The sequence below is a fragment of the Lampetra planeri genome, chromosome 73 (genome assembly GCF_965212315.1).
Source record: "Lampetra planeri chromosome 73, kcLamPlan1.2.h2, whole genome shotgun sequence".
Classification (NCBI taxonomy): domain Eukaryota; kingdom Metazoa; phylum Chordata; class Hyperoartia; order Petromyzontiformes; family Petromyzontidae; genus Lampetra; species Lampetra planeri.
The window spans coordinates 1,320,517-1,445,212 of NC_136178.1; the positions used below are offsets into that span (position 1 = coordinate 1,320,517).

Consider the following 124,696-nt stretch of genomic DNA (forward strand, 5'->3'; position numbering starts at 1 on the left):
GACTCTTATAATATACAAAAGGAAGAAATTTTTTTTTTTCTTATTTTCCTTCACGTGTCATGGTTACTGTGTGCTGCGTCGGTGGTGTGCTCCTGGCACACTGTGTGTGTTGTGTTGTGTGTGTGCTGGGGGTTCCTGGCGATTTGTATATACGTTGGGTTACGGAATTCGTATTTATTTGGGGGGGGGGGTGCGTCGGGTTATTTTCCCTTCGGGGTTTTTAGGGTTTTTATTGTTGTTATTGTTATTGTTGTTCTCTTCTCGTTATGGTTGAAAAAATTGAGGCACACGCGGGGCTCAAGGGGTTAATATACCTTTATTGGAATTGTTGCAGCCGGGACGGCTGCGAGCTGTGTAGGGGGGGGTGATGTAGGGCTGTTACGGAGGGGCTGTATGTGTAGGGCTGTATGCATGGGATCACACGGGAAACAAGCACAGGGGGCGGGGCTCCGTGAGTGCTAACGGGGAGGTGCCCGCAACGACGTCCGCACCGGGCAGCCTGGGGGGTGGCCCGGAGTTGTGATCCTCTGAGGGGTATAAAGGGGGATGAGCCGGAGAGATCGGGGCTCAGTATTAGGATGGAGAAGGAAGACTGAAGACCGTCTAGCTAGAAGCCCTGGACTCACCTGAGACGCCGCCCTTGTCAGGGCCGCGCAGGACCGAGCCAGTGGCGTGGTTCCGCGACCCAGAGTCAGTCTCTGGGACTCCGGGTACCGTAGGCCGGCTAACCAGTGTCGGCCCAGACAGCCTCCCCTAGCCCAGTAACTGGAGGACTACGAGGCAGATCAGGATAGCTAGCGAAGTATCCCCAGCTATCCGGGTGAGGGGGCCGATACCACCTCTAGTGGTGTCCTGTTCTGACCGCTTACACGAATAAACATACGTGTGCCTCAACCTTGATGTCAAGCGTCTTCAACGGTACTTCACAGGTATGAACAAGATCAGCAGACAATACGTATTTCATACTCTTTGGTTCTTTCAGTAAAGTCACGTAGATAGAAAAAAGTAAAAAAAATAATAATAAATCACGTTTCGGTCGTCCTCAGGCGAAAACATCCAGACATTGTCGCGGCAGAAGTCACGTGAGCTACGGCACGTGACAAAGATGAGATGACGCCCCCCCCCCAACCGTGGCTCGCCCCGCTCAGCTGAGCATTGTTTTAATGCGGTGGGCTCACGCGAAATTGATTTCTGAAAGACGAAGGTACTTTGAAAACCCACTGGCGATACTCTTTCATATAGGTGCACAACTTCGTGACGAACGCTGCACGTTCGGTCGCTTTCATGCAGGGGGCGCTGTAAACCTACGCGCCCCCTGCATGAACGACGGAGGCACAGGGCCAGACGTTCAATCGCGTTGGAATCGATCTGCAGACGGCAGTCTTCTGGCACGGCCTCATCTCGATCACGCGATCCCAACCAGGTGAAAGTCCGAATCGAACCAAATCCCCGGCAAGGCTTCACGACGAGAGAAAATTCACACGAAATATCTTTTTCAATTAAGTCTTCTAGATATACAATTATATCAGCTTTTAATGAAGAAATACAATTATCAAATTCAAAACATAATACAATTCAAAATTGTTTCATTTTCAAACTTCAAAACGGAGAATCTGGAGCTTGCGTGGATGCGTTGTTCGTGTTGTCAACATCCAGACGTTAATCAGAAAGGACCATTTCTCGTCTTAATTCGACAAAATCTACATCAACACGTAATACAAAATTATAATTCGTGTTGTAGAGAATGTATCTCCTCTACGTGTAACTTTTTAGTGGTATGCCTTGTAACTGATGAATGATCCGAGTGTGCTCGCTATTTCAAAGACAATGAGTTGCTCCAGAGGCAGACGCTTCCTGAAAACACAAAAATACCCTTTGGCCTGTATCACAACAACAATGAGTCTCACCCGAGTGATCTGTACAGGTTACTTGCCAAACACACACTTTGTCCTAACATCACTTAATCAATGTTTGACCCTTATAGACAAAATGTTACATGTACACACACAATCAGACAAGTATTCAGTCTAAATTATTGACAGGCATGTTAACAAAATTGAATTACTGCACTAGGTAACATCGCATTAACAAGAAGCTAATTTGAAAAATATGCAAAATCTGCTTAAGTGTATGTACAACACAACTAATGCACCATTCAAAACGAGTAGGCCATTGCATGCTGGCGTCAGGGTCAAAAATATCAAATTCTAAGCATTACCTACAAACTCCACAACTGAGATGCCACATCAACCATCGCCCCCTACTGACAGGCTCTTGTTCACATGCAGGCCGGTGCAGGGCCACCACCTTGTGCCACACAGGGGCAGCTGCTACTTGGGGATGCTCTTCGAGTGTTTGAAAAGAGATACGATACAAAACTCCGAGTTGCCAGAGGCGATTAAGCAAGCAATATATAAATGCAATTATGATAACATAGTGAATGCTTGGGAGCTTATTGTCTCTCTCTCCTGGTTAGAGATCTACCCAACCCACAGGTCCACAAAGACTGGCTGCTCTTACCCTGCAGATTGAACCTATGAACTGAGTGTTCAACTTTACATTCTTGTCATTAAAGGCCTGTGACAAAGGAGCATCTATTGGAGTGACATTGTCTCTGGCTTACGCATCTTCCGGGTCTCCATTTGACTTTGTATTGTCTCGGAGGAAGTCCACCCACACCTCCACTTCCACTAACTGCTGGGAGTTGCCTCGCTCTGCCTCACAGTCAGAATTCTCCTCCTGCTTCACGTTGCCTCCATCGATGTGAAGGTCCGATTTTGGAGTTGAATCTTCATCTTCACATTTTACCTTCACTTCTTCGCTCTTCACCATCACTTCTTCACATTTCACCTTCACCTCTTCATATTTCACCTCAATACCTTTAAAAGTGTCCAAGCTGGGATTTTCTTCCGGTTCTTGTTTGATGAGGGATAGGTTAATTGCGGCACTTTGACTTTCACAAGCTGATTTCAGACTCCACTCCTTGTGGATCTTCTGATGCTTGCGTGATCTCTGGTGTATTTGAAGATTTGGTGAAAGTGTAAACGCCTCCTCTCCCGTGTGTGTTTTCTGGTGTGTTACAAGAGTAGATGACTGTGCAAACGCCTTCCCACACACACTGCAATTGAGGGGGTTCTCTCCTGTGTGTGTTCTCTGGTGTTTTACAAGATTTGATGAATCTGCAAACGCCTTCCCACACACACTGCACTTGAAGGGTTTCTCTCCCATGTGAGTTCTCTGGTGTGCTACAACAGTAGATGAACGTGCAAACGACTTCCCACACACACTGCACTTGAAGGGTTTCTGTCCCGTGTGTGTTCTCTGGTGTACATGAAGAGAAGATAAATCTGAAAACGCCTTCCCGCACGGAGTGCACCTGAAGGGTTTCTCTCCCGTGTGTGTTCTCTGGTGTGTTACAAGAGTAGATGACTGTGAAAACGCCTTCCCACACACACTGCACATGAAAGGTTTCTCTCCTGTGTGAGTTCTCTGGTGCCGTGTCAAATTTGAAGGACAATCCGTGCTGTATGCACACCGGTCGCATGGATGCCTGTTTGCACCGAGCTGCGCCGAGTGCCTTTGCTCAATCAGACCAATTCTGCAGAGGAAGCGACAGCTGCAGAAAGAGAAAAAGTTATATCCACACCATCTACACATCAGTATCAATACATATACACAGTAACACGTGACTTACACGTCTATACTTATTCATATATTTATGATAGCGTGAAAAAGTGTCCCAAATTCATCACACGGGCTGTTATGACACACAATGAGAGGGCAAATGGTCATAAACATGCCTGGAAGCCTTCGTATCTTCTAAATGAATGTTAACCCAAAACTCCGAGCACACAATATTGGTTGTCTGACTTCAAAATAAATGTTTATGAAAGCTAAATTCAGCTGACATAGCAAAGGGTGTTGAAAATAATAATATTTGTGTTATGCACAAATGCATAAATGAATGTTCAATCGCAACTAAGAGGTGTAAAGCCAGGCACAGATGTCCTTGATTGCTGTGATGAACAGTTCCGACTTAAGCTGCTGCACGTGTGCTGTGATAACATCCTGACTTCATTCTTACAAAGAGTTCCAGAGGAAAACAAAAATATTTTTGATATAACGTCCGTGCTCAATAGAGTTAATAGACTTTACTGCAAACACAAACTTGACACTGTCACACACTCAGAGGCTGGGCCAGGATTTTCAGGTAGGGAGGGGGGCAACCCCTCCAGTAATGAAAAATGATAGTTGTTAGTAAGTAAGGAGTTGTTAGTAAGTAAGGAGTTGTTAGTAAGCAAGGACTTGTCCCTTGCTTTTTATTCGACGCGTGTGATCGGCATTGCGCTCGCTGAACGTGATGCCTTCAGGGAAGTCGTGTCCTATAGACGCAACTGCGCACAATTCTGTGAGTCGCTTGCAACTGCTTTGCCGTTACTTATTGCCAATTATGGACTTGGACTGTTGTCCTCTCATAAAGTACCTGGCACGTAATAATATGCCACACGGTGGCGGTGGGGGTTGCAAAATGCCCATTTATCTTATATATATATCTGAAAAGGAAATGTGTGGAAACGTGTGTCTGTTCTAAATGTTTAGCATACTTCCCAACATGCTACACACTTGAAATTTGGCACGTGGATAGGTTCCATACTGTACACAATGTAAAAAGTATAAAAATAGACATTTGTATTTTTGGGGGGGGGGGGGGGGGGGTAAATGACCATAAAGTATGTGGTGTCAACCCGCATCACAACTGAGTTAAGCGGTCTGCAATGCTTACCCCTACCATATGGCTCTTCGCGCGCCGTACTTCTACAGCTGTTCAGTGTGTCGGGAGATTTTAGGTGGCGCTTCCCTCCAGGCCGATGAAGTCATTGGCTTCTCGGAGTTTCAATACATATCCGTGCGAAGAACGGGTACAACTGCTATCTTAAATATAAAGCAGAAATTACATCTGTTTGTTTGTGTGAAGCAGCAAAACTCTCCAACGCTGAGCTCTGGCGTCATGAAATTTTCACAGCTTATGCCGTCTGGAATTTCTAAGCGAAAGCGACTATTTTCAACTCGCCACATCATTCCCTTCCCAAGTTGCCAAAATCGACCTTCCGTAGAAGTGGATTAAGGTTGAATATCCTTGAGTGAAAACATCCGATTTAGGTAAATTGATGTGTTTCGGCTTTTTTCTTTCTTGCAAGCATCAATTTTTTTCAGGGTGTTTCAGTGAAAGATAAGGGAATATGAAATTTGAAATTTATCCAAGACAAGAATCCAAGTCCCGGGCGAAGCCGGGTAGTGAAGCTAGTTACTAATAAACCCCAATGATCCGATCTAAATTATGGATTTCGATCAGATCTTTGGGGGGACACGTGCCACCCTACCCTCAATTGCTCCACCACTGTCACACACTGGCATGGTTCACAGGTGGTGGTGTGTCCAGACCCACACCTGGCCACCTTCACCTGCTCAGTTTTAATGCTTCCTCACTCCACCAAGTAATTCATTGAGGATCAATCAACACAGCCGAGACTGCGTGTCCCTCTCTCTCTCTCCCCGTGGTGGCGTTGATTTCCTTCCCGATCCCCGGGTTTCCCCTCCACATGTAGAGAGTGAACACCACCACGCGTCTAGAGTGAACACCGCCACGCGTCTAGAGTGAACACCGCCACGCGTCTAGAGTGAACACCGCCACGCGTCTAGAGTGAACACCGCCACGCTGTTGACAAGCCTCACCTTCTTCTTGGTTTTTTCGGTAAAGTCACGTAGAAGGGAAGTAATAAAATAATAAAAATAAAACATAATAAAACAATTCTCACGACGTTTCGGCCACAACGCAAGCAGCCGTCTTCAGGTGAAGGATGAGAACCTGTCAAGCTGGGAGCTTATATATAAGCTGAGTTGGGGGGTGTAAGAAGAGCGCCTTAACAAAGGGATGTGCATATCAAGAGGCGCCTCTTGATATGCAGCTTGACAGGTTATCATCCTTCACCTGAAGACGGCTGCTTGCGTTGTGGCCGAAACGTCGTGAGAATTGTTTTATTATGTTTTATTTTTATTATTTTATTACTTCCCTTCTACGTGACTTTACCGAAAAAACCAAGAAGATGAATTCCTGCAGTCACGAAAGCTTTAAATCGAAATTTAAGCCTCACCTTGTTGTTGTTGTTGTGGGCAGGTCGCTTCTGGAAACAAGAGTGGTACAGCAGCTCAAGCAGGTGTGGCCTGTTAAAAAAAATGCAAAAAAACTGTGAATATTTAAAATAAAAACCAAGTTACAAAGTAGCGAGCCAGGTGCAGAGAAATTAAAACTTAAGCAAGAAACTCTTTGGTTATTTCAGTAAAGTCACGTAAAAAAAATAAATTAATTAAATTATAGCATACGACATTACGATTGCAACACAAGCAATCATCATCAGGTACAAATTAAAGAGAAAACAAACCCAGTAAACTTAGAAATGTAATGCAATACCACAGAGAGTCGGGTAACATAACAGTCAACACCCCACCTGGTTGATTACGTTCTTCCAAAGATTTCTCAATTTGAGAGAGAGACAAAACACAGACAAAGAGACACATAGACAGACATAAGCAGAGAGAGATGACACAAAGACACACAGAGAGAGACACACACACATAGGCACACAGAGAGAGATGACAGAGAGACACACAGAGAGAGACACACACACATAGGCACATAGAGAAACAACACTTCTGTGTCGAGGCCTTAAATAGAGAGAGAGGAGGGGGTAGAGAAATTAGCATGTCAATGCAAGGCTGTAGCCATGGAGTCAACATTGGGGGGGACCAATTCTTCCAGGGGGTCTGGGGTCCCCCCCCCCAGAAAAATATCTAAATTTGAAAACTAATTTCCTGCCATATCCTGACTTAAATATTTTTTAAAGTTCACTAACACATGGGATGCAATTTGTCTTTATTCTTTACAATAATGTCTAATAGTGTATTGTATTACATTGCTCTGTTTTTTCTTTTTTACCTTTTCTTGTTTCATAGTGTGTAATGGCAGGGATTAGGGATGCATAAAGTACAACGCAATCATATAAACAGAAATCTATGCATTGTTATATGAAGACAAGTCCAGATTTCGTGGCCAAGGTTTAGCAGATTGTTTTTATTAACATAGCATCGCAATTATTATTTTTTAAGAAGATTTTTATAACAATAAATTGGAGGGGCATATTTGATTATTATAATTATTATAACAAATTATAATTATTATAACATTATAATTATAACATATTATAATTATTATAACATATTACGTGTCAATGAGAGATTTGGAGGTTTGGTGACTGCACAGAAAGAGAGCACACTTAATCAAACAAACTATGTAAAAGTTTGGAAATGTAATGCAATGCAACACCGAGTTTGTCAACACACAATTAATGCATAGCCTGGCTGATTACGTTCTTCCAAAGATTGCTAAACTAAGCGAGATAATTGAAGCAAACGCGATCAGGTGAGGGCAGGAGGCAAGGCCCCGCGTTGTAAAGTTCCAACCTGGACATCGCTTCCATGCTCGCTGCTACTCAATTGACATCCTTACGAGAGAAAGAGCGAGGCTCTACCTCGGTACACAACAACAACCACAACTACCACCACAACCACCGCAACCACAACAACCACCACCACCACCATCATCATCACAACCACCACCACAACCACCACCACCACAACACCACCACAACCACCACCACCACAACGACCACCACAACAACCACCACCACAATCATCACCACCACCACCACAACAACCACCACAACCACCACCACAACAACCACTACAACCACCACCACGATGAAAATTTCTCACCTCGGATTTCAGTTCACACGCGGAGCGGCAACTTCCAGCTACCTCGCAACGCCACGCGCAGCAAGCCGTGACGTCACTTCCGGGGTACAAGGCACTCCTTTCCGCAATGAGCGGCTCTGTAACTTAAATAAATAATGTAAATGAGCCCGGCTCACACGTGGAGGGATGGAGCACGGATGCTGAACACGTCGCAATAAACTCGCGACGACTTTCACGAAAACCTTATGTTAATGAGCCGCCACTCACCGGCGGTGGGTGACATGACGTCACTAGCGAGGCACACCGCCCCCAGGCGTTTGATGCCAATGAGGTCACGCTGCGCGGTGACGTCAGAGAGCGGGGTCGGAGTTCAAGTTTGTTTACAGGAGGGGAGCGGCAGTTTCGATTTAAAGCTTTCGTGACTGCAGGGATTGATCTTCTTGGTTCTTTCGGTAAAGTCACGTAGAAGGGAAATAATAAAAATAAAACAATAAAATAATTCTCACGACGTTTCGGCCACAACGCAAGCAGCCGTCCTCAGGTGGAGAACAGGTCTGTCGAGAAGACAGTCTGAATGAATGGGGTGTGTCATTCAGACTCTGTCTTCTCGACAGACCTGTTCTCCACCTGAGGACGGCTGCTTGCATTGTGGCCGAAAAGTCGTGGGAATTATTTTAATATGTTTTATTTTTATTATTTCCATTCTACGTGACTACCGACAGAACCAAGAAGAAGGGGAGCGGCAGTGTCGTGGTGAGCGCTGCGCTCCGCACCGAACAGCCGAGTTCCATTCCCGCTCGTGACCAACACCGCCAGTGACGACTTTCTGAGCCGTTCCTGAGCCTCCCCTACGTCGACTCGGCCTCAAACGAGAACCCGGAGCGGTGTCAACATCGCCACTGGGGAGACAAAAGCGGCCGGGCGTGGTGCTGGCCACCCACCCCCTCGTGTGCCATCCCACCCTTAATAGGTGCTCACTAACAGCACCTGCCCCAACATTATGTGCAGGCTATACGGGGGATCTTTGTCTTAGATGCTCGCTAACAGCACTTGCCCCAACATTCTGTGCAGTCTACACGGGGGATCTTTGTCTTTGTGTGTTGGGAGCAAGTTTGAGTGGAGTGTAGTCGTGGGAGTTGAACGGGCGCCTGCTGCTACTGACAGTCGTTGACTCCGGTGGGACAGACGCTGATAGACAGACAGACACAGACAGACAAGACAGGCGGACAGACACGGACAAGAGGAACACAGAGACAGATAGACAGAGGCGACGTAGACACAGGCAGAGACACACAGAGGCAAACAGAGAGACAGAGGGATAGATGTTGAATCGAACACACTGAACTCGATCCATTGAAAGAGATTCCTCAATCTTTGCCCATCCCCGGGAGTCGTTCTAGTTTCTATTTATTTCATTGTGTGTGGTGTGTAGTGTAAGCAATGTGGGATAACGATGTACACAGATATGAACAAGATCAGCAGACAATACGTCTTTCATTTATCAGTCTCTCCGCGAAACAAAGGAATGTTTTAAACAAAATATAATAATTACTGCAGCATTCAGTGCAAGTCAACTGTGGACCGGTTTTGGTGTACAATTTTTATACGTAAATATATAAGAACACGACTTCATTTATCTGTGACGAACGCTGCACTTTCCATCGCTTTCATGCAAGGGGCGCTGCAAACCTACGCGCCCCCTGCATGAACGACGGAGGCGCAGGGACAGACGTTCGATCATGTTGGAATCGATCTGCAGACGGTGGTCTTCTCGCACGGCCAGCTCTGTGTCACCTCATCTCGATCCCGTGATCCCAACAAGGTGAAAGTCCGCTTAGAACCGAATCCCCGGCAAGGCCATCTACTTAACGACGAGAGAAAATTCACACGAAATATCGTTTTCAATAAATACGCTTTTAATAAAGAAATACAATTATCTAATTCAAAACATAATACAATTCAGCTGTTTCATTTTCAAACTTCAAAAGGGAGCATCTGGAGCTTGCGTGGATGCGTCGTTCGTGTGAAAACATTTTCGTGACTTTCCTGGCCCAAGGCCGTAAATGGTTGAGGGGCACCGCAGGTGGTCAGGCTTGCTTCTACCCATGGTTGTCAACATCCAGACGTTAATCAGCAAGGACCATTTCTCGTCCTAATTCGACAAAATCTACGTCAACACGTAATACAAAATTATAATTCGTGTTGTAGAGAATGTATCTCCTCTACGTGTAACTTTTGAGTGGTATGCCTTGTAACTGATGAATGATCTGAGTGTGCTCGCTATTTCAAAGACAATGAGTTGCTCCAGAGGCAGACGCTTCCTGAAAACACAAAAAATACCCTTTGACCTGTATCACGAGAATAATGAGTCTCACCTGAGTTATCTGGACAGGTTACTTGCAAAACACACACTTTGTCCTAACATCACTTAATCAATGTTTGACCCTCATAGACAAAATGTTACATGTACGCACACAATCAGACAAGTATTCAGTCTAAATTATTGACAGGCATGTTAACAAAATTGAATTACTGCACTAGGTTACATCGCATTAACAAGCAGCTAATTTAAAAAATATGCAAAATCTGCTTAAGTGTATGTACAACATACTAATGCACCATTCAAAACGAGTAGACCATTGCATGCTGGCGTCGGGGTCAAAATATATCAAATTCTAAGCATTACCTACAAACTCCACAACTGAGATGCCACATCAACCATCGCCCCCTACTGACAGGCTCTTGTCCACATGCAGGCCTGTGCAGGGCCACCACCTTGTGCCACACAGGGGCAGCTGCTACTTGGGGATGCTCTTCGAGTGTTTGAAAAGAGATACGATACAAAACTCCGAGTTGCCAGAGGCGATTAAGCAAGCACCATATAAATGCAATTATGATAACATAGTGATTGCTTGGGAGCTTATTGGCTCTCGCTCCTGGTTAGAGATCTACCCAACCCACAGGTCCTCAAAGACTGGCCCGCTCTTACCCTGCAGGTTGAACCTAGGAACCGAGTGTTCAACTTCACATTCTTGTCATTAAAGGCCAGTGACAAAGGAGCATCTATTGGAGCAACATCGTCTCAAGCTTACACATCTCCCGGGTCTCCATTGGACTTTGTATTGTCTCAGAGGAAGTCCACCCACACCTCCACTTCCACAAACTGCTGGGAGTTGCCTCGCTCTGCCTCAGTCAGAATTCTCCTCCTGCTTCACGTTGCCTCCATCGATGTGAAGGTCCGATTTTGGAGTTGAATCTTCATCTTCACATTTTACCTTCACTTCTTCGCTCTTCACCATCACTTCTTCACATTTCACCTTCACCTCTTCATATTTCACCTTAATACCTTTAAAAGTATCCAAGCTGGGATTTTCTTCCGGTTCGTGTTTGATGAGGGATAGGTTCATTGCGGCACTTTGACTTTCACAAGCTGATTTCAGACTCCACTCCTTGTGGATCTTCTGATGCTTGCGTGATCTCTGGTGTGTTTGAAGATTTGGTGAAAGTGTAAACGCCTTCTCTCCCGTGTGTGTTCTCTGGTGTTTTACAAGATTTGATGGATCTGAAAACGCCTTCCCACACACACTGCACTTGAAAGGTTTCTCTCCCGTGTGTGTTCTCTGGTGTATTACAAGAGTATATGACTTTGCAAACGCCTTCCCACACACACTGCACTTGAAGGGTTTCTCTCCCGTGTGAGTTCTCTGGTGTGTTACAAGATGAGATGAATGTGCAAACGTCTTCCCACACACACTGCACTTGAAGGGTTTCTCTCCCGTGTGTGTTCTCTGGTGTGCTACAAGACTTGATGAATCTGAAAACGCCTTCCCACACACACTGCACTTGAAGGGTTTCTCTCCCGTGTGTGTCCTATGGTGTACATGAAGAAAAGATGAATCTGAAAACGCCTTCCCGCACGGAGTGCACCTGAAGGGTTTCTCTCCCGTGTGTGTTCTCTGGTGTGCTACAAGATTAGTTGACTGTGAAAACGCCTTCCCACACACACTGCACTTGAAGGGTTTCTCTCCTGTGTGAGTTCTCTGGTGCCGTGTAAAATGTTCAGTACGATCCGTGCTGTATGCACACCGGTCGCATTGATGCCTTTTTGCACCGAAACGTGCCGAGTGCCTTTGCTCCATCAGACCAATTCTGCAGAGGAAGCGACAGCTGCAGAAAGAGAAAAAGTTATATCCACACCATCTACACATCAGTATCAATGCATATACACAGTAACACGTGACGTACACGTCTATACTTATTCATATATTTATGATAGCGTGAAAAAGTGTCCCAAATTCATCACACGGGCTGTTATGACACACAATGAGAGGGCAAATGGTCATAAACATGCCTGGAATCCCTCGTATCTTCAAAATGAATGTTAACCCAAAACTCCAAGCACACAATATTGGCTGTCTGGCTTCAAAATAAATATTTATGAAAGCTAAATTCAGCTGACATAGCAAAGGGTGTTGAAAATAATAATATTTGTGTTATGCACAAATGCATAAATGAATGTTCAATCGCAACTAAGAGGTGTAAAGCCAGGCACGGATGTCCTTGATTGCTGTGATGAACAGTTCCGACTTTAGCTGCTGCACGTGTGCTGTGATAACTTCCTGACTCCATTCTTACAAAAAGTTCCAGAGGAAAACAAAAATAAACTACTGTTTTGATATAACGTCCGTGCTCAATAGAGTTAATAGACTTTACTGCAAACACAAACTTGACACTGTCACACACTCAGAGGCTGAGCCAGGATTTTCAGGTAGGGAGGGGGGCAACCCCTCCAGTAATGAAAAATGATAGTTGTTAGTAAGTAAGGAGTTGTTAGTAAGAAAGGAGTTGTTAGTAAGCAAGGACTTGTCCCTTGCTTTTTATTCGACGCGTGTGATCGGCATCGCGCTCGCTGAACGTGATGCCTTCAGGGAAGTCGTGTCCTGTAGACGCAACTGCGCACAATTCTGTGAGTCGCTTGGACTTGGACTGTTGTCCTCTTATAAAGTCCCTGGCACGTAATAATATGCCACACGGTGGCGGTTGGGGTCGCAAAATGCCCATTTATCTTATATATATATGAAAAGGAAATGTGTGGATACGTGAGTCTGTTCAAAATGTTTAGCATACTTCCCAACATGCTACACACTTCAAATTTGGCACGTGGATAGGTTCCATACTGTACACAATGTAAAAAGTAAAAAATAGACTTTTGTATTTTTTTGGGGGGGGGGGGGAATGACCATGAAGTATGTGGTGTCAACCCGCATCACAACTGAGTTAAGCGGTCTGCAATGCTTACCCCTACCATATGGCTCTTAATTCTAGATTTGAAGCTTTCGTGACTGCAAGGATTCATATTCTTAGATTTTTTTCGGTAAAGTCACGTGACTTTACCGAAAAAAACCTAAGAATACATATGGCTCTTCGCGCACCGTACTTCTACAGCTGTTCAGTGTGCCGGGAGATTTTAGGTGGCGCTTCCCTCCAGGCGGATGAAGCCATTGGCTTCTCGGAGTTTCAATACAAATCCGTGCGAAGAACGGGTACAACTGCTATCTTAAATATAAAGCAGAAATTACATCTGTTTGTTTGTGTGAAGCAGCAAAAACTCTCCAACGCTGAGCTCTGGCGTCATGAAATTTTCACAGCTTATGCCGTCTGGAATTTCTAAGCGAACGCGACTATTTTCAGCTCGCCACGTCATTCCCTTCCCGAGTTGCCAAAATCGACCTTCCGTAGAAGTGGATTAAGGTTGAATATCATTGAGTGAAAACATCCGATTTAGGTAAATTGATGTGTTTCGGCTTTTTTCTTTCTTGCATCAATTTTTCAGGGATTGTCAGTGAAAGATAAGGGAATATGAAATTTGAAATTTATCCAAGACAAGAATCCAAGTCCCGGGCGAAGCCGGGTAGTGAAGCTAGTTAGTAATAAACCCCAATGATCCGATCTAAATTATGGATTTCGATCAGATCGTTGGGGGGACAAGTGCCACCCTACCCTCACTGGCTCCACCACTGTCACACACTGGCATGGTTCACAGGTGGTGGTGTGTCCAGACCCACACCTGGCCACCTTCACCTGCTCAGTATTAATGGTTCCTCACTCCTCCAAGTAATTCATTGAGGATCAATCAACACAGCTGAGACTGCGTGTCTCTCTCTCTCTCTCCCCGTGGTGGCGTTGATTTCTTTCCCGATCCCCGGGTTTCCCCTCCACATGTAGAGAGTGAACACCCCCACGAGTCTAGAGTGAACACCGCCACGCGTCTAGAGTGAACACCGCCACACGTCTAGAGTGAACACCGCCACGCGTCTAGAGTGAACACCACCACGTGTCTAGAGTGAACACCACCACGTGTCCAGAGTGAACACCGCCACGCTGTTGACAAGCCTCACCTTGTTGTTGTTGTTGTTGTGGGCAGGTCGCTTCTTGGAACAAGAGTACAGCAGCTCAAGCGGGCGTGGCCTGTTAAAAAATGCAAAAAAACTGTGAATATTTAAAATAAAAACAAAGTTACAAAGTAGCGAGCCAGGTGCAGAGAAATTAAAACTTAAGCAAGAAACTCTTTGGTTATTTCGGTAAAGTCACGTAGAAAAAAATAAATTAATTAAATTATAGCATACGACGTTACGATTGCAACACAAGCAATCATCATCAGGTACAAATTAAAGAGAAAACAAACCCAGTAAACTTAGAAATGTAATGCAATACCACAGAGAGTCGGGTAACACAACAGTCAACACCCCACCTGATTAATTACGTTCTTCCAAAGATTTCTCAATTGGAGAAAGAGACAAAACACAGACACGGAGACACATAGACAGACACATAAGCAGAGAGAGATGACACAAAGACACACAGAGAGACACACACACATGGGCACATAGAGAAACAACACCTCTGTGTCGAGGCCTTAAATAGAGAGAGAGGGGGGGTAGAGAAATTAGCATGTCAATGCATGGCTGTAGCCATGGAGTCAACATTGGGGGGGACCAAATCTTCCAGGGGGTCTGGGGTCCCCCCCCCCAGAAAAATATCTAAATTTGAAAACTAATTTCCTGCTATTTAATGACTTAAATATTTTTTTAAGTTCACTAACACATGGGATGCAATTTGTCTTTATTCTTTACAATAATGTCTAATAGTGTATTGTTTTACATTGCTCTGTTTTTTCTTTTTAACCTTTTCTTGTTTCATAGTGTGTAATGGCAGAGATTAGGGATTCATAAAGTACAACGCAATCATTTAAACAGAAATCTATGCATTGTTATATGAAGACAAGTCCAGATTTCGTGGCCAAGGTTTAGCAAATTGTTTTTATTAACATAGCATCGCAATTATTATTTTTTAAGAAGATTTTTATAACAATACATTGGAGGGGCATATTTGATTATTATAATTATTATAACAAATTATAATTATTATAACATTATATTTATAACATATTATAATTATTATAACATATTACGTGTCAATGAGAGATTTGGAGGTTTGGTGACTGCACAGAAAGAGAGCACACTTAATCAAACAAACTATGTAAAAGTTTTGAAATGTAATGCAATGCAACACCGAGTTTGTCAACACACAATTAATGCATAGCCTGGCTGATTACGTTCTTCCAAAGATTGCTAAACTAAGCGAGATAATTAAAGCAAACGCGATCAGGCGAGGGCAGGAGGCAAGGCCCCGCGTTGTAAAGTTCCAACCTGGACATCGCTTCCATGCTCGCTGCTACTCAATTGACATCCCAACAAGAGAAAGAGCGAGGCTCTACCTCGGTACACAACAACAACCACAACTACCACCACAACCACCGCAACCACAACAACCACCACCACCATCATCATCACCACCATAACCACCACCACAACCACCACCACAACACCACCACAACCACCACCACAACCACCACCACCACCACAACGACCACCACAACAACCACCACAACAGCACCACAACAACCACCACCACAACACCACCACAACCACCACCACCATCATCACCACCACCACAACAACCACCACAACCATCACCACAACCACCACAACAACCACTACAACCACCACCAACACGATGAAAATTTCTCACCTCGGATTTCAGTTCACACGCGGAGCGGCAACTTCCAGCTACCTCGCGACGCCACGCGGCAGCAGACCGTGACGTCACTTCCGGGGTACAAGACAGTCCCCTCGCACATCGAGCGGCTCTGTAACTTATAAACATGCCTGGAAGCCCTCATATCTTCAAAATGAATGTGAACCCAAAACTCCGAGCACACAATTTCAGCTGTCTGGCTACAAAAGGAATATTTATGAAAGCTAAATTCAGCTGACAGAGCAAAGGGTGTTGAAAATAATACTATTTGTGTTATGCAAAAATGCATAAATTAATGTTCAATCGCAACTTAGAGGTATGAAGCCAGCCAGGCTCACAATGTCCTTGAATGCTGGGATGAACAGATCTGACTTCAGCTGCATGTGTGTGCTGTGTTAACTTCTTGACTGTTTCCATTCTTACAAAGAGTTCCAGAGGAAAACAAAAAACAAACTACAGCTTTGATATAACCTCCCTGTTCAATAGAGTTAATAGACTTTACTGCAAACACAAACTTTAGACTGTCACACACTGGCATGGTTAACAGGTGGTGGTGTATTAATGCTTCCTTACTCCACCAAGAAATTAATTGAGGATCAATCAACATCGCCGAGGCTGCGTGTCACTCTCTCTCTCCTCGTGGTGAGATGTTAACTACCTGGCATACAGGAAGTCGTGGGTTCGATCCCAACCCTGATGCTGGCTGTATATTTGGAGTTTGCGTGTCTCTCCCTGTGGTCGCGATACCCCGGTTGTCCCCACTCTACATGCAGAGAGTGAACACCACCAGGTGTCTAGAGTGAACACCGCCACATGTCTAGAGTGACCACCGCCACGCATCTAGTGTGACCACCGCCACGCGTCTACAGTGAAAACCGCCACGCGTCTAGAGTGAACACCGCCACGCGTCTAGAGTGACCACCGCCACGCACCTACAGTGAACACCGCCACGCGTCTAGAGTGAACACCACCAAGCGTCTAGAGTGAATACCGAAACGCTATTGACAAGCCCCACCTTGTTATTGTTGTTGTGGGCAGGTCGCTTCTGGAAACAAGAGCGGTATAGCAGCTCAAGCAGGTGTGGCCTGGTAAAAAATGGAAAAAAACTGTGAATATTTAAAATAAAACAAAGTTACAAAGTAGCGAGCCAGGTGCAGAGAAATAAAAACCTAAGCAAGAAACTCTTTGGTTATTTCGGTAAAGTCACGTAGAAAAAATAAATTAATTAAATTATAGCATACGATGTTTCGATTGCAACACAAGCAATCATCATCAGGTACAAATTAAAGAGAAAACAAACCCAGTAAACTTAGAAATGTAATGCAATACAACACAGGCTCGGGTAACATAACCGTCAACACCCCACATGTTGATAACGTTCTTCCAAAGATTGCTCAATTTGAGAAAGAAACAAAACACAGACAAGGAGACACATAGACAGACACATAAGCAGAGAGAGATGACACAAAGACACAGAGAGAGACACACACACATAGACACACACAGAGAGATGACAGAGACACACAGAGAGACACACACACATAGGCACATAGAGAAACAACACTTCTGTGTCGAGGCCTTAAATAGAGAGAGGGGGGGTGTAGAGAAATTAGCATGTCAATGCAAGGCCGTAGCCATGGAGTCAACATTGGGGGAGACCAAATATTCCAGGGGGTCTGGGGTCCCCCCTCCAGAAAAATATCTAAATTTGAAAACTCATTTCCTGCCATTTCCTCCCTAAAATCTTTTTAAAAATTCACTAACACATGGGATGGGATTTTTTTTATTTGATACAATGTATAATAGTGTAGATTTGAAGCTTTCGTGACTGCAATGATTCATATTCTCAGGTTTTTTCGGTAAAGTCACGTAGGTAAAACATTAAAAGTAATGAAAGTAAAATAAAACAAAACAAAAATAAAATTCACGACGTTTCGGAGGCAACACAAGTCTCCGTCATCAGGTGGGACCGTCACAGCCAGATTAGCTGCATCAAGTGAAGCAATGATTCAAGATGTAATCCCTTATAAGCAAGTTGAAGGGGGGGAGGAGAGGGGGGGGGGAGTTCATCAGAATGTGGTGGCCAATGAATGGAAACGTATCGGGAGGGAGGGGGGTGGGAGGGGGAGGGAGCCAACAAAAAATTTGGCGACGGCTTGGACGCGGCTGCTGCGCACGCCAACACAATGGACAGAGAGGGGGGAGGGGAGGTCTGATACACATGATAGAACAAAGGAACGAAAATGCCCATGTTTATACCAATGCAGGCTGAAAAATGAAGAGAGTACTGTTAAAAATAACTGGGGATGTTAACACTCGGTGAAGTAAATTAAAATAGTGCATGTCAGATAAGATGGTCCAAAAGGTGTAATTAAGTCTTTTTTGCGTGGTTAATAACATCTTTCCAGTGATTACTGAGTTTGTACCCATCATCACGGTTGAAATTATGTCTGTGTTTGTATATTTGTATGGCTTCGTGTACAAACCTTTGATGGTAGCCAGGAGGCTTGCAGAGAACCTTGGTCTCGGAAAAGACAATTTCATGAGAGCCCGCCGAGTTGTAGCAATGATCGGCAACGGCCGAAGAATCAGTTCTGCCGTGTTTCAGATCTGACTTGTGCTCGCGGACACGATCAGCAACATGACGTTTTGTTTCTCCAATGTAGCAATCACCACAAATGCAACTCAATTTGTAGACTCCAGGATACTGTAAGTCAGTGTTGTATCCTAACCCTTCTTCCAAACTTGATATTTTTATATATAATTTTTTTTACTTGATATATAATGAATGAAAACACACCAAAGCACAGCAAACTGCAAAACACCAGGTGTTGTTAAGTGATGAACTGGAGGAGGGCTGGGATGACAGAATTTGCAACTTTGTCTCAAGGAAGATAAATCCAGGGTGAGTGGTCAAATGAAGTGGGTCAGCAACGCTGTGTGCACAGGGGAGGGAGCTGATTAACAACCCTGCCCGGCTGAACCGTGAGGGGGCCTTTGACCTGAAATTAAGAATAACACTCCCAGAGCAGAAGGTTGGATGACCACAGTGAGACGAATAAGAGCGTTGTATATCAAGGATGCAGACTCAGCTGAACGGCGAAGCTGCGGAGGTTACCAGGAGTTCGCGTTCGCCTAGTTAAGTCAAAAAGCTCAATAATTCTGTATTGCTATTAAAGTAACGTTAAAGTCAGAATTTAACAACAGGATAGGCTAAAGTTATCGATTCACACCCACTCCAATTAAACCAGGCCACAAGTTACGCCTACTGAACCATCACCATCATTAAGTCAATATGAAATGTTATTTCCATACTTTAAAATACAACTCGACCCAAAGCATATGACAATCAGAACCTTCCTAAGTCAAAATTGAATCGCACCCAGACAGGAGCGAATAGTCGATATAAGGTTGAAGAGGGAAGGAAATTAAGAGCACGGCGAACTGCAAACGTAAGCAAAAAGCCGGGAACAACACACCAAGCCCAGCAACAGCGAGTCGGGCTTCGACAGGCCATAAAAGTAGGAACGATAACTCCCGGGGTCAGGGGACATCAGAAAAAGCAAGCAGACAAAAACCAGAACTGACTCCAAGGTTCAACCGCCCTCACCTACAAGGAGTGACGGAAATTAATGAGGCCTAGAGTTAACGGCGTCGGCTGGACAGCAACAACAACGGCGAGCAGAGACAGAGTGAGGCAAAAACCTGCGAGGCTATGAAATGCAACTTCATGTCAGTGAAGCCTGACCAACAAGTTAAGTTAATGACATCACAATACATAATATCGTATATAACATCAATGTTAACGCTATTCACCGTCAACTATATTCCGCTTATATAACCATGCAGACACCAAGGAATACGAATTCCTAGGATCAAGAAACTTACCCCTTAACCTAAGATATCGGAAATAAATTAATAATAATAAGCCTATGCATGAAAGACAAAAGTAAAACTTATGAAAAGCCAGGATAGCGGGATAAATCACCACTAGGTCGAAATAAAATACATAATAAAAGAGCGATGTTAAACCCAGGGTCGGAGAGAAAGGGAGATCCCGGCCGTCTTTGTATCCCCGCAGCGCGGGATGGGAGTGTGTATGTGCTCGGGGAGGCACCTCCACTTGGGTCAAGCACCACGATGGGAAACGACACACCTTAGGCTACATACAGAATCATAACTGGGAAATGGTAAGGGACAAATGTTAATTTAAAACTTTTTAACCATGTCTGTGTGCGTCTGTGAGGGTCGGAGGGAGTGTGCCCCTCCCTCCAGGTCGTGCAACACGGACAGAAACGCCGGTGAGACGATTTGTAACGTCTGTGTTTTGGTTCATGAAGGAGGCCAGACAAGAGATAATATTGCACCCAGACAGAGAGACGACTTCGAGGCAATTTGTAACATCTGATTGTTTGCTCATGGATTTTATGGAGGGAGTATGACAACGGAAAATACCATGGGTGATGCACACAAGGACACACGGACGTACGGACACACACATGAACACACCTACACACGGACAGATCCTGACACAGTAAATCAAAAGAAAACCCCGCCTTGTGGGCAGGACCCAAAGGGATTTTTCGGCATAAAAGAAAGGACCCTGAGCATTGGAAACCAGTTCGACCAGGAGTCAACTCATCACGAGTGCGACCAACAGGGTCGGCTCAGGAGCGAGCTCGACCGGGAGGGTCGGCTCGACTCATCTTGAGTTCGACCGAGCGGGTCGACTCAAGGGCGAGCTGCGACTAACGGGTCGGCTCGACTCTTCAGCTTCTGGGACTCAGCCGAGTTCAGACGGCTCTCGGGGCTCGACTCAAGCGGCTCCCCGTCTCCTCTGCAGGCGGGCAAGACCCGCTTGACAGCTCAACTCGGCCTGCGTGGGCCAACCTCTGCGAGTCGAAGGTTTCCCTGCTGCCGCGAGAATCGCGGTTTGGCGACGACGCTGCGAGCGAGCTGTGGGCGCCACCTACCGACCGGGTTCCGAATTACGACAGCGTATCAACGGACATTCGAACCAAGTTCACCGCGACAGGGGAGCGATTGATACGTATGACGCGCACCGCCCCCTCACCACACGACCACCAGGCGTTTGTCTGACATAAAGAACCGACTCCGAACATTGACTCTTCAAGACCACTCTTACCACTCAAACACACTCGAACCCATAAGCCATCCGTGGCTGTGAAGAAAACACTCGAGACCGAGTGATGGCCATCCGTCGTTTATAAGAGTATTCGTAATTTTTATCTTTAATATTTAGTGGACTGTACTCTTAATCGCATAAATTCCCAACAGATCCATCAATACGAATTGATTCTTGGCACCGCCTTCCGCCGAGCAACGCTCACGTGGGGAGTGGTGGCCCACCAGATCCTTATCAGGTGATCTGGTCCCCAATTAGTAAATTTGATATAAGATAACGATCTTCGGAAAAGGAGCATCGTCGCCGGCCCTTACTCCGAGCCATTCTGTTGTCAGATAACCTGCCGATGTATCTGTTGAGATTGGTGCCTTTAAGAATAATAACTGTCTTGATTGTGTTTTTATCGCCGTATAATCTTTCAAGTATCTTTCATTCATTAACGTTAAGGTTTTCTTAGCATAGTATTTGCATGTTTTAACGACTCTCTCTCACTAACAACCATCGCGTTACGCGGGATCCATGTGCCGTTGTCAAGTGAAATCAGACAATCATTGATGATACTGTATTGATGCCGTGTGGACGTTCCGGGATTGAGAGTTCGCATACTATATCATAGTTGAGGTTGAATTAGTAATAAATTGATTAATACAGAAGTGGTTGTGTGATTCTTTCCTGAACTATGCATAAGATCTGCTTCTGCGTTGAGATCTGAACTTGGTGACCTTAATAAACACACTAATACATACTCAATAAATGTTAAAGCGATAACGGGGTGAACCGGGGACCTAAAGATAAGCGAGAATGAGACGAACCTAGACAACGATGCCGAGTTAATCTAAGTTAATCTTGCATACTTACACCACACCTGCATAACTGCATACGATTAATTGCCTTATTCCGATCGATAAACCCACCCTCGTCACCGAGGCGGGGTCTGGTTATCATAACGACTTGCATTATCATAATTACACCCACTCGTATAATTACTACGATTACCTCTCGAATTGGCATAATTAAATGTGCATAATTACATCAATTAACATATTTCCGGATAATTACACATTTGGCCAAATTTCATTTGATTACTATTATTTTCACTGAATATTCATAACCCACATATACAACATAATAATTTCACCCACGCACGCATACAACATATCAAAATTTTCACACCCAACATATACAACATCAGGAACGACATCCTTCACAGATGGAATCAGATCACGGATTTTATGCACTGTGCTGAATCGGACTTGGATCTTATGTTTGTTTAGAATTTTGGAGATCTTTTTGGTCACGCCTGCTATGTATGGTAACGTGATAGTTTTGGTCGGAGTTTCATGTGGTTGTTTCTGTGTGGTGGGAGAGACAGCTTGGCGGATAGTACGGTCAGAGTATCCGTTCATCCTGAGGGCCCGATGTACATGTCTTAATTCATCAGTCAGGTGGTGTTGGTCAGAAATGCCATGGGCTCTGTGGTATAGCGTTTTGATGAGAGAATTCTTTTAAGATGGGTGGTGGTGGGAATCCGGTTTCAATCTGTGTGGGTGGCTTTCCTGTAGACAGAATGTCCCAAGGATCCGTCAAGCCTCCTCTTAAACAGAATATCCAAGAATGGTAGTTTACCGTCTTTCTCCACTTCCATGGTGAATCTGATAGATGGGTGTCTAGAATTGATGTGGTCCAAGAAGTGGTTCAATGCTGGGAGGCCATGTGGCCAGATGACGAAAGTGTCATCCACATATCTCTTCCACAGGGAAGGACGCAGGGTGGATGTCTGGATGGCGTCTGATTCAAACTTTTCCATGAAAATGTTGGCTATAACTGGTGACAAGGGGGAGCCCATAGGGGTACCCTCATTCTGTTTGTAGAAGGTGCCATTCCAGGTAAAATAGGTGTTGGTGAGGCAATGCCTAACCAGCGCAGGTACATCAGAATTCAATCCCTGTTGGACTAAGTCCTCAATTATTGTTAGGGTGTCCGGTACTGGGACTTTGGTAAACAAAGATACTACATCAAAGCTGACGAGAGTGTCATCAGGAGATAGTACCATGTCCTTAACCATAGAGACTAATTGGGTTGAGTTGAGTACTGCCGAAGAGGTCTTGCCTGTGAAGGGGAGCAGAGTATCTGATAGAAAACGGGCTAGTTTGTACGTCGGAGAGTTTATCGTCGACACGATGGGTCGTAGCGGGGTGCCTTCTTTATGGATTTTAGGAAGACCATAGAGTCTGGGAGGTCTTGCCGCCGATGGTTTTAGAGAGGGACGTTTGCTTGGTTCGATTAGGGAAGTCGAACTCGTGATGATACTGTTGGTTTTTGTCGTTAGGCTTTTAGTGGGATCGTTTTTAATTTTGGAGTAACTCCCATCATTAAGAAGGTCCAGGATTTTGTTGTTGTATGAATCTTTATCCATGATGACCGTGGCATTGCCCTTGTCTGCCGAAAGGATGACTATATCATCTCTCTTTTTTAAATTCGCGAGTTCAGAGCGTTCGTTTTTGCTGATGTTACTAGTGGGTTTCTTAGCATTCTTAAGAATAGGAGCTATTTCAGCTCTTGCTACATCAGCATGGATGTGTCCTATGCCTCTGAGCGCTACATCAATCTGAGAAATCATATCCTCTACTGGTATATATTTAGGGGTGACGGCGAAATTTAGTCCTTTGGCCAGTACCGTTTTTAGATTGTCAGAGATTGGAATGTTACTCTGATTAATCACGGTCTTGTTAACATCCAGCTTTGCGATGTGTGGCTCTGGTTTCTTTTTAGATAGGAGGTTGAATTTAGAAATCAGGTTAGCTTTGCATTTGGCTGACATTGAGTCAGCAGAAGCAGAAGTCATGTTATCAACGTGGTTCCAATCAGAAGGTGACATTTTTTGTGTTAACATTAGATGTGTTTGTAAGAGAGTCTTGTCTAAATTATCGAGTTCAGATCGGAGTAACCTTATTCTCTCCGAGATTAGTGATAGGCTAGCTTTAAATAAGATCTGTTTGGAGTTCGGTGAGGACACAGCAGCGGATGTGAGTGTGAAAGCGATGGGTATTACCTTGTTATCGCGGCATCTCTTGAGGAAGGCCAGCGTCTCGAGAAGCTGTGACTTCTTGTCTCGTTGTCTGTTAAAAACTCTAACAGATAGGTGGAATTCCTCCCCGTAGAGGGCATTAATTCTAGATTTGAAGCTTTCGTGACTGCAATGATTCATATTCTCAGGTTTTTTCGGTAAAGTCACGTAGGTAAAACATTAAAAGTAATGAAAGTAAAATAAAACAAAACAAAAATAAAATTCACGACGTTTCGGAGGCAACACAAGTCTCCGTCATCAGGTGGGACCGTCACAGCCAGATTAGCTGCATCAAGTGAAGCAATGATTCAAGATGTAATCCCTTATAAGCAAGTTGAAGGGGGGGAGGAGAGGGGGGGGGGGAGTTCATCAGAATGTGGTGGCCAATGAATAGAAACGTATCGGGAGGGAGGGGGGGTGGGAGGGGGAGGGAGCCAACAAAAAATTTGGCGACGGCTTGGACGCGGCTGCTGCGCACGCCAACACAATGGACAGAGAGGGGGGAGGGGAGGTCTGATACACATGATAGAACAAAGGAACGAAAATGCCCATGTTTATACCAATGCAGGCTGAAAAATGAAGAGAGTACTGTTAAAAATAACTGGGGATGTTAACACTCGGTGAAGTAAATTAAAATAGTGCCTGTCAGATAAGATGGTCCAAAAGGTGTAATTAAGTCTTTTTTGCGTGGTTAATAACATCTTTCCAGTGATTACTGAGTTTGTACCCATCATCACGGTTGAAATTATGTCTGTGTTTGTATATTTGTATGGCTTCGTGTACAAACCTTTGATGGTAGCCAGGAGGCTTGCAGAGAACCTTGGTCTCGGAAAAGACAATTTCATGAGAGCCCGCCGAGTTGTAGCAATGATCGGCAACGGCCGAAGAATCAGTTCTGCCGTGTTTCAGATCTGACTTGTGCTCGCGGACACGATCAGCAACATGACGTTTTGTTTCTCCAATGTAGCAATCACCACAAATGCAACTCAATTTGTAGACTCCAGGATACTGTAAGTCAGGAACGACATCCTTCACAGATGGAATCAGATCACGGATTTTATGCACTGTGCTGAATCGGACTTGGATCTTATGTTTGTTTAGAATTTTGGAGATCTTTTTGGTCACGCCTGCTATGTATGGTAACGTGATAGTTTTGGTCGGAGTTTCATGTGGTTGTTTCTGTGTGGTGGGAGAGACAGCTTGGCGGATAGTACGGTTAGAGTATCCGTTCATCCTGAGGGCCCGATGTACATGTCTTAATTCATCAGTCAGGTGGTGTTGGTCAGAAATGCCATGGGCTCTGTGGTATAGCGTTTTGATGAGAGAATTCTTTTGAGATGGGTGGTGGTGGGAATCCGGTTTCAGGTAGGAATCTGTGTGGGTGGCTTTCCTGTAGACAGAATGTCCCAAGGATCCGTCAAGCCTCCTCTTAAACAGAATATCCAAGAATGGTAGTTTACCGTCTTTCTCCACTTCCATGGTGAATCTGATAGATGGGTGTCTAGAATTGATGTGGTCCAAGAAGTGGTTCAATGCTGGGAGGCCATGTGGCCAGATGACGAAAGTGTCATCCACATATCTCTTCCACAGGGAAGGACGCAGGGTGGATGTCTGGATGGCGTCTGATTCAAACTTTTCCATGAAAATGTTGGCTATAACATGTGTATCAGACCTCCCCTCCCCCCTCTCTGTCCATTGTGTTGGCGTGCGCAGCAGCCGCGTCCAAGCCGTCGCCAAATTTTTTGTTGGCTCCCTCCCCCTCCCACCCCCCTCCCTCCCGATACGTTTCCATTCATTGGCCACCACATTCTGATGAACTCCCCCCCCCCCTCTCCTCCCCCCCTTCAACTTGCTTATAAGGGATTACATCTTGAATCATTGCTTCACTTGATGCAGCTAATCTGGCTGTGACGGTCCCACCTGATGACGGAGACTTGTGTTGCCTCCGAAACGTCGTGAATTTTATTTTTGTTTTGTTTAATTTTACTTTCATTACTTTTAATGTTTTACCTACGTGACTTTACCGAAAAAACCTGAGAATATGAATCATTGCAGTCACGAAAGCTTCAAATCTAGAATTAATGCCCTCTACGGGGAGGAATTCCACCTATCTGTTAGAGTTTTTAACAGACAACGAGACAAGAAGTCACAGCTTCTCGAGACGCTGGCCTTCCTCAAGAGATGCCGCGATAACAAGGTAATACCCATCGCTTTCACACTCACATCCGCTGCTGTGTCCTCACCGAACTCCAAACAGATCTTATTTAAAGCTAGCCTATCACTAATCTCGGAGAGAATAAGGTTACTCCGATCTGAACTCGATAATTTAGACAAGACTCTCTTACAAACACATCTAATGTTAACACAAAAAATGTCACCTTCTGATTGGAACCACGTTGATAACATGACTTCTGCTTCTGCTGACTCAATGTCAGCCAAATGCAAAGCTAACCTGATTTCTAAATTCAACCTCCTATCTAAAAAGAAACCAGAGCCACTCATTGCAAAGCTGGATGTTAACAAGACCGTGATTAATCAGAGTAACATTCCAATCTCTGACAATCTAAAAACGGTACTGGCCAAAGGACTAAATTTCGCCGTCACCCCTAAATATATACCAGTAGAGGATATGATTTCTCAGATTGATGTAGACCTCAGAGGCATAGAACACATCCATGCTGATGTAGCAAGAGCTGAAATAGCTACTATTCTTAAGAATGCTAAGAAACCCACTAGTAACATCAGCAAAAACGAACGCTCTGAACTCGCGAATTTAAAAAAGAGAGATGATATAGTCATCCTCTCGGCAGACAAGGGCAATGCCACGGTCATCATGGATAAAGATTCATACAACAACAAAATCCTGGACCTTCTTAATGATGGGAGTTACTCCAAAATTAAAAACGATCCCACTAAAAGCCTAACGACAAAAACCAACAGTATCATCACGAGTTCGACTTCCCTAATCGAACCAAGCAAACGTCCCTCTCTAAAACCATCGGCGGCAAGACCTCCCAGACTCTATGGTCTTCCTAAAATCCATAAAGAAGGCACCCCGCTACGACCCATCGTGTCGACGATAAACTCTCCGACGTACAAACTAGCCCGTTTTCTATCAGATACTCTGCTCCCCTTCACAGGCAAGACCTCTTCGGCAGTACTCAACTCAACCCAATTAGTCTCTATGGTTAAGGACATGGTACTATCTCCTGATGACACTCTCGTCAGCTTTGATGTAGTATCTTTGTTTACCAAAGTCCCAGTACCGGACACCCTAACAATAATTGAGGACTTAGTCCAACAGGGATTGAATTCTGATGTACCTGCGCTGGTTAGGCATTGCCTCACCAACACCTATTTTACCTGGAATGGCACCTTCTACAAACAGAATGAGGGTACCCCTATGGGCTCCCCCTTGTCACCAGTTATAGCCAACATTTTCATGGAAAAGTTTGAATCAGACGCCATCCAGACATCCACCCTGCGTCCTTCCCTGTGGAAGAGATATGTGGATGACACTTTCGTCATCTGGCCACATGGCCTCCCAGCATTGAACCACTTCTTGGACCACATCAATTCTAGACACCCATCTATCAGATTCACCATGGAAGTGGAGAAAGACGGTAAACTACCATTCTTGGATATTCTGTTTAAGAGGAGGCTTGACGGATCCTTGGGACATTCTGTCTACAGGAAAGCCACCCACACAGATTCCTACCTGAAACCGGATTCCCACCACCACCCATCTCAAAAGAATTCTCTCATCAAAACGCTATACCACAGAGCCCATGGCATTTCTGACCAACACCACCTGACTGATGAATTAAGACATGTACATCGGGCCCTCAGGATGAACGGATACTCTGACCGTACTATCCGCCAAGCTGTCTCTCCCACCACACAGAAACAATCACATGAAACTCCGACCAAAACTATCACGTTACCATACATAGCAGGCGTGACCAAAAAGATCTCCAAAATTCTAAACAAACATAAGATCCAAGTCCGATTCAGCACAGTGCATAAAATCCGTGATCTGATTCCATCTGTGAAGGATGTCGTTCCTGACTTACAGTATCCTGGAGTCTACAAATTGAGTTGCATTTGTGGTGATTGCTACATTGGAGAAACAAAACGTCATGTTGCTGATCGTGTCCGCGAGCACAAGTCAGATCTGAAACACGGCAGAACTGATTCTTCGGCCGTTGCCGATCATTGCTACAACTCGGCGGGCTCTCATGAAATTGTCTTTTCCGAGACCAAGGTTCTCTGCAAGCCTCCTGGCTACCATCAAAGGTTTGTACACGAAGCCATACAAATATACAAACACAGACATAATTTCAACCGTGATGATGGGTACAAACTCAGTAATCACTGGAAAGATGTTATTAACCACGCAAAAAAGACTTAATTACACCTTTTGGACCATCTTATCTGACAGGCACTATTTTAATTTACTTCACCGAGTGTTAACATCCCCAGTTATTTTTAACAGTACTCTCTTCATTTTTCAGCCTGCATTGGTATAAACATGGGCATTTTCGTTCCTTTGTTCTATCATGTGTATCAGACCTCCCCTCCCCCCTCTCTGTCCATTGTGTTGGCGTGCGCAGCAGCCGCGTCCAAGCCGTCGCCAAATTTTTTGTTGGCTCCCTCCCCCTCCCACCCCCCTCCCTCCCGATACGTTTCCATTCATTGGCCACCACATTCTGATGAACTCCCCCCCCCCTCTCCTCCCCCCCTTCAACTTGCTTATAAGGGATTACATCTTGAATCATTGCTTCACTTGATGCAGCTAATCTGGCTGTGACGGTCCCACCTGATGACGGAGACTTGTGTTGCCTCCGAAACGTCGTGAATTTTATTTTTGTTTTGTTTTATTTTACTTTCATTACTTTTAATGTTTTACCTACGTGACTTTACCGAAAAAACCTGAGAATATGTATAATAGTGTATTGTCATACATTGCTCTGTTTTTTTCTTTTTTACCTTTTTTTGTTTCAAAGTATGTAATGGCAGGGATTAGGGATTCATGAAGTACAACGCAATCATGTAAACAGAAATCTATGCATTGTTATATGAAGACAAGTCCAGATTTCGTGGCCAAGGTTTAGCAAATTGTTGTTTTTATTAACATAGCATCGCAAATATTATTTTTTTAAATGTTTTTATAGCAATATATTGGGGGGGGGGGGTGGGGGTGACATTTTTAGCATATTTGATTATTATAATTATTTTAACATAGTATAATTATTATAACACATAATTATATCTTAATTTAAAGCTTTCGTGACTGCAGGGATTCATATTCTTGGTTCTTTCGGTAAAGTCACGTAGAAGGGAAATAATAAAATAAAACGTGACTTTACCTAAAGAACCAAGAATATATATTATAATTAGTATAAAATATTATAATTATTATAACATTATAATTATTATAACATATTATAATTAGGGCCTTGTGTCAGTGAGAGATTTGGAGGTTTGGTGACTGCAGTAGAGGACACAGAGAGAGAGCACACTTAATCAAGCAAACTTTGTAAAAGTTTGGAAATGTAATGCAATGCAACACCGAGTTTGTCAACACACAATTAATGCATCGCCTGGCTGATTACGTTCTTCCAAAGATTGCTAAACTAAGCGAGATAATTGAAGCAAACGCGATCAGGCGAGGGCAGGAGGCAAGGCCCCGCGTTGTAAAGTTCCAACCTGGACATCGCTTCCATGCTCGCTGCTACTCAATTGACATCCCAACGAGAGAAAGAGCGAGGCTCTACCTCGGTACACAACAACCACCACAACTACCACCACAACCACCACAACGACCACTACAACAACCACCAGAACCCCACCACAACAACCACCACCACAACACCACCACAACCACCACTACCATCATCACCACCACCACAACGACCACCACAACAACCACCAGAACCCCACCACAACAACCACCACCACAACAACCACCACCACAACACCACAACCACCACCACCATCATCACCACCACCACCACAACAACAACCATCACCACAACCACCACCACCACAACCACCACCACAACCACAACCACCACCACCATCATCACCACCACCACAACAACCACCACAACAACCACCACAACCACCACCACCACAACAACCACTACAACCACCACCACCACGATGAAAATGTCTCACCTCGGATTTCAGTTCACACGCGGAGCGGCAACTTCCAGCTACCTCGCAACGCCACGCGCAGCAAGCCGTGACGTCACTTCCGGGGTACAAGGCACTCCTTTCCGCAATGAGCGGCTCTGTAACTTAAATAAATTATGTAAATGAGCCCGGCTCACACGTGGAGGGATGGGGCACGGATGCTGAACACGTCGCAATAAACTCGCGACGACTTTCACGAAAACCTTATGTTAATGAGCCGCCACTCACCGGGGGTGGGTGACATGACGTCACTAGCGAGGGACACCGCCCCCAGGCGTTTGCCGCCAATGAGGTCACGCTGGGCGGTGACGTCAGAGAGCGGGGTCGGAGTTCAAGTTTGTTTACAGGAGGGGAGCGGCAGTTTCGATTTAAAGCTTTCGTGACTGCAGGGATTCATCTTCTTGGTTCTTTCGGTAAAGTCACGTAGAAGGGAAATAATAAAAATAAAACAATAAAATAATTCTCACGACGTTTCGGCCACAACGCAAGCAGCCGTCCTCAGGTGGAGAACAGGTCTGTCGAGAAGACAGTCTGAATGAATGGGGTTTGTCATTCAGACTCTGTCTTCTCGACAGACCTGTTCTCCACCTGAGGACGGCTGCTTGCGTTGTGGCCGAAACGTCGTGAGAATTGCTTTATTATGTTTTATTTTTATTATTTTATTATTTCCATTCTACGTGACTACCGACAGAACCAAGAAGAAGGGGAGCGGCAGTGTCGTGGTGAGCGCTGCGCTCCGCACCGACCAGCCGAGTTCCATTCCCGCTCGTGGCCAACACCGCCAGTGACGACTTTCTGAGCCGTTCCTGAGCCTCCCCGACGTCGACTCGGCCTCAAACGAGAACCCGGAGCGGTGTGTCAACATCGCCACTGGGGAGACAAAGGCGGCCGGGCGTGGTGCTGGCCACCCACCCCCTCGTGTGCCGTCCCACCCTTAATAGGTGCTCGCTAACAGCACTTGCCCCAACATTCTGTGCAGGCTATACAGGGGATCTTTGTCTTAGGTGCTCGCTAACAGCACTTGCCCCTACAGTTTGTTAAGGCTATACGGGGGATTTTTGTCTGTGTGTTGGGAGCAAGTTTGAGTGGCGTTTAGTCGTGGGAGTTGAACGGGCGCCTGCTGCTACTGACAGTCGTTGACTCCGGTGGGACAGACGCTGATAGACAGACACAGACAGACAAGACAGGTGGACAGACACGGACAAGAGGAACACAGAGACAGATAGACAGAGGCGACGTAGACACAGGCAGAGACACACAGAGGCAAACAGAGAGACAGACGGAGAGATGTTGAATCGAACACACTGAACTCGATCCATTGAAAGAGATTCCTCGATCTTTGCCCATCCCCGGGAGTCGTTATAGTTTATATTTATTTCATTGTGTGTGGTGTGTAGTGTAAGCAATGTGGGATATCGATGTACACAGATATGAACAAGATCAGCAGACAATACGTCTTTCATTTATCAGTCTCTCCACGAAACAAAGGAATGTTTTACACAAGATATAATAATTACTGCAGCAGTCAGTGCAAGTCAACTGTGGACCGGTTTTGGTGTACAATTTTTATACGTAAATATATAAGCACACGACTTCATTTATCTGTGACGAACGCTGCACTTTCTATCGCTTTCATGCAGGGAGCGCTGCAAACCTACGCGCCCCCTGCATGAACGACGGAGGCGCAGGGACAGACGTTAGATCACGTTGGAATCGATCTGCAGACGGTGGTCTTCTCGCACGGCCAGCTCTGTGTCACCTCATCTCGATCCCGTGATCCCAACAAGGTGAAAGTCCGCTTAGAACCGAATCCCCGGCAAGGCCATCTACTTAACGACGAGAGAAAATTCACGCGAAATATCTTTTTCAATTAAGTCTTCTAGATATACAATTATATCAGCTTTTAATGAAGAAATACAATTATCAAATTCAAAACATAATACAATTCAGTTGTTTCATTTTAAAACTTCAAAACGGAGAATCTGGAGCTTGCGTGGATGCGTCGTTCGTGTGAAAACATTTTCGTGACTTTCCTGGCCCAAGGCCGTAAATGGTTGAGGGGCACCGCAGGTATGCCTTGTAACTGATGAATGATCTGAGTGTGCTCGCTATTTTAAAGACAATGAGTTGCTCCAGAGGCAGACGCTTCCTGAAAACACAAAAATACCCTTTGGCCTGTATCACAACAACAATGAGTCTCACCTGAGTGATCTGTACAGGTTACTTGCCAAACACACACTTTGTACTAACATCACTTAATCAACGTTTGACCCTCATAGACAAAATGTTACATGTACGCACACAATCAGACAAGTATTCAGTCTAAATTATTGACAGGCATGTTAACAAAATTTAATTACTGCACTAGGTTACATCGCATTAACAAGCAGCTAATTTAAAAAAAATATGCAAAATCTGCTTAAGTGTATGTACAACACACTAATGCACCATTCAAAACGAGTAGGCCATTGCATTCTGGCGTCTGGGTCAAAATATATCAAATTCTAAGCATTACCTACAAACTCCACAACTGAGATGCCACATCAACTATCTGACAGGCTCTTGTCCACATGCAGGGCCGGTGCAGGGCCACCACCTTGTGCCACACAGGGGCAGCTGCTACTTGGGGGGATGCTCTTCGAGTGTTTGAAAAGAGATACGATACAAAACTCCGAGTTGCCAGAGGCGATTAAGCATGCAATATATAAATGCATTTATGATAACATAGTGAATGCTTGGGAGCTTATTGGCTCTCGCTCCTGGTTAGAGATCTACCCAACCCACAGGTCCACAAAGACTGGCCGCTCTTACCCTGCAGATTGAACCTAGGAATTGAGTGGTCAGCTTCACATTCTTGTCATTAAAGGCCTGTGACAAAGGTGCATCGATTGGAGCGACATCGTCTCAGGCTTACACATCTCCCGGGTCTCCATTTGACTTTGTGTTGTCTAAGAAGTCCACCCACACCTCCACTTCCACAAACTGCTGGGAGTTGCCTCGCTCTGCCTCACAGTCAGAATTCTCCTCCTGCTTCACGTTGCCTCCATCGATGTGAAGGTCCGATTTTAGAGTTAAATCTTCATCTTCAAATATTACCTTCACTTCTTGGCTCTTCACCATCACTTCTTCACATTTCACCTTCACTTCTTCATATTTCACCTCGTTATCTTTAAAAGTGTCCAAGCTGGGATTTTCTTCCGGTTCTTGTTTGATGAGGGATGGGCTCATTGCAGCACTTTGACGTTCACAAGCTGATTTCAGACTCCACTCCTTGTGGATCTTCTGATGCTTGTGTGTTCTCTGGTGTCTTTGAAAATTTGATGACTGTGCAAACGCCTTCCCACACACACTGCACTTGAAAGGTTTCTCTCCCGTGTGTGTTCTCTGGTGTATTACAAGAGTAGATGACTTTGCAAACGCCTTCCCACAAACACTGCACCTGAAGGGCTTCTCTCCCGTGTGTGTTCTCTGGTGTTTTTGAAAATTTGATGACTGTGCAAACGCCTTCCCACAAACACTGCACTTGAAGGGTTTCTCTCCCGTGTGAGTTCTCTGGTGTGTTACAAGAGGAGATGACTGTGCAAACGTCTTCCCACACACACTGCACTTGAAGGGTTTCTCTCCCGTGTGTGTTCTCTGGTGTGTTACAAGAGTAGATGACTGTGAAAACGCCTTCCCACACACTGCACTTGAAGGGTTTCTCTCCTGTGTGAGTTCTCTGGTGCCGTGTAAAATGTTCAGTACGATCCGTGCTGTATGCACACCGGTCGCATTGTTGCCTTTTTGCACCTAAACGTGCTGAGTGCCTTTGCTCCATCAGACCAATTCTGCAGAGGAAGCGACAGCTGCAGAAAGAGAAAACGTTATATCCACACTATCTACACATCAGTATCAATGCATATACACAGTAACACGTGACGTACACGTCTATACTTATTCATATATTTATTATAGCGTGAAAACGTGTCCCAAATTCATCACATGGGCTGTTATGGCACACAATGAGAGGGCAAATGGTCATAAACATGCCTGGAAGCCCTTGTATCTTCAAAATGAATGTTAACCCAAAACTCCAAGCACACAATATTGGCTGTCTGGCCTCAAAATAAATGTTTATGAAAGCTAAATTCAGCTGACAAAGCAAAGGGTGTTGAAAATAATAATATTTGTGTTATGCACAAATGCATAAATGAATGTTCAATCGCAACTAAGAGATGTAAAGCCAGGCACAGATGTCCTTGATTGCTGTGATGAACAGTTCCGACTTTAGCTGCTGCACGTGTGCTGTGATAACTTCTGACTCCATTCTTACAAAGAGTTCCAGAGGAAAACAAAAATAAACAACTGTTTTGATATAACGTCCGTGCTCAATAGAGTTAATAGACTTTACTGCAAACACAAACTTGACACTGTCACACACTCAGAGGCTGAGCCAGGATTTTCAGGTAGGGGGGGGGGCAACCCCTCCAGCAATGAAAAATGATAGTTGTTAGTAAGTAAGGAGATGTTAGTAAGTAGGAGTTGTTAGTAAGCAAGGACTTGTCCCTTGCTTTTTATTCGACGCGTGTGATCAGCATTGCGCTGGCTGAACGTGATGCCTTCAGGGAAGTCGTGTCCTGTAGACGCAACTGCGCACAATTCTGAGTCGCTTGCAAATGCTTTGCCGTTACTTATTGCCAATTATGGACTTGGACTGTTGTCCTCTCATAAAGTCCCTGGCACGTAATAATATCCCACGCGGTGGGGGTTGCAAAATGCCCATTTATCTTATATATATATAAAGGAAATGTGTGGATACGTGTGTCTGTTATAAATGTCTAGCATACTTCTCAACACTTGAAATTTGGCATGTGGATAGGTTCCATACTGTACACAATGTAAAAAGTATAAAAATAGACTTTTGTATTTTTGGGGGGGGGGGGGGGTAAATGACCATTAAGTATGTGGTGGCAACCCGCATCACAACTGAGTTAAGCGGCCTGCAATGCTTACCCCTACCATATGGCTCTTCGCGCGCCGTACTTCTACAGCTGTTCAGTGTGCCGGGAGATTTTAGGTGGCGCTTCCCTCCAGGCCGATGATGCAATTGGCTTCTCGGAGTTTCAATACATATCCGTGCGAAGAACGGGTACAAATGCTATCTTAAATATAAAGCAGAAATTACATGTTTGTTTGTGTGAAGCAGCTAAAACTCTCCAACGCTGAGCTCTGGCGTCATGAAATTTTCACAGCTTATGCCATCTGGAATTTCTAAGCGAACGCGACTATTTTCAGCTCGCCACGTCATTCCCTTCTCGAGTTGCCAAAATCGACCTTCCGTAGAAGTGGATTAAGGTTGAATATCCTTGAGTGAAAACATCCCATTGAGGTAAATTGATGTGTTTCGGCTTTTTTCTTTCATGCAAGCATCAATTTTTTTCAGGGATTTTCAGTGAAAGATAAGGGAATATGAAATTTGAAATTTATCCAAGACAAGAATCCAAGTCCCGGGCGAAGCCGGGTAGTGAAGCTAGATACTAATAAGCCCAAATGATCCGATCTAAATTATGGATTTCGATCAGATCGTTGGGGGGACACGTGCCACCCTACCCTCACTGGCTCCACCACTGTCATACACTGGCATGGTTCACAGGTGGTGGTGTTTCCAGACCCACACCTGGCCACCTTCACCTGCTCAGTATTAATGCTTCCTCACTCCACCAAGTAATTCATTGAGGATCAATCAACACAGCCGAGACTGCGTGTCTCTTCTTAGGTTTTTTCGGTAAAGTCACGTAGAAAGTAAGATAAAATAAAAACAAAAATCACGACGTTTCGGAGGCAACACAAGTCTCCGTCATCAGGTGGGACCGTCACAGCCAGATTAGCTGTATCAAGTGAGGCAATGATTCAAGATGTAATCCTTTAAAAGCGAGTTGAGGGGGGAGGGAGAGGGAGGGGGGAGCTCATCAGACTATGGTAGCCAATGAAAGGAACGTATCGGGAGGGAGGGGGGGCGAGGCCAAAAGGGGTGGGCGATGGACGTGGAAGCGCTTGTGCGCAAGCGGCCAATTACTGCACACGCCAACACAATGGAGCGATTGTGCGCAAGCGGCAAAAACTGCGTGTCTCTCTCTCTCTCTCCCCGTGGTGGCGTTGATTTTCTTCCCAATCCCCGGGTTTCCCCTCCACATGTAGAGAGTGAACACCACCACGCGTCTAGAGTGAACACCACCACGCGTCTAGAGTGAACACCACCACATGTCTAGAGTGAACACCGCCACGCTGTTGACAAGCCTCACCTTGTTGTTGTTGTTGTGGGCAGGTCGCTTCTTGGAACAAGAGTGGTACAGCAGCTCAAGCGGGCGTGGCCTGTTAAAAAATGCAAAAAAACTGAATATTTAAAATAAAAACAAAGTTACAAAGTAGCGAGCCAGGTGCAGAGAAATTAAAACTTAAGCAAGAAACTCTTTGGTTATTTCGGTAAAGTCACGTAGAAAAAAATAAATTAATTAAATTATAGCATACGACGTTACGATTGCAACACAAGCAATCATCATCAGGTACAAATTAAAGAGAAAACAAACCCAGTAAACTTAGAAATGTAATGCAATACCACAGAGAGTCGGGTAACACAACAGTCAACACCCCACCTGATTAATTACGTTCTTCCAAAGATTTCTCAATTGGAGAAAGAGACAAAACACAGACACGGAGACACATAGACAGACACATAAGCAGAGAGAGATGACACAAAGACACACAGAGAGACACACACACATGGGCACATAGAGAAACAACACCTCTGTGTCGAGGCCTTAAATAGAGAGAGAGGGGGGGTAGAGAAATTAGCATGTCAATGCATGGCTGTAGCCATGGAGTCAACATTGGGGGGGACCAAATCTTCCAGGGGGTCTGGGGTCCCCCCCCCCCCAGAAAAATATCTAAATTTGAAAACTAATTTCCTGCTATTTAATGACTTAAATATTTTTTAAAGTTCACTAACACATGGGATGGAATTTGTCTTTATTCTTTACAATAATGTCTAATAGTGTATTGTATTACATTGCTCTGTTTTTTTCTTTTTTATCTTTTCTTGTTTCATAGTGTGTAATGGCAGAGATTAGGGATGCATAAAGTACAACGCAATCATATAAACAGAAATCTATGCATTGTTATATGAAGACAAGTCCAGATTTCGTGGCCAAGGTTTAGCAAATTGTTTTTATTAACATAGCATCGCAATTATTATTTTTTAAGAAGATTTTTATAACAATAAATTGGAGGGGCATATTTGATTGTTATAATTATTATAACAAATTATAATTATTATAATATTATAATTATAACATATTATAATTATTATAACATATTACGTGTCAATGAGAGATTTGGAGGTTTGGTGACTGCACAGAAAGAGAGCACACTTAATCAAACAAACTATGTAAAAGTTTGGAAATGTAATGCAATGCAACACCGAGTTTGTCAACACACAATTAATGCATAGCCTGGCTGATTACGTTCTTCCAAAGATTGCTAAACTAAGCGAGATAATTGAAGCAAACGCGATCAGGCGAGGGCAGGAGGTAAGGCCCCGCGTTGTAAAGTTCCAACCTGGACATCGCTTCCATGCTCGCTGCTACTCAATTGACATCCCTACGAGAGAAAGAGCAAGGCTCTACCTCGGTACACAACAACAACCACAACTACCACCACAACCACCGCAACCACAACAACCACCACCACCATCATCATCACCACCACCACCATAACCACCACCACAACACCACCACAACCACCACCACAACGACCACCACAACAACCACCACCACAACCACCACCACCACGATGAAAATTTCTCACCTCGGATTTCAGTTCACACGCGGAGCGGCAACTTCCAGCTACCTCGCAACGCCACGCGCAGCAAGCCGTGACGTCACTTCCGGGGTACAAGGCACTCCTTTCCGCAATGAGCGGCTCTGTAACTTAAATAAATTATGTAAATGAGCCCGGCTCACACGTGGAGGGATGGGGCACGGATGCTGAACACGTCGCAATAAACTCGCGACGACTTTCACGAAAACCTTATGTTAATGAGCCGCCACTCACCATGGGTGGGTGACATGACGTCACTAGCAAGGCACACCGCCCCCAGGCGTTTGATGCCAATGAGGTCACGCTGGGCGGTGACGTCAGAGAGCGGGGTCGGAGTTCAAGTTTGTTTACAGGAGGGGAGCGGCAGTTTCGATTTAAAGCTTTCGTGACTGCAGGGATTCATCTTCTTGGTTCTTTCGGTAAAGTCACGTAGAAGGGAAATAATAAAAATAAAACAATAAAATAATTCTCACGACGTTTCGACCACAACGCAAGCAGCCGTCCTCAGGTGGAGAACAGGTCTGTCGAGAAGACAGTCTGAATGAATGGGGTTTGTCATTCAGACTGTCTTCTTGACAGACCTGTTCTCCACCTGAGGACGGCTGCTTGCGTTGTGGCCGAAAAGTCGTGAGAATTATTTTATTATGTTTTATTTTTATTATTTTATTATTTCCATTCTACGTGACTACCGACAGAACCAAGAAGAAGGGGAGTGACAGTGTCGTGGTGAGCGCTGCGCTCCGCACCGATCAGCCGAGTTGCATTCCCGCTTGTGGCCAACACCGCCAGTGACGACTTTCTGAACCGGTCCTGAGCCTCCCCTACCTCGACTCGGCCTCAAACGAGAACCCGGAGTGGTGTGTCAACATCGCCACTGGGGAGACAAAGGCGGCCGGGCGTGGTGCTGGCCACCCACCCCCTCGTGTGCCGTCCCACCCTTAATAGGTGCTCGCTAACAGCACTTGCCCCAACATTCTGTGCAGGCTATACAGGGGATCTTTGTCTTAGGTGCTCGCTAACAGCACTTGCCCCTACGGTCTGTTAAGGCTATACGGGGGATCTTTGTCTTTGTGTTGGGAGCAAGTTTGAGTGGCGTTTAGTCGTGGGAGTTGAACGGGCGCCTGCTGCTACTGACAGTCGTTGACTCTGGTGGGACAGACGCTAATAGACAGACACACACAGACAGACAAGACAGGCGGACAGACACAGACAAGAGGAACACAGAGACGACATAGAGAGACACAGGCAGAGAGAGAGACACAGATGCGAACAGAGAGATGTTGACTCGAACACACTGAACTCGCTCCATTGTAAGAGATTCCTCGATCTTTGCCCATCCCCGGAAGTCGTTCTAGTTTCTATTTATTTCATTGTGTGTGGTGTGAACGTGTGAGCAATGTGGGATATCGATGTACACGGATATGAACAAGATCAGCAGACAAGACGTCTTTCATACTTCTTCTTTGGATCTTTCAGTAAAATCACGAAGGTAGAAAAAATAAAATAATAATAAATAAATCACGACGTTTCGATCGCTACACGAGCGGTCGTCCTCAGGCGAAAACATCCAGACATTGTCGCGGCAGAAGTTACGCGAGCTACGGCACGTGACAAAGATGAGGTGACCCCCCTCCCCCCACCGTGGCTCACCCCGCTCAGCTGAGCATTGTTGTAATGCGGTGGGCTCATGCGAAATTGATTTCTGTAAGACGAAGGTACTTTGAAAACCCACTGGCGATACTCTTTCATATAAGCACACAACTTCATCTATCTGTGATGAAAGCTGCACTTTCCGTCGTTTTCTTGCAGGGGGCGCTGCAAACCGACTCGCCCCCTGCATGAACGATGGAGGCGCAGGGACAGACGTTCGATCACGTTGGAATCGATCTGCAGACGGCAGTCTTCTCGCACGGCCAGCTCTGTGTCACCTCATCTCGATCCCGCGATCCCAACAAGGTGAAAGTCCGCATCGAACCGAATCCCCAGCAAGGCAATCTACTTAACGACGAGAGAAAATTCACAAGAAATGTTTTCAATTAAGTCTTCCAGATGTAAAATGATATCAGCTTTTAATGAAGAAATACAATTATCAAATTCAAAACATAATACAATTCAAAGTGGTTTCATTTTTAAACTTCAAAACGGAGCATCGGGTGCTGCGTGGATGCGTCGTTCGTGTGCAATTTTTTTAGTGACTTTCCTGGCCCAAGGCCGTAAATGGTTGTGAGGGGCACCGCAGGCGGTCAGGCTTGCTTCAACCGATGGGTACGAACATCCAGACGTTAATCAGCAATGACCATTTCTCGTCCTAATTCGACAAAATCTACGTGAACACGTAATACAAAATTATAATTCGTGTTGTAGAGAATGTATCTCCTCTACGTGAAACTTTTGAGTGGTATGCCTTGTAACTGATGAATGATCCGAGTGTGCTCCCTATTTCGTAGACAATGAGTTGCTCCAGAGGCAGAAGCTTCCTGAAAACACAAAAGTACCCTTTGGCCTGTATCACAACAACAATGAGTCTCACCTGAGTGATCTGTACAAGTTACTTGCAAAACACACTTTGTCCTAACATGACTTAATCAATGTTTGACCCTTATAGACAAAATGTTACATGTACGCACACCATCAGACAAGTATTCATTCTAACTTATTGACAGGCATATTAACAAAATTGAATAACTGCACTGAAATATACTGCATCAGATTTTGATTTAAAGCTTTCGTGACTGCAGGGATTCATATTCTTGGTTCTTTTGGTAAAGTCAAGGGAAATAATAAAAAAAGAAAACTAAAATATGCTTATTATTTTTTATTATTTCCCTTCTACGTGACTTTACCGAAAGAACCAAGAATATGCTGCATCAGGTTACATCGCATTAACAAGAAGCTATTTAAAAAATACGCACCGTCTGCTTAACAGTGTATGTACAACATACTATTGCGCCATTCAAAACGAGTAGGCCATTGCATGCTGGCGCCTGGGTCAAAATGTAGCAAATTCTAAAAACATTATCTACAACCTCCACAACTGAGATGCCACATCAACCATCGCCCCCTACTGACAGGCTCTTGTCCACATGCAGGCCGGTGCAGGGCCACCACCTTGTGCCACACAGGGGCAGCTGCTACTTGGGGATGCTCTTCGAATGTTTGAAAAGAGATACGATACAAAACTCCGAGTTGCCAGAGGCGATTAAGCAAGCACCATATAAATGCAATTATGATAACATAGTGATTGCTTAGGAGCTTATTGGCTCTCGCTCCTGGTTAGAGATCTACCCAACCCACAGGTCCACAAAGACTGACCGCTCTTACCCTGCAGGTTGAACCTAGGAACCGAGTGTTCAACTTCACATTCTTGTCATTAAAGGCCTGTGACAAAGGAGCATCTATTGGAGCGACATCGTCTCAAGCTTACACATCTCCCGGGTCTCCATTTGACTTTGTATTGTCTCAGAGGAAGTCCACCCACACCTCCACTTCCACAAACTGCTGGGAGTTGCCTCGCTCTGCCTCACAGTCAGAATTCTCCTCCTGCTTCACGTTGCCTCCATCGATGTGAAGGTCCGATTTTGGAGTTGAATCTTCATCTTCACATTTCACCTTCACTTCCTCATATTTCACCTCGTTATCTTTAAAAGTGTCCAAGCTGGGATTTTCTTCCGGTTCTTGTTTGATGAGGGATAGGTTCATTGCGGCACTTTGACTTTCACAAGCTGATTTCAGACTCCACTCCTTGTGGATCTTCTGATGCTTGCGTGATCTCTGGTGTGTTTGAAGATTTGGTGAAAGTGTAAACGCCTTCTCTCCCGTGTGTGTTCTCTGGTGTTTTACAAGATTTGATGGATCTGAAAACGCCTTCCCACACACACTGCACTTGAAAGGTTTCTCTCCCGTGTGTGTTCTCTGGTGTATTACAAGAGTAGATGACTTTGCAAACGCCTTCCCACACACACTGCACTTGAAGGGTTTCTCTCCCGTGTGAGTTCTCTGGTGTGTTACAAGAGATGACTGTGCAAACGTCTTCCCACACACACTGCACTTGAAGGGTTTCTCTCCCGTGTGAGTTCTCTGGTGTGTTACAAGATGAGATGAATGTGCAAACGTCTTCCCACACACACTGCACTTGAAGGGTTTCTCTCCCGTGTGTGTTCTCTGGTGTGCTACAAGACTTGATGAATCTGAAAACGCCTTCCCACACACACTGCACTTGAAGGGTTTCTCTCCCGTGTGTGTTCTCTGGTGTGTTACAAGAGTAGTGGACTGTGAAAACGCCTTCCCACACACACTGCACTTGAAGGGTTTCTCTCCTGTGTGAGTTCTCTGGTGTGCTACAAGAGTAGATGAACGTGCAAACGACTTCCCACACACACTGCACTTCAAGGGTTTCTCTCCCGTGTGTGTCCTATGGTGTACATGAAGAAAAGATGAATCTGAAAACGCCTTCCCGCACGGAGTGCACCTGAAGGGTTTCTCTCCCGTGTGTGTTCTCTGGTGTGCTACAAGATGAGTTGACTGTGAAAACGCCTTCCCACACACACTGCACTTGAAGGGTTTCTCTCCTGTGTGAGTTCTCTGGTGCCGTGTAAAATGTTCAGTACGATCCGTGCTGTATGCACACCGGTCGCATTGATGCCTTTTTGCACCGAAACGTGCCGAGTGCCTTTGCTCCATCAGACCAATTCTGCAGAGGAAGCGACAGCTGCAGAAAGAGAAAAAGTTATATCCACACCATCTACACATCAGTATCAATGCATATACACAGTAACACGTGACGTACACGTCTATACTTATTCATATATTTATGATAGCGTGAAAAAGTGTCCCAAATTCATCACACGGGCTGTTATGGCACACAATGAGAGGGCAAATGGTCATAAACATGCCTGGAATCCCTCGTATCTTCAAAATGAATGTTAACCCAAAACTCCAAGCACACAATATTGGCTGTCTGGCTTCAAAATAAATATTTATGAAAGCTAAATTCAGCTGACATAGCAAAGGGTGTTGAAAATAATAATATTTGTGTTATGCACAAATGCATAAATGAATGTTCAATTGCAACTAAGAGGTGTAAAGCCAGGCACGGATGTCCTTGATTGCTGTGATGAACAGTTCCGACTTTAGCTGCTGCACGTGTGCTGTGATAACTTCCTGACTCCATTCTTACAAAAAGTTCCAGAGGAAAACAAAAATAAACTACTGTTTTGATATAACGTCCGTGCTCAATAGAGTTAATAGACTTTACTGCAAACACAAACTTGACACTGTCACACACTCAGAGGCTGAGCCAGGATTTTCAGGTAGGGAGGGGGGCAACCCCTCCAGTAATGAAAAATGATAGTTTTTAGTAAGTAAGGAGTTGTTAGTAAGAAAGGAGTTGTTAGTAAGCAAGGACTTGTCCCTTGCTTTTTATTCGACGCGTGTGATCGGCATCGCGCTCGCAGAACGTGATGCCTTCAGGGAAGTCGTGTCCTGTAGACGCAACTGCGCACAATTCTGTGAGTCGCTTGCAACTGCTTTGCCGTTACTCATTGCCAATTATGGACTTGGACTGTTGTCCTCTCATAAAGTCCCTGGCACGTAATAATATGCCACACGGTGGCGGTTGGGGTCGCAAAATGCCCATTTATCTTATATATATATGAAAAGGAAATGTGTGGATACGTGAGTCTGTTCTAAATGTTTAGCATACTTCCCAACATGCTACACACTTCAAATTTGGCACGTGGATAGGTTCCATACTGTACACAATGTAAAAAGTAAAAAATAGACTTTTGTATTTTTTGGGGGGGGGGGGGAATGACCATGAAGTATGTGGTGTCAACCCGCATCACAACTGAGTTAAGCGGTCTGCAATGCTTACCCCTACCATATGGCTCTTAATTCTAGATTTGAAGCTTTCGTGACTGCAAGGATTCATATTCTTAGATTTTTTTCGGTAAAGTCACGTGACTTTACCGAAAAAAACCTAAGAATACATATGGCTCTTCGCGCACCGTACTTCTACAGCTGTTCAGTGTGCCGGGAGATTTTAGGTGGCGCTTCCCTCCAGGCCGATGAAGCCATTGGCTTCTCGGAGTTTCAATACAAATCCGTGCGAAGAACGGGTACAACTGCTATCTTAAATATAAAGCAGAAATTACATCTGTTTGTTTGTGTGAAGCAGCAAAAACTCTCCAACGCTGAGCTCTGGCGTCATGAAATTTTCACAGCTTATGCCGTCTGGAATTTCTAAGCGAACGCGACTATTTTCAGCTCGCCACGTCATTCCCTTCCCGAGTTGCCAAAATCGACCTTCCGTAGAAGTGGATTAAGGTTGAATATCCTTGAGTGAAAACATCCGATTTAGGTAAATTGATGTGTTTCGGCTTTTTTCTTTCTTGCAAGCATCAATTTTTCAGGGATTTTCAGTGAAAGATAAGGGAATATGAAATTTGAAATTTATCCAAGACAAGAATCCAAGTCCCGGGCGAAGCCGGGTAGTGAAGCTAGTTAGTAATAAACCCCAATGATCCGATCTAAATTATGGATTTCGATCAGATCGTTGGGGGGACAAGTGCCACCCTACCCTCACTGGCTCCACCACTGTCACACACTGGCATGGTTCACAGGTGGTGGTGTGTCCAGACCCACACCTGGCCACCTTCACCTGCTCAGTATTAATGGTTCCTCACTCCTCCAAGTAATTCATTGAGGATCAATCAACACAGCTGAGACTGCGTGTCTCTCTCTCTCTCTCCCCGTGGTGGCGTTGATTTCTTTCCCAATCCCCGGGTTTCCCCTCCACATGTAGAGAGTGAACACCCCCACGAGTCTAGAGTGAACACCGCCACGCGTCTAGAGTGAACACCGCCACACGTCTAGAGTGAACACCGCCACGCGTCTAGAGTGAACACCACCACGTGTCTAGAGTGAACACCGCCACGCTGTTGACAAGCCTCACCTTGTTGTTGTTGTGGGCAGGTCGCTTCTTGGAACAAGAGTACAGCAGCTCAAGCGGGCGTGGCCTGTTAAAAAATGCAAAAAAACTGTGAATATTTAAAATAAAAACAAAGTTACAAAGTAGCGAGCCAGGTGCAGAGAAATTAAAACTTAAGCAAGAAACTCTTTGGTTATTTCGGTAAAGTCACGTAGAAAAAAATAAATTAATTAAATTATAGCATACGACGTTACGATTGCAACACAAGCAATCATCATCAGGTACAAATTAAAGAGAAAACAAACCCAGTAAACTTAGAAATGTAATGCAATACCACAGAGAGTCGGGTAACACAACAGTCAACACCCCACCTGATTAATTACGTTCTTCCAAAGATTTCTCAATTGGAGAAAGAGACAAAACACAGACACAGAGACACATAGACAGACACATAAGCAGAGAGAGATGACACAAAGACACACAGAGAGACACACACACATGGGCACATAGAGAAACAACACCTCTGTGTCGAGGCCTTAAATAGAGAGAGAGGGGGGGTAGAGAAATTAGCATGTCAATGCATGGCTGTAGCCATGGAGTCAACATTGGGGGGGACCAAATCTTCCAGGGGGTCTGGGGTCCCCCCCCCAGAAAAATATCTAAATTTGAAAACTAATTTCCTGCTATTTAATGACTTAAATATTTTTTTAAGTTCACTAACACATGGGATGCAATTTGTCTTTATTCTTTACAATAATGTCTAATAGTGTATTGTTTTACATTGCTCTGTTTTTTCTTTTTAACCTTTTCTTGTTTCATAGTGTGTAATGGCAGAGATTAGGGATTCATAAAGTACAACGCAATCATTTAAACAGAAATCTATGCATTGTTATATGAAGACAAGTCCAGATTTCGTGGCCAAGGTTTAGCAAATTGTTTTTATTAACATAGCATCGCAATTATTATTTTTTAAGAAGATTTTTATAACAATACATTGGAGGGGCATATTTGATTATTATAGTTATTATAACAAATTATAATTATTATAACATTATATTTATAACATATTATAATTATTATAACATATTACGTATCAATGAGAGATTTGGAGGTTTGGTGACTGCACAGAAAGAGAGCACACTTAATCAAACAAACTATGTAAAAGTTTTGAAATGTAATGCAATGCAACACCGAGTTTGTCAACACACAATTAATGCATAGCCTGGCTGATTACGTTCTTCCAAAGATTGCTAAACTAAGCGAGATAATTAAAGCAAACGCGATCAGGCGAGGGCAGGAGGCAAGGCCCCGCGTTGTAAAGTTCCAACCTGGACATCGCTTCCATGCTCGCTGCTACTCAATTGACATCCCAACAAGAGAAAGAGCGAGGCTCTACCTCGGTACACAACAACAACCACAACTACCACCACAACCACCGCAACCACAACAACCACCACCACCATCATCATCACCACCATAACCACCACCACAACCACCACCACAACACCACCACAACCACCACCACCACCACAACGACCACCACAACAACCACCACAACAGCACCACAACAACCACCACCACAACACCACCACAACCACCACCACCATCATCACCACCACCACCACAACAACCACCACAACCGTCACCACCACAACAACCACTACAACCACCACCAACACGATGAAAATGTCTCACCTCGGATTTCAGTTCACACGCGGAGCGGCAACTTCCAGCTACCTCGCGACGCCACGCGGCAGCAGACCGTGACGTCACTTCCGGGGTACAAGACAGTCCCCTCGCACATCGAGCGGCTCTGTAACTTATAAACATGCCTGGAAGCCCTCATATCTTCAAAATGAATGTGAACCCAAAACTCCGAGCACACAATTTCAGTTGTCTGGCTACAAAAGGAATATTTATGAAAGCTAAATTCAGCTGACAGAGCAAAGGGTGTTGAAAATAATACTATTTGTGTTATGCAAAAATGCATAAATTAATGTTCAATCGCAACTTAGAGGTGTGAAGCCAGCCAGGCTCACAATGTCCTTGAATGCTGGGATGAACAGATCTGACTTCAGCTGCATGTGTGTGCTGTGTTAACTTCTTGACTGTTTCCATTCTTACAAAGAGTTCCAGAGGAAAACAAAAAACAAACTACAGCTTTGATATAACCTCCCTGTTCAATAGAGTTAATAGACTTTACTGCAAACACAAACTTTAGACTGTCACACACTGGCATGGTTAACAGGTGGTGGTGTATTAATGCTTCCTTACTCCACCAAGAAATTAATTGAGGATCAATCAACATCGCCGAGGCTGCGTGTCACTCTCTCTCTCCTCGTGGTGAGATGTTAACTACCTGGCATACAGGAAGTCGTGGGTTCGATCCCAACCCTGATGCTGGCTGTATATTTGGAGTTTGCGCGTCTCTCCCTGTGGTCGCGATACCCCGGTTGTCCCCACTCTACATGCAGAGAGTGAACACCACCAGGTGTCTAGAGTGAACACCGCCACATGTCTAGAGTGACCACCGCCACGCATCTAGTGTGACCACCGCCACACGTCTACAGTGAAAACCGCCACGCGTCTAGAGTGAACACCGCCACGCGTCTAGAGTGACCACCGCCACGCACCTACAGTGAACACCGCCACGCGTCTAGAGTGAACACCACCAAGCGTCTAGAGTGAATACCGCCACGCTATTGACAAGCCCCACCTTGTTATTGTTGTTGTGGGCAGGTCGCTTCTGGAAACAAGAGCGGTATAGCAGCTCAAGCAGGTGTGGCCTGGTAAAAAATGGAAAAAAACTGTGAATACTTAAAATAAAACAAAGTTACAAAGTAGCGAGCCAGGTGCAGAGAAATAAAAACCTAAGCAAGAAACTCTTTGGTTATTTCGGTAAAGTCACGTAGAAAAAATAAATTAATTAAATTATAGCATACGATGTTTCGATTGCAACACAAGCAATCATCATCAGGTACAAATTAAAGAGAAAACAAACCCAGTAAACTTAGAAATGTAATGCAATACAACACAGGCTCGGGTAACATAACCGTCAACACCCCACATTTTGATAACGTTCTTCCAAAGATTGCTCAATTTGAGAAAGAAACAAAACACAGACAAGGAGACACATAGACAGACACATAAGCAGAGAGAGATGACACAAAGACACAGAGAGAGACACACACACATAGACACACAGAGAGAGATGACAGAGACACACAGAGAGACACACACACATAGGCACATAGAGAAACAACACTTCTGTGTCGAGGCCTTAAATAGAGAGAGGGGGGGTGTAGAGAAATTAGCATGTCAATGCAAGGCCGTAGCCATGGAGTCAACATTGGGGGAGACCAAATATTCCAGGGGGTCTGGGGTCCCCCCTCCAGAAAAATATCTAAATTTGAAAACTCATTTCCTGCCATTTCCTCCCTAAAATCTTTTTAAAAATTCACTAACACATGGGATGGAATTTTTTTTATTTGATACAATGTATAATAGTGTATTGTCATACATTGCTCTGTTTTTTTCTTTTTTACCTTTTTTTGTTTCAAAGTATGTAATGGCAGGGATTAGGGATTCATGAAGTACAACGCAATCATGTAAACAGAAATCTATGCATTGTTATATGAAGACAAGTCCAGATTTCGTGGCCAAGGTTTAGCAAATTGTTGTTTTTATTAACATAGCATCGCAAATATTATTTTTTTAAATGTTTTTATAGCAATATATTGGGGGGGGGGGGGTGGGGGTGACATTTTTAGCATATTTGATTATTATAATTATTTTAACATAGTATAATTATTATAACACATAATTATATCTTAATTTAAAGCTTTCGTGACTGCAGGGATTCATCTTCTTGGTTCTTTCGGTAAAGTCACGTAGAAGGGAAATAATAAAAATAAAACAATAAAATAATTCTCACGACGTTTCGGCCACAACGCAAGCAGCCGTCCTCAGGTGGAGAACAGGTCTGTCGAGAAGACAGTCTGAATGAATGGGGTTTGTCATTCAGACTCTGTCTTCTCGACAGACCTGTTCTCCACCTGAGGACGGCTGCTTGCGTTGTGGCCGAAACGTCGTGAGAATTGCTTTATTATGTTTTATTTTTATTATTTTATTATTTCCATTCTACGTGACTACCGACAGAACCAAGAAGAAGGGGAGCGGCAGTGTCGTGGTGAGCGCTGCGCTCCGCACCGACCAGCCGAGTTCCATTCCCGCTCGTGGCCAACACCGCCAGTGACGACTTTCTGAGCCGTTCCTGAGCCTCCCCGACGTCGACTCGGCCTCAAACGAGAACCCGGAGCGGTGTGTCAACATCGCCACTGGGGAGACAAAGGCGGCCGGGCGTGGTGCTGGCCACCCACCCCCTCGTGTGCCGTCCCACCCTTAATAGGTGCTCGCTAACAGCACTTGCCCCAACATTCTGTGCAGGCTATACAGGGGATCTTTGTCTTAGGTGCTCGCTAACAGCACTTGCCCCTACAGTTTGTTAAGGCTATACGGGGGATTTTTGTCTGTGTGTTGGGAGCAAGTTTGAGTGGCGTTTAGTCGTGGGAGTTGAACGGGCGCCTGCTGCTACTGACAGTCGTTGACTCCGGTGGGACAGACGCTGATAGACAGACACAGACAGACAAGACAGGTGGACAGACACGGACAAGAGGAACACAGAGACAGATAGACAGAGGCGACGTAGACACAGGCAGAGACACACAGAGGCAAACAGAGAGACAGACGGAGAGATGTTGAATCGAACACACTGAACTCGATCCATTGAAAGAGATTCCTCGATCTTTGCCCATCCCCGGGAGTCGTTATAGTTTATATTTATTTCATTGTGTGTGGTGTGTAGTGTAAGCAATGTGGGATATCGATGTACACAGATATGAACAAGATCAGCAGACAATACGTCTTTCATTTATCAGTCTCTCCACGAAACAAAGGAATGTTTTACACAAGATATAATAATTACTGCAGCAGTCAGTGCAAGTCAACTGTGGACCGGTTTTGGTGTACAATTTTTATACGTAAATATATAAGCACACGACTTCATTTATCTGTGACGAACGCTGCACTTTCTATCGCTTTCATGCAGGGAGCGCTGCAAACCTACGCGCCCCCTGCATGAACGACGGAGGCGCAGGGACAGACGTTAGATCACGTTGGAATCGATCTGCAGACGGTGGTCTTCTCGCACGGCCAGCTCTGTGTCACCTCATCTCGATCCCGTGATCCCAACAAGGTGAAAGTCCGCTTAGAACCGAATCCCCGGCAAGGCCATCTACTTAACGACGAGAGAAAATTCACGCGAAATATCTTTTTCAATTAAGTCTTCTAGATATACAATTATATCAGCTTTTAATGAAGAAATACAATTATCAAATTCAAAACATAATACAATTCAGTTGTTTCATTTTAAAACTTCAAAACGGAGAATCTGGAGCTTGCGTGGATGCGTCGTTCGTGTGAAAACATTTTCGTGACTTTCCTGGCCCAAGGCCGTAAATGGTTGAGGGGCACCGCAGGTATGCCTTGTAACTGATGAATGATCTGAGTGTGCTCGCTATTTTAAAGACAATGAGTTGCTCCAGAGGCAGACGCTTCCTGAAAACACAAAAATACCCTTTGGCCTGTATCACAACAACAATGAGTCTCACCTGAGTGATCTGTACAGGTTACTTGCCAAACACACACTTTGTACTAACATCACTTAATCAACGTTTGACCCTTATAGACAAAATGTTACATGTACGCACACAATCAGACAAGTATTCAGTCTAAATTATTGACAGGCATGTTAACAAAATTTAATTACTGCACTAGGTTACATCGCATTAACAAGCAGCTAATTTAAAAAAAATATGCAAAATCTGCTTAAGTGTATGTACAACACACTAATGCACCATTCAAAACGAGTAGGCCATTGCATTCTGGCGTCTGGGTCAAAATATATCAAATTCTAAGCATTACCTACAAACTCCACAACTGAGATGCCACATCAACTATCTGACAGGCTCTTGTCCACATGCAGGGCCGGTGCAGGGCCACCACCTTGTGCCACACAGGGGCAGCTGCTACTTGGGGGGATGCTCTTCGAGTGTTTGAAAAGAGATACGATACAAAACTCCGAGTTGCCAGAGGCGATTAAGCATGCAATATATAAATGCATTTATGATAACATAGTGAATGCTTGGGAGCTTATTGGCTCTCGCTCCTGGTTAGAGATCTACCCAACCCACAGGTCCACAAAGACTGGCCGCTCTTACCCTGCAGATTGAACCTAGGAATTGAGTGGTCAGCTTCACATTCTTGTCATTAAAGGCCTGTGACAAAGGTGCATCGATTGGAGCGACATCGTCTCAGGCTTACACATCTCCCGGGTCTCCATTTGACTTTGTGTTGTCTAAGAAGTCCACCCACACCTCCACTTCCACAAACTGCTGGGAGTTGCCTCGCTCTGCCTCACAGTCAGAATTCTCCTCCTGCTTCACGTTGCCTCCATCGATGTGAAGGTCCGATTTTAGAGTTAAATCTTCATCTTCAAATATTACCTTCACTTCTTGGCTCTTCACCATCACTTCTTCACATTTCACCTTCACTTCTTCATATTTCACCTCGTTATCTTTAAAAGTGTCCAAGCTGGGATTTTCTTCCGGTTCTTGTTTGATGAGGGATGGGCTCATTGCAGCACTTTGACGTTCACAAGCTGATTTCAGACTCCACTCCTTGTGGATCTTCTGATGCTTGTGTGTTCTCTGGTGTCTTTGAAAATTTGATGACTGTGCAAACGCCTTCCCACACACACTGCACTTGAAAGGTTTCTCTCCCGTGTGTGTTCTCTGGTGTATTACAAGAGTAGATGACTTTGCAAACGCCTTCCCACAAACACTGCACCTGAAGGGCTTCTCTCCCGTGTGTGTTCTCTGGTGTTTTTGAAAATTTGATAACTGTGCAAACGCCTTCCCACACACACTGCACTTGAAAGGTTTCTCTCCCGTGTGTGTTCTCTGGTGTATTACAAGAGTAGATGACTTTGCAAACGCCTTCCCACAAACACTGCACTTGAAGGGTTTCTCTCCCGTGTGAGTTCTCTGGTGTGTTACAAGAGGAGATGACTGTGCAAACGTCTTCCCACACACACTGCACTTGAAGGGTTTCTCTCCCGTGTGTGTTCTCTGGTGTGTTACAAGAGTAGATGACTGTGAAAACGCCTTCCCACACACTGCACTTGAAGGGTTTCTCTCCTGTGTGAGTTCTCTGGTGCCGTGTAAAATGTTCAGTACGATCCGTGCTGTATGCACACCGGTCGCATTGTTGCCTTTTTGCACCTAAACGTGCTGAGTGCCTTTGCTCCATCAGACCAATTCTGCAGAGGAAGCGACAGCTGCAGAAAGAGAAAACGTTATATCCACACTATCTACACATCAGTATCAATGCATATACACAGTAACACGTGACGTACACGTCTATACTTATTCATATATTTATTATAGCGTGAAAACGTGTCCCAAATTCATCACATGGGCTGTTATGGCACACAATGAGAGGGCAAATGGTCATAAACATGCCTGGAAGCCCTTGTATCTTCAAAATGAATGTTAACCCAAAACTCCAAGCACACAATATTGGCTGTCTGGCCTCAAAATAAATGTTTATGAAAGCTAAATTCAGCTGACAAAGCAAAGGGTGTTGAAAATAATAATATTTGTGTTATGCACAAATGCATAAATGAATGTTCAATCGCAACTAAGAGATGTAAAGCCAGGCACAGATGTCCTTGATTGCTGTGATGAACAGTTCCGACTTTAGCTGCTGCACGTGTGCTGTGATAACTTCTGACTCCATTCTTACAAAGAGTTCCAGAGGAAAACAAAAATAAACAACTGTTTTGATATAACGTCCGTGCTCAATAGAGTTAATAGACTTTACTGCAAACACAAACTTGACACTGTCACACACTCAGAGGCTGAGCCAGGATTTTCAGGTAGGGGGGGGGGCAACCCCTCCAGCAATGAAAAATGATAGTTGTTAGTAAGTAAGGAGATGTTAGTAAGTAGGAGTTGTTAGTAAGCAAGGACTTGTCCCTTGCTTTTTATTCGACGCGTGTGATCAGCATTGCGCTGGCTGAACGTGATGCCTTCAGGGAAGTCGTGTCCTGTAGACGCAACTGCGCACAATTCTGAGTCGCTTGCAAATGCTTTGCCGTTACTTATTGCCAATTATGGACTTGGACTGTTGTCCTCTCATAAAGTCCCTGGCACGTAATAATATCCCACGCGGTGGGGGTTGCAAAATGCCCATTTATCTTATATATATATATAAAGGAAATGTGTGGATACGTGTGTCTGTTATAAATGTCTAGCATACTTCTCAACACTTGAAATTTGGCATGTGGATAGGTTCCATACTGTACACAATGTAAAAAGTATAAAAATAGACTTTTGTATTTTTTGGGGGGGGGGGGGGGGTAAATGACCATTAAGTATGTGGTGGCAACCCGCATCACAACTGAGTTAAGCGGCCTGCAATGCTTACCCCTACCATATGGCTCTTCGCGCGCCGTACTTCTACAGCTGTTCAGTGTGCCGGGAGATTTTAGGTGGCGCTTCCCTCCAGGCCGATGATGCAATTGGCTTCTCGGAGTTTCAATACATATCCGTGCGAAGAACGGGTACAAATGCTATCTTAAATATAAAGCAGAAATTACATGTTTGTTTGTGTGAAGCAGCTAAAACTCTCCAACGCTGAGCTCTGGCGTCATGAAATTTTCACAGCTTATGCCATCTGGAATTTCTAAGCGAACGCGACTATTTTCAGCTCGCCACGTCATTCCCTTCTCGAGTTGCCAAAATCGACCTTCCGTAGAAGTGGATTAAGGTTGAATATCCTTGAGTGAAAACATCCCATTGAGGTAAATTGATGTGTTTCGGCTTTTTTCTTTCATGCAAGCATCAATTTTTTTCAGGGATTTTCAGTGAAAGATAAGGGAATATGAAATTTGAAATTTATCCAAGACAAGAATCCAAGTCCCGGGCGAAGCCGGGTAGTGAAGCTAGATACTAATAAGCCCAAATGATCCGATCTAAATTATGGATTTCGATCAGATCGTTGGGGGGACACGTGCCACCCTACCCTCACTGGCTCCACCACTGTCATACACTGGCATGGTTCACAGGTGGTGGTGTTTCCAGACCCACACCTGGCCACCTTCACCTGCTCAGTATTAATGCTTCCTCACTCCACCAAGTAATTCATTGAGGATCAATCAACACAGCCGAGACTGCGTGTCTCTTCTTAGGTTTTTTCGGTAAAGTCACGTAGAAAGTAAGATAAAATAAAAACAAAAATCACGACGTTTCGGAGGCAACACAAGTCTCCGTCATCAGGTGGGACCGTCACAGCCAGATTAGCTGTATCAAGTGAGGCAATGATTCAAGATGTAATCCTTTAAAAGCGAGTTGAGGGGGGAGGGAGAGGGAGGGGGGAGCTCATCAGACTATGGTAGCCAATGAAAGGAACGTATCGGGAGGGAGGGGGGGCGAGGCCAAAAGGGGTGGGCGATGGACGTGGAAGCGCTTGTGCGCAAGCGGCCAATTACTGCACACGCCAACACAATGGAGCGATTGTGCGCAAGCGGCAAAAACTGCGTGTCTCTCTCTCTCTCTCCCCGTGGTGGCGTTGATTTTCTTCCCAATCCCCGGGTTTCCCCTCCACATGTAGAGAGTGAACACCACCACGCGTCTAGAGTGAACACCACCACGCGTCTAGAGTGAACACCACCACATGTCTAGAGTGAACACCGCCACGCTGTTGACAAGCCTCACCTTGTTGTTGTTGTTGTGGGCAGGTCGCTTCTTGGAACAAGAGTGGTACAGCAGCTCAAGCGGGCGTGGCCTGTTAAAAAATGCAAAAAAACTGAATATTTAAAATAAAAACAAAGTTACAAAGTAGCGAGCCAGGTGCAGAGAAATTAAAACTTAAGCAAGAAACTCTTTGGTTATTTCGGTAAAGTCACGTAGAAAAAAATAAATTAATTAAATTATAGCATACGACGTTACGATTGCAACACAAGCAATCATCATCAGGTACAAATTAAAGAGAAAACAAACCCAGTAAACTTAGAAATGTAATGCAATACCACAGAGAGTCGGGTAACACAACAGTCAACACCCCACCTGATTAATTACGTTCTTCCAAAGATTTCTCAATTGGAGAAAGAGACAAAACACAGACACGGAGACACATAGACAGACACATAAGCAGAGAGAGATGACACAAAGACACACAGAGAGACACACACACATGGGCACATAGAGAAACAACACCTCTGTGTCGAGGCCTTAAATAGAGAGAGAGGGGGGGTAGAGAAATTAGCATGTCAATGCATGGCTGTAGCCATGGAGTCAACATTGGGGGGGACCAAATCTTCCAGGGGGTCTGGGGTCCCCCCCCCCCCAGAAAAATATCTAAATTTGAAAACTAATTTCCTGCTATTTAATGACTTAAATATTTTTTAAAGTTCACTAACACATGGGATGGAATTTGTCTTTATTCTTTACAATAATGTCTAATAGTGTATTGTATTACATTGCTCTGTTTTTTTCTTTTTTATCTTTTCTTGTTTCATAGTGTGTAATGGCAGAGATTAGGGATGCATAAAGTACAACGCAATCATATAAACAGAAATCTATGCATTGTTATATGAAGACAAGTCCAGATTTCGTGGCCAAGGTTTAGCAAATTGTTTTTATTAACATAGCATCGCAATTATTATTTTTTAAGAAGATTTTTATAACAATAAATTGGAGGGGCATATTTGATTGTTATAATTATTATAACAAATTATAATTATTATAATATTATAATTATAACATATTATAATTATTATAACATATTACGTGTCAATGAGAGATTTGGAGGTTTGGTGACTGCACAGAAAGAGAGCACACTTAATCAAACAAACTATGTAAAAGTTTGGAAATGTAATGCAATGCAACACCGAGTTTGTCAACACACAATTAATGCATAGCCTGGCTGATTACGTTCTTCCAAAGATTGCTAAACTAAGCGAGATAATTGAAGCAAACGCGATCAGGCGAGGGCAGGAGGTAAGGCCCCGCGTTGTAAAGTTCCAACCTGGACATCGCTTCCATGCTCGCTGCTACTCAATTGACATCCCTACGAGAGAAAGAGCAAGGCTCTACCTCGGTACACAACAACAACCACAACTACCACCACAACCACCGCAACCACAACAACCACCACCACCATCATCATCACCACCACCACCATAACCACCACCACAACACCACCACAACCACCACCACAACGACCACCACAACAACCACCACCACAACCACCACCACCACGATGAAAATTTCTCACCTCGGATTTCAGTTCACACGCGGAGCGGCAACTTCCAGCTACCTCGCAACGCCACGCGCAGCAAGCCGTGACGTCACTTCCGGGGTACAAGGCACTCCTTTCCGCAATGAGCGGCTCTGTAACTTAAATAAATTATGTAAATGAGCCCGGCTCACACGTGGAGGGATGGGGCACGGATGCTGAACACGTCGCAATAAACTCGCGACGACTTTCACGAAAACCTTATGTTAATGAGCCGCCACTCACCATGGGTGGGTGACATGACGTCACTAGCAAGGCACACCGCCCCCAGGCGTTTGATGCCAATGAGGTCACGCTGGGCGGTGACGTCAGAGAGCGGGGTCGGAGTTCAAGTTTGTTTACAGGAGGGGAGCGGCAGTTTCGATTTAAAGCTTTCGTGACTGCAGGGATTCATCTTCTTGGTTCTTTCGGTAAAGTCACGTAGAAGGGAAATAATAAAAATAAAACAATAAAATAATTCTCACGACGTTTCGACCACAACGCAAGCAGCCGTCCTCAGGTGGAGAACAGGTCTGTCGAGAAGACAGTCTGAATGAATGGGGTTTGTCATTCAGACTGTCTTCTTGACAGACCTGTTCTCCACCTGAGGACGGCTGCTTGCGTTGTGGCCGAAAAGTCGTGAGAATTATTTTATTATGTTTTATTTTTATTATTTTATTATTTCCATTCTACGTGACTACCGACAGAACCAAGAAGAAGGGGAGTGACAGTGTCGTGGTGAGCGCTGCGCTCCGCACCGATCAGCCGAGTTGCATTCCCGCTTGTGGCCAACACCGCCAGTGACGACTTTCTGAACCGGTCCTGAGCCTCCCCTACCTCGACTCGGCCTCAAACGAGAACCCGGAGTGGTGTGTCAACATCGCCACTGGGGAGACAAAGGCGGCCGGGCGTGGTGCTGGCCACCCACCCCCTCGTGTGCCGTCCCACCCTTAATAGGTGCTCGCTAACAGCACTTGCCCCAACATTCTGTGCAGGCTATACAGGGGATCTTTGTCTTAGGTGCTCGCTAACAGCACTTGCCCCTACGGTCTGTTAAGGCTATACGGGGGATCTTTGTCTTTGTGTTGGGAGCAAGTTTGAGTGGCGTTTAGTCGTGGGAGTTGAACGGGCGCCTGCTGCTACTGACAGTCGTTGACTCTGGTGGGACAGACGCTAATAGACAGACACACACAGACAGACAAGACAGGCGGACAGACACAGACAAGAGGAACACAGAGACGACATAGAGAGACACAGGCAGAGAGAGAGACACAGATGCGAACAGAGAGATGTTGACTCGAACACACTGAACTCGCTCCATTGTAAGAGATTCCTCGATCTTTGCCCATCCCCGGAAGTCGTTCTAGTTTCTATTTATTTCATTGTGTGTGGTGTGAACGTGTGAGCAATGTGGGATATCGATGTACACGGATATGAACAAGATCAGCAGACAAGACGTCTTTCATACTTCTTCTTTGGATCTTTCAGTAAAATCACGAAGGTAGAAAAAATAAAATAATAATAAATAAATCACGACGTTTCGATCGCTACACGAGCGGTCGTCCTCAGGCGAAAACATCCAGACATTGTCGCGGCAGAAGTTACGCGAGCTACGGCACGTGACAAAGATGAGGTGACCCCCCTCCCCCCACCGTGGCTCACCCCGCTCAGCTGAGCATTGTTGTAATGCGGTGGGCTCATGCGAAATTGATTTCTGTAAGACGAAGGTACTTTGAAAACCCACTGGCGATACTCTTTCATATAAGCACACAACTTCATCTATCTGTGATGAAAGCTGCACTTTCCGTCGTTTTCTTGCAGGGGGCGCTGCAAACCGACTCGCCCCCTGCATGAACGATGGAGGCGCAGGGACAGACGTTCGATCACGTTGGAATCGATCTGCAGACGGCAGTCTTCTCGCACGGCCAGCTCTGTGTCACCTCATCTCGATCCCGCGATCCCAACAAGGTGAAAGTCCGCATCGAACCAAATCCCCAGCAAGGCAATCTACTTAACGACGAGAGAAAATTCACAAGAAATGTTTTCAATTAAGTCTTCCAGATGTAAAATGATATCAGCTTTTAATGAAGAAATACAATTATCAAATTCAAAACATAATACAATTCAAAGTGGTTTCATTTTTAAACTTCAAAACGGAGCATCGGGTGCTGCGTGGATGCGTCGTTCGTGTGCAATTTTTTTAGTGACTTTCCTGGCCCAAGGCCGTAAATGGTTGTGAGGGGCACCGCAGGCGGTCAGGCTTGCTTCAACCGATGGGTACGAACATCCAGACGTTAATCAGCAATGACCATTTCTCGTCCTAATTCGACAAAATCTACGTGAACACGTAATACAAAATTATAATTCGTGTTGTAGAGAATGTATCTCCTCTACGTGAAACTTTTGAGTGGTATGCCTTGTAACTGATGAATGATCCGAGTGTGCTCCCTATTTCGTAGACAATGAGTTGCTCCAGAGGCAGAAGCTTCCTGAAAACACAAAAGTACCCTTTGGCCTGTATCACAACAACAATGAGTCTCACCTGAGTGATCTGTACAAGTTACTTGCAAAACACACTTTGTCCTAACATGACTTAATCAATGTTTGACCCTTATAGACAAAATGTTACATGTACGCACACCATCAGACAAGTATTCATTCTAACTTATTGACAGGCATATTAACAAAATTGAATAACTGCACTGAAATATACTGCATCAGATTTTGATTTAAAGCTTTCGTGACTGCAGGGATTCATATTCTTGGTTCTTTTGGTAAAGTCAAGGGAAATAATAAAAAAAGAAAACTAAAATATGCTTATTATTTTTTATTATTTCCCTTCTACGTGACTTTACCGAAAGAACCAAGAATATGCTGCATCAGGTTACATCGCATTAACAAGAAGCTATTTAAAAAATACGCACCGTCTGCTTAACAGTGTATGTACAACATACTATTGCGCCATTCAAAACGAGTAGGCCATTGCATGCTGGCGCCTGGGTCAAAATGTAGCAAATTCTAAAAACATTATCTACAACCTCCACAACTGAGATGCCACATCAACCATCGCCCCCTACTGACAGGCTCTTGTCCACATGCAGGCCGGTGCAGGGCCACCACCTTGTGCCACACAGGGGCAGCTGCTACTTGGGGATGCTCTTCGAATGTTTGAAAAGAGATACGATACAAAACTCCGAGTTGCCAGAGGCGATTAAGCAAGCACCATATAAATGCAATTATGATAACATAGTGATTGCTTAGGAGCTTATTGGCTCTCGCTCCTGGTTAGAGATCTACCCAACCCACAGGTCCACAAAGACTGACCGCTCTTACCCTGCAGGTTGAACCTAGGAACCGAGTGTTCAACTTCACATTCTTGTCATTAAAGGCCTGTGACAAAGGAGCATCTATTGGAGCGACATCGTCTCAAGCTTACACATCTCCCGGGTCTCCATTTGACTTTGTATTGTCTCAGAGGAAGTCCACCCACACCTCCACTTCCACAAACTGCTGGGAGTTGCCTCGCTCTGCCTCACAGTCAGAATTCTCCTCCTGCTTCACGTTGCCTCCATCGATGTGAAGGTCCGATTTTGGAGTTGAATCTTCATCTTCACATTTCACCTTCACTTCCTCATATTTCACCTCGTTATCTTTAAAAGTGTCCAAGCTGGGATTTTCTTCCGGTTCTTGTTTGATGAGGGATAGGTTCATTGCGGCACTTTGACTTTCACAAGCTGATTTCAGACTCCACTCCTTGTGGATCTTCTGATGCTTGCGTGATCTCTGGTGTGTTTGAAGATTTGGTGAAAGTGTAAACGCCTTCTCTCCCGTGTGTGTTCTCTGGTGTTTTACAAGATTTGATGGATCTGAAAACGCCTTCCCACACACACTGCACTTGAAAGGTTTCTCTCCCGTGTGTGTTCTCTGGTGTATTACAAGAGTAGATGACTTTGCAAACGCCTTCCCACACACACTGCACTTGAAGGGTTTCTCTCCCGTGTGAGTTCTCTGGTGTGTTACAAGAGATGACTGTGCAAACGTCTTCCCACACACACTGCACTTGAAGGGTTTCTCTCCCGTGTGAGTTCTCTGGTGTGTTACAAGATGAGATGAATGTGCAAACGTCTTCCCACACACACTGCACTTGAAGGGTTTCTCTCCCGTGTGTGTTCTCTGGTGTGCTACAAGACTTGATGAATCTGAAAACGCCTTCCCACACACACTGCACTTGAAGGGTTTCTCTCCCGTGTGTGTTCTCTGGTGTGTTACAAGAGTAGTGGACTGTGAAAACGCCTTCCCACACACACTGCACTTGAAGGGTTTCTCTCCTGTGTGAGTTCTCTGGTGTGCTACAAGAGTAGATGAACGTGCAAACGACTTCCCACACACACTGCACTTCAAGGGTTTCTCTCCCGTGTGTGTCCTATGGTGTACATGAAGAAAAGATGAATCTGAAAACGCCTTCCCGCACGGAGTGCACCTGAAGGGTTTCTCTCCCGTGTGTGTTCTCTGGTGTGCTACAAGATGAGTTGACTGTGAAAACGCCTTCCCACACACACTGCACTTGAAGGGTTTCTCTCCTGTGTGAGTTCTCTGGTGCCGTGTAAAATGTTCAGTACGATCCGTGCTGTATGCACACCGGTCGCATTGATGCCTTTTTGCACCGAAACGTGCCGAGTGCCTTTGCTCCATCAGACCAATTCTGCAGAGGAAGCGACAGCTGCAGAAAGAGAAAAAGTTATATCCACACCATCTACACATCAGTATCAATGCATATACACAGTAACACGTGACGTACACGTCTATACTTATTCATATATTTATGATAGCGTGAAAAAGTGTCCCAAATTCATCACACGGGCTGTTATGGCACACAATGAGAGGGCAAATGGTCATAAACATGCCTGGAATCCCTCGTATCTTCAAAATGAATGTTAACCCAAAACTCCAAGCACACAATATTGGCTGTCTGGCTTCAAAATAAATATTTATGAAAGCTAAATTCAGCTGACATAGCAAAGGGTGTTGAAAATAATAATATTTGTGTTATGCACAAATGCATAAATGAATGTTCAATTGCAACTAAGAGGTGTAAAGCCAGGCACGGATGTCCTTGATTGCTGTGATGAACAGTTCCGACTTTAGCTGCTGCACGTGTGCTGTGATAACTTCCTGACTCCATTCTTACAAAAAGTTCCAGAGGAAAACAAAAATAAACTACTGTTTTGATATAACGTCCGTGCTCAATAGAGTTAATAGACTTTACTGCAAACACAAACTTGACACTGTCACACACTCAGAGGCTGAGCCAGGATTTTCAGGTAGGGAGGGGGGCAACCCCTCCAGTAATGAAAAATGATAGTTTTTAGTAAGTAAGGAGTTGTTAGTAAGAAAGGAGTTGTTAGTAAGCAAGGACTTGTCCCTTGCTTTTTATTCGACGCGTGTGATCGGCATCGCGCTCGCAGAACGTGATGCCTTCAGGGAAGTCGTGTCCTGTAGACGCAACTGCGCACAATTCTGTGAGTCGCTTGCAACTGCTTTGCCGTTACTCATTGCCAATTATGGACTTGGACTGTTGTCCTCTCATAAAGTCCCTGGCACGTAATAATATGCCACACGGTGGCGGTTGGGGTCGCAAAATGCCCATTTATCTTATATATATATGAAAAGGAAATGTGTGGATACGTGAGTCTGTTCTAAATGTTTAGCATACTTCCCAACATGCTACACACTTCAAATTTGGCACGTGGATAGGTTCCATACTGTACACAATGTAAAAAGTAAAAAATAGACTTTTGTATTTTTTGGGGGGGGGGGGGAATGACCATGAAGTATGTGGTGTCAACCCGCATCACAACTGAGTTAAGCGGTCTGCAATGCTTACCCCTACCATATGGCTCTTAATTCTAGATTTGAAGCTTTCGTGACTGCAAGGATTCATATTCTTAGATTTTTTTCGGTAAAGTCACGTGACTTTACCGAAAAAAACCTAAGAATACATATGGCTCTTCGCGCACCGTACTTCTACAGCTGTTCAGTGTGCCGGGAGATTTTAGGTGGCGCTTCCCTCCAGGCCGATGAAGCCATTGGCTTCTCGGAGTTTCAATACAAATCCGTGCGAAGAACGGGTACAACTGCTATCTTAAATATAAAGCAGAAATTACATCTGTTTGTTTGTGTGAAGCAGCAAAAACTCTCCAACGCTGAGCTCTGGCGTCATGAAATTTTCACAGCTTATGCCGTCTGGAATTTCTAAGCGAACGCGACTATTTTCAGCTCGCCACGTCATTCCCTTCCCGAGTTGCCAAAATCGACCTTCCGTAGAAGTGGATTAAGGTTGAATATCCTTGAGTGAAAACATCCGATTTAGGTAAATTGATGTGTTTCGGCTTTTTTCTTTCTTGCAAGCATCAATTTTTCAGGGATTTTCAGTGAAAGATAAGGGAATATGAAATTTGAAATTTATCCAAGACAAGAATCCAAGTCCCGGGCGAAGCCGGGTAGTGAAGCTAGTTAGTAATAAACCCCAATGATCCGATCTAAATTATGGATTTCGATCAGATCGTTGGGGGGACAAGTGCCACCCTACCCTCACTGGCTCCACCACTGTCACACACTGGCATGGTTCACAGGTGGTGGTGTGTCCAGACCCACACCTGGCCACCTTCACCTGCTCAGTATTAATGGTTCCTCACTCCTCCAAGTAATTCATTGAGGATCAATCAACACAGCTGAGACTGCGTGTCTCTCTCTCTCTCTCCCCGTGGTGGCGTTGATTTCTTTCCCAATCCCCGGGTTTCCCCTCCACATGTAGAGAGTGAACACCCCCACGAGTCTAGAGTGAACACCGCCACGCGTCTAGAGTGAACACCGCCACACGTCTAGAGTGAACACCGCCACGCGTCTAGAGTGAACACCACCACGTGTCTAGAGTGAACACCGCCACGCTGTTGACAAGCCTCACCTTGTTGTTGTTGTGGGCAGGTCGCTTCTTGGAACAAGAGTACAGCAGCTCAAGCGGGCGTGGCCTGTTAAAAAATGCAAAAAAACTGTGAATATTTAAAATAAAAACAAAGTTACAAAGTAGCGAGCCAGGTGCAGAGAAATTAAAACTTAAGCAAGAAACTCTTTGGTTATTTCGGTAAAGTCACGTAGAAAAAAATAAATTAATTAAATTATAGCATACGACGTTACGATTGCAACACAAGCAATCATCATCAGGTACAAATTAAAGAGAAAACAAACCCAGTAAACTTAGAAATGTAATGCAATACCACAGAGAGTCGGGTAACACAACAGTCAACACCCCACCTGATTAATTACGTTCTTCCAAAGATTTCTCAATTGGAGAAAGAGACAAAACACAGACACAGAGACACATAGACAGACACATAAGCAGAGAGAGATGACACAAAGACACACAGAGAGACACACACACATGGGCACATAGAGAAACAACACCTCTGTGTCGAGGCCTTAAATAGAGAGAGAGGGGGGGTAGAGAAATTAGCATGTCAATGCATGGCTGTAGCCATGGAGTCAACATTGGGGGGGACCAAATCTTCCAGGGGGTCTGGGGTCCCCCCCCCAGAAAAATATCTAAATTTGAAAACTAATTTCCTGCTATTTAATGACTTAAATATTTTTTTAAGTTCACTAACACATGGGATGCAATTTGTCTTTATTCTTTACAATAATGTCTAATAGTGTATTGTTTTACATTGCTCTGTTTTTTCTTTTTAACCTTTTCTTGTTTCATAGTGTGTAATGGCAGAGATTAGGGATTCATAAAGTACAACGCAATCATTTAAACAGAAATCTATGCATTGTTATATGAAGACAAGTCCAGATTTCGTGGCCAAGGTTTAGCAAATTGTTTTTATTAACATAGCATCGCAATTATTATTTTTTAAGAAGATTTTTATAACAATACATTGGAGGGGCATATTTGATTATTATAGTTATTATAACAAATTATAATTATTATAACATTATATTTATAACATATTATAATTATTATAACATATTACGTATCAATGAGAGATTTGGAGGTTTGGTGACTGCACAGAAAGAGAGCACACTTAATCAAACAAACTATGTAAAAGTTTTGAAATGTAATGCAATGCAACACCGAGTTTGTCAACACACAATTAATGCATAGCCTGGCTGATTACGTTCTTCCAAAGATTGCTAAACTAAGCGAGATAATTAAAGCAAACGCGATCAGGCGAGGGCAGGAGGCAAGGCCCCGCGTTGTAAAGTTCCAACCTGGACATCGCTTCCATGCTCGCTGCTACTCAATTGACATCCCAACAAGAGAAAGAGCGAGGCTCTACCTCGGTACACAACAACAACCACAACTACCACCACAACCACCGCAACCACAACAACCACCACCACCATCATCATCACCACCATAACCACCACCACAACCACCACCACAACACCACCACAACCACCACCACCACCACAACGACCACCACAACAACCACCACAACAGCACCACAACAACCACCACCACAACACCACCACAACCACCACCACCATCATCACCACCACCACCACAACAACCACCACAACCGTCACCACCACAACAACCACTACAACCACCACCAACACGATGAAAATGTCTCACCTCGGATTTCAGTTCACACGCGGAGCGGCAACTTCCAGCTACCTCGCGACGCCACGCGGCAGCAGACCGTGACGTCACTTCCGGGGTACAAGACAGTCCCCTCGCACATCGAGCGGCTCTGTAACTTATAAACATGCCTGGAAGCCCTCATATCTTCAAAATGAATGTGAACCCAAAACTCCGAGCACACAATTTCAGTTGTCTGGCTACAAAAGGAATATTTATGAAAGCTAAATTCAGCTGACAGAGCAAAGGGTGTTGAAAATAATACTATTTGTGTTATGCAAAAATGCATAAATTAATGTTCAATCGCAACTTAGAGGTGTGAAGCCAGCCAGGCTCACAATGTCCTTGAATGCTGGGATGAACAGATCTGACTTCAGCTGCATGTGTGTGCTGTGTTAACTTCTTGACTGTTTCCATTCTTACAAAGAGTTCCAGAGGAAAACAAAAAACAAACTACAGCTTTGATATAACCTCCCTGTTCAATAGAGTTAATAGACTTTACTGCAAACACAAACTTTAGACTGTCACACACTGGCATGGTTAACAGGTGGTGGTGTATTAATGCTTCCTTACTCCACCAAGAAATTAATTGAGGATCAATCAACATCGCCGAGGCTGCGTGTCACTCTCTCTCTCCTCGTGGTGAGATGTTAACTACCTGGCATACAGGAAGTCGTGGGTTCGATCCCAACCCTGATGCTGGCTGTATATTTGGAGTTTGCGCGTCTCTCCCTGTGGTCGCGATACCCCGGTTGTCCCCACTCTACATGCAGAGAGTGAACACCACCAGGTGTCTAGAGTGAACACCGCCACATGTCTAGAGTGACCACCGCCACGCATCTAGTGTGACCACCGCCACACGTCTACAGTGAAAACCGCCACGCGTCTAGAGTGAACACCGCCACGCGTCTAGAGTGACCACCGCCACGCACCTACAGTGAACACCGCCACGCGTCTAGAGTGAACACCACCAAGCGTCTAGAGTGAATACCGCCACGCTATTGACAAGCCCCACCTTGTTATTGTTGTTGTGGGCAGGTCGCTTCTGGAAACAAGAGCGGTATAGCAGCTCAAGCAGGTGTGGCCTGGTAAAAAATGGAAAAAAACTGTGAATACTTAAAATAAAACAAAGTTACAAAGTAGCGAGCCAGGTGCAGAGAAATAAAAACCTAAGCAAGAAACTCTTTGGTTATTTCGGTAAAGTCACGTAGAAAAAATAAATTAATTAAATTATAGCATACGATGTTTCGATTGCAACACAAGCAATCATCATCAGGTACAAATTAAAGAGAAAACAAACCCAGTAAACTTAGAAATGTAATGCAATACAACACAGGCTCGGGTAACATAACCGTCAACACCCCACATTTTGATAACGTTCTTCCAAAGATTGCTCAATTTGAGAAAGAAACAAAACACAGACAAGGAGACACATAGACAGACACATAAGCAGAGAGAGATGACACAAAGACACAGAGAGAGACACACACACATAGACACACAGAGAGAGATGACAGAGACACACAGAGAGACACACACACATAGGCACATAGAGAAACAACACTTCTGTGTCGAGGCCTTAAATAGAGAGAGGGGGGGTGTAGAGAAATTAGCATGTCAATGCAAGGCCGTAGCCATGGAGTCAACATTGGGGGAGACCAAATATTCCAGGGGGTCTGGGGTCCCCCCTCCAGAAAAATATCTAAATTTGAAAACTCATTTCCTGCCATTTCCTCCCTAAAATCTTTTTAAAAATTCACTAACACATGGGATGGAATTTTTTTTATTTGATACAATGTATAATAGTGTATTGTCATACATTGCTCTGTTTTTTTCTTTTTTACCTTTTTTTGTTTCAAAGTATGTAATGGCAGGGATTAGGGATTCATGAAGTACAACGCAATCATGTAAACAGAAATCTATGCATTGTTATATGAAGACAAGTCCAGATTTCGTGGCCAAGGTTTAGCAAATTGTTGTTTTTATTAACATAGCATCGCAAATATTATTTTTTTAAATGTTTTTATAGCAATATATTGGGGGGGGGGGGGTGGGGGTGACATTTTTAGCATATTTGATTATTATAATTATTTTAACATAGTATAATTATTATAACACATAATTATATCTTAATTTAAAGCTTTCGTGACTGCAGGGATTCATATTCTTGGTTTTTTCGGTAAAGTCACGTAGAAGGGAAATAATAAAATAAAACGTGACTTTACCTAAAGAACCAAGAATATATATTATAATTAGTATAAAATATTATAATTATTATAACATTATAATTATTATAACATATTATAATTAGGGCCTTGTGTCAGTGAGAGATTTGGAGGTTTGGTGACTGCAGTAGAGGACACAGAGAGAGAGAGAGCACACTTAATCAAACAAACTTTGTAAAAGTTTGGAAATGTAATGCAATGCAACACCGAGTTTGTCAACACACAATTAATGCATCGCCTGGCTGATTACGTTCTTCCAAAGATTGCTAAACTAAGCGAGATAATTGAAGCAAACGCGATCAGGCGAGGGCAGGAGGCAAGGCCCCGCGTTGTAAAGTTCCAACCTGGACATCGCTTCCATGCTCGCTGCTACTCAATTGACATCCCAACGAGAGAAAGAGCGAGGGTCTACCTCGGTACACAACAACCACCACAACTACCACCACAACCACCACAACGACCACCACAACAACCACCAGAACCCCACCACAACAACCACCACCACCACAACACCACCACAACCACCACCACCATCATCACCACCACCACCACAACGACCACCACAACAACCACCAGAACCCCACCACAACAACCACCACCACAACACCACAACCACCACCACCATCATCACCACCACCACCACAACAACAACAACCACCACAACCATCACCACAACCACCACCACAACAACCACCACCACAACACCACCACAACAACCATCACCACAACCACCACAACCACCACTACAACCACCACCACAACAACCACCACCACAACCACCACCACCATCATCACCACCACCACAACAACCACCACAACCACCACCACCACAACAACCACTACAACCACCACCACCACCACGATGAAAATGTCTCACCTCGGATTTCAGTTCACACGCGGAGCGGCAACTTCCAGCTACCTCGCAACGCCACGCGCAGCAAGCCGTGACGTCACTTCCGGGGTACAAGGCACTCCTTTCCGCAATGAGCGGCTCTGTAACTTAAATAAATTATGTAAATGAGCCCGGCTCACACGTGGAGGGATGGGGCACGGATGCTGAACACGTCGCAATAAACTCGCGACGACTTTCACGAAAACCTTATGTTAATGAGCCGCCACTCACCATGGGTGGGTGACATGACGTCACTAGCGAGGCACACCGCCCCCAGGCGTTTGCCGCCAATGAGGTCACGCTGGGCGGTGACGTCAGAGAGCGGGGTCGGAGTTCAAGTTTGTTTACAGGAGGGGAGCGGCAGTTTCGATTTAAAGCTTTCGTGACTGCAGTGATTCATTTTCTTGGTTCTTTCGGTAAAGTCACGTAGAAGGGAAATAATAAAAATAAAACAATAAAATAATTCTCACGACGTTTCGGCCACAACGCAAGCAGCCGTCCTCAGGTGGAGAACAGGTCTGTCGAGAAGACAGTCTGAATGAATGGGGTTTGTCATTCAGACTCTGTCTTCTCGACAGACCTGTTCTCCACCTGAGGACGGCTGCTTGCGTTGTGGCCGAAACGTCGTGAGAATTGTTTTATTATGTTTTATTTTTATTATTTTATTATTTCCATTCTACGTGACTACCGACAGAACCAAGAAGAAGGGGAGCGGCAGTGTCGTGGTGAGCGCTGCGCTCCGCACCGACCAGCCGAGTTCCATTCCCGCTCGTGGCCAACACCGCCAGTGACGACTTTCTGAGCCGTTCCTGAGCCTCCCCTACGTCGACTCGGCCTCAAACGAGAACCCGGAGCGGTGTGTCAACATCGCCACTGGGGAGACAAAGGCGGCCGGGCGTGGTGCTGGCCACCCACCCCCTCGTGTGCCGTCCCACCCTTAATAGGTGCTCGCTAACAGCACTTGCCCCAACATTCTGTGCAGGCTATACAGGGGATCTTTGTCTTAGGTGCTCGCTAACAGCACTTGCCCCTACAGTTTGTTAAGGCTATACGGGGGATTTTTGTCTGTGTGTTGGGAGCAAGTTTGAGTGGCGTTTAGTCGTGGGAGTTGAACGGGCGCCTGCTGCTACTGACAGTCGTTGACTCCGGTGGGACAGACGCTGATAGACAGACACAGACAGACAAGACAGGTGGACAGACACGGACAAGAGGAACACAGAGACAGATAGACAGAGGCGACGTAGACACAGGCAGAGACACACAGAGGCAAACAGAGAGGCAGACGGAGAGATGTTGAATCGAACACACTGAACTCGATCCATTGAAAGAGATTCCTCGATCTTTGCCCATCCCCGGGAGTCGTTATAGTTTATATTTATTTCATTGTGTGTGGTGTGTAGTGTAAGCAATGTGGGATATCGATGTACACAGATATGAACAAGATCAGCAGACAATACGTCTTTCATTTATCAGTCTCTCCACGAAACAAAGGAATGTTTTACACAAGATATAATAATTACTGCAGCAGTCAGTGCAAGTCAACTGTGGACCGGTTTTGGTGTACAATTTTTATACGTAAATATATAAGCACACGACTTCATTTATCTGTGACGAACGCTGCACTTTCTATCGCTTTCATGCAGGGAGCGCTGCAAACCTACGCGCCCCCTGCATGAACGACGGAGGCGCAGGGACAGACGTTAGATCACGTTGGAATCGATCTGCAGACGGTGGTCTTCTCGCACGGCCAGCTCTGTGTCACCTCATCTCGATCCCGTGATCCCAACAAGGTGAAAGTCCGCTTAGAACCGAATCCCCGGCAAGGCCATCTACTTAACGACGAGAGAAAATTCACGCGAAATATCGTTTTCAATGAATATGCTTTTAATGAAGAAATACAATTATCTAATTCAAAACATAATACAATTCAGTTGTTTCATTTTCAAACTTCAAAACGGAGAATCTGGAGCTTGCGTGGATGCGTCGTTCGTGTGAAAACATTTTCGTGACTTTCCTGGCCCAAGGCCGTAAATGGTTGTGAGGGGCACCGCAGGTATGCCTTGTAACTGATGAATGATCTGAGTGTGCTCGCTATTTTAAAGACAATGAGTTGCTCCAGAGGCAGACGCTTCCTGAAAACACAAAAATACCCTTTGGCCTGTATCACAACAACAATGAGTCTCACCTGAGTTATCTGTACAGGTTACTTGCCAAACACACACTTTGTCCTAACATCACTTAATCAACGTTTGACCCTTATAGACAAAATGTTACATGTACGCACACAATCAGACAAGTATTCAGTCTAAATTATTGACAGGCATGTTAACAAAATTTAATTACTGCACTAGGTTACATCGCATTAACAAGCAGCTAATTTAAAAAAATATGCAAAATCTGCTTAAGTGTATGTACAACACACTAATGCACCATTCAAAACGAGTAGGCCATTGCATTCTGGCGTCTGGGTCAACATATATCAAATTCTAAGCATTACCTACAAACTCCACAACTGAGATGCCACATCAACTATCTGACAGGCTCTTGTCCACATGCAGGGCCGGTGCAGGGCCACCACCTTGTGCCACACAGGGGCAGCTGCTACTTGGGGGGATGCTCTTCGAGTGTTTGAAAAGAGATACGATACAAAACTCCGAGTTGCCAGAGGCGATTAAGCAAGCAATATATAAATGCATTTATGATAACATAGTGAATGCTTGGGAGCTTATTGGCTCTCGCTCCTGGTTAGAGATCTACCCAACCCACAGGTCCACAAAGACTGGCCGCTCTTACCATGCAGATTGAACCTAGGAATTGAGTGGTCAGCTTCACATTCTTATCATTAAAGGCCTGTGACACAGGTGCATCGATTGGAGTGACATCGTCTCAGCTTACACATCTCCCGGGTCTCCATTTGACTTTGTGTTGTCTAAGAAGTCCACCCACACCTCCACTTCCACAAACTGCTGGGAGTTGCCTCGCTCTGCCTCACAGTCAGAATTCTCCTCCTGCTTCACGTTGCCTCCATCGATGTGAAGGTCCGATTTTAGAGTTAAATCTTCATCTTCAAATATTACCTTCACTTCTTGGCTCTTCACCATCACTTCTTCACATTTCACCTTCACTTCTTCATATTTCACCTCGTTATCTTTAAAAGTGTCCAAGCTGGGATTTTCTTCCGGTTCTTGTTTGGTGAGGGATGGGCTCATTGCAGCACTTTGACGTTCACAAGCTGATTTCAGACTCCACTCCTTGTGGATCTTCTGATGCTTGTGTGTTCTCTGGTGTCTTTGAAAATTTGATGACTGTGCAAACGCCTTCCCACACACACTGCACTTGAAAGGTTTCTCTCCCGTGTGTGTTCTCTGGTGTATTACAAGAGTAGATGACTTTGCAAACGCCTTCCCACAAACACTGCACCTGAAGGGCTTCTCTCCCGTGTGTGTTCTCTGGTGTTTTTGAAAATTTGATGACTGTGCAAACGCCTTCCCACACACACTGCACTTGAAAGGTTTCTCTCCCGTGTGTGTTCTCTGGTGTATTACAAGAGTAGATGACTTTGCAAACGCCTTCCCACAAACACTGCACTTGAAGGGTTTCTCTCCCGTGTGAGTTCTCTGGTGTGTTACAAGAGGAGATGACTGTGCAAACGTCTTCCCACACACACTGCACTTGAAGGGTTTCTCTCCCGTGTGTGTTCTCTGGTGTGTTACAAGAGTAGATGACTGTGAAAACGCCTTCCCACACACACTGCACTTGAAGGGTTTCTCTCCTGTGTGAGTTCTCTGGTGCCGTGTAAAATGTTCAGTACGATCCGTGCTGTATGCACACCGGTCGCATTGTTGCCTTTTTGCACCTAAACGTGCTGAGTGCCTTTGCTCCATCAGACCAATTCTGCAGAGGAAGCGACAGCTGCAGAAAGAGAAAACGTTATATCCACACTATCTACACATCAGTATCAATGCATATACACAGTAACACGTGACGTACACGTCTATACTTATTCATATATTTATTATAGCGTAAAAAAGTGTCCCAAATTCATCACACGGGCTGTTATGGCACACAATGAGAGGGCAAATGGTCATAAACATGCCTGGAAGCCCTTGTATCTTCAAAATGAATGTTAACCCAAAACTCCAAGCACACAATATTGGCTGTCTGGCCTCAAAATAAATGTTTATGAAAGCTAAATTCAGCTGACAAAGCAAAGGGTGTTGAAAATAATATTTGTGTTATGCACAAATGCATAAATGAATGTTCAATCGCAACTAAGAGATGTAAAGCCAGGCACAGATGTCCTTGATTGCTGTGATGAACAGTTCCGACTTTAGCTGCTGCACGTGTGTGTGTGATAACTTCTGACTCCATTCTTACAAAGAGTTCCAGAGGAAAACAAAAATAAACAACTGTTTTGATATTACGTCCGTGCTCAATAGAGTTAATAGACTTTACTGCAAACACAAACTTGACACTGTCACACACTCAGAGGCTGAGCCAGGATTTTCAGGTAGGGGGGGGGGGGGGGCAACCCCTCCAGCAATGAAAAATGATAGTTGTTAGTAAGTAAGGAGTTGTTAGTAAGTAGGAGTTGTTAGTAAGCAAGGACTTGTCCCTTGCTTTTTATTCGACGCGTGTGATCAGCATTGCGCTCGCTGAACGTGATGCCTTCAGGGAAGTCGTGTCCTGTAGACGCAACTGCGCACAATTCTGAGTCGCTTGCAAATGCTTTGCCGTTACTTATTGCCAATTATGGACTTGGACTGTTGTCCTCTCATAAAGTCCCTGGCACGTAATAATATCCCACGCGGTGGGGGTTGCAAAATGCCCATTTATCTTATATATATATAAAGGAAATGTGTGGATACGTGTGTCTGTTATAAATGTCTAGCATACTTCTCAACATGCTACACACTTGAAATTTGGCATGTGGATAGGTTCCATACTGTACACAATGTAAAAAGTATAAAAATAGACTTTTGTATTTTTTGGGGGGGGGGGGGGGGTAAATGACCATTAAGTATGTGGTGTCAACCCGCATCACAACTTAGTTAAGCGGTCTGCAATGCTTACCCCTACCATATGGCTCTTCGCGCGCCGTACTTCTACAGCTGTTCAGTGTGCCGGGAGATTTTAGGTGGCGCTTCCCTCCAGGCCGATGAAGCAATTGGCTTCTCGGAGTTTCAATACATATCCGTGCGAAGAACGGGTACAAATGCTATCTTAAATATAAAGCAGAAATTACATCTGTTTGTTTGTGTGAAGCAGCTAAAACTCTCCAACGCTGAGCTCTGGCGTCATGAAATTTTCACAGCTTATGCCATCTGGAATTTCTAAGCGAACGCGACTATTTTCGGCTCGCCACGTCATTCCCTTCTCGAGTTGCCAAAATCGACCTTCCGTAGAAGTGGATTAAGGTTGAATATCCTTGAGTGAAAACATCCCATTGAGGTAAATTGATGTGTTTCGGCTTTTTTCTTTCATGCAAGCATCAATTTTTTTCAGGGATTTTCAGTGAAAGATAAGGGAATATGAAATTTGAAATTTATCCAAGACAAGAATCCAAGTCCCGGGCGAAGCCGGGTAGTGAAGCTAGATACTAATAAGCCCAAATGATCCGATCTTAATTATGGATTTCGATCAGATCGTTGGGGGGACACGTGCCACCCTACCCTCACTGGCACCACCACTGTCATACACTGGCATGGTTCACAAGTGGTGGTGTGTCCAGACCCACACCTGGCCACCTTCACCTGCTCAGTATTAATGCTTCCTCACTCCAACAAGTAATTCATTGAGGATCAATCAACACAGCCGAGACTGCGTGTCTCTCTCTCTCTCTCCCCGTGGTGGCGTTGATTTTCTTCCCAATCCCCGGGTTTCCCCTCCACATGTAGAGAGTGAACACCACCACGCGTCTAGAGTGAACACCACCACGCGTCTAGAGTGAACACCACCACATGTCTAGAGTGAACACCGCCACGCTGTTGACAAGCCTCACCTTGTTGTTGTTGTGGGCAGGTCGCTTCTTGGAACAAGAGTGGTACAGCAGCTCAAGCGGGCGTGGCCTGTTAAAAAATGCAAAAAAACTGAATATTTAAAATAAAAACAAAGTTACAAAGTAGCGAGCCAGGTGCAGAGAAATTAAAACTTAAGCAAGAAACTCTTTGGTTATTTCGGTAAAGTCACGTAGAAAAAAATAAATTAATTAAATTATAGCATACGACGTTACGATTGCAACACAAGCAATCATCATCAGGTACAAATTAAAGAGAAAACAAACCCAGTAAACTTAGAAATGTAATGCAATACCACAGAGAGTCGGGTAACACAACAGTCAACACCCCACCTGATTAATTACGTTCTTCCAAAGATTTCTCAATTGGAGAAAGAGACAAAACACAGACACGGAGACACATAGACAGACACATAAGCAGAGAGAGATGACACAAAGACACACAGAGAGACACACACACATGGGCACATAGAGAAACAACACCTCTGTGTCGAGGCCTTAAATAGAGAGAGAGGGGGGGTAGAGAAATTAGCATGTCAATGCATGGCTGTAGCCATGGAGTCAACATTGGGGGGGACCAAATCTTCCAGGGGGTCTGGGGTCCCCCCCCCCAGAAAAATATCTAAATTTGAAAACTAATTTCCTGCTATTTAATGACTTAAATATTTTTTAAAGTTCACTAACACATGGGATGGAATTTGTCTTTATTCTTTACAATAATGTCTAATAGTGTATTGTATTACATTGCTCTGTTTTTTTCTTTTTTATCTTTTCTTGTTTCATAGTGTGTAATGGCAGAGATTAGGGATGCATAAAGTACAACGCAATCATATAAACAGAAATCTATGCATTGTTATATGAAGACAAGTCCAGATTTCGTGGCCAAGGTTTAGCAAATTGTTTTTATTAACATAGCATCGCAATTATTATTTTTTAAGAAGATTTTTATAACAATAAATTGGAGGGGCATATTTGATTGTTATAATTATTATAACAAATTATAATTATTATAACATTATAATTATAACATATTATAATTATTATAACATATTACGTGTCAATGAGAGATTTGGAGGTTTGGTGACTGCACAGAAAGAGAGCACACTTAATCAAACAAACTATGTAAAAGTTTGGAAATGTAATGCAATGCAACACCGAGTTTGTCAACACACAATTAATGCATAGCCTGGCTGATTACGTTTTTCCAAAGATTGCTAAACTAAGCGAGATAATTGAAGCAAACGCGATCAGGCGAGGGCAGGAGGTAAGGCCCCGCGTTGTAAAGTTCCAACCTGGACATCGCTTCCATGCTCGCTGCTACTCAATTGACATTCCAACGAGAGAAAGAGCGAGGCTCTACCTCGGTACACAACAACAACCACAACTACCACCACAACCACCGCAACCACAACAACCACCACCACCATCATCATCACCACCACCACCATAACCACCACCACAACACCACCACAACCACCACCACCACGATGAAAATTTCTCACCTCGGATTTCAGTTCACACGCGGAGCGGCAACTTCCAGCTACCTCGCAACGCCACGCGCAGCAAGCCGTGACGTCACTTCCGGGGTACAAGGCACTCTTTTCCGCAATGAGCGGCTCTGTAACTTAAATAAATTATGTAAATGAGCCCGGCTCACACGTGGAGGGATGGGGCACGGATGCTGAACACGTCGCAATAAACTCGCGACGACTTTCACGAAAACCTTATGTTAATGAGCCGCCACTCACCGGGGGTGGGTGACATGACGTCACTAGCGAGGCACACCGCCCCCAGGCGTTTGATGCCAATGAGGTCACGCTGGGCGGTGACGTCAGAGAGCGGGGTCGGAGTTCAAGTTTGTTTACAGGAGGGGAGCGGCAGTTTCGATTTAAAGCTTTCGTGACTGCAGGGATTCATCTTCTTGGTTCTTTCGGTAAAGTCACGTAGAAGGGAAATAATAAAAATAAAACAATAAAATAATTCTCACGACGTTTCGGCCACAACGCAAGCAGCCGTCCTCAGGTGGAGCACAGGTCTGTCGAGAAGACAGCATCTGAATGAATGGGGTGTGTCATTCAGACTCTGTCTTCTCGACAGACCTGTTCTCCACCTGAGGACGGCTGCTTGCGTTGTGGCCGAAAAGTCGTGAGAATTATTTTATTATGTTTTATTTTTATTATTTTATTATTTCCATTCTACGTGACTACCGACAGAACCAAGAAGAAGGGGAGTGACAGTGTCGTGGTGAGCGCTGCGCTCCGCACCGATCAGCCGAGTTGCATTCCCGCTTGTGGCCAACACCGCCAGTGACGACTTTCTGAACCGGTCCTGAGCCTCCCCTACCTCGACTCGGCCTCAAACGAGAACCCGGAGTGGTGTGTCAACATCGCCACTGGGGAGACAAAGGCCGCCGGGCGTGGTGCTGGCCACCCACCCCCTCGTGTGCCGTCCCACCCTGAATAGGTGCTCGCTAACAGCACTTGCCCCAACATTCTGTGCAGGCTATACAGGGGATCTTTGTCTTAGGTGCTCGCTAACAGCACTTGCCCCTACGGTCTGTTAAGGCTATACGGGGGATCTTTGTCTTTGTGTTGGGAGCAAGTTTGAGTGGCGTTTAGTCGTGGGAGTTGAACGGGCGCCTGCTGCTACTGACAGTCGTTGACTCTGGTGGGACAGACGCTAATAGACAGACACACACAGACAGACAAGACAGGCGGACAGACACAGACAAGAGGAACACAGAGACAGAGAAAGATACACAGAGACGACATAGAGAGACAGGCAGAGAGAGAGACACAGATGCGAACAGAGAGATGTTGACTCGAACACACTGAACTCGCTCCATTGTAAGAGATTCCTCGATCTTTGCCCATCCCCGGAAGTCGTTCTAGTTTCTATTTATTTCATTATGTGTGGTGTGAACGTGTGAGCAATGTGGGATATCGATGTACACGGATATGAACAAGATCGGCAGACAAGACGTCTTTCATACTTTTTGGTTCTTTCAGTAAAGTCACGAAGGTAGAAAAAATAAAATAATAAATAAATCACGACGCTTCGATCGCAACACGAGCGGTCGTCCTCAGGCGAAAACATCCAGAAGTTGTCGCGGCAGAAGTCACGTGAACTACGGCACGTGACAAAGATAAGGTGACCCCCCCCCCTACCGTGGCTCGCCCCGCTCAGCTGAGCATTGTTTTAATGCGGTGGGCCAACGCGAAATTGATTTCTGTAAGACGAAGGTACTTTGAAAACCCACTGGCGATACTTTCACATAAGCGCACAACTTCATCTGTGATGAAAGCTGCACTTTCCGTCGTTTTCGTGCAGGGGGCGCTGCAAACCTACTCGCCCCCTGCATGAACTATGGAAGCGCAGGGACAGACGTTCGATCACGTTGGAATCGATCTGCAGACGGCAGTCTTCTCGCTCGGCCAGCTCTGTGTCGCCTCATCTCGATCCCGCGAACCCAACAAGGTGAAAGTCCGCATCGAACCGAATCCCCAGCAAGGCAATCTACTTAATGACGAGAGAAAATTCACACGAAATGTTTTCAATTAAGTCGTCCAGATGTAAAATGATAAAAGCTTTTAATTAAGAAATACAATCATAAAATTCTAAACATAATACAATTAAAAGTTGTTTCATTTTAAAACTTCAAAACGGAGCATCAGGAGTTTGTGTGAATGCGTCGTTCGTGTGCAATTTTTTTTGTGACTTTCCTGGCCCAAGGCCGTAAATGGTTGAGGGGCACCGCAGGCGGCCAGGCTTGCTTCAACCCATGGTTGTCAACATCCAGACATTAATCAGCAAGGACCATTTCTCGTCCTAATTCGACAAAATCTACGTCAACACGTAATACAAAATTATAATTCGTGTTGTAGAGAATGTATCTCCTATTCGTGTAACTTTTGAGTGGTATGCCTTGTAACTGATTAATGATCCGAGTGTGCTCGCTATTTCAAAGACAATGAGTTGCTCCAGAATCAGACGCTTCCTGAAAACACAAAAAATACCCTTTGACCTGTATCACAAGAATAATGAGTCTCACCTGAGTTATCTGTACAGGTTACTTGCAAAACACACACTTTGTCCTAACATCACTTAATCAATGTTTGACCCTTATAGACAAAATGTTACATGTACGCACACAATCAGACGAGTATTTAGTCTAAATTATTGACAGGCATGTTAACAAAATTGATTTACTGCACTAGGGTACATCGCATTAACAAGCAGCTAATTTAAAAAATATGCAAAATCTGCTTAAGTGTATGTACAACGTACTATTGTGCCATTCAAAACGAGTAGGCCATTGCATGCTGGCGTCGGGGTCAAAATATATCAAATTCTAAGCATTACCTACAAACTCCACAACTGAGATGCTACATCAACCATCGCCCCCTACTGACAGGCTCTTGTCCACATGCAGGCCGGTGCAGGGCCACCACCTTGTGCCACACAGGGGCAGCTGCTACTTGGGGATGCTCTTCCAGTGTTTGAAAAGAGATACGATACAAAACTCTGAGTTGCCAGAGGCGATTAAGCAAGCACCATATAAATGCAATTATGATAACATAGTGATTGCTTGGGAGCTTATTGGCTCTCGCTCCTGGTTAGAGATCTACCCAACCCACAGGTCCACAAAGACTGGCCGCTCTTACCCTGCAGGTTGAACCTAGGAACCGAGTGTTCAACTTCACATTCTTGTCATTAAAGGCCAGTGACAAAGGAGCATCTATTGGAGCGACATCGTCTCAAGCTTACACATCTCCCGGGTCTCCATTGGACTTTGTATTGTCTCAGAGGAAGTCCACCCACACCTCCACTTCCACAAACTGCTGGGAGTTGCCTCGCTCTGCCTCACAGTCAGAATTCTCCTCCTGCATCACGTTGCCTCCATCGATGTGAAGGTCCGATTTTGGAGTTGAATCTTCATCTTCACATTTTACCTTCACTTCTTCGCTCTTCACCATCACTTCTTCACATTTCACCTTCACCTCTTCATATTTCACCTTAATACCTTTAAAAGTATCCAAGCTGGGATTTTCTTCCGGTTCTTGTTTGATGAGGGATAGGTTCATTGCGGCACTTTGACTTTCACAAGCTGATTTCAGACTCCACTCCTTGTGGATCTTCTGATGCTTGCGTGATCTCTGGTGTGTTTGAAGATTTGATGGATCTGAAAACGCCTTCCCACACACACTGCACTTGAAAGGTTTCTCTCCCGTGTGTGTTCTCTGGTGTATTACAGGAGTAGATGATTTTGCAAACGCCTTCCCACACACACTGCACTTGAAGGGTTTCTCTCCCGTGTGTGTTCTCTGGTGTGCTACAAGACTTGATGAATCTGAAAACGCCTTCCCACACACACTGCACTTGAAGGGTTTCTCTCCTGTGTGAGTTCTCTGGTGTGCTACAAGAGTAGATGAACGTGCAAACGACTTCCCACACACACTGCACTTGAAGGGTTTCTCTCCCGTGTGTGTCCTATGGTGTACACGAAGAGAAGATGAATCTGAAAACGCCTTCCCACACACACTGCACTTGAAAGGTTTCTCTCCCGTGTGTGTTCTCTGGTGTATTACAAGAGTAGATGACTGTGAAAACGCCTTCCCACACACACTGCACTTGAAGGGTTTCTCTCCTGTGTGAGTTCTCTGGTGCCGTGTAAAATGTTCAGTACGATCCGTGCTGTATGCACACCGGTCGCATTGATGCCTTTTTGCACCGAAACGTGCCAAGTGCCTTTGCTCCATCAGACCAATTCTGCAGAGGAAGCGACAGCTGCAGAAAGAGAAAAAGTTATATCCACACAATCTACACATCAGTATCAATGCATATACACAGTAACACGTGACGTACACGTCTATACTTATTTATATATTCATGATAGCGTGAAAAAGTGTCCCAAATTCATCACACGGGCTGTTATGGCACACAATGAGAGGGCAAATGGTCATAAACATGCCTGGAATCCCTCGTATCTTCAAAATTAATGTTAACCCAAAACTTCAAGCACACAATATTGGCTGTCTGCCTTCAAAATAAATGTTTATGAAAGCTAAATTCAGCTGACATAGCAAAGGGTGTTGAAAATAATAATATTTGTGTTATGCACAAATGCATAAATGAATGTTCAATCGCAACTAAGAGGTGTAAAGCCAGGCACGGATGTCCTTGATTGCTGTGATGAACAGTTCTGACTTTTGCTGCTGCACGTGTGCTGTGATAACTTCCTGACTCCATTCTTACAAAAAGTTCCAGAGGAAAAAAAAAATAAACTACTGTTTTGATATAACGTCCGTGCTCAATAGAGTTGATAGACTTTACTGCAAACACAAACTTGACACTGTCGCACACTCAGAGGCTGAGCCAGGATTTTCAGGTAGGGAGGGGGGCAACCCCTCCAGTAATGAAAAATTATAGTTGTTAGTAAGTAAGGAGTTGTTAGTAAGTAAGGAGTTGTTAGTAAGCAAGGACTTGTCCCTTGCATTTTATTCGACGCGTGTGATCGGCATTGCGCTCGCTGAACGTGATGCCTTCAGGGAAGTCGTGTCCTGTAGACGCAACTGCGCACAATTCTGTGAGTCGCTTGCAACTGCTTTGCCGTTACTCATTGCCAATTATGGACTTGGACTGTTGTCCTCTCATAAAGTCCCTGGCACGTAATAATATGCCACACGGTGGCGGTGGGGGTCGCAAAATGCCCATTTATTATACATACATAAAGGGAATGTGTGGATACGTGTGTCTGTTATAAATGTCTAGCATACTTCCCAAAATGCTACGCACTTGAAATTTGGCACGTGGATAGGTTCCATACTGTACACAATGTAAAAAGTATAAAAATTGACTTTTGTATTTTTGGGGGGGGGAGGTGTAAATGACCATGAAGTATGTGGCGTCAACCCGCATCACAACTGAGATAAGCGGTCTGAAATGCTTACCCCTACCATATGTCTCTTCGCGCGCCGTACTTCTACAGCTGTTCAGTGTGCCGGGAGATTTTAGGTGGCGCTTCCCTCCAGGCCGATGAAGCAATTGGCTTCTCGGAGTTTCAATACATATCCGTGCGAAGAACGGGTACAACTGCTATCTTAAATATAAAGCAGAAATTACATCTGTTTGTTTGTGTGAAGCAGCAAAACTCTCCAAAGCTGAGCTCTGGCGTCATGAAATTTTCACAGCTTATGCCGTCTGGAATTTCTAAGCTCGCCACGTCATTCCCTTCCCGAGTTGCCAAATCGACCTTCCGTAGAAGTGGATTAAGGTTGAATATCCTTGAGTGAAAACATCCGATTTAGGTAAATTGATGTGTTTCGGCTTTTTTCTTTCTTGCAAGCATCCATTTTTTTCAGGGATTTTTAGTGAAAGATAAGGGAATATGAAATTTGAAATTTATCCAAGACAAGAATCCAAGTCCGGGGCGAAGCCAGGTAGTGAAGCTAGTTACTAATAAACCCCAATGATCCGATCTAAATTATGGATTTCGATCAGATCGTTGGGGGGGCACGTGCTACCCCACCCTCACTGGCTCCACCACTGTCACACACTGGCATGGTTCACAGGTGGTGGTGTGTCCAGACCCACACCTGGCCACCTTCAACTGCTCAGCATTAATGCTTCCTCACTCCAACAAGTAATTCATTGAGGATCAATCAACACAGCCGAGACTGCGTGTCTCTCTCTCTCTTTCCCCGTGGTGGCGTTGATTTCCTTCCCGATCCCCAGGTTTCCGCTCCACATGTAGAGATTGAACACCATCACGCGTCTAGAGTGAACACCGCCACGCGTCTAGAGTGAACACCGCCACGCGTCTAGAGTGAACACCGCCACGCGTCTATAGTGAACACCGCCACGCGTCTAGAGTGAACATCGCCACGCGTCTAGAGTGAACACCGCCACGCTGTTGACAAGCCTCACCTTGTTGTTGTTGTTGTGGGCAGGTCGCTTCTGAAAACAAGAGCGGTACAGCAGCTCAAGCGGGCGTGGCCTGGTAAAAAATGAAAAAAAACTGTGAATATTTAAAATAAAAACAAAGTTACAAAGTAACGAGCCAGGTGAAGAGAAATTAAAACTTAAGCAAGATACTCTTTGGTTATTTCGGGAAAGTCACGCAGAATAAATAAATAAATACAATAAATAATAGCATGTGACGTTTCGATTGCAACACAAGCAATCATCATCAGGTACAAATTTAAGAGAAAACAAACCCAGTAAACTTAGAAATGTAATGCAATACCACAGAGAGTCGGGTAACATAACAGTCAACACCCCACCTGGTTAATTACGTTCTTCCAAAGATTTCTCAATTTGAGAGAGACAAAACACAGACACGGAGACACATAGACAGACACATAAGCAGAGAGAGATGACACAAAGACACACAGAGAGAGACACACACACATAGGCACATAGAGAAACAACACCTCTGTGTCGAGGCCTTAAATAGAGAGAGAGGGGGGGTAGAGAAATTAGCATGTCAATGCAAGGCTGTAGCCATGGAGTCAACATTGGGGGGGACCAAATCTTCCAGGGGGTCTGGGGTCCCACCCCCAGAAAAATATCTAAATTTGAAAACTAATTTCCTGCTATTTAATGACTTAAATATTTTTTCAAGTTCACTAACACATGGGATGCAATTTGTCTTTATTCTTTACAATAATGTCTAAGAGTGTATTGTATTACATTGCTCTGTTTTTTTCTTTTTTCACTTTTCTTGTTTCATAGTGTGTAATGACAGAGATTAGGGATTCATAAAGTACAACGCCATCATATAAACAGAAATCTATGCATTGTTATATGAAGACAAGTCCAGATTTCGTGGCCAAGGTTTAGCAAATTGTTTTTATTAACATAGCATCGCAATTATTATTTGTAAAAATGTTTTTATACCAATATATATTGGGGGGGGACATTTTTTGCATATTTGATTATAATTATTATAACATATAATTAGATCTTGATTTCAAGCTTTCGTGACTTCAGGGATTCATATTCTTGGTTCTTTCGGTAAAGTCACGTAGAAGGGAAATAATAAAATAAAACGTGACTTTACCTAAAGAACCAAGAATATATATTATAATTAGTATAACATATTATAATTATTATAACATATTTATTATAACACATTATGATTATTATAACATTATAATGATTATAACATATTATAATTAGGGCCTTGTGTCAATGAGAGATTTGGAGGTTTGGTGACTGCAGTAGAGGACACAGAGAGAGAGCACACTTAATAAAACAAACTTTGGAAATGAAATGCAACACAGAGTCGGTCAACACACAATTACCGCATCGCCTGGCTGATTACGTTCTTCCACAGGTTGCTAAACTAAGCAAGAGAATTGAAGCAAACGCCATCAGGCGAGGGCAGGAGGCAAGGCCCCGCGTTGTAAAGTTCCAACCTGGACATCGCTTCCATGCTCGCTGCTACTCAATTGACATCCAGAAGAGAGAGAGCGAGGCTATACCTCGGTAAACAACAATAACCACCACAAACACCACCACCACCACCACCACAACCACCACAACAACCACCACCACCACAACAACCACCACAACCACCACCACAACCTTCAATTGACATCCAGAAGAGAGAGAGCGAGGCTCTACCTCGGTAAACAACAATAACCACCACAAACACCACCACCACAACCCCCACCACAACCACCACAACAACCACCACCACCACCACAACCTTCACAACCACCACAACCACCACCACAAACACCACCACAACCACCACCACGACAACCACCACCATCACCACAACCACCACCATCACCACAACCACCACCACAACCACCACCACAACCACCACCACAACCACCACCACCACAACAACCACCACCACAACAACAACCACCACCACAACCACCAACCACCACCACAACCACCAACACCACAACCACCACAACCACCACCACCACAACCACCACCACAACAACCACCACAACAACCACCACCACCACGATAGGAATTTCTCACCTCGGATTTCAGTTCACACGCGGAGCGGCAACTTCCTGCTATCTCGCGACGCCACGCGGCAGCAGGCCGTGACGTCACTTCCGGGGTACAAGACACTCCTTTCCGCAATGAGCGGCTCTGTAACTTAAATAAGTTATGTAAATGAGCCCGGCTCACACGTGGAGGGATGGGGCACGGATGCTGAACACGTCGCAATAAACTCGCGACGCTTTCACGAAAACCTTATGTTAATGAGCCGCCACTCACCGGGGGTGGGTGACATGACGTCACTAGCGAGGCACACCGCCCCCAGGCGTTTGACGCCAATGAGGCCACGCTGCGCGGTGACGTCAGAGAGCGGGGTCGGAGTTCAAGTTTGTTTACAGGAGGGGAGTGGCAGTTTCGATTTAAAGCTTTCGTGACTGCAGGGATTCATCTTCTTGGTTCTTTCGGTAAAGTCACATAGAAGGGAAATAATAAAAATAAAACAATAAAATAATTATCACGACGTTTCGGCCACAACGCAAGCAACCGTCCTCAGGTGGAGAACAGGTCTGTCGAGAAGACAGTCTGAATGAATGGGGTGTGTCATTCAGACTCTGTCTTCTCGACAGACCTGTTCTCCACTTGAGGACGGCTGCTTGCGTTGTTTTATTTTTTATTATTTTATTATTTCCATTCTACGTGACTACCGACAGAACCAAGAAGAAGGGGAGTGGCAGTGTCGTGGTGAGCGCTGCGCTCCGCACCGACCAGCCGAGTTCCATTCCCGCTCGTGGCCAACACCGCCAGTGACGACTTTCTGAGCCGATCCTGAGCCTCCCCTACGTCGACTCGGCCTCAAACGAGAACCCGGAGCGGTGTGTCAACATCGCCACTGGGGAGACAAAGGCGACCGGGCGTGGTGCTGGCCACCCACCCCCTCGTGTGCCATCCCACCCTTAATAGGTGCTCGCTAACAGCACTTGCCCCTACAGTCTGTTAAGGCTATACGGGGGATCTTTGTTTTTGTGTATTGGGAGCAAGTTTGAGTGGCGTGTAGTCGTGGGAGTTGAACGGGCGCCTGCTGCTACTGACAGTCGTTGACTCCGGTGGGACAGACGCTGATAGACAGACACAGACAGACAAGACAGGCGGACAGACACAGACAAGAGGAACACAGAGACGGATAGACAGAGGCGACATAGACACAGGCAGAGACACACAGAGGCAAACAGAGAGATAGACGGAGAGATGTTGAATCGAACACACTGAACTCGATCCATTGAAAGAGATTCCTCGATCTTTGCCCATCCCCGGGAGTCGTTCTAGTTTCTATATATTTCATTGTGTGGTGTGTAGTGTAAGCAATGTGGGATATCGATGTACACAGATATGAACAAGATCAGCAGACAATACGTCTTTCATTTATCAGTCTCTCCGCGAAACAAAGGAATGTTTTACACAAAATATAATAATTACTGCAGCATTCAGTGCAAGTCAACTGTGGACCGGTTTTGGTGTACAATTTTTATACGTAAATATATAAGCACACGACTTCATTTATCTGTGACGAACGCTGCACTTTCCATCGCTTTCATGCAGGGGGCGCTGCAAACCTACGCGCCCCGTGCATGAACGACGGAGGCGCAGGGACAGACGTTCGATCACGTTGGAATCGATCTGCAGACGGCGGTCTTCTCGCACGGCCAGCTCTGTGTCGCCTCATCTCGATCCCGCGATCCCAACCAGGTGAAAGTCCGCATAGAACCGAATCCCAGTAAGGCCATCTACTTCACGACGAGAGAAAATTCACACTAAATGTCGTTTTCAATGAAGTCTTCCAGATGTAAAATAACAAGCTTTTAATGAAGAAATACAATTATCAAATTCAAAACATAATACAATTCAAAGTGGTTTCATTTTTAAACTTCAAAACGGAGCATCGGGTGCTGCGTGGATGCGTCGTTCGTGCACAATTTTTTTCGTGACTTTCCTGGCCCAAAGCCGTAAATGGTTGTGAGGGGGCTGCAGGCGGTCAGGCTTGCTTCAACCCATGGTTGTGAACATCCAGACGTGAATCGGCAATGACCATTTCTTGTCCTAGTTCGCCAACATATAAGACTTCATGCAAATTTCGAATGAGTGTTGTTGTGGAGAATGTATCTACTAGATGTTCTCTGCCGTGTAAACGAATACAAATCTGTACCAAAATGCATTTCAAATGTACTCTTAAAATTACCTCCTTGCTATGAAGCAGATCAGCAGACACATCTTTCATTTATCCATCTTTCCACCAAACAAAGGAATGTTTTACACAAACTATAACTAGCACAGCCTTCTGGGAGTGCATCATTGATTCAGTGCAAGCCACCTGTGGACCCGTATTGGTGCACAGCGTCTCAACAGCAGCCGGGCTTGTTTCAACCGATAGTTACGAACATCCAGATATTAATCAGCAAGGAGCATTTCTAGTCCTCATTAGATAAAATCTACCTCAACAGGTAAGACTAAATTATAATTCGTGTTGTAGAGAATGTATCTCCTCTACGTGTAACTTTTGAGTGGTATGCCTTGTAACTGATGAATGATCCGAGTGTGCTCCCTATTTCAAAGACAATGAGTTGCTCCAGAGGCAGACGTTTCCTGAAAACACAAAAGTACCCATTGACCTGTATCATAAGAACAAGGAGTCTCACCTGCGTTATCTTTATAGGTTATTCCAAAACACACTCTTTGTCCTAACATGACTTATTCAATGTTTGACCCTTATAGACAAAATGTTACATGTACGCACACCATCAGACAAGTATTCAGTCTAAATTATTGACAATCATTTTAACAAATACAATTGCGCCATTCAAAACGAATGCTCGTGTCTGGGTCAAAATTGAGCAAATTCCAAAAATTTACCTACAAACTCCACAACTGAGATGCCACATCAACCATCGGCCCCTACTGACAGGCTCTTGTCCACACGCAGGCCGGTGCAGGGCCACCACCTTGTGCCACACAGGGGCAGCTGCTACTTGGGGATGCTCTTCGAGTGTTTGAGACGAGATACGATACAAAACTCCGAATTGCCGAGGCAATTAAGCCAGCACAACAAATGCAATTATGATAACATAGTGAATGCTTGGGAGCTTATTGGCTCTCGCTCCTGGTTACAGATCTACGCAACCCACAGGTCCACAAAGACTGGCCGGTCTTACCCTGCAGGTTGCACCTAGGAACCGAGTGTTCAACTTCACATTCTTGTCTTTAAAGGCCTGTGACAAAGGAGCATCTATTGGAGCGACATCGTCTCAAGCTTACACATCTCCCGGGTCTCCATTTGACTTTGTATTGTCTCGGAGGAAGTCCACCCACACCTCCACTTCCACAAACTGCTGGGAGTTGCCTCGCTCTGCCTCACAGTCAGAATTCTCCTCCTGCTTCACGTTGTCTCCATCGATGTGAAGGTCCGATTTTGGAGTTGAATCTTCATCTTCACATTTTACCTTTACTTCTTGGCTCTTCACCATCACTTCTTCACATTTCACCTTCACCGCTTCATATTTCACTTCGATACCTTTAAAAGTGTCCAAGCTGGGATTTTCTTCCGGCTCTTGTTTGATGAGGGATAGGTTCATTGCGGCACTTTGACTTTCACAAGCTGATTTCAGACTCCACTCCTTGTGGATCTTCTGATGCTTGCGTGATCTCTGGTGTCTTTGAATATTTGGTGAAAGTGTAAACGCCTTCTCTCCCGTGTGCGTTCTCTGGTGTGTTACAAGAGTAGATGGCTGTGCAAACGCCTTCCCACACACACTGCACTTGAGGGGTTTCTCTCCTGTGTGTGTTCTCTGGTGTGTTACAAGATTAGATGAATGTGCAAACGTCTTCCCACACACACCGCACTTGAAGGGTTTCTCTCCCGTGTGTGTTCTCTGGTGTGCTACAAGATGAGTTGACTGTGAAAACGCCTTCCCACACACACTGCACTTGAAGGGTTTCTCTCCCGTGTGTGTTCTCTGGTGTTTTACAAGAGTAGATGACTGTGCAAACGCCTTCCCACACACACTGCACTTGAAGGGTTTCTCTCCCGTGTGTGTTCTCTGGTGTTTTACAAGAGTAGATGACTGTGCAAACGCCTTTCCACACACACTGCACATGAAAGGTTTCTCTCCTGTGTGAGTTCTCTGGTGCCGTGTCAAATTTGCAGGACAATCCGTGCTGAATGCACACTGGCCGCATTGATGCCTTTTTGCACCGAGCTGCGCCGAGTGTCTTTGCTCCATCAGACCAATTCTGCAGAGGAAGCGACAGCTGCAGAAAGAGAAAAAGTTATATCCACACCATCTACACATCAGTATCAATACATATACACAGTAACACGTGACTCACACGTCTATACTTATTCATAGATATTCATGATATAGTGAAAAAGTGTCGTAAATTCATCACACGGCCTGTTATGGCACACAATGAGAGGGCAAAAGGTCACAAACATGCCTGGAAGCCCTCGTATCTTCAAAATGAATGTGAACCCAAAACTCCAACCACACAATTTCAGCTGTCTGGCTACAAAAGGAATATTTATGAAAGCTAAATTCAGCTGACAGAGCAAAGGGTGTTGAAAATAATACTATTTGTGTTATGCAAAAATGCATAACATTAATGTTCAATCGCAACTTAGAGGTGTGAAGCCAGCCAGGCTCACAATGTCCTTGAATGCTGGGATGAACAGATCTGACTTCAGCTGCATGTGTGTGCTGTGTTAACTTCTTGACTGTTTCCATTCTTACAAAGAGTTCCAGAGGAAAAAAAAAATACAGCTGTGATATAACCTCACTGTTCAATAGAGTTAATACACTTTACTGCAAACACAAACTTTACACTGTCACACACTGGCATGGTTAACAGGTGGTGGTGTATTAATGCTTCCTTACTCCACCAAGAAATTAATTGAGGATCAATCAACATCGCCGAGGCTGCGTGTCTCTCTCTCTCTCCTCGTGGTGAGATGTTAACTACCTCTCCTGGCATACAGGAAGTCGTGGGTTCGATCCCAACCCTGATGCTGGCTGTATATTTGGAGTTTGCGTGTCTTTCTCTCCCTGTGTTCACGTTGATTTCCAGCCGGATCCCCCGGTTGTCCCAACTCTACATGCAGAGAGTGAACACCACCAGGTGTCTAGAGTGACCACCGCCACGCATCTAGTGTGACTACCGCCACGCATCTACAGTGAAAACCGCCACGCGTCTAGAGTGAACACCGCCACGCGTCTAGAGTGAACACCGCCACGCGTCTAGAGTGAACACCGCCACGCGTCTAGAGTGAACACCGCCACGCGTCTAGAGTGAACACCGCCACGCGTCTAGAGTGAATACCGCCACGCTATTGACAAGCCCCACCTTTTTATTGTTGTTGTGGGCAGGTCGCTTCTGGAAACAAGAGCGGTATAGCAGCTCAAGCAGGCGTGGCCTGGTAAAAAATTGTAAAAAACTGTGAATATTTAAAATATAACAAAGTTACAAAGTAGCGAGCCAGGTGCAGAGAAATTTAAACTTAAGCAAGACACTCTTTGGTTTTTTCGGTAAAGTCACGTAGAAAAAATAAATAAATTAAATTATAGCATACGATGTTTCGATTGCAACACAAGCAATCATCATCAGGTACAAATTAAAGAGAAAACAAACCCAGTAAACTTAGAAATGTAATGCAATACAACAGAGTCGGGTAACATAACAGACAACACCCCACCTAGTTGATAACGTTCTTCCAAAGATTGCTCAATTTGAGAAAGAAACAAAACACAGACACGGAGACACATAGACAGACACATAAGCAGAGAGAGATGACACAAAGACACAGAGAGAGACACACACACATAGACACACAGAGAGAGATGACAGATAGACACACAGAGAGAGATACACACACATAGGCACATAGAGAAACAACACTTCTGTGTCGAGGCCTTAAATAGAGAGGGGGGGGGGGTGTAGAGAAATTAGCATGTCAATGCAAGGCCGTAGCCATGGAGTCAACATTGGGGGAGACCAAATATTCCAGGGGGTCTGGGGTCCCCCCCCCAGAAAAATATCTAAATTTGAAAACTCATTTCCTGCCATTTCCTCCCTAAAATCTTTTTAAAAATTCACTAACACATGGGATCGATTTTTTTTTATTTGATACAATGTCTAATAGTGTATTGTAATACATTGCTCTGTTTTTTCTTTTTTACCTTTTCTTGTTTCATAGTATGTAATGGCAGAGATTAGGGATTCGTAAAGTGCAACGCAATCATATAAACAGAAATCTATGTATTGTTATATGAAGACAAGTCCAGATTTCGTGGCCAAGGTTTAGCAAATTGTTGTTTTTATTAACATAGCATCGCAATTATTATTTTTAAAATGTTTTTATATCAATATATTGGGGGGGGGACATTTTTAGCATATTTGCTTATTATAATTATTATAACATAGTATAATTATTATATGATTCCAAAGAACACAGGATGAGATGTTACTATCCTTTGTGCAAGCACTTCCAAGAGTTCATGAACAGTGAGCCTGGTGAAATTTGGGGAGCGCATCGTCAGTAGTGAACCTTTGGATCCTAGGGTGTTTCGGCCTTTCATACTATACAACCTCCCCAAAGGCGGCCAGCGACAGGGTGATCAATCCTACGCTTGCGTCCCATTCCCAATTAGTCATAGGAGTTGCCTTGTTGTTGATAGCCAACATCCCATGGGACTATGTATGGCAGGGGTGTCCTCCTCCCTGAGTCAAGCATTGTTGACTGCATATCTTAATTTAAAGCTTTCGTGACTGCAGGGATTCATCTTCTTGGTTCTTTCGGTAAAGTCACGTAGAAGGGAAATAATAAAAATAAAACAATAAAATAATTCTCACGACGTTTCGGCCACAACGCAAGCAGCCGTCCTCAGGTGGAGAACAGGTCTGTCGAGAAGACAGTCTGAATGAATGGGGTGTGTCATTCAGACTCTGTCTTCTCGACAGACCTGTTCTCCACCTGAGGACGGCTGCTTGCGTTGTGGCCGAAACGTCGTGAGAATTTTTATTTTTATTATTTTATTATTTCCATTCTACGTGACTACCGACAGAACCAAGAAGAAGGGGAGCGGCAGTGTCGTGGTGAGCGCTGCGCTCCGCACCGACCAGCCGAGTTCCATTCCCGCTCGTGGCCAACACCGCCAGTGACGACTTTGAGCCGGTCCTGAGCCTCCCCTACGTCGACTCGGCCTCAAACTCGGAGCGGTGTGTCAACATCGCCACTGGGGAGACAAAGGCGGCCGGGCGTGGTGCTGGCCACCCACCCCCTCGTGTGCCGTCCCACCCTCAATAGGTGCTCACTAACAGCAATTGCCCCAACATTCTGTTAAGGCTATACGGGGGATCTTTGTCTTTGTGTGTTGGGAGCAAGTTTGAGTGGCGTGTAGTCGTGGGAGTTGAACGGGCGCCTGCTGCTACTGACAGTCGTTGACTCTGGTGGGACAGACGCTAATAGACAGACACACACAGACAGACAAGTCAGGCGGACAGACACAGACAAGAGGAACACAGAGACGACAGAGAGACACAGGCAGAGAGAGACACAGATGCGAACAGAGAGATGTTGACTCGAACACACTGAACTCGCTCCATTGTAAGAGATTCCTCGATCTTTGCCCATCCCCGGAAGTCGTTCTAGTTTCTATTTATTTCATTGTGTGTGGTGTGAACGTGTGAGCAATGTGGGATATCGATGTACACGGATATGAACAAGATCAGCAGACAAGACGTCTTTCATACGTCTTCTTGGTTCTTTCAGTAAAATCACGAAGGAAGAAAAAATAAAATAATAAATAAATCACGACGTTTCGATCGCTACACGAGCGGTCGTCATCAGGCGAAAACATCCAGACATTATCGCAGCAGAAGTCACGTGAGCTACGGCACGTGACAAAGATGAGGTGACCCCCTCCCCCCACCGTGGCTCGCCTCGCTCAGCTGAGCATTGTTGTAATGCGGTGGGCTCACGCGAAATTGATTTCTGTAAGACGAAGTTAGTTTGAAAACCCACTGGCAATACTCTTTCATATAAGCGCACAATATCGTGACGAACGCTGCACATTCCGTCACTTTCATGCAAGGGGCGATGTAAACCTACGCGCCCCCTGCATGAACGACGGAAGCACAGGGACAGACGTTCGATCGCGTTGGAATCGATCTGCAGACGGCGGTCTTCTGGCACGGCCAGCTCTGTGTCGCCTCATCTCGATCCCGCGATCTCAACCAGGTGAAAGTCCGCATCGAACCGAATTCCCGGAAAGGCCATCTACTTAACGACGAGAGAAAATTCACACGAAATATCGTTTTCAATGAATAAGCTTGTAATGAAGAAATACAATTATCTAATTCAAAACATAATACAATTCAGTTGTTTCATTTTCAAACTTCAAAACGGAGGATCTGGAGCTTGCGTGGATGCATCGTTCGTGTGAAAACATTTTCGTGACTTTCCTGGACCAAGGCCGTAAATGGTTGAGGGGCACCGCAGGTGGTCAGGCTTGCTTCTACCCATGGTAGCCAACATCCAGACGTTAATCAGCAAGGGCCATTTCTCGTCCTAATTCGACAAAATCTACGTCAACACGTAATACAAAATTATAATTCATGTTGTAGAGAATGTATCTCCTCTACGTGTAACTTTTGAGTGGTATGCCTTGTAACTGATGAATGGTCCGAGTGTGCTCGCTATTTCAAAGACAATGAGTTGCTCCAGAGGCAGACGCTTCCTGAAAACACAAAAATACCCTTTGACCTGTATCACAAGAACAATGAGTCTCACCTGAGTTATCTGTACAGGTTACTTGCCAAACACACACTTTGTCCTAACATCACTTAATCAATGTTTGACCCTCATAGACAAAATGTTACATGTACGCACACAATCAGACAAGTATTCAGTCTAAATTATTGACAGGCATGTTAACAAAATTTAATTACTGCACTAGGTTACATCGCATTAACAAGAAGCTAATTAAAAAAATATGCAAAATCTGCTTAAGTGTATGTACAACACACTAATGCACCATTCAAAACGAGTAGGCCATTGCATGCTGGCGTCTGGGTCAAAATATATCAAATTCTAAGCATTACCTACAAACTCCACAACTGAGATGCCACATCAACCATCGCCCCCTACTGACAGGCTCTTGTCCACATGCAGGGCCGGTGCAGGGCCACCACTTTGTGCCACATAGGGGCAGCTGCTACTTGGGGATGCTCTTGGAGTGTTTGAAAAGAGATACGATACAAAACTCCGAGTTGCCAGAGGCGATTAAGCAAGCAATATATAAATGCAATTATGATAACATAGTGAATGCTTGGGAGCTTATTGGCTCTCGCTCCTGGTTAGAGATCTACCCAACCCACAGGTCCACAAAGACTGGCCGCTCTTACCCTGCAGATTGAACCTAGTAATTGAGTGGTCAGCTTCACATTCTTGTCATTAAAGGCCTGTGACAAAGGTGCATCTATTGGAGCGACATCGTCTCAGGCTTACACATCTCCCGGGTCTCCATTTGACTTTGTATTGTTTCGGAGGAAGTCCAACCACACCTCCACTTCCACAAACTGCTGGGAGTTGCCTCGCTCTGCCTCAGTCAGAATTCTCCTCCTGCTTCACGTTGCCTCCATCGATGTGAAGGTCCGATTTTGGAGTTGAACCTTCACATTTTACCTTCACTTCTACGCTCTTCACCATCACTTCTTCACTTTTCACCTTCACCTCTTCATATTTCACCTCGATACCTTTAAAAGTGTCCAAGCTGGGATTTTCTTCCGGTTCTTGTTTGATGAGGGATAGGTTCATTGCGGCACTTTGACTTTCACAAGCTGATTTCAGACTCCACTCCTTGTGGATCTTCTGATGCTTGCGTGATCTCTGGTGTGTTTGAAGATTTGGTGAAAGTGTAAACGCCTTCTCTCCCGTGTGTGTTCTCTGGTGTTTTACAAGATTTGATGGATCTGAAAACGCCTTCCCACACACACTGCACTTGAAAGGTTTCTCTCCCGTGTGTGTTCTCTGGTGTATTACAAGACTAGATGACTTTGCAAACGCCTTCCCACACACACTGCACTTGAAGGGTTTCTCTCCCGTGTGAGTTCTCTGGTGTGTTACAAGAGGAGATGACTGTGCAAACGTCTTCCCACACACACTGCACTTGAAGGGTTTCTCTCCCGTGTGAGTTCTCTGGTGTGTTACAAGACGAGATGAATGTGCAAACGTCTTCCCACACACACTGTACCTGAAGGGTTTCTCTCCCGTGTGTGTTCTCTGGTGTGCTACAAGATGAGTTGACTGTGAAAACGCCTTCCCACACACGGCACTTGAAGGGTTTCTCTCCTGTGTGAGTTCTCTGGTGCCGTGTAAAATGTTCAGTACGATCCGTGCTGTATGTACACCGGTCGCATTGTTGCCTTTTTGCACCGAAACGTGCCGAGTGCCTTTGCTCCATCAGACCAATTCTGCAGAGGAAGCGACAGCTGCAGAAAGAGAAAAAGTTATATCCACACCATCTACACATCAGTATCAATGCATATACACAGTAACACGTGACTTACACGTCTATACTTATTCATATATTTATGATATTTATGATAGTGTGAAAAAGTGGCACACAATGAGAGGACAAATGGTCATAAACATGCCTGGAAGCCCTCGTATCTTCAAAATGAATGTTAACCCAAAACTCCAAGCACACAATATTGGCTGTCTGGCTTCAAAATAAATGTTTATGAAAGCTAAATTCAGCTGACATGGCAAAGGGTGTTGAAAATAATAATATTTGTGTTATGCACAAATGCATAAATGAATGTTAAATCGCAACTAAGAGGTGTAAAGACAGGCACAGATGTCCTTCATTGCTGGGATGAACAGTTCCGACTTTAGCTGCTGCACGTGTGCTGTGATAACATCCTGACTTCATTCTTACAAAGAGTTCCAGAGGAAAACAAAAATAGTTTTGATATAACGTCCGTGCTCAATAGAGTTAATAGACTTTACTGCAAACACAAACTTGACACTGTACCACACTCAGAGGCTGAGCCAGGATTTTCAGGTAGGGAGGGGGGCAACCCCTCCAGTAATGAAAAATGATAGTTTTTAGTAAGGAGTTGTTAGTAAGTAAGGAGTTGTTAGTAAGTAAGGAGTTGTTAGTAAGCAAGGACTTGTCCCTTGCTTTTTATTCGACGCGTGTGATCGGCATTGCGCTCGCTGAACGTGATGCCTTCAGGGAAGTCGTGTCCTGTAGACGCAACTGCGCACAATTCTGAGTCGCTTGCAACTGCTTTGCCGTTACTTATTGCCAATTATGGACTTGGACTGTTGTCCTCTCATAAAGTCTGTTGGCACGTAATAATATGCCACACGGTGGCGGTGGGGGTCGCAAAATGCCCATTTATCTTATATATATCTGAAAAGGAAATGTGTGGATACGTGTGTCTGTTCTAAATGTATAGCATATTTCCCAACATGCTACACACTTGAAATTTGGCACGTGGATAGGTTCCATACTGTACACAATGTAAAAAGTATAAAATAGACTTTTGTATTTTTTGTGGGGGGGAATGACTATGAAGTATGTGGTGTCAACCCACATCACAACTGAGTTAAGCGATCTGCAATGCTTACCCCTACCATATGGCTCTTAATTCTAGATTTGAAGCTTTCGTGACTGCAAGGATTCATATTCTTAGGTTTTTTTCGGTAAAGTCATGTGACTTTACCGAAAAAACCTAAGAATACATATGGCTCTTCGCGCGCCGTACTTCTGCAGCTCTTCAGTGTGCCGGGAGATTTTAGGTGGCGCTTCCCTCCAGGCCGATGAAGCCATTGGCTTCTCGGAGTTTCAATACATATCCGTGCGAAGAACGGGTACAACTGCTATCTTAAATATAAAGCAGAAATTACATCTGTTTGTTTGTGTGAAACAGCAAAAACTCTCCAACGCTGAGCTCTGGCGTCATGAAATTTTCACAGCTTATGCCGTCTGGAATTTCTAAGCGAACGCGACTATTTTCAGCTCACCATGTCATTCCCTTCCCGAGTTGCCAAAATCGACTTTCCGTAGAAGTGGATTAAGGTTGAATATCCTTGAGTGAAAACATCCGATTTAGGTAAATTGATGTGTTTCGACTTTTTTCTTTCTTGCAAGCATCAATTTTTTTCAGGGATTTTCAGTGAAAGATAAGGGAATATGAAATTTGAAATTTATCCAAGACAAGAATCCAAGTCCCGGGCGAAGCCGGGTAGTGAAGCTAGTTAGTAATAACCCCCAATGATCCGATCTAAATTATGGATTTCGATCAGATCGTTGGGCGGACACGTGCCACCCTACCCTCACTGGCTCCACCACTGTCACACACTGGCATGGTTCACAGGTGGTGATGTGTCCAGACCCACACCTGGCCACCTTCACCTGCTCAGTATTAATGCTTCCTCACTCCAACAAGTAATTCATTGAGGATCAATCAACACAGCCGAGACTGCGTGTCTCTCTCTCTCTCTCCCCGTGGTGGCGTGGATTTCCTTCCCGATCTCCGGGTTTCCCCTCCACATGTAGAGAGTGAACACCACCACGCGTCTGGAGTGAACACCGCCACGCGTCTAGAGTGAAAACTGCCACGCGTCTAGAGTGAACACCGCTACGCGTCTAGAGTGAACACCGCCACGCGTATAGAGTGAACACCGCCACGCTATTGACAAGCCTCACCTTGTTGTTGTTGTTGTGGGCAGGTCGATTCTGGAAACAAGAGTGGTACAGCAGCTCAAGCAGGCGTGGCCTGTTAAAAATATGCAAAAAAACTGTGAATATTTAAAATAAAAACCAAGTTACAAATGAGCGAGCCAGGTGCAGTGAAATTAAAACTTAAGCAAGAAACTCTTTGGTTATTTCGGTAAAGTCACGTAGAAAAAATAAATTAATTAAATTATAGCATACGACGTTACGATTGCAACACAAGCAATCATCATCATCAGGTACAAATTAAAGAGAAAACAAACCCAGTAAACTTAGAAATGTAATGCAATACCACAGAGAGTCGGGTAACATAACAGTCAACACCCCACCTGGTTGATTACGTTCTTCCAAAGATTTCTCAATTTGAGAGAGAGACAAAACACAGACACGGAGACACATAGACAGACATAAGCAGAGAGAGATGACACAAAGACACACAGAGAGAGACACACACACATAGGCACACAGAGAGAGATGACAGAGAGACACAGAGAGAGACACACACACATAGGCACATAGAGAAACAACACTTCTGTGTCGAGGCCTTAAATAGAGAGGGGGGGGGTGTAGAGAAATTAGCATGTCAATGCAAGGCTGTAGCCATGGAGTCAACATTGGGGGAGACCAAATATTACAGGGGGTCTGGGGTCCCCCCCCCCAGAAAAATATCTAAATTTGAAAACTCATTTCCTGCCATTTCCTCCCTAACATCTTTTTAAAAATTCACTAACACATGGGATGGAATTTTTTTTATTTGATACAATGTCTAATAGTGTATTGTAATACATTGCTCTGTTTTTTTCTTTTCACCTTTTCTTGTTTCATAGTATGTAATGGCAGAGATTAGGGATGCATAAAGTACAACGCAATCATATAAACAGAAATCTATGCATTGTTATATGAAGACAAGTCCAGATTTCGTGGCCAAGGTTTAGCAAATTGTTTTTATTAACATAGCATCGCAATTATTATTTCTAAAAATGTTTTTATAGCAATATATTGGGGGGGACATTTTTAACATATTTGATTATAATTATTATAACATATTATAATTATTATAACATATAATTATATCTTGAATTCAAGCTTTTGTGACTTCAGGGATTCATATTCTTGGTTCTTTCGGTAAAGTCACGTAGAAGGGAAATAATAAAATAAATCGTGACTTTACCTAAAGAACCAAGAATATATATTATAATTAGTATAACATATTATAATTATTATAACATATTTATTATAACATATTATAATTATTATAACATATTATAATTAGGGCCTTGTGTCAATGAGAGATTTGGAGGTTTGGTGACTGCAGTAGAGGACACAGAGAGAGAGAGCACACTTAATCAAACAAACTTCGTAAAATTTGGAAATGTAATGCAATACAACACAGAGTCGGTCAACACACAATTAACGCATCGCCTGGCTGATTACGTTCTTCCACAGATTGCTAAACTAAGCGAAAGAATTGAAGCAAACGCCATCAGGCGAGGGCAGGAGGCAAGGCCCCGCGTTGTAAAGTTCCAACCTGGACATCGCTTCCATGCTCGCTGCTACTCAATTGACATCCCAACGAGAGAAAGAGCGAGGGTCTACCTCGGTAAACAACAACCACCACAACCACAACCACCACAACCACATCCACCACAACCACATCCACCACCACGACCACCACGACCACAACCAACACCACAACCACCACCACATCAACCTTCACAACCACCACCACAACCACCACCATCACCACCAAAACCACCACCACAACCACCACCACAACAACCACCACCACCACAACAACCACAACCACCACCACCAAAACCACCACCACAACCACCACCAAAACCACCACCACAACCACCACCACCACAACCATAACCACCACAACCTTCACAACCACCACCACAACCACCACCATCACCAAAACCACCACCACAACCACCACCACCACAACAACCACCACAACAACCACCACCATCACAACCACCACCACAACCACCACCACAACAACCTTCACAACCACCACCACCACAACCACCACCACCATCATCATCATCACCACCACCATAACCACCACCACAACCACCACCACCACAACACCACCACAACACCACCACAACCACCACCACCACCACAACGACCACCACAACAACCACCACAACAACCACCACCACAACACCACCACAACCACCACCACCACGATGAAAATTTCTCACCTCGGATTTCAGTTCACACGCGGAGCGGCAACTTCCAGCTACCTCGCAACGCCACGCGCAGCAAGCCGTGACGTCACTTCCGGGGTACAAGGCACTCCTTTCCGCAATGAGCGGCTCTCTATAACTTAAATAAATTATGTAAATGAGCCCGGCTCACACGTGGAGGGATGGGGCACAGATGCTTAACACGTCGCAATAAACTCGCGACGACTTTCACGAAAACTTTATGTTAATGAGCCGCCACTCACCGGGGGTGGGTGACATGACGTCACTAGCGAGGCACGCCAATGAGGTCACGCTGGGCGGTGACGTCAGAGAGCGGGGTCGGAGTTCAAGTTTGTTTACAGGAGGGGAGCGGCAGTTTCGATTTAAAGCTTTCGTGACTGCAGGGATTCATCTTCTTGGTTCTTTCGGTAAAGTCACGTAGAAGGGAAATAATAAAAATAAAACAATAAAATAATTCTCACGACGTTTCGGCCACAACGCAAGCAGCCGTCCTCAGGTGGAGAACAGGTCTGTCGAGAAGACAGTCTGAATGAATGGGGTGTGTCATTCAGACTCTGTCTTCTTGACAGACCTGTTCTCCACCTGAGGACGGCTGCTTGCGTTGTGGCCGAAACGTCGTGAGAATTATTTTATTGTGTTTCATTTTTATTATTTTATTATTTCCATTCTACGTGACTACCGACAGAACCAAGAAGAAGGGGGGCGGCAGTGTCGTGGTGAGCGCTGCGCTCCGCACCGACCAGCCGAGTTGCATTCCCGCTCGTGGCCAACACCGCCAGTGACGACTTTCTGAGCCGGTCCTGAACCTCCCCTACGTCGACTCCGCCTCAAACGAGAACCCAGTGCAGTGTGTCAACATCGCCACTGGGGAGACAAAGGCGGCCGGGCGTGGTGCTGGCCATCCACCCCCTCGTGTGCCGTCCCACCCTTAATAGGTGCTCACTAACAGCACTTGCCCCAACATTTTGTGAAGGCTATACGGGGGATCTTTGTCTTAGGTGCTCGCTAACAGCTCTTGCCCCTACAGTTTGTTAAGGCTATACGGGGGATTTTTGTCTTTGTGTGTTGGGAGCAAGTTTGAGTGGCGTGTAGTCGTGGAAGTTGAACGGGCGCCTGCTGCTACTGACAGTCGTTGACTCCGGTGGGACAGACGCTGATAGACAGACACACAGACAGACAAGACAGGCGGACAGACACGGACAAGAGGAACACAGAGACAGACAGACAGAGGCGACGTAGACACAGGCAGAGACACACAGAGGCAAACAGACAGACGGATAGATGTTGAATCGAACACACTGAACTCGATCCATTGAAAGAGATTCCTCGATCTTTGCCCATCCCCAGGAGTCGTTCTAGTTTCTATTTATTTCATTGTGTGTGGTGTGTAGTGTAAGCAATGTGGGATAACGATGTACACAGATATGAACAAGATCAGCAGACAATACGTCTTTCATTTATCAGTCTCTCCGCGAAACAAAGGAATGTTTTACACAAAATATAATTACTGCAGCATTCAGTGCAAGTCAACTGTGGACCGGTTTTGGTGTACAATTTTTATACGTAAATATATAAGCGCACGCCTTCATTTATCTGTGACGAACGCTGCACTCTCCATTGCTTTCATGCAGGGGGCGCTGTAAACCTATGCGCCCCCTGCATGAACGACGGAGGCGCAGGGACAGACGTTCGATCACGTTGGAATCGATCTGCAGACGGCGGTATTCTCGCACGGCCAGCTCTGCGTCACCTCATCTCGATCCCGTGATCCCAACAAGGTGAAAGTCCGCATAGAACCGAATCCCCGGCAAGGCCATCTACTTAACGACGAGAGAAAATTCACACGAAATATCGTTTTCAATGAATACGCTTTTAATGAAGAAATACAATTATCTAATTCAAAACATAATACAATTCAGCTGTTTCATTTTCAAACTTCAAAACGGAGCATCTGGAGCTTGCGTGGATGCGTCGTTCGTGTGAAAACATTTTCGTGACTTTCCTGGCCCAAGGCCGTAAATGGTTGTGAGGGGCACCGCAGGTGGTCAGGCTTGCTTCTACCCATGGTTGTCAACATCCAGACGTTAATCAGCAAGGACCATTTCTCGTCCTAATTCGACAAAATCTACGTCAACACGTAATACAAAATTATAATTCGTGTTGTAGAGAATGTATCTCCTCTACGTGTAACTTGAGTGGTATGCCTTGTAACCAGAGGTGGGACAAAGTCATTGTTATGCAAGTCCAAGTCGAGTCGCAAGTCATCAAATTCATGACTCGAGTCTGACTCGAGTCCAAGTCACATGACTCGAGTCCACATCTCATAGGTGGGACAAAGTCATTGTTATGCAAGTCCAAGTCGAGTCGCAAGTCATCAAATTCATGACTCGAGTCTGACTCGAGTCCAAGTCACATGACTCGAGTCCACACCTCTGCTTGTAACTGATGAATGATCTGAGTGTGCTCGCTATTTCAAAGACAATGAGTTGCTCCAGAGGCAGACGCTTCCTGAAAACACAAAAAATACCCTTTGACCTGTATCACAAGAATAATGAGTCTCACCTGAGTTATCTGGACAGGTTACTTGCAAAACACACACTTTGTCCTAACATCACTTAATCAATGTTTGACCCTCATAGACAAAATGTTACATGTACGCACACAATCAGACAAGTATTCAGTCTAAATTATTGACAGGCATGTTAACAAAATTGAATTACTGCACTAGGTTACATCGCATTAACAAGCAGCTAATTTAAAAAATATGCAAAATCTGCTTAAGTGTATGTACAACATACTAATGCACCATTCAAAATGAGTAGACCATTGCATGCTGGCGTCGGGGTCAAAATATATCAAATTCTAAGCATTACCTACAACAGGGGTCTGAAACTCGCGGCCTGCGGGCCAATTGCGGCCCTCGGGACGATATTTTGTGGCCCCCACCTTAATATGAAAGTTTAATGTTAGTGCGGCCCGCGAGTTTTATATTGTAGCAACCCCGCTGTTAGCTGCTGTGTGGGACAATGTTATGATGTTCTGGTTTCCTATTGTGTGCCTGTCCAGTGAATGCGGCATGCATGTGAGTGACATGGAGGGCGGGGTCGTGTGTGTGTGTTTGTGTACGTGTGAGAGTGAGTGAGAGAGAGAGCCGGGAGAGAAAAGAGTGGCTTTGGATGTGCGGAGAGCAGGTCATGATGTATCCAGTGCTTCATTTGTAAATCACAAGGTGCCGGAACGCTAAGTATATATGACAGCGCAGGTACGACGAGCACAGGTCCCGGAACGCACATAAAACGACGCTTAAAACAGCACACACATGCCACTTACAATGCAGTGGGACTTACTTAGGCTACACTGCAGTGACGGTATCAGTCTTTGTGTCAGTGATTAATAAAGTGGCATCTTGAGCAAAGGCGACTTCTGTATCCAGCGGAGAAAACGAACGGAACACACACACACACAATTTGTTAAATTGAAGGCAAATTCAAGGGACACCACGGCTCCTTTAGGCAGACGGATTATTCTAAACCGCAGCAGTTTATAACACGTCATTGAGCTAATATCTACAATTTACAGTCTGGGCTGTTTTACATTATTATTTACACCTGATGTGTGTGGATGAATTTTAATGATTTAAATTCCCTCATCCTCTGGTGGTGACCTTTACGCACCGAGCCACATACTGTACATGACGATGTGCATAATTATTTTGGTTCATCTTAGAAGTCTGCATTTGTTATTATTTTATGAAATGGTGATGCTGTTAAGAAAGCTTTATATATAACTTATTAGATTATCTTGTTATTGCGTGGCCACAAATTAGTAATTCATCCACCGATGTCAACAGGGGCTCCGTAATTTTCGAGTGAATACATTATATTGTTATATTTAATTTTAATCATTTCTTTAAAAACTTTTTTTAATATTCATATTTTTTTCGATACGAGAGGTACCGGATCTGCTCAAATAAGTCCCGGAACGCAGGCAAGCCAACACGCCGGCACAAAGTAAGCACAAAAATGCATAGAAAAATGTGATGATGTGACTGAAGGCAGCGAAAGCCCCGACAGTGACCAGCAGCATTTGAACCCCGTGGTCACACAATGACGCTGCCTCATATAGTCCTCTCCTCTCCCTCTTTCGGCTCTCCACTGTGCGCGCACCAGAGCACGTCAAAGCGCAGATACACAGCTCATCCCGGCTCAGATCCCCGTGCTTTGAACAGAAAAGCGTGTATAGTAGCAGCTGCTACAGCTGTGTCTGCCTGTGACTGGGGTGTGGGGACGAAATCTGATGGGAACGCATTATCCCCCCCCCCCCCCATAATCTACGCACCTGTTGTTACCGGAAAAAGCGGAAATGACGTGCATTTGCGGAAATTACGTCTCCGTGCGTCGCTGGTTGGCTAAACACTTGACCGAAACTTTATTGCGTGAGTGACAGCAAGTGGAATGGATATATATCTTGTCACACAGCCCCAATCATGTCTTTTTCAAAGCCTGCAGTGAAGAGAAAGGTTGGTGATGAGCACAGACAATTTCAGGAAAAGTGGGAGATGCACTATTTCTTTGTTGAGCACATGAGCACCCCGACGTGTCTTATTTGTACAGAAAAAGTTGCGGTGCACAAGGAATACAACCTCAAACGTCATTACTCAACTAGACATTCTGAGGAGTATACAAAATACCAGGGAGATGAGAGAGCCAACCGGGTTGCCAATCTTAAAACATGTCTACTGAGGCAACAAAATGTCTTCAAGAAAGCAACCAAAGAGAATAATGCAGCAGTCGAAGTAGGCTACGTGGTTAGTGAGATGATTGCTAAGGCAGGAAAGCCATTCACAGAAGGCGAGTTTATCAAAAAGTGCATCTTACAGGCTGCAAGTATAGTCTGTCCGGAAAAGAAAGGTCAGTTTAGCAACATCAGCCTTTCTGCTAACACCGTGGGCAGAGCGCATTTCTGACCTGTCAAGTGACATTTATGATCAACTGCGTGAGAAAGCCAAATTTGTCAATGCATACTCAGTCGCTCTTGACGAGAGTTCAGACATCACTGACATTGCCCAGCTCACAATATATGTCCGTGGTGTTGATGACAATTTTGAAGTGATGGAGGAGTTGCTCACAGTAATTCCAATGCATGGCCACACCATCGCTCAGGAGATATTTTGCCAGCTGTGTGATGCCATTGTGAATGCCGGTTTGCCGTGGAAGAAGTTTATTGGAATAACAACCGACGGAGAGCCATCAATGACAGGGAGGAAAAATGGACTGGTGGCACTTGTTCAAAGAAAACTAGAAGAGGAGGGTGTGGAGGAGGCCATTGCTCTGTACTGCATCATCCATCAGCAGGCCCTTTGCAGCAAATGCCTGAAGTTTGACAATGTGATGTCTGTTGTTGTGAAATGCATCAACCAAATCAGATCCAGGGGCTTAAAGCACCGGATGTTCCGTACTTTTTTTAGAGGAAATAGAGTCAGAATATGAGGATGTGCTCTACTTCACCGAGGTACGTTGGCTTAGCAGGGGAAACGTCTTGAAGACATTTTTTGAGTTGAGAGCAGAAGTGAAAGCCTTCATGGAGAAGGATGGGGTGGCTGTTCCTGTGCTAAGTGATCCCAAATGGCTCATGGACTTCGCTTTTCTTGTTGACATCACGCATGAGCTGAATTTACTGAACAAGACGTTACAAGGCCAGGGGCAGCTCGTCAGTGCTGCCTATGACAACGTGAGAGCACTCTCCACAAAACTTGTGTTATGGAAAGCCCAGCTCTCTCAGACAAACCTTTGCCATTTCCCAGCATGCCATTTTGAGGCTACAGGAGGAATTTGATCACAGATTTGCAGACTTCAAGACGCACAGAGCCACTTTTCAAATTTTTGCGGATCCCTTCTCCTTTGATGTGCAAGATGCCCCTCCTATGCTTCAAATGGAGCTCATTGACCTGCAGTGCAACTCTGACCTCAAAGCCAAGTTCAGGGAGGTGAGTGGAAAAGAAGACAAGCTTGGGCAATTTTTGCGAGCATTGAACCCCAGCTTCCCTGAGCTTTCCCGAATGTTCAAGCGGACCATGTGCCTTTTTGGGAGCACATATTTGTGTGAAATGCTCTTCTCCACCTTGAACTTCAATAAGTCCAAGTACAGGTCCAGACTTACTGATGATCATCTTCAAGCCATACTGAGGGTCTCAACTGCTTCCTCCCTCAAGCCAAATGTGGCTCAGCTATGTGAGAGGAAGCGCTGCCAGGTCTCTGGCAGCAAGAAGTAGGCAAGAGAAGCCATGTTCAGAAGAACCGTTCATGTTCTTCAATATTCTATTCATGTTCAGAAGAACCCATTGAAGTTAAATAACTGTTAGTAATGACATTTGAGAAGTTTGGATTTTTTTAGTAAAGTTTTTTTTGTGGAATACCTGATGCGGCCCAGCCTCACCCAGATAATGCCTCCAGCGGCCCCCAGGTAATTTGAGTTTGAGACCCCTGACCTACAAACTCCACAACTGAGATGCCACATGAACCATCGCCCCCTACTGACAGGCTCTTGTCCACATGCAGGCCGGTGCAGGGCCACCATCTTGTGCCACACAGGGGCAGCTGCTACTTGGGGATGCTCTTCGAGTGATTGAAAAGAGATACGATACAAAACTCCGAGTTGCCAGAGGCGATTAAGCAAGCACCATATAAATGCAATTATGATAACATAGTGATTGCTTGGGAGCTCATTGGCTCTCGCTCCTGGTTAGAGATCTACCCAACCCACAGGTCCTCAAAGACTGGCCGCTCTTACCCTGCAGGTTGAACCTAGGAACCGAGTGTTCAACTTCACATTCTTGTCATTAAAGGCCAGTGACAAAGGAGCATCTATTGGAGCGACATCGTCTCAAGCTTACACATCTCCCGGGTCTCCATTGGACTTTGTATTGTCTCAGAGGAAGTCCACCCACACCTCCACTTCCACAAACTGCTGGGAGTTGCCTCGCTCTGCCTCACAGTCAGAATTCTCCTCCTGCTTCACGTTGCCTCCATCGATGTGAAGGTCCGATTTTGGAGTTGAATCTTCATCTTCACATTTTACCTTCACTTCTTCGCTCTTCACCATCACTTCTTCACATTTCACCTTCACCTCTTCATATTTCACCTTAATACCTTTAAAAGTATCCAAGCTGGGATTTTCTTCCGGTTCTTGTTTGATGAGGGATAGGTTCATTGCGGCACTTTGACTTTCACAAGCTGATTTCAGACTCCACTCCTTGTGGATCTTCTGATGCTTGCGTGATCTCTGGTGTGTTTGAAGATTTGGTTAAAGTGTAAACGCCTTCTCTCCGGTGTGTGTTCTCTGGTGTTTTACAAGATTTGATGGATCTGAAAACGCCTTCCCACACACACTGCACTTGAAAGGTTTCTCTCCCGTGTGTGTTCTCTGGTGTATTACAAGAGTAGATGACTTTGCAAACGCCTTCCCACACACACTGCACTTGAAGGGTTTCTCTCCCGTGTGAGTTCTCTGGTGTGTTACAAGAGGAGATGACTGTGCAAACGTCTTCCCACACACACTGCACTTGAAGGCTTTCTCTCCCGTGTGAGTTCTCTGGTGTGTTACAAGATGAGATGAATGTGCAAACGTCTTCCCACACACACTGCACTTGAAGGGTTTCTCTCCCGTGTGTGTTCTCTGGTGTGCTACAAGACTTGATGAATCTGAAAACGCCTTCCCACACACACTGCACTTGAAGGGTTTCTCTCCCGTGTGTGTTCTCTGGTGTGTTACAAGAGTAGTTGACTGTGAAAACGCCTTCCCACACACACTGCACTTGAAGGGTTTCTCTCCTGTGTGAGTTCTCTGGTGTGCTACAAGAGTAGATGAACGTGCAAACGACTTCCCACACACACTGCACTTGAAGGGTTTCTCTCCCGTGTGTGTCCTATGGTGTACATGAAGAGAAGATGAATCTGAAAACGCCTTCCCGCACGGAGTGCACCTGAAGGGTTTCTCTCCCGTGTGTGTTCTCTGGTGTGCTACAAGATGAGTTGACTGTGAAAACGCCTTCCCACACACACTGCACTTGAAGGGTTTCTCTCCTGTATGAGTTCTCTGGTGCCGTGTAAAATGTTCAGTACGATCCGTGCTGTATGCACACCGGTCGCATTGATGCCTTTTTGCACCGAAACGTGCCGAGTGCCTTTGCTCCATCAGACCAATTCTGCAGAGGAAGCGACAGCTGCAGAAAGAGAAAAAGTTATATCCACACCATCTACACATCAGTATCAATGCATATACACAGTAACACGTGACGTACACGTCTATACTTATTCATATATTTATGATAGCGAGAAAAAGTGTCCCAAATTCAGCACACGGGCTGTTATGGCACACAATGAGAGGGCAAATGGTCATAAACATGCCTGGAATCCCTCGTATCTTCAAAATGAATGTCAACCCAAAACTCCAAGCACACAATATTGGCTGTCTGCCTTCAAAATAAATGTTTATGAAAGCTAAATTCAGCTGACATAGCAAAGGGTGTTGAAAATAATAATATTTGTGTTATGCACAAATGCATAAATGAATGTTCAATCGCAACTAAGAGGTGTAAAGCCAGGCACGGATGTCCTTGATTGCCGTGATGAACAGTTCCGACTTTAGCTGCTGCACGTGTGCTGTGATAACTTCCTGACTCCATTCTTACAAAAAGTTCCAGAGGAAAACAAAAATAAACTACTGTTTTGATATAACGTCCGTGCTCAATAGAGTTAATAGACTTTACTGCAAACACAAACTTGACACTGTCACACACTCAGAGGCTGAGCCAGGATTTTCAGGTAGGGAGGGGGGCAACCCCTCCAGTAATGAAAAATGATAAATGTTAGCAAGTAAGGAGTTGTTAGTAAGTAAGGAGTTGTTAGTAAGCAAGGACTTGTCCCTTGCTTTTTATTCGACGCGTGTGATCGGCATTGCGCTCGCTGAACGTGATGCCTTCAGGGAAGTCGTGTCCTGTAGACGCAACTGCGCACAATTCTGTGAGTCGCTTGCAACTGCTTTGCCGTTACTCATTGCCAATTATGGACTTGGACTGTTGTCCTCTCATAAAGTCCCTGGCACGTAATAATATGCCACACGGTGGCGGTGGGGGTCGCAAAATGCCCATCTATTATATATGTAGTAACGCTCACGACACGTTGAGACCGGAGTTGGAGGCACACTTGTTTATTCAACACCAACGTTGTGACATACACACTTGAGGGGGTATCGGCCCCCTCACCCGTCTATCTGAGGACACACCTCCTAGCTAACCCTAGCCTGCCTCTGAGTCCTCCACTAATGGGCTAGGGGAGGCTATCTTGGCCCAACACTGGTCAGTCGGGCCCGGTACCCAGAGTCCAGACCAGCACTGGCTCTGGCTCTGGTACCACGCCACTGGCTCGAGCCTGCGCGGTCCTGATAAGGACGGCGTACCAGGGGGAGTCCAGGGCTCTATCTAAGACGTCTTCCGTCTTCTCTTCTTTAACTAAACATCACTCCCGAGCCCTTCGATACATTCCCCTTTTATACCCAACCCCTCCCTGAGGGGTGGGGCCCCGGGGGATCATAACGACCGAATCGACCCCCCAGGGTGTCTGGCGCGGACGTCGCAGAGGGCACCTGCTCGTGCACTCATGTAGCCCCGCCTACTGTGTTTGTTTACCATAGGCTGCCATGCATAACGGGCTCTCTCTCTAACACCCCTACATCACTCCCCCCCGCATAGCATGCAGCCGTCCCGGCTGCCAACACACAAAAATTTTACAATAAAGGTGCATTCCCCCTTGACCGCGCGTGTGCCTCACTATTTTTCTTAACAATAACAGGAACCAGAACAAGAACGCAACAGCAAGATGAGAAAACAACCCGTCGCACCCCCCCCCGAATAAATACGAATTCCGTAAAAAAACAGCCTATATACAATCAGCAGGGAACCCACCACGCACACACAACACACGGTGAACCAAACATATGTACATCCGAGGAGCGGGGAACACACCACCCACACAACACCCAATGAACACAACAGCTATGTACACATTTTCCGGCCTCACAACAGTTTGCGCATTTTAGCGCGCGTCCTTGCAGCAGGCCCCTCACACGGGGTAACCGCGCGTGGCGGACCATCAGGTGGCGACTGTCCGTCTTGGGGTGAGCAATCATCCGACTCCGCGTGACCCTCGGTATCCGCAGGAGGGGTGATCGGGTGTGAGCCCGTCACTCCTGATGCTCCTGAAGGTGGCACAGCCGGCAAGGCATTAGGTGAGAGCGACGGAGACGGACCCAGCGAGTCGGCCGACCCCCCACATGTTTGGCCACGCGCGTGTGAAGTGGGGTTGTGTACCGCAGCCAAGGGTTTTAATCTAGAGGGGTGCACGAACCATCGCCGCTTCCCCCACTTGATGCGCACGCACTGCGGTCGTAACACCTCCACCACTTCCACAGGGCCCCGCCACGGCCGTACCAGTTTAGAGGAGGTTGCCAGTGGCACCTGAGGGCAGTGCAGCCATGCCTTGTCCCCCGGCTTCCACTGCAGCATGTGCGCTCGACTCAATCTGAGGCGCTCATTCGCCTTCTGACGGAGGTCAGAGATTTGCATTGCAGCATCCCGTGCCTCGGTCAATTTGTCCAGATTAAATTTAACGTGGTCAGCCAGATTAGTTTTTCCCTGCGGCACGGGGATCCGCAACTGGGCACGAACAGGCGGGTCTGGTTCTCGGCCGTACATGAGGTAAAAGGGAGAAAACCCCGTAGCTGCATGGGGTGCCATCCGGTACGCCGCCAAGACCCCCTGAATTTGTAGGTCCCAATCCGTTTGCGAGTCCGAAACTTGTTGTGATAACATGGACGAGATGGTGCGATGCAAACGTTCGACCATCCCGTCAGTTTGTGGGTGATATGGGGAGGTCCGAATTTTCTTTGTGCCCAGGAGATCACAGACTTGTCTGAGTAATTTACCGGAAAAATTTCTGCCCTGGTCGGTCAGCAGCCTCTCCGGAGCACCTTTGTCCAGGACATAACTCTGAACAAAGGCCTCCACGATGGCTGCTGCCGACTGGTTGGCCAGAGGCCAGGCCATAGGCCAGCGCGTAAAATACTCGACACCAGTCAACAAATATCTATTCCCCCTGGGGGTGGCGGGGAATGGTCCCAAAATGTCCAGAGCGACCAGCTCGTTTATCCTGGACACTTTGATCGATTGCAAGGGCGGGTTAGACTCCCGTGCCGGCGGTTTTCGTTGTGCACATTGAGGGCATGATCCCAACAAATCCCCAACATCCCTCGTCATGCCAGGCCAATAAAAATCAAGTTGCAGCAAGGCGAGAGTCTTTTGAGTCCCCAGGTGATAGAGGCGCTCATGAGCGGCCCATACCACCCTGCCCTGCAACCCAGTAGGGACCACTAGCCGATGTCGACGTGACTTCCCGTCCCAATGCATCAGCAGACCTTGGCACATTTCCCATGCGTCGGAACCACCTCTTTTTCCCCCCGCCGCACCGCCAACGCGACGTCGCCACCCGAGGAGGGAGACATCCTCCATCTGGAGGCGCCCCCATTCAATGACGGGCAACCCCAACAGGGAATCTTTGCCCTGCTGTTCGATCGAATTAGTAAGTACTGTATCGTCGTCGTTGGCGGCCGCCAAGACAGGTACCGATGTGTCCCCTGGAGGCCTGCAACGTCCAGACCCCAGGAGGCATGCACACTCGGAGGTGGTTGGCAAGCGCGACAGAGCGTCCGCGTTGGTGTGGCGAACGCCCTTACGGTATGTGGTTTGGAAATCGTAATCCTGGAGGACCTCCAACCATCGGGACAATTGTCCCGATGGCTGTTGAACCCTCAGGGCGTACTGCAGTGCCGCATGATCTGTGCGGACGGTGAAATGCCGACCGTACAGATATGGGCGATACTGTTGGATGAAATGGACAATTGCCAACAGTTCCCTACGGGTAACACAATATCGTTGCTCCGCCGGAGACAACACCCGACTGCCGTACGCAACCACACGTTCCACGCCGTCAACCACCTGGGAGAGCACGCCCCCAATACCCGTGTTGCTCGCATCGGTGTCGAGCAAGAACGGTCTTGAAAAATCAGGGTAAATCAGGGGAGGAGCGTTTACCAAAGCATCCCGAAGGGAGCAAAAAGCAGCTTCCTCCTCCTGACCCCAGCAGAACCGAACCCCTTTAGATCTTAAAGCGTGTAGGGGTTTCGCGATAGTCGCAAAATTAGCGACGAAGCGTCTATAATACGACGCAAACCCAATAAAACTCCTAACCTCTCCCACTGTGGTGGGAGTCGGCCAGGAGCTTACACACTGCGTTTTGGCGGGATTGGTAGAAATACCTGAGCGCCCCACGATGTGCCCCAAATAACGCACCGACTCGCGTAACAAATGGCATTTTTGGGGCTTAAATTTCAAATTAGCAGCCCGCATCTTTAGGAAAACCGCCCGCAACCTCTGGAGATGTTCATCAAAAGTTTTGCCAAAGAGAATGACGTCATCCAAATAAATCAGGCACGACTCCCATTGCAATCCAGCCAAAACCAATTCCATCAACCGCTGGAAAGTTGCCGGCGCTGAGTGTAAGCCCATCGGCAACCGGTTGAATTGAAACAGGCCGTGCGGAGTACGGAAAGCAGTTTTAGGCTTTGAATCATCATCCAGAGGAAGCTGCCAGAATCCCGAAAGTAAGTCCAATGTGGAGAAGAATCGCGCTCCCGCCAAGGCGTCAAGCGATTCGTCCATCCGTGGGAGCGGGTATGCGTCGGCAACCGTAATTTTATTAAGGCGCCGAAAGTCAACGCAAAACCGCAACGAACCGTCCTGCTTCTTAACCAGGACGATCGGCGCTCCCCAAGGGCTGTTGGAGGGAGAAATGATGTCGGCGGCTAGCATGTCATCAACAGCCGATTTGACATGGTCCTTTTCGGCGGGACTCAACCGAAAAGGATTCTGGCGTATTGGCGCGCTGTCACCCGTATCAATATGGTGACGCAGCAGATGAGTGCAGCCCAAATCGTATTTATCCCGACTGAAAACGTCGGAAAATTCCCTCAGTAGTGTCTTAAGACGTTGGCGCTCTAAATTTGACAGGTCCGTCGATCCCGCGCAAAGCGCCTCGAGCCACCCTTCATCGCTGTCCGAATGTGGTCGCGGTGCAGGGACAGCACCGACATGACTCGCGACGGGTTCCTCACAGGGCACCGGCGTTGCGTGAGCAAGCACGGTCCCCTGTGGGACCACCACCGTCTGCGAGCCCACATTGAGGACCGCGATGAAGGGTTCTCCTTCCCCTCTCACTATGGTCTGGGCCGGGAGTAAATTAGGTCCACTGACCCCGGCCCTAGACGGTCCCAGCAGAACCCCTTGAGCCCCAATGCCCTTAGCGAAGGGCCGCCGAAGTTTCAAAGGAATCAACATTTGCGCCCCCGGAGGAACGCGCACCGTTCTATCTACGAACGCCGGCACCGTCGCGAACGCCGTCCGGCTCGTAGCGGGGGATGGCAGAAACGCCATGCGTCGGCTCGATGGGAGCTCAATGCATCCCTGGTCGATTAATATCCTAATCGGCATTTTGGCCAGGAAGTCCGTCCCCAGCAGGCACGGAACCGCCAGCGAGGAGGAAACAAAAATCGGCCCAGATAATTTAATATCCCCAACACAAATCTGGGCTCGAATTTGTCCGATGATGCCAAGTGAACCCCCGTTAGCAGCAAAGAATGGCACGTTAACAGGCATCAAAGGACGGCTCTGGGCAGGGAGAATGTTATAAATGAACTCCGAAATAATGGTCGCCGATGCTCCTGTATCGACCAGGATGCGCACCTCGACCCCATCGATGTGACCCACAACGGCCGACGACCCCGACGACGCGGCTACAACCCGATGGGCCAACACGGACCACTGGCTGGGTTCAATCTGAGTACCCAGAGCGGTGCGTGTTGGTGCCATGGTACGCGATATTGGCCCCCCCTTCGCTGCGGTGTTTGAGTGTGTGACGGGCGTGTGCGTGGGCCAAACATGAGGGGTGCCGCGACTCGCCGGATTATGATGGTGGAGCTTGTGACGAGGGCGGGCGTCCCGTTGAGGTGTCGTCCCGCGCTGCCCAGGAGAGCGGCACCCCGAGGCGACGTGGCCCCGGATGCCGCAGTTGTAACAGCGTGGAAGCGCTGGTGACGACGATGGATGTTGTAGACGGCTTGAACCGGCCCGGTCCTCCCGTACTCCCGCTCCATGCTGCCGTCGATGGTCGATGGCGCAAACCTCTTCCGCCGGGAGGGTGGCCGCAGCGACGGCACGCCCGCTCGCAGGTGGTGGTGTGTCCAGACCCACACCTGGCCACCTTCACCTGCTCAGCATTAATGCTTTCTCACTCCAACAAGTAATTCATTGAGGATCAATCAACACAGCCGAGACTGAGTGTCTCTCTCTCTCTTTCCCCGTGGTGGCGTTGATTTCCTTCCCGATCCCCGGGTTTCCGCTCCACATGTAGAGAGTGAACACCACCACGCGTCTAGAGTGAACACCGCCACGCGTCTATAGTGAACACCGCCACGCGTCTAGAGTGAACATCGCCACGCTGTTGACAAGCCTCACCTTGTTGTTGTTGTTGTGGGCAGGTCGCTTCTGAAAACAAGAGTGGTACAGCAGCTCAAGCGGGCGTGGCCTGGTAAAAAATGAAAAAAACTGTGAATATTTAAAATAAAAACAAAGTTACAAAGTAACGAGCCAGGTGAAGAGAAATTAAAACTTAAGCAAGATACTCTTTGGTTATTTCGGGAAAGTCACGTACAATAAAAAAATACATTAAATAATAGCATGTGACGTTTCGATTGCAACACAAGCAATCATCGTCAGGTACAAATTTAAGAGAAAACAAACCCAGTAAACTTAGAAATGTAATGCAATACCACAGAGAGTCGGGTAACGTAACAGTCAACACCCCACCTGGTTAATTACGTTCTTCCAAAGATTTCTCAATTTGAGAGAGAGACAAAACACAGACACGGAGACACATAAGCAGAGAGAGATGACACAAAGACACACAGAGAGAGACACACACACATAGGCACATAGAGAAACAACACCTCTGTGTCGAGGCCTTAAATAGAGAGAGAGGGGGGGGTAGAGAAATTAGCATGTCAATGCAAGGCTGTAGCCATGGAGTCAACATTGGGGGGGACCAAATCTTCCAGGGGGTCTGGGGTCCCCCCCCCCCAGAAAAATATCTAAATTTGAAAACTAATTTCCTGCTATTTAATGACTTAAATATTTTTCAAAGTTCACTAACACATGGGATGTCATTTGTCTTTATTCTTTACAATAATGTCTAATAGTGTATTGTATTACATTGCTCTGTTTTTTTCTTTTTTACCTTTTCTTGTTTCATAGTATGTAATGGCAGAGATTATGGATTCATGAAGTACAACGCAATCATGTAAACAGAAATCTATGCATTGTTATATGAAGACAATTCCAGATTTCATGGCCAAGGTTTAGCAAATTGTTGTTTTTATTAACATAGCATCGCAATTATTATTTTTAAAAATGTTTTTATAGCAATATATTGGGGGGGACATTTTTAGCATATTTGATTATAATTAATTAAAACATATTATAATTATTATAACATATAATTATATCTTGATTTCAAGCTTTCGTGACTTCAGGGATTCATATTCTTGGTTCTTTCGGTAAAGTCACGTAGAAGGGAAATAATAAAATAAAACGTGACTTTACCTAAAGAACCAAGAATATATATTATAATTAGTATAACATATTATAATTATCATAAAATATTTATTATAACATATTATAATTATTATAACATTATAATGATTATAACATAGTATAATTATTATAACATATTATATTTATTATAACACTAGCAGAAGTACCCGGCGTTGCCTGGGTGAAAAATATATTTCTTAATAACCTTACATATATACACAGATACTAAGGTATTGTCAAAGCCCGGTGGGCTTTGACAATACCTTTCACCACTCACAACTCATCCTCACCACTCACCACTCCCACTCACTACTCACCCTCACAATTCACCCTCACAACTCACCAATCTCCCTCACCAATCTCCCTCACCAATCTCCCTCACCACTCACCCTCACCACTCACCGTCACCACTCACCAATCACCAAACACCCTCACCACTAACCCTCACCACTCACTCTCACCATTGACCCTGACCATTCAGCCTCACCACTCACCACTCACTCTCACCATTCACCCTGACCATTCAGCCTCACCACTCACCCTCACCACTCACCCTCTGCCTCACCACTCACGCTTACCACTCACCCTCACCACCACCACTCACGCTCACCACTCACTCTCTCCCTCTCCACTCACCCTCACTACACACTAATCACCCTCACCACTCACCCTCACTACTCACTAATCACCCTCACCACTCACCATTCATCCTCACTACTTACTACTCACCTTCACCACTCACCTTCACCACTGCCCCTCACCACTCACCCTCACTACTCATCCCCACCACTCACCCATAACCACTCACCCTCACTACTCACCATCACCACTTACCCTCACCACTCACCATTCACCACTCACCATTCACCACTCACCCTCACCACTCACCATCACCATAAACCCTAACCACTCACCCTCACCACTAACCCTCACGACTCACCCTTACTACTCACCACTCTTCGTCACCACTCACCCATCACCATCACCACTCACCATCACCACTCACCCTCACTACTCACCCTCACTACTCACCATCACCACTCACCACTCACCCTCACCACCACCAATCACCCCTCACCACTAACCCTCACCACTCACCCTCACCACTAACCCTGACCCCTCCCTCACCACTGACCACTCACCCTCCCCACTCACCCTTCCTACTCACCACTCAACCTCACCACTAACCCTCACCCCTGACCACTCACCCTCCCCACTCACCACTCACCCTTCCTACTCACCACTCAACCTCACCACTGACCACTCACCACTCACCCTTACTATTCACCACACACCCTCACCACTCACCCTCAACATCAACACTTGCCCTCACCACTCACCATCATCACAAATCCTAACCACTCACCCTCACCACTCACCCTCACCAATCACTCTCACCACACCCTCAGCACTCACCCTCACCACTTAACCTCACCACTCAACCTCACCCCTCTCCCCCGCCACTCTCCCTCACTACTCACCGTCACCACTCACCCTCACCACTCACCCCTCACCATCACCACTCACCCTCACCACTAACCCTGATCCCTCACCACTGACCACTCACCCTCACCACTAACCCTCACCATCACCACTCACCCTTACTACTCACCACTCAACCTCACCACTCATCCTCACCACTCACCCCTCACCCTCACCACTCACCCTCACCACTCACCCTCACCCCTCACCATCACCCCTCACCACTCACCCTCACCCCTCACCCCTCACCATCACCACTCACCCTCACCACTCACCACTCACTCTCACCATTCACCCTCACCATTCTGCCTCACCACTCACCACTCACCCTCACCACTCACCGTCATAACCACCACTCACCCTCACCACTCAACCTCACCCTCACTACTCACCATTCATCCTGACCAATCACCACTGACCAATCACCACTCACCACTCTCCACTAACCCTCACTACTCAACCTCACCACTCACCCTCACCACCCACCCTCACCACTAACCCTGACCCCTCCCTCACCACTGACCACTCACCCTCCCCACTCACCCTTCCTACTCACCACTCAACCTCACCACTCACCCTCACCACCCACCACTCACCCTCACCACTCACCCTTCCTACTCACCACTCAACCTCACCACTGACCACTCACCACTCACCCTTACCCTCACCACTCACTCTCACCACTCACCCTTACTATTCACCACTCACCCTCACCACTCACTCTCACCACACCCTCAGCACTCACCCTCCCCACTCACCCTCACCACTTAACCTCACCACTCAACCTCACCCCTCTCCCTCACCACTCTCCCTCACCACTCACCGTCACCACTCACCCTCACCACTCACCCTTCACCATCACCACTCACCCTCACCACTAACCCTGATCCCTCACCACTGACCACTCACCCTCACCACTAACCCTCACCATCACCACTCACCCTTACTACTCACCACTCAACCTCACCACTCATCCTCACCCCTCACCCTCACCACTCACCCTCACCACTCACCCTCACCCCTCACCATCACCACTCACCCTCACCACTCACCACTCACTCTCACCATTCACCCTCACCATTCTGCCTCACCACTCACCCTCACCACTCACCACTCACCGTCATAACCACCACTCACCCTCACCACTCAACCTCACCCTCACTACTCACCATTCATCCTGACCAATCACCACTGACCAATCACCACTCACCACTCTCCACTAACCCTCACCACTCAACCTCACCACTCACCCTCACCACCCACCACTCACCCTCACCACTCACCCTTACTATTCACCACACACCCTCACCACTCACCCTCAACATCAACACTCGCCCTCACCACTCACCATCATCACAAATCCTAACCACTCACCCTCACCACTCACCCTCACCACTCACTCTCACCACACCCTCAGCACTCACCCTCCCCACTCACCCTCACCACTTAACCTCACCACCCAACCTCACCACTCACCCTCACCACTCACCCTCCCATTCACCCTCAACACTCACCCTCACCCCTCTCCCTCACCACTCTCCCTCACCACTCACCGTCACCACTCACCACTCACCCTCACCACTCACCACTCACCCCTCACCACTCACCCTCACCACTAACCCTGACGTCACCACTGACCACTCACCACTCACCCTCACCATCACCAATCACCCTTACTACTCACCACTCAACCTCACCACTCTTCGTCATCACTCACCCTCACCACTCACCCCTCACCACTCACCCCTCACCCTCACCACTCACCCTCACCACTCACCCTCACCACTCACCCCTCACCATCACCACTCTCCCTCACCACTCACTCTCACCATTCACCCTCACCATTCTGCCTCACCACTCACCCTCACCACTCACCGTCACAACCACCACTCACCCTCACCACTCAACCTCACCCTCACTACTCACCATTCATCCTGACCAATCACCACTGACCAATAACCACTCACCAATCTCCACTAACCCTCACCACTCAACCTCACCACTCACCCTCACCACTCACTCTCACCACTCACCCTTACTATTGACCACACACCCTCATCACTCACCCTCAACATCACTCACCCTCACCACTCACCATCATCACAAATCCTAACCACTTACCCTCACCACTCACTCTCACCACACCCTCAGCACTCACCCTCCCCACTCACCCTCACCACTTAACCTGACCACTCAACCTCACCACTCACCCTCACCACTCACCCTCACCATTCACCCTCAACACTCACCCTTACCCCTCTCCCTCACCACTCTCCCTCACCACTCACCGTCACCACTCACCCTCACCACTCACCACTCACCCCTCACCACTCACCACTAACCCTGACCGCTCACCACTGACCACTCACCCCTCACCCTCACCACTCACCATCACCACTCACCCTCACCACTCACCCTCACCACTCACCCCTCACCATCACCACTCACCCTCACCACTCACCCTCACCACTCACCCTCACCACTCACCCTCACCACTCACCGTCACAACCACCACTCACCCTCACCACTCAACCTCACCACTCAACCTCACCCTCACTACTCACCATTCATCCTGACCAATCACCACTGACCAATAACCACTCACCACTCTCCACTAACCCTCACCACTCAACCTCACCACTCACCCTCACCACCCACCACTCACTCTCACCACTCACCCTTACTATTAACCACACACCCTCACCACTCACCCTCAACATCAACACTCACCCTCACCACTCACCATCATCACAAATCCTAACCACTCACCCTCACCACTCACTCTCACCACACCCTCAGCACTCACCCTCCCCAGTCACCCTCACCACTTAACCTGACCACTCAACCTCACCACTCACCCTCACCATTCACCCTCAACACTCACCCTCACCCCTCTCCCTCATCACTCTCCCTCACCACTCTCCCTCACCACTCACCGTTACCACTCACCCTCACCACTCACCCCTCACCATCACCACTCACCCTCACCACTAACCCTGACCGCTCACCACTGACCACTCACCACTTACCCTCGCCACTAACCCTCACCATCACCACTCACCCTTACTACTCACCACTCAACCTCACCACTCTTCGTCACTCACCCTCACCACTCACCCCTCACCACTCACCCCTCACCACTCGCCCTCACCACTCACCCTCACCACTCACCCTCACCATTCACCCTCACCACTCATGCTCACCACTAACCCTCACCACTCACTAATCACCTCTCACAACCGTCACTCACCCTCACCACTCACTCTTACCACTCACCCTCATCACTCACCCTCACCACTCACCCTTACAACAACCACTCACCCTCACTACTCATCCTCACCAATCGCACCCTCACCAATCACCACTCACCCTCACTGCTCACCCTCACCGCTCAACCTCACCCTCACCACTCACGCTCACCCTCACCACTCACCTCTCACTAATCACCACTCACAACTGCCACTCACCCTCCCCACTCACCCTCACCACTCACCCTCACCAATCACCACTCACCCTCACCACTCACCCTCACCATTCACCCTCACCACTCACCCTCACCACTCTCCCTCACCACTCACCAGTCACGCTCACCACTCACCCTCACTACTCACCACTCACCCTCAACGCTCACCACTCACCCTCACCGCTCACCCTCACCGCTCACCCTCACCACTCACCCTCACCACTCACCTTCACCACTCACCTTCACCACTCACGCTCACCCTCACCACTCACCCCTCACTAATCACCACTCACAACCGCCACTCACTCTCACCACTAACCCTCACCACTCACTAATCACCTCTCACAACCGTCACTCACCCTCACCACTCACTCTTACCACTCACCCTCACCACGCACCCTCACAACAACCACTCACCCTCACAACAACCACTCACCCTCACTACTCACCCTCACCACTCATCCTCACCAATCACACCCTCACCAATCACCACTCACCCTCACTGCTCACCACTCAACCTCACCACTCACGCTCACCCTCACCACTCACCCCTCACTAATCACCACTAACAACCGCCACTCACCCTCACCACTCACCCTCACCACTCACCCTCACCACTCACTACTCACCACTCACTACTCACCACTCACTACTCACCACTCACTACTCACCACTCACTACTCACCACTCACTACTCACCACTCACTACTCACCACTCACTACTCACCCTCACCACTCTCCCTCACCACTCTCCCTCACCACTCTCCCTCACCACTCTCCCTCACCACTCTCCCTCACCACTCTCCCTCACCACTCTCCCTCACCACTCTCCCTCACCACTCTCCCTCACCACTCTCCCTCACCACTCTCCCTCACCAGTCATGCTCACCACTCACCACTCACGCTCACCACTCACCCTCACTACTCACCCTAACCACTCACCCTCACCATTCACCCTGACCACCCATCACTCATCCTCACCAATCACCACTCACCCTCACTGCTCACCCTCACTGCTCACCCTCACCACTCACCCTAACCACTCATGCTCACCCTCACCCCTCACTAATCACCACTCACAACCGCCACTCACCCTCACCACTCACCACTCACCCTCACCACTCACCCTCACCATTCATCCTCACCAATCACACCCTCAACAATCACACCCTCAACAATCACCACTCACCCTCACCACTCACGCTCAACACTCACCCTCACCACTCATGCTCACCACTAACCCTCACCACTCACCCCTCACTAATCACCACTAACAACCGCCACTCACCCTCCCCACTCACCCTCACCACTCACCGCTCTCCCCCTCACTCACCGCTCTCCCCCTCACTCACCGCTCTCCCCCTCACTCACCGCTCTCCCCCTCACTCACCGCTCTCCCCCTCACTCACCGCTCTCCCCCTCACTCACCGCTCTCCCCCTCACTCACCGCTCTCCCCCTCACTCACCGCTCTCCCCCTCACTCACCGCTCTCCCCCTCACTCACCGCTCTCCCCCTCACTCACCGCTCTCCCCCTCACTCACCGCTCTCCCCCTCACTCACCGCTCTCCCCCTCACTCACCGCTCTCCCCCTCACTCACCGCTCTCCCCCTCACTCACCGCTCTCCCCCTCACTCACCGCTCTCCCCCTCACTCACCGCTCTCCCCCTCACTCACCGCTCTCCCCCTCACTCACCGCTCTCCCCCTCACTCACCGCTCTCCCCCTCACTCACCGCTCTCCCCCTCACTCACCGCTCTCCCCCTCACTCACCGCTCTCCCCCTCACTCACCGCTCTCCCCCTCACTCACCGCTCTCCCCCTCACTCACCGCTCTCCCCCTCACTCACCGCTCTCCCCCTCACTCACCGCTCTCCCCCTCACTCACCGCTCTCCCCCTCACTCACCGCTCTCCCCCTCACTCACCGCTCTCCCCCCTCACTCACCGCTCTCCCCCTCACTCACCGCTCTCCCCCTCACTCACCGCTCTCCCCCTCACTCATCGCTCTCCCCCTCACTCACCGCTCTCCCCCTCACTCACCGCTCTCCCCCTCACTCACCGCTCTCCCCCTCACTCACCGCTCTCCCCCTCACTCACCGCTCTCCCCCTCACTCACCGCTCTCCCCCTCACTCACCGCTCTCCCCCTCACTCACCGCTCTCCCCCTCACTCACCGCTCTCCCCCTCACTCACCACTCTCCCCCTCACTCACCACTCTCCCCCTCACTCACCACTCTCCCCCTCACTCACCACTCTCCCCCTCACTCACCACTCTCCCCCTCACTCACCACTCTCCCCCTCACTCACCACTCTCCCCCTCACTCACCACTCTCCCCCTCACCACATGTAAAGGGCGATCCTAAAGGAATCTACAACCTTCGATGATTCCTTTGCGCGATTCAAAGAATCGATTCCTGGCGCATAGGAGGTTTCTATTTTTAATTACAGAGTTTTATTTTCATTCGCATGTTATGTTTTAAAGTTTGCAGGAGTTTTTAATTATATTTTAGCCCCGGTCAACGCGGATATTTCCCATTCGTAGCAGTTTATATCAACTCTATAACCAACTTATATTAAACGGAAATACGGCGATTCTAAGTGAATATACAACCTTCGATTCCTTTTCGCGATTCAGAGAATCGATTCTTGGCGCGGTCGGGTTTAGAGTTTTAATTACACAGTTGTATTTTCATTGGAATGTTATGTTTTAAAGTTTTCATAGGATTTAAATGTATTTTTCCCCCGGGCAACGCTGGGTATATCGAGTTTATACCACAAATTCGTCGCCTGACAGAGTTGCGTGTCGAGGCCTAGTACCGTGCAGAGCCTCCGGCCTCGCCTAGATTGCCCACTCGGCTGAGGCTGGGTGCTGGGGCCGTTACCCCCCCCCCCCCGCGCTACAATAATACTGTCTAATCGCTATATTTTTATTATCTACCGACCCTATAATAGTAATTGCACACATTGGGGTGGGGGGGGAGTGAAGAGGACGTGAAACTTTGATGAATTTACCTCAGAATCGCGTGTTAATGCGTGCACATATTTTTAATGGTAATTCAAAATGGCGTCCACCCCGCAGCGAACGCGTTGCTATCCGTTGCCAGGGGCAACCGCCGTGGTCCGCGCCGGCCGGCGAGAGTAAATAAATAAATAAAGCGTTAAATAAATAAATAAAGATACATCGCACTAAATCGATAATCGGTTACATTGAAAGTTTAGAGACGAAAAATCGGAAATGCCTAAGTTTACCGCGGGGCCGGGGGCGTGCCCACCTGCAAAATTTAATCTCGCCGAACCCCACGGTCCGAGAGCTAAATCCCCCGGTAGGGAGCGTACGCAGACGGATGGACGGACGGACGGACACAAAATTAATTATATAGGTTAGATATTATATTTTTTATAACATTATAATTATCATAACATATTATAATTACGGCCTTGTGTCAATGAGAGATTTTGAGGTTTGGTGACTGCAGTAGAGGACACAGAGAGAGAGAGCACACTTAATCAAACAAACTTTGGAAATATAATGCAATACAACACAGAGAGTCGGTCAACACACAATTAACGCATCGCCTGGCTGATTGCGTTCTTCCAAAGATTGCTAAACTAAGCGAGAGAATTGAAGCAAACGCCATCAGGCGAGGGCAGGAGGCAAGGCCCCGCATTGTAAAGTTCCAACCTGGACATCGCTTCCATGCTCGCTGCTACTCAATTGACATCCCAACGAGAGAAAGAGCGAGGCTCTACCTCGGTACACAACAACAACCACAACTACCACCACATCCACCACAACCACATCCACCACATCCACCACAACCACCACAACCACCACAACCACCACCATCACCACCACCATAACCACCACCACAACCACCACCACCACCACCACAACACCACCACCACAACACCACCACAACCACCACCATCACCACAACCACAACCACCATCATCACCACCACCACAACCACCACCACAACCACAACAACCACAACCACCACCACAACCACCACCACCACCATCATCACCACCACAACCACCACAACCACCAGCACAACCACCACAACAACCACTACAACCACCACCACGATGAAAATGTCTCACCTCGGATTTCAGTTCACACGCGGAGCGGCAACTTCCAGCTACCTCGCAACGCCACGCGCAGTAAGCCGTGACGTCACTTCCGGGGTACAAGGCACTCCATTCCGCAATGAGCGGCTCTGTAACTTAAATAAATTATGTAAATGAGCCCGGCTCACACGTGGAGGGATGGGGCACGGATGCTGAACACGTCGCAATAAACTCGCGACGACTTTCACGAAAACCTTATGTTAATGAGCCGCCACTCACCGGCGATGGGTGACATGACGTCACTAGCGAGGCACACCGCCCCCAGGCGTTTGACGCCGATGAGGTTACGCTGCTCGGTGACGTCAGAGAGCGGGGTCGGAGTTCAAGTTTGTTGACAGAAGGGGAGTGGCAGTTTCGATTTAAAGCTTTCGTGACTGCAGGGATTCGTCTTCTTGGTTCTTTCGGTAAAGTCACGTAGAAGGGAAATAATACAAATAAAACAATAAAATAATTCTCACGACGTTTCGGCCACAACGCAAGCAGCCGTCCTCAGGTGGAGAACAGGTCTGTCGAGAAGACAGTCTGAATGAATGGGGTGTGTCATTCAGACTCTGTCTTCTCGACAGACCTGTTCTCCACCTGAGGACGGCTGCTTGCGTTGTGGCCGAAAAGTCGTGAGAA

At 46.0% G+C, this 124,696-nt stretch overlaps 2 protein-coding genes across 2 annotated transcripts; both read right to left on the minus strand.

Moving 5' to 3' along the window:
- Positions 1-70,186: 70,186 nt before the first annotated feature.
- Positions 70,187-88,534, minus strand: LOC144737726 (uncharacterized). Its single transcript, XM_078620579.1, has 3 exons — positions 88,028-88,534; positions 79,547-79,882; positions 70,187-71,991 (listed from the first exon to the last, which is right to left on the minus strand). Exons 1-3 carry the CDS (start codon positions 88,508-88,510, stop codon positions 71,146-71,148), a joined length of 1,665 nt encoding a protein of 554 aa, XP_078476705.1. The 5' UTR covers positions 88,511-88,534; the 3' UTR covers positions 70,187-71,145.
- Positions 88,535-92,562: 4,028 nt separating this feature from the next.
- Positions 92,563-107,463, minus strand: LOC144737725 (uncharacterized). The gene is made up of 2 exons (XM_078620578.1): positions 106,621-107,463; positions 92,563-94,599 (listed from the first exon to the last, which is right to left on the minus strand). Exons 1-2 carry the CDS (start codon positions 107,437-107,439, stop codon positions 93,886-93,888), a joined length of 1,533 nt encoding a protein of 510 aa, XP_078476704.1. The 5' UTR covers positions 107,440-107,463; the 3' UTR covers positions 92,563-93,885.
- Between the last annotated feature and the right edge of the window lie 17,233 nt (positions 107,464-124,696).

Excerpts from the sequence above, each read along its gene's own strand:
- LOC144737726 (XM_078620579.1), bottom strand. The coding sequence starts at position 88,510 with ATGGAGCAAAGACACTCGGCGCAGCTCGGTGCAAAAAGGCATCAATGC. Across the intron at positions 79,883-88,027 it reads AGTGCAGTGTGTGTGGGAAG|GCGTTTTCACAGTCATCTAC; the intron begins GCGTTTGCACAG and ends GTGTGTGGGAAG. Across the intron at positions 71,992-79,546 it reads AGTGCAGTGTGTGTGGGAAG|GCGTTTTCACAGTCATCTAC; the intron begins GCGTTTGCAAAA and ends GTGTGTGGGAAG.
- LOC144737725 (XM_078620578.1), bottom strand. The coding sequence starts at position 107,439 with ATGGAGCAAAGGCACTCGGCACGTTTCGGTGCAAAAAGGCATCAATGC. Across the intron at positions 94,600-106,620 it reads AGTGCAGTGTGTGTGGGAAG|GCGTTTTCACAGTCAACTCA; the intron begins GCGTTTTCAGAT and ends GTGTGTGGGAAG.